Raw genomic sequence first — 144,179 nt, forward strand, 5'->3', positions numbered from 1 at the left:
TAATAGAGTGAATAATTCAGTGCCACTTGGTATGGTCACACTACTGTTCAACCATCTCTTCTATCTAGTTCCAAAATATTTTATCTCCCACCCCAAAGGAAACCCATAACAATTGAGAAGTTACTCCTAATGTCCCCTCTTCCCAGGCCCTGATAATCACCAATCTGCTTTCTGTCTCTCTAGATGTACCCATTCGAGATATTTCATATAAATGGAATTATGCAATATGTGCTGTTTTGTGTCTGGCTTCTTTCATTTAACATAACTTTTTGGGGCACATTCACATTATAGCATGTTTTAGTATTTCATTCCTTTTTATAACTGCATAATGTTTTGTTATATGGATAGACCATGTTTGTTTACCCACTCACCACTAATGGGTATTTGGATTTTTTCACCTTTTGGCTATTGTGATTACTACTGTTATGAACAACATATATATTTGTTGAAACACTTCTTTTCAATTCTTTTGGATATATACCTATAAGCAGATTGCTGGTTCCCATGGTAATTCCATATTTCATTTTTTAAGAACCCTCCAAACTGTGTCCCATGGTGCTGTACCATTTTATATTCCCATAGCATTTTGAGAGCATTTTGATTTCTTCACATGCTAGTTAACACTTACTATTTTGCATTTTTAAATTAAAACCACCCTAGTTTAGTGTGTGAAGTGATAGTGCCATTTTTATTTGCATTTCACTAATGATGGTGGACAATCCTCCTTGTGTTTGTTATATATTTGTATATCTTCTTTGGAGAGTTGTCTGTTCAAGTTCTTTGCCTATTTTTTAGTTGGGTTGTATGTCTTTTTGCTGTTCAATTGTAAATGTTATTTTTGTTGGAAATAGAATTTGCTGCTGGGTAATGGGTATGCATGGAAGAAAGAGGAGTTTAAAAAAAATGACTTCAGCTTGAGAAGTGCAGGTTTGGAGAAGCAATTGGGCACTCAGTTACAGACACATTAGATATCCATGCACAGCTGGGGAAGAGGGTTACCGGGCATATGATTCTAGAATTTGGGAGTTGTTTGGGCTAGAGGTATAAATATGGGTATCATGGGACTATAAATCCTATTTGTCTTAGTTTGAATACCCTTAGAAGTAGAACTTGACAAAAATTTGAGTGCAAGAAGTTAATGGGGGGTTGAGTCCAAGAATTACTGGGTGAGAAGAGAAGTAAAACAGGAAAGGGAAGGAAGTTGATAAAAGGTATATTATGAAGTAAGTAACCTCTATTGGCAACTGACATTTACTTCCACGTGGACTCTGGGAGACTGTGCAAATAGGTTTCAAAGGTATTCTAACTGAGGGGCTCAGAAGCTAAGTTATTTATCCACCAAATTGCCATCCATTTTTGGTAGACAGCTGCTCTGAGACTAACTCTGGCACTCCCAGCTTCTCTGAAAGAGAGCCCATGCTCCCTGATTTCATACAAGGCTCCCAGGCAGAGTCAGAAGTATTCCTGCTAGGCTGCCTCCCTCTATGGAGGGTGTCTTGGGAGGATATGGCAGGGCACCCATAGCATAAGATGATCTAATATCATTTCAAGAGTGAGTGTGGTTAGAGAGAGAAGGTGTCCAGTCACCAAAGCACTATTTATAGCGTTCCAAAATGAAGAGGTCAAAAAAATGAAAAGCAGCCAGCAATGGAGACTGAAGGGAGGTCAGTGAAAAAGAGAATGAAGTCCTTGAGGCCAACTATGAAAGTGCTTCAGGCAGGAAGGGCAAGGTGAGGACTGAGGGATGACCACTGGATTTAGCAATGTGAAGGCCACTGACGACTTTGGAAGGCTTAATCTTGGAGGCTGGCTTAGAACAAGAAATGAGTTCAAAGGAACTGAGAAACTGGATAGCCCATACAGACACTTTTCAAAAGTTTTGGATAGAGAAATTGAATGGTCTGTGGAGGGAGATGTGGGGGTGAAAAGAAAGGTGTGTGGTGTGTGTGTGTGTGTGTGTGTGTGTGTGTGTGATTTTAGAGTTCTGGCTCACTGAACCGTGAGAGTGTTGTTTGAGGCAGTAAGTTTGTAGTCATTTGCTATGGCAACCCAAGGGAATGAATGTGTTTTCCGTGTCATGAAAAGTGCTTGGTCAGGAAAACAAGAATGAAGCAATCTTGGGGACTAGGGAAAGAGAATGGGAATTCACAGTTCCTCAAACCTGGTGATATTTCCCTCTCCGTGAATATGGCTCCTTTTCCAGAAATCATGTTTCCTGAGAGTCAGGAAAAACTAGTTATTCTGAGTCCATTTTCTCATTTTCCTGAAAGTATTTGCAAGTATTTTGCTTCCCAGGACGTTCTGCCCCTGTGATTTAATCAGCCCTGTTCTTCAGTCCTGGAAAGTCAGCTTGCAGCAGGTATGAGCTGAGAACTTTGCACAGGAGGAAGACAGCCTCCCAGACACCTGTCTGTCCCTGGGTTTCTGACTTGTCTCATCTGGAATGAAAAGAAAAAACAGCCAGTATTGTACTGTGACATGTGGGTGCATTTACTCACTCTGTTCTCTGCTTAAGTGCTCCCACATGACTTAGGGAGTTCTGACTGATCCTCTGAGGATTTTCCATCACCTTGTGCTCTGTTACAGGTCTCCCTGTAACCACAGAGTCAATTATGGTTTCTGTGTGCACATCTGTTGAAAGATTTATTAAACTTTATTATAAATAATTTTTGTGTAACTGTCCTACCCGAAGTGTTATTCAGGTCTGAATCACCAACACTCATCTCGATCCTAGCGCAATAAATGCTTTTTTTAGAAATTAGAAAAGCAATATCTTAGAAAATCTGCCACTACCAAAGTTTCTCGGAAATATACGACTGCTATTATTTAACTTCATCGATTTTGGATCCCGAGCCATTAGAATCTGGCAAAGGAACAGAGTGATGTAGAAATGAGTCTGTCCTGTGTGAAGGATGAATTCAGAGCAAAACTGTGGAGCTCAGTCAATGCTCGCTGCTCTTCCATTATGAACAGAGAACTTCTCCCATGGATGTGAACAAGCAAAGCCACCCCCTGGGACTGCAAGTTTCTTGAACACATGGGGGTGATGTTTCCCACTTTGGACGAAACCTTGGCACAGATTTTCTGGAATTAACCACTGAAGAAACACACAGAACTGTATTTCCTTTACCTGGTCATGGCAGAAAGCACAAGTGGTTGCAGGAGATGGAGTTTGTGTGATACTATGAGCCCCTGGTCTCTCCAGCTGCCTCCTTTCTTCCTGTTTTGCTTGGCATTTGATGTATTTGAGGTCCTCAGCTATAAAAGAACCTGGACCATGCTAGAAGCTGGGTGAAAATGTGCCATAGAACAGAGGGAACCAGCTCCAGGAATGGCAGCTGAGGGTAGGAACAGAAGTGGAAGGTTGGGTAGGTGAGAGCATGTTCTCCCATGGGAATGCACAGCCCCTCCTAGCAGAAACCGTGGGAAGAGGCTACAGACTCTTTCTATGATTCAGGCTAAAATGCAATTTGTAGAGGAGTCAAAACACACATGAATCATCTGCTGTTTCATGCTCCATGATCATTATTATCTCCAAGTCAACACTGGCCAAGAGTCATAGCAATAACCAGCCTGTTGTGACAACGGGAGCTGTTTGCAGGAAACAGTTTTCCCATCGAGAAATTCCAAAGCTTCCAGCATCCACCACACAGCATCAAGGGCCCTTTGCCCATGCAGACCCGACCCCCCACCCCCTCAATCTACCACTACCATCTCCATGCCCTCCGATCTGTGACCTCCTCCCCATTTTGGTCAAGGCAGTATCTAGACCTGCTCTGCATTCAGGTTCACTCATGACTCCAACACTTCACTCAGCTCTTCTCTCAGGCCACGTTCCTTCTTTTTCATCTCTTCAGTGAAATTCTAGTCCCATCTGATTTCTGGGGAATGTTGTGACTGTAAACCATGTTGGTATCTCTCTGCTCTGAATTTCTATCCTGCCCCCAGAGAGCTGGAAACCCAGGCTAATGTTTCCTTGGCAACCAGCCCATCATTTATGGACACTCAGGTTCACACACAGTGCCAGGAGCCTAATGAAAATTTCTTGTTCATCATTGAGCTTTTTTTTTTTAAAAGATTTATTTACTTATGCATACAAAAGCTGGGGTACAGCTAGAGATGTAGGGGGGGTTGAGAGGATTCACCAGAATTCACCAGAGTGGGAACAGAACAGGCAGACTGACTAAAGCACACTGCTGAGGGGAGCAGCGGGTGAGCCAGGAGAGGTCTGCTGCGCCATGTGGGGTTGCTCCCTGGCTGGCAGGGGATGGAACTCATCCTGCAGAGGCTCCAGATTGCTTCATGGTGCGGTGCTTAACCCCTTGTGCCACCAGGGAGGCCCTGAGCTATTTTTTTCAAACAATTCTTTTTTCCCAGAGATGCCCAAGATAACTAAGGGTTTTTGTTCTTTTTGAATGCTATTTAAGGGAAAGATTTTTTTCCCCTCCTGAGCTAAGAAAGAATTGGTGGATACTGACTGCTAGAAGCTATCCGCATCTTCAACTTTAAACCTTTCTAAACTGAACAAATCTCAGTTCAAGGACAAACCAGTCACTAATTAAGAAAGTCCTGGGAAGATAAAGGGGTGCTGGTTTGGGGTCCTTTGCCACTTTTTGGATATCCAGAATGGAGACCCACAAAAAGGCCTATTCCACAGTGGTGCTGAGTTTCCCCCTAGGATTCAGATTCAGAGTAATTCTTTGGGGACGTGAACCTTGCAGCAAAATATAAGAAATAGGACAGGCCTAGATTTAGGTCTCAGAACCTGGCAATCCCAGTTTGGACAAGAACAGATAATGGCATTTCCATAACATTTGCTGAATATTTAAAACCTCAGAATGACTCTATTTCTAGAGCAATATCACCTCTATATTAAGAAACTGTTTCTGGGTGCCAAAAAACTTAGACTGTTATTTTTAAAAGTCACTCTTCACCTGTAGCAAATGAGGGAAAGAGAAAAAAAATCTCCTTCCTTTCATTGAACAAACCTCAGGCTGCCTTTGAGAGACTTTTCTGAAGTTTACTAGGGTGGGTTATTGTTAAATGCAGTCACTCCACCCGCCTTTTGCCTCCATGAAAGGACTCTCCTTCTCCTACTCCTTAGGGTTTGGCCATGGGACTAGCTTTGGCCAAGGGAGTACACACAGGAGCTTGAACGAGCGTGAGCAGGGGAGCCTATGTCCTCGCCCAGAAGAGCAGGCCTTGGCCAGGTGTGAGGAGGGTTCAGAGCTGCCCAGCTGGCCTGCAGCAGGTGAGAGAAAATGGTTGTGCTTTGAAGGTACTGAGTTTGGGGTGGTTTGTTATGCAGAATGTGTGCGGCCAGACCTAACTTATGTACAGACAAAATGCAGCGAGATGGCCTCATCCACAAATGGCCATATTTTCCCAAGTTCTGTTCAGTGCCCAAGAGATATCATTCCTGACCTTAAAAGATGCAAATATAATCTTTCCCGAGGGGATTCTGGATCAAATGGCATACTGTGTTGCATACAATTGCGGCTTCTTTATTTTTCAATCCAGCATCACGCTGTCCTCTGCGCACTGGGGGTGCACAGGGGACAATGTGCCCTTTCCAGGTGCACAGTCCTCAGTTGACTGCTGAACCCTCGAAGGTAGGTTATAGCTACCAGGGGCTCAGCAAGAACTAGAGCCCACACTCAGCCTTGTCGCAATTGCAGGCTTTGCACAAAGGAATTACTTATGAGATATGTGGGGACAGGTATTCTGTGTTGGGCTCTGTTTTCTCTATCTGTGGCTTCAAGTCCTTTCATCAGTTTTGGGAGAGGAAGCCTCTCACCGGCTGAGGTCCCCAGAGGTAAGAACAGCATGTTAATGCTGCAATCCCCAGGCCTGGACAGCAGGGGGAGACAACCACAGTCCGAGTCAGGACGGACTGCCCCAAAGTAATGTAGTTTTGGTGGCAAGACCATTGACAGAATCACAGTGAAGAAGACCATGAGGAAGGGAATAAATGCCCTGGCCTCGCACTCCCACATTCTGGTGTCCTGCTGTTTTTTCCTATTGGCCAGAGGGTGACACAGGCCATAGAGCTGGCTTCTTGGACAAAAAAGGCAGAAAACAGAAAATGGATTTGGAAAAAAAGCAGAGTAACTAGAGTAGATATTTGTTAATGCTTACCCCAGTTTCCTAAGGAAAGAAAATGTGGCGGGTGGGAGGGGAGCAAAGAAGGTGTTATATGCACAAGGATATTGGCTACAGAAAGTGTACAGAGTCTTTAGTTTTGAATTGATTAGCAAAAAAGAGAATGAGACAGCCTGGGATGGGCCAGTAGGTTCCTGGTGTTGTACTGTGTGGACCTGGAGGATGCCTCGAAGGCATCATGGAACAAACTGGAAGGCGTCCATGAATATAACATTGAGATACCTGGAGATAGTTATTTTGTGGAGAACTGCCTCCAAGTCTGACTCTGTGACTTTGGAATTGGGATCAGGAAGAAATATGTTAATGGGCAGGGATGCCAGACATATCTTTTTTTTCACTTTTTCTTTTGATTTTAATGTTCTTCTTTTTTTAATCAAAATACCAGATTTCTAACATCTTGAGTCATGGAACAGTGACATAGTTTCAAGTGTGTGATCATCTTCTGATTCTTCACTTATACAAATATCATATGGAGTTACTTACCAAGCTTATCAGACCTGGACACAATCATAAACCCAAACTTGCCAAAATATTTTAATTGAGAGCATGGCGCATAAGGGTTCACCCTACCTCTATGCCTGTCCACGCCATCCTCAGACACCTCTCTTTCTTCAGCAAAACCACTCTTGCTTTCTGTTTTCTAAAACAGGTGAAGGTTAGTGAGTAAATGCAAAACATAAATATGTTGAGGACAGCCTTTATTATGGACAGAAGTACCTTCATACACTGGGGAGCACTAATCAACATTATACTCATTTGCTTTAAGAATCAAGTTGATGAGTAGCCATATGAAGTCAAATATATGAGATTACTTCCCGTGGATTATACCTTAAAGTACAATTCCTGACAATATTTCAGGGATCATAACAGGTAGACACAAAGGAAGTGAATTCTGGGTCATGGAGAAGCTAACCACCAACTCCCATCTGTCATAGGTTGGAGAGCTGACTCCCTGGCTTGTTCAGCCTGCTGCTTGGGCCGGAAGAAGCATCAGGTTGAAGGATGCAAGTATTAGCAAGAGAAAGCAATTAGGGTGTGGGGGGGATGTTGAGCACCCCAGGACAAGGGGACAGGAGTGAGTACTGCACCAAAAGACCTACTTCGGGGCCATTGCTGATTATAAACACACAATGAAAGCTGCCACTTAATGGTAGGGAACCAGGTCTGCTAGCCAGGGGGCAGGATATGGAAGCATCTACTGTAATCCTTGGGATAGCCACTCTTATTTCTTCCCACAAAGGATCCTTGCAAGGTTCTCCTCAACCCCCAGGCAGCCACTGAAGCTCAGGCTAAGGGAGGCCTGAGAAGAAGCTCTGCTAATCTCAGCTGACTTTGGAGCGGGTCTGGGGAGGGGCTTTGCAGAGCAACCTGTTGAAGAATGCAAGGCCTTTCCAATAAAGGGGGACTTAATGTCCATATTTCAAGGAAATGCATTTCTTTCTCATGTTGTCAGTGTTGATGCTCCTATTTCTCTGAAGACTCAAAAGCCACAGATTATCCCTTCAAAGAGAAATATGAAGGGGCTGAGATGCTTCCTGTTCTTCATATAGATATATTATGTATATAATATATTTATTAATATATTATATATTATATTATATAAATATAATATATATTATATATTTATATATATATAAATAAATTTCCACACAGTACTTTCCTTGTAGGTTTTATGGTACACTCTGTCTCTACAGGAGTCCGGGTCTTACAAGCATTTGTAGCTTTTGGCAAACTGAATGAGCAGCTAACACATGGGCTGTTCCTATTTTCTAAATTGGGACATGAAGGAGGATGCAGCAGAAAAACAAGCCCCGCTCCCCTAAGGGAGTTACAGAGAGGAACTACAAAAAGACGACAATTGATGTTGATTTTAGAAAACTTGGTCTCAGTTCTCAGAATGATTTCCTTACTTTAAGTCACTAGAGGAAGACTTTCTTTCAATAACATGATGGAGACAAGGTGAGGAGTAAATAGTTAACTAGATAATCTAAGGTAGGTAGTAAGTGTCCTGGGCAAAGGAACAATATGTGAAAAATACAATAGGCCAAATTAACACAACATCAAAACATGCTTGCCAACATTAGCTACAAGGAAAACAAATTTATGCTAAGTTGAGATACCACCTTACACTCACAAAAATAACTGAAGGTTAAGACTGGCAGTGCCATGTTACCATGAGGATATGGTACAAGTAGAACTCGCATATATTGCTGGTGGGAATGTAAAACAAGATCATCGCTTTGGCAAAGAGCGTGGTAGTTTCTTCTAAAGTTAAACTTGTTTCTACCTTACCATTCTGCATCTGCAGTACCAGGTAGTTATACAAGAAAGTGAAAACACGTGTTCACAAAAGGACTTGTATGAGAATGTTCATAGTAACTTTCTTCACAGTAGCCTCAAGTTGAAAACAACCCAAATGTCCATCAACAAGAGACTGGGTAAACCAGTTGTGATGTATCACCGCCCTGCTATCAAAAGAAGTCAGTGAAGGGGTGAATTAGTGTCCTGACTCGAGCAACAACATGGCTGAATCTTGCAAAATGCTGAGAAAAGAAGCCAGACTGCAGAAAGCTTATAAAAATGATGTTTTCACTTAAGGGAAGTTCTGAAATAGGCAAAAGTAATCTGCGGTGAAAGAATAATCAGTGGTTGCTTTGGGGAGGTTGGGTGATCACCTGGGGAGATTTCTATCCCTTCCTGGTGAAATGGAAATGCAGTAGGGTGTGGGTAACCAGGTGAATCTAGCTGTCAAATGGTCCCTTAAAGACCTGTGCATGTCAATGTAAGCAACGTTACCGTGGAAACTATAAAAACTGATAATCAGGGCCTCTCTGGTGGCACTAGGGATTAAGTCATAGCACTATGAAGCTTTCAGCAGCCTCTATAGTATGAGTTTGATCCCCAGCCAGGGAGGTGACCCACATGGCTCAGCAGACCTCTCCTGTCTCACCCGCTGCTCCCCTCAGCAGTGTATTTCAGTCAGTCTGCCTGTTCTGTTCCCCGCTCTGTCTCTGGTGAATCCTCTCACACACACACCCCCACACACAACTCTGGCCTGTACCCCAGTTCTTGTATGCGTGAATAAATAAATCTTTTTTTAAAAAAGTGATAATCCAATGGAGTGGCTGGAAGTGGGAGGTATAAATGAAACAAGAGTGGTGGAATATTAACAGCTGGAGTGATGAGTCAGTGGGGTTCACAATACTATTCTGTTTATCTGGATTTGAAATTTTCCACCAAATTTTTTTTTTTTTGTATTTTTTAAAGACAATAAGCAGAAACCATCAAAAGGCTTTCAGGTTGCTGAAAATAGTTCCACATGGCTGGAGTGGACGGCATCTTTTTCCAATCTCATCTCGTAGGAATTTTCCCAGACAGTGGTGAACTGAAGATGCTAAATCTTTTGGTCACTTCTCATTCTAGAGAATGGATGGTTACAATAAGCAGCTAACACAAACGAATACTTGTGGTAGGAAATATAGACATTTCTAGCACATGTGTAAACATAACTTACCAAATACCGTCCTGGAGGTACCTTGCAGCAACTGGAACAAGAATTTAAACTTAGCTACCATGGATGAGAAAATGTATACTGGTACAGGCTGAGACCAGTATAACCCCATCCTCAGTTTGGTAAAACTCTGGAGGTTGCAATAACTAAATTATACCACACCCAATGAACTAATTAAAAAAATCACAAATGTCTCATAAATGATAAATTATATGTTTGCAAACATATAAGGAATATGCTCAATGAATCACCTTTCATCAATTTCCATTGTAAAGCAGATTAATGACAATGTTGTGAATGGTTCATAAAGTCTCCATTAAATTTCCTTCATCGTAATGCAGTGCATTTGTGTTTGTGTAGGCCTATGTGTGTGAAACTGGGGGTCCCTGTAGACTTCTCAGTGGACTTGTTTTTAGGAAGAAACTTAAAATGTCCTTTAATTTTACTGTAAGGACACTGACACCAGGAGGAATAAGTGCCTTGTTCAAAGTCATGAGGGGTCTCATTACCATTCAGATCTGATTTCTCCAAGATGAGGTTAACTGTTACACAGTGGGTGTGACTATGAAATGCTTTCCATTCGCTGCATCCGTACTGAATAACTCAACTTCATCTTGGCAAGTCACAGAACCCTGCACAAATACAGAATTGCTGAAAGGTTTCCAGTGAACCAGTAGAAATGTGGGGGTTTTTGTTTGTCCCATGGAGATTACAAAACTGGAAAAGTATTGGGAAAAAGATTTGGGGAAACCCCAAGAGTTCACTATTTTCATGTTAGCAGACGCCATGTTAGGGCAGATATTAAACCACTCAACCCCTTCCCTCTGATTTCTCCTTTGGCCCACATCTTGCTTGGTGCCTCCACAAGTTCTTCACATCAGTTTTCTGATCCCTTAGTGGGTTGTGGAATTAACTTAATGGTGCACAATCAACACTTTAAAAGATGAAATGAGTTAGATTTGGAAAATAGCAGTGTGCAACATACATGGGCAAGTAATGTGTTGTGAAACTTTTGTTTCAGTCAGGTACATCTGTGTGGGCACTGGGTGCTAACGTGTGAACATTCTTAGTGTGATTACATCTGAAATACAGAGAGACCAGGACCCCATGGGGCTTCGTGGGGATGTTAAGTGTGCTGACTCTGTTTCCCCTCTTTCAGCTCACGTGTTTGTGTCATCTACTATTTTTATTCTCTCTTTTATCACACAAATGGACATAATCATCATCTTTTACTATAATACACAAAGCCTGGATTTACCTCCATGTTTGCATCTGTAAAAAAATTTATTATGGTAAAATTCACAATTTTAGCTATTTTAAAGTGTACAGTTCAGAGGCATCTAGTTCGTTATTCACAGCAATGTGCAACCAACCATCTTCACTGTCTGGTTCCAGAACATTTTCATTATTCCAAAAGGAAACTCCTTATTCATTAAGTAGCAACTCCCGAGTCTCACCTCCCCCAGATACACGCCCTCAGCCTCTGGCAACCATTAATCTAATTGTCACTATGGATTTGCCAATCTGGATATTTCAAATGGAATCTTGTAGTACGTGTATGGATTTTCCCTTATCATAACATGTTCGAGGTTCATCCATTTTCTAACAGGTGTCCATCCTTAGTTCCTTCTCTGTGTGTGAATAGTATTTAATAATATTGTGCCAATATATCAAAGCTATTTATCCACTCACCCATTGATGGACATTTGGTTTCTTTCTAACTTTTAGGGATTGTGAAGAGTGCTCCGTTGGACATTTGTGTATAACTATCTCCTTGAATACCTGCTCTCAATTTTTAAAATTTTTTTGTTTATAACTAGGAGTGAAGTTGCTTGTTCCTATTGTAATTCTATATTTAACTTTTTTCCACAGAGGTGGCACCATTTTAAATTCCCACCAGCGATATACAAGGCTTTGAATTTTTTCCACCAATACTTGTTATTATCCATTTACCCATTTTTTAAAAATATACTAACCATCCTACTGGGTATGAAGTAGGATCTCATTCCAGTTTTGATTTCCATTTCTCTAATGACTAGTGGTATTGAACAGCTTTTCATATGCTTATTGGCCATTTGAATAACTTCTATGGAAAAGTGTCTATTCAAGGGCCTGCCTGGTGGCCCAATGGGTTAAGACACAACCTCTGAAGCTGTCCGCAGCCTCTGCAGCATGAGTTGGATCCCCCAGCCTGCCAGGAACCTACCCACATGGTGCAGCAGACCTCTCCTGACTCTCCCGCTGCTCCCCTCAGCAGTGTGTTTCAGTAGATCTGCCTGTTCTGCTCCCCACTCTGTCTCTGGTGAATCCTCTCACCCCCCCCACCTCTGGCTTGTACCCCAGCTTTTGTATGTATAAATAAATAAATCTTAAAAAAAAAAAAGAAAAGTGTCTATTCAAGTCTTTGCCCATTTTTCATTTGAGTTGTTAGTCTTTTTGTTGTGGCATCCTATAATATCTTTATCTGGACACTAGACACATCATCTATATGATTTGTAAATAATATCTCCCATTTAGATCTTTCTTTCTCTCTCTCTCTCTCTCTCTCTCTCTCTCTCTTTCTTTCTTTCAGAAAGGATGGTCTCTTTAATAAATGGTGTAGGTTAAACGAAAAAAAAAAAAATTCTTGAATCCTGACTTACACCATACTAGATAATTAATTCCAGATGAATTGTAGATCAAAATATAAAAATAAATAAATAAGGCTTTGGGGGTGAGAGGGTGAAGCCAGTCTTTTCATTTTCTTATAATGTTCTTTAGCATACAAAATGTTTACGTTTTATTAAACCCAATATTTTTTCTTTTGTTACTCGTGTGTCTTGGTGTCTTATCTAAGAAACCATTGCCAAATCCAGGATTTACCCATTTTCTTCTAAGATGTGGTTCTAGCTCACATGTAGGTTTTTGGTACAATATGATTGAGGTTTATTTTGTATATGGTGGTGAAGTGAGGGTCAAATGTCATTATTTTATTAGGAAAGGGACCATGTTCCCCACCTCTGCTTACATGCAGCCACCCTGGACTAGCCACTGGGAGGGAAGACAGGGCTGAGTGGCCAGTGGATGTTCTATGATATGGAAGACAGGTGGGCTCTAGACACAGCTCTCTTGCTTCTGTGCTCAGACCCATACCCTGGTGCTTCTGGCAAGGAGGAGGAGACACATGAAGAGAGACATATGGGGCTAGTGGAAGCCATTCTCTTGGTGCAGTATGTCTGTGGTTCCCCCACAAAAGTACCTTAGACTTTTGTTACGCTTTGAGGCCTCCGTAGCCCTGCTTTGGGCTGACACTGCTTAGCTGGGCACTTGCCCATGAAGGATGGGTAACTTGGGTCATTTCTTGGGACACTAATGTACTCTCTTCCCCCTCTGCGCTCACTAAATCTCTCTTGCTAAGATCTTTCCTGCTAAGATTCTGCTGCCTTTGTCTTTATGTGGCCAGTGGCAGGGTAACAGGGTAATCCCCAAGGAAAGGGGTGGTTTCAGGTTTTCTGCCCCACCCTAAGGAAGGGTGGAGCTCAGCAGGGAGAGGAAGGGAGAGAAGACTAGATAAGGAAGGAAAGGAATCTAGAAGGGGACCTGGAGGAGGCACATTATTTCTTGGCCTGGACTTGTTTTGGCGGCTTGGGGGACATGCAAAAAGACACTTGAAAGAGACAGAGACGTGGGTGAGAGATCTGGGGGTAAGTTGACAATGGCAGCCTTTACCTTGACTAGAGCTGTGATTTTGCTCTTTTCCTTCCACACTTGTCTGGCCCCTTCTGCCCCTCTCCTGTGGGTCCCCTCCAGAAGGTACCTGTGGCAGGCTTTTGGGCCTCAGCAGCCTGTCTTTGGGCCAGCCCTTTTGGCTGGGCATTTACTCACAATGGGATGGGTAACTTGGGGGATTTAATTGAAAACTATTTGACTATATTCTTTCTCTTCTCTTTATTGCATACTAGTTATATTAAAGTTATTTTCCATTGAAGGTCTTATGCACTGGATATGTTTTGTCTTGATGCAGCGAGCAGGAAGGGTTGGGGAGTCCAGGGGTGCCCCTCACCCTGCCCTGTAAATAGCAAGGCTCTATTTTAAAGCATGGCCCTCTTAACTTTGGAGTCTCTGTCTCCCCCACTCAGTCTCATGCTAACTGTTTTGCATGTGGATATTGTGAACTTGTTTTAAAATTATGTTTTCCTTTTTCTAAAGTGTATTCTTTTAAAGTTCCTTGGTAGTGCCTTTCTTGGTAGCTAACCCAATCGTGTTTATCTAAAAATGTCTTTATGGCTCTATCCTTGAAATACAGATTTTCTAAATTCACAAATCTAGATTGACAATTATTTTCTCTTCAGAACTTTGAAGCTGTCATTTCATTGTGTCCTGGCTTCTGTTGTTGCTATTTTTCTTGAAAAGCTTGATAACTGCCCTCCTTTGTAAATTATTTACCTGTTTTCTCTGCTTTGAAGATGTCTTTATTTTTGATATTCTGTGGTTTTACTAAAATATAGCTGGATGTGGCTTTCTTTTATTTATCTAGTCTGTCTTCGACTCTTGTTTCCTCTCTGTAGATTCAAGTCCTTTCATCAGTTTTGGGAAATTTTAGCATTTATGCCTTCAAATATTGCCTTTCCCCCCCCCTCTATTGTCTCCTTTTGGAAAGTCCATTAGTTGCTTTAGGGCTTACTCATTACATCCTCCATGTGACCAGCCTCTCATTGTCAGCTCCTTGTCTCTGCATTTCACAATCTGAGATTTCCTTCACATCTCTTTCTCTCTTCACTTGTACATATTCTGCTCTTTAATTCATCCACTGAGTTATTAGTTTCATTAATGATATTTTATTTATAAATGTTCTAATAGATTCTTTTTTTGCATTTGGTATTTTTATTAAATTCATATCTTGATTCTTTTCAGTTTTTAATGCATGTTTATTTTCTTTATAGATTTATGTCCTCTACTTATTTTTATACTCTAATAATTTCCACATCTAAATTTGCAAAAATTTAATCGTGGTGTAATTGTGCTCTCATTTTCATTTATGGAATATTTGTTAGTTTCTGATTGGAAATTATTTTTGATTGTTTTTCATCTTTGCAAATCAGAAGACCTTAAATAGGGATTTCCATTTGTTTCTTATTTTTAGGGAGAACTATTGCTCTAAAACTGCTCCAAGATCTAGCTTAATGAAAGAGTTTCACCTTGCAAAAAGTCCAGGCTGAATCTTCTTTCTTTTTTTTTAAGATTTATTTATTTATGCATACAAAAACTAGGGTACAGGCCAGAGGTGTGGGAGCATGAGAGGATTCACCAGAGACAGAGTGGGGAGAGAACAGGCAGATGGACCGAAGACACTGCTGAGGGGAGCTGCGGGCGAGACAGGAGAGGTTTGCCACGCCATGTTGGTCACCTCCCTGGCTGAGGATCGAACTCATGCTGCAGTGGCTCCAGATAGCTTCATAGTACTATGCTTAACCCCTTGGCCACCAGGGAGGCCCCAGGCTGAATCTCCTAATCCTACTGCTGGTGTAGACATTTTCCCTCCAGGCAGTCCTAGTCTTTTCATTGTTTAAACTGTTCATCATTCCAGTTTTAGCTGTTTCCTTTTCAATATTTGGTCTATGGGGATATCCCTTATGTCAACTCTATTAAAATTGCATTTGAAATTCATCTAAGTTCTAGTCATACTGTAGTGGGACAGTCATTCTATTTAGTCCATCATAATAAAGGTTGTAAAAAACATAAGAAATATTTTAATCTCTAGCAGTTGAAGGTTATAATTTTAGAAGAAACAAAGAGGAAGTGAGAAGTAAATAAAAAGCTATGCAAATGTGTTGAATAATGGGATTGACTTTCTTGAACCATGATAATACCAGGCAGGATGGCAGAATAGATGGAGACAAGTTAGTTATAAATGGGGCTAAAATAACTTGAACCAAATTCACTGCAAATAATGAAAAAAGAAAAAATGTTGTCTTATATCTGTCTCCTTAAAATAAATCATATTTTCAGGAACTGATACGCTAATGAGAATAAGGATAATATTTCTTTTGTACTGCCCAGGGCTATGACATAAAATAAGCATTTATGTACTTTGTGGGATCTAGTACTGTTATGTTAAGAAGATGTTTAAGATCCCGAGTTTTACTTCGCAAATTTACATACAAATAAGTTGGATTGCAGTCTTAAGTGATTTATCCTGAGGTCATACAAGCTGGCAGAACAGATTGTGGCTTCGATCCAAAGTCTCCTCACTCCAGGCCATGCTTGTATATTACACCACACTACACCATTGAATTGAGTCAATACGAATTGTTCAAATATGTGGCACTGCAAATCAAAAAGAAGGGGAGAAATTCTCTCTATGAATCGTTTTCCTTCTTTTATTTTTACAGAATTGATGACTTCATGCATGATCGTGTTTGCTGAAAGAAGTGCATATTTTCTATGAATATAAATTCTCTATTGTGTATTTTTTATTTATTTATATTTATTTATTTATTTATTTATTTATTTTTATAGAGGCATGTTTTATTTATTTATTTGTTTGTTTGTTTTGTTTATACATGCACTGGGTACAGTCAGAAGCGCGGGAGGGTGAGAGAATTCACCAGAGCCAGAGCGGGGAGCAGAGCAGGCAGAAGGACCGAAGTACACTGCTGAGGGGAGCAGCGGGTGGCAGGAGAGGTCTGCGCGCCATGTAGGACCCTCCTCCGGTGGCCGGGGAGCAGCCAGGGATTGAACCGGCGCCGCAGAGGCCACAAGCAGCTTCGCAACCCTGCGCTCAACCGCTGCGCCACCGGGGAGGCCCTATTGTGTATTTTTTTAAAAAAATAATTTGCCATATAAGGACAATTTTTAAAAAAAAAATTTGTTATAATAGTTCAACTGCTAACCTCAGTGATTAAGTATGGGTAGTGCCCAGGAGTAAATAAGAAACATAGTTCTAGTTAGAGCCTAGGAAACAGGTGGTTTGTGTTTCAGGAGCAAGAAATAAATAGCACACGCGATAAAAGAGGATAAAAGGGAAAGAAAGAGTTGTACATGTGTGAGATGGGTCAGCTGGGATCTAAAATTCTAAAAGATGGATTGCTTATCTGACTTAGGGAAGTTTTTTATTTTTAAAGATTTATTTATTTATTTATATAAGAACTGGGGTACAGGCCAAAGGGTGAGAGAACTCACCAGGGACAGAGCAGGGAACAGAACAGGCAGACTCACGAAATACACTGCTGAGGGGAACAGCAGGAGCGACAGGAGAGGTCTGCCGTGCCATGCCATGTGGGACCCTCGCCAGCCAGCTGGTTGGGATCGAACTGGTGCTGCAGAGACTGCGGACAGCTTCACAGCGTGGCACTCAGCTGCCTGCACCACCAGGGGAGGCCCTAGGGAAGATTTTTTAAAGGCGAAGACTCAGTGCACACTTTGCTTTTCCACTTTCTTTGAGGGTGAATCTTAGTAGAACTAGATTGGAGATTCTTTTTTCTTTTTTTAAAAAAAGATTTATTCATATATGCATGCAAGAACTGGGGTATGGGCCAGAGGTGTGGGTGGTGAGAGGATTCACCAGAGACAGAGTGGGGAACAGAACAGTCAGACTGACCTAAATACACTGCTGAGGGGAGCGGTGGGTGAGACAGGAGAGGTCTGCTGCGCCATGTGGGTATCTCCCTGGTCGGGGATTGAACTTGTGCTGCAGTGGCAGCGGATAGCTTCACAGGTTGCGTCTTAACCCCTGCGCCACCAGGGAGGCAATAGATTGGAGTTTCTTTAGTAAATTACTAGTGGGAGGTTGTGAGGGGTTGCCTGCAGCACTATGGGCCCCCACATGGCTATGGGTCTACTGGTGTTTTCTACAATGCTACGAATCTAAGGGTCACAAGTGCAAGACACTGAGGTGACCTATGGAGGTGGGGTGGGGAGACAGGGGAATAGAAAAATGCAGCTTGAGAGCAGTGAAAGACAGACATATGTCTATGTAGGTAGAAATCCCCACAGTTCAAAGCTGGGATTAGTAACAAATCAGCTAGGAAGAGACTGCACTATTGGATTTACCACTTAAATAGCCTTCTCTGGCATGTGGGACTTGCCAGCTATGGTTGACAACTCTCTTTGGACTGCTGATGGTCGTATAAGGAAGTGATAAAAGATAGGGCAGATGCACACAGGCAGAGGTGGTTAAAAGTGGATACGGGCAAACTAATCAGGTGGTTATTGAAAAGAGGAAATGAAAGCAACTTGAACAACAGATGTGTTGTAAATATATTTGAGAGTTATAAGAGAATATTTAAGATTTTGGTGCCATAAGTTGAATGATTTCATCGGAAACAAAATTACCAAAATTCACTCAAGAAGCAATAGAAAACCCAAATAAATCAGGAAGCACCAGGTGGCATTGGAGAGTAAAATCCATGTAAGATGTCTACCCCCTCCTCTCCACCCAAAGTCCCCAAACTACAATGGTTTACTACCAAAAGGGCACTATCAAAATTCAGTGTGAAGGAAACCTGAGGTCAAAATCTTGCCATGAAACATTCAAAACCGCAGCTAGTTGCTCAAACAATATAAATGAAAACATCACAAGTAACTGATTATAATAGCCTATCTAAAAAATACACTAAGTCCAATTATATTTTATTTCAGGTATTAAAAAGAATGCTAAATACCAGAATACCTATAAAGGGATTGATTAATGAGTTTTATTAATAGAAAAGAATTTATTAGTAGATAAGGATAGAAGCAAATGATCAGGAGCCATAATTACAGAAGTCAGAAGCTCAAGAAGCAGCTAGTGTGGGGTCTAATCAAAACACATATTAATTAGACCAAGGGAATAAGAGGGACAATAAGAAAATTAACTATAAGAGCTGAGTCCATCAACTAGACCTATTTGGTGAGCTTTCCGGTTGTATTTTTGCCTTTGGGGTCCTTCAACTAGGGAGATCTTTTTAGCACAAATAAGTCAGCTTCCCCTGAAGCTCTCACAGTTGGTTGTGCTATCAGTAAAGCTGGAATTAAAAAATGTAATAACATCACAATTTATCTGTGGAGTTGGCGGGTGAGGAGAATGGTCATGTCAGCCCAGAAATTACAGCTGTAAGATGTTAAGATCTCCAGGGGGCTCTTAGCCCATCAACAGACCTTTGGGTTATAGATGCCGAGTGTGGGGGAGGTCTGCAGACAGCTCTGAGAAGGAAATCTGTCATTCCCTTGGTGAGCTGGGGCCATCTGCTTCATCTCTCTGAGGCTCTCTTTATGTCTCTGAAAATGACATAATTCTCAAGAGTGCCATGAGCATTAAATGAGAGCATGAGTTGGAAGTCAGCACAGGGCCTGGCACACAGTAAGACAGAGTAGCCCTCACCTTCTAGTATTTGAAACTGAGGCCCCTTTGCAATCTCTCACCTGTGCTTTCTCTTCTGACCACCAGAGAGCACATTGACATTGCCCTTCCCAAGTGAAATACACCCTCAAATTCCCATCCTACCAGAACTTCAGAAATCTCCCATGAACTTTGTCAGAGCAAACCAACCTTCTTGATAGGCATAAGCAGACTCTATCTGTATTCTTTTTATATATGAGTTGAGGCAGGAGAAGATGGGACAGTTCTTCCTTATGGTAGACGTTGAATTAATAAATGTAAAAGGAAAGAAAAAAGTATAAAATCACCTGAAGTGTGGCCTCCTTGGTGGCGTAAGAGGTTAAGTCTCAGCACTATGAAGCTATCAGTGGCCACTGCAGCACAAATTAGATTCCCAGCCAGGGAGCTACCCACATTAGAAGTTCCTAAACATTAGAAGACATACAGCAAATAATTGGTTACTTTTGGGTTTCATTTGCTGATTGTTACCAGATCCCATGCATTTCCGAACATTTTACTTGTTTTTGTTATTCTTTCTCTCCCTTCTTTTGCTCTTCTTTCTCCCTCATTTTTAGAGAAGGTAGAGATGCAACAAAGTACAAGGAAATAATACATGAGTTCAGGCAGAGAGAGAGGAGTGTGTGTATGTGGGGAGGGTATTTACAAAATTTACCATTTGGGGAGATAAAAAATGAAATATTTTGAATAGTATTTTGTTGAAAGCCGGTCTATTATTTCTACTTTGCCTAACATAAGTGGCCTTATGTACATGCTTAAGGAGTCAGTGGTGAAGAATTGGGGGTATTTGGTACTGACTGCAGTTCTCTGCTATGGCTGTCATGAGTCACAACAGACTGAGTCTCAGTGTGTCATCTCACCTGGAACCACCGTGCCTCGGCCATTATTCACCTTCTAGATCATCACGAGTCTGTCGATCACCAGCTATGAGAGTGACTTTGCTTCCTTGCTAACTTTTATGTCCTGTGGTTGACAACAGGTGATCTACTGTCCCCTTTAACTGCCCCTCTCAGAAAGATGTCAGAGACTAGTGAGGATACTCAACTGGCATAAAAAGACCAACATTGAGTTGTTGGTACTGACTGATGGTTTCAAAATTCGCAATATATTATTTATTCTCATTATTCTTGACTTGAAAACTTATTAGTAAGTGAAGTCATTCAAGGTAGTTTCTCTTTGATAAAGATTCAATGAGGATTCAAATGGGGGGCGTAGAGAGCTTGTCTCACTCATGTGGAAGTACAGATCTATGAATAAAGTAGAATACACATAATAGCACCTAAAAGAAGCTGTAGAATGATGACCCTCAAGCCACCAGAAAATATTCTGTTACAAAACTCTAGGAACTCAGGAAGGTTCTAAAATGCCTATCACACAAAGAAAAGGTATTTTACATGTCAGGGCTCAGTTAAGAAGTTTAACTATTTTCATCTTGAAATCGATTGCCTTTTGTCTGCTGTTGTGATTTTTTTATACTATTTTAGATTGCTGTTTCCCCCTCCCTGAATTTAAAAAAAAAAAACCCTTAGGCCTCATGTTATCTCAATTCTGTAGCATCTGTGGCCTGGCACTTGTTTTGACTGAGTAATCACGTGTCTTTCCCTACGTAGCGTGGCCCCTGCACCCTTATCAGCTAGGACCAGCCTTTCCCTGCCCTAGGAGGGCCTCCCCATTGCTTACACTGTTTTCTTTCTAGAAGAAAACAAGAGAAAATCAACACATTAATTTTATGCTATACATAAGAAATTATACTGGCTCCTGAACCCATTGCTGAAACATTTTTAAGTCAAAATGTATTAAGCTCTTTCCACATGTTGAGTTATTAAAATAATATATCTTCACAAAGTAGGGCCATTACTATGCCTTTTATACAACAGAAGAAATAAGGCAAGGATATTACATACGTGGTCAAGATCACATGGTTAGTGTGGAATTGAGCAGCATTGAAACCCAGGCCTGTTGGGCTCTAAACCACCCCCCCCCCCAAAAAAAAAGTACTGCTATATGTCTTTTGACCCTCTAAATCATATTTTTCCTTGGCTGGGTAATTATCAGTCCCCAGCATTACAACTGAATTAATGATTCGGCCTTGGTGCTAGGAAACGTGGATTCTTGTTTTGTGTTTTAACTACTTTTGTGATCTGAAGCAATTTTCTCGCCCACTTTGGGCCTCAGTTTTCTCATCTATAAAATAAGAGAGTTGATCATGTAATTTTCTGGTTTCTTTCAGAGCTAGCATTCTGTGTCTCCTCATACTATTTAATAGCATTCTTGGTTTATGTATAGATTGTATTCTATTTTAACAAATTCCTGAGGTTCAAATGCCTTGAAAGTTTTTAAGAAGACGTGTGTATTTATTTGTGTGACTGTATACATAATAAATACAGTTAAGGGGAAAAGGTAAAAGGATTTTAACCTCCTGCTTCTTGTTTTGGTGTATTCATTTATTAATATACATCAACTGAGTACTTAGTGCCAGACAAGTAGTAAACCAAAAAGCCACAGTTCCCAGGTATTGGGGGACCTCACAGACTAGTGCAGAGATACAACGTGTAATGTGGGGCCTACCTGGTGGCGCAAGGGGTTAAGCACAGCACTGGTGAAGCTATCCACAACCTCTGCAGCACGAGTTCAATCCCTGGTGAGTTCGATCCCTGGCTGGCAAGGAGTTACCCACCTGGTGCAGCAGACCTCCCCTGTCTAGCCTGCTGCTCCCCTCAGCAGTGTATTCAGTCAGTCTGCCTGTTCTGCTCCCTACTCTGTCTCTGGTGTGTCCTCTGCACCTCCGGCCTGTACCTCAGTTCTTGTATGCATAAATAAACAAATCTTTAAAAAAAAAACCAATATATAATATAAGTACCTTTGTGTAGGTTCTGTCAAAGAAGAGGTGGTGGTGCCTTGACAACATGTAACTAACATGGGAGATAAAAGCCATGCAGGAGGATCGAGGTTTCCTGGGGAAATAGTCATTGGACTAATATTATAGTTGAGTTAGATCCCATTACTATACCCACTAAGGAGTTAATAAGACAAGGGGGCAAGGAGGGAAGAGGGGAGCGAGAGAGGAAAGGGAAGAGAGAGGATACTAGGTAGGAAGATGCATGTGCAAAGGCCTAGCACCCACAGGGAAGAAGAAATAAGACTGATATTAGGAGCAACGAGAAGCCGCTGAAGTGTTTGAAGCTGGAGGGTGGGGGAAGGTGTATTAATAATGATGTCATATTATCACAGATATATTTTACCAATATCACCTTGTTTCCTTAGGAGAAAAAAGTGGATTCAGGAAGATTTGTTAGGAGACTGCTAAGAAAATGCAAGCAAGAGGTGTTAGCAGTTTGGGCAAGACTGTTGGTAGAGTGTGTGTTTGTGTGTGTGATGGGGAAAAAAAGGATTTTAAATGATGTGCTATTGATTGAAATTCTCATTAGATTTTGTCAAGAGGCTTTGACAGAGCATTGTATAAATGATACCTGCAAATAAGTGTTACTGCCTTTTAAGTGTCTTGTTGGGAGGTTACTCACCCTGTCATGAGGCTTCACAGCTTTGACCAATTCTGGAAAGTCTCTTTTAGAACTTCCTTCAGAACCAGTTTATGAGCCAAGCCAGAAAAATAGGCTTATTGCTGCGTATACAGGCATACTTCATAGATCTCCAAAGCTAGGGCACGAAGTATAATGTGCTGTAATTGACATAGGCTTTATAAGGACTTCCTTTTAAGAGCCTGACCTTTCAATGCCAGTAGTGAAGTCACTTCTGTAGGCAAACAAGCAAATATGTGGGAACAAAGCTCAGTCATCTGATTTTTCATCAAAGAATGAGGATATATCTTTTTGGCAAAGAGCTAGGCAAGTCAGGGAACCCAGAGGCAGAAAAAGTTCTTGGACAGTCAGTTCCTTTTTTAGAGGGCAGAAAACAAGCCTATCTTAGAAGATTGACAACAAATTGCCCATAGAAAGAAGGAGGCACTATCCATCAGTTGTACGGAGCAACAGGAAGCGTGGTGGGGAGAGTTTAAATTCCAACTTGGGTTCTCGAACAAGCCAGGCAGGCTTGGACAAATATTCTCTTGAAGCCTTGTTTCCCTAGTCTGTAAAACAGAGGCCTACAGGTAAGAGGCTTCATTAACAGAACCCTGATTTACAATGCCTCCCCCAGGCTTTCTCTTACTTCAAAACTTTTTCTTTAGTTCAAGGATAGGAAACCTGGGTGGACAGAGTCAAATGTCGACCCTCCGGAACTTTTCAGGCTCCCCTTCACTAGCTGGGTGATGCCACATGCCAGCCCAGAAGGAAGAATTCCAGGCAAATTTACCAGCCTCAGCAAAGGGGCACCAGAGCCTGCAGGCAGTGTCATGGGTTCAACAGACACCCCCAGGGCATCCTGCCCCCTAGGGAAAGAGGCAGCCCATTGAAATGCCTGACTCTTTTCAATAAACTGAAATAGCATCAATGCCCAAGAGTAGGAGATTGTGTGAATGGTGAGCCACATCCCTGGCACATTTACATGATGGGATTGGATATTGAGGGACATACAGGATAAGACTAAGTAAATGACACAGGGAGGTATTCATGATACATTAAGTAAATATATAGCCACAGCACAGTATCTCTACAATGGGGTCCAGTCTTCTTAAAATAATTGATTTAGAGGGAAAAAATAGCAGGAAATAAGAATGGTTCATTATAAATTCTCAGTGTTAAGACAATGGGTGTTTTAAATTATTTATTTTCTAAACCTTATTGAAATATAATATATAAAATAAAAATATAATATTTTAATGTTAATATATTTTATTATAGTTAAAATAAATTAATATGACACAGCTTTTAAAAAACAACTCCCCAGGATGCAAATTATCCTTTTTGTTCATCATTACAGAGAAGCAATGCATTTTCTTCCTGAGCCATGGAGGAAAGAATCTGTAAAAGGTATAAGTGCCTCTTGATTTTTTTTTTACAAGTTTCCCCCCCGCATACCACACTGTTATTTATTTTTTCCAAAATGTTATTTATTTTTTCACCATGAACTGAGAGTGGGAAAAAAAAATCAGCCTGGTTCTGTTCCTATCCCATGATGCTCAATATTGGGACTGAGAGTAGAGAAATTTCACTTTGCTGAGGCTGCCTTAACCAGAGGCTCCTGGCCCAGCAAAAGTCAGGACGGGGCCCTGTATCTTCTGGGCGTTGGCTTCCTGAGATTCGCCCTTCTGGGTAGCAACAAGATAACTGGAGAAATTCCTGCCCTGTATCCTCTGCCTAAGTCAAGGTCTCTGCAGGAAAGGGGAGGAAAACACAAGGACCAGACTTTCCTGAGTTCTTAAGTGTCCTTGTAAGTAGCTAAACCTCTTGACATTTATCACTGTGGTCATGGCAAAGAACACCTTCCACTGAGTGAATGCTTTCCAAGAGCCAGGTACACAATACATTATCTCATTGAATTTTCACACCGGACCCTTAGGTATTATTCCTGTACTATGGATAAAGTCATAGGCTGGAGGTTAAGTAACATGCTTCTATCCCCAGTACTGACCTAAGGGCCTTGAGAGATGCTGGAGCTATTTAGACATGCCTCCATTATTTTTCAGAATGTTCTGTGAAACAGAGGAGTCAAAGTTTTGACTCATGAAATAAAGGGACAGATAGCTTTAAGGTCCCTTCTGAGGGGGTACACAGTTTATCCATAAGAGCATTTACAGATGGGCTTTCGCTGAAAGGGCCCTGTATTCAGTACTCAGTACCTAAATGTCAGAGGCTGTGTGACTCTGACACTTGAGAATGTTTGTCTATCCTACTGGGTAGGTCAATGGTGGCTGCTAAACATGGGCCCACGCTCTAGACTATGGGTGATAGGTTTTCACTGGCCCTGAAGAAGATAGGACGGGGTGGAGACTAGAGATTAGCAACCAACCAGATCATGATGTATCCTGACATTGTTGATAAGAAGACAGGCCTGTACAAGGGATATAAAACCAACAAATTCTGGAGTTTTCTGGAGGGAGGGAGCCAGTGGCTCTGCCAGGGCAGAAAAGAGCAGAATAGCCTAAGGTCACTGGGTGGTGATTTGCTCTGAGGGGGACCAGCTCCACCCTACCTGCAAAAGGCAAGGAGCTCTTTATAAGTAGCTGTGAAATTATATACACACCAGTTATGGATACTCATATAAAATGGTCTTTTACTCATGTCTTGAATTAGACAATCTGCTACCAACTTTGAGAGGACCATATGTATTAATATCAACTTTTCAGTGTATACAAATAACAGAGACACAACATGGCCATAATAATTTGCTGCTTTTTCTTTTCTTTTTGGATGAAAGTGGGACTAGATTAAACATTGCTTGAGTAGGACAGTGAACTGTGCCCCTGAGTACCACTTGCTCTAGCAGCATGAAATTTATCATGATTGATTTTAATGGAAGTTAATTTTTTTTAAAAGATTTATTTTATTTATACAAGAGCTGGGGTACAGGCCAGAGGCATGGGAGGGTGGGAGGATTCACCAGAGACAGAGCGGGGAGCATATCAGGTAGAGGGACTGAAAGCACTGCTGAGGGGAGCAGCGGGTGAGGCAGGAGAGATCTGCCACACCATGTGGGTGTCTCCCTGGCCAGTCGGGAATCAAACCAAGCTGCAGAGGGTGCGGTCAGCTTCACAGTGCTGCACTCAACCCGCTGTGCCACCGGGAGGCCCGGAAGTTAATCTTATTAAAATTAGTCATCTTGGTATTTTTCATAATCGATTTTTTTTTTTTTTTGAGGAGGAGGAAGGGTGAAGGGAGGCAGCAGAAAAGGAAGCATTTCCCCAGAACTATGAATTAGCAATCTTGGGAGCCTTGTCTCAGATCTGCCCCCAACAAGCTAAGTCATTCTAAAATAATCTCTTAAACTTCAGTTCCCTCACCTATAAATTGAGATTTTAAGTGGCAGGTGATGTTTGATACTGTTAATGTTCTATGCAACAAGCTAGCATTCCATGAATATCTGGAACAGGTAAATGAAATCCAATGAGCAGGTACCTTTAGTTCCAGAAAATGTTTCTAAACGTCAATTGCTATATGACTCTGACACTCGTGCATGGGTGTGTTCATCCTAGGGTGGGCACTCTGAATAGGAAGCTTTGATGAGAGCAAATGGGGAAAAGCATAGGATTTGAAAGCTGCATTCCTGGGAGTCAAGACTGGAAGCTGCCTCTTCCAGCTGCTCTGACTTGTATTCTAGTTAATCTTGTGCAAGTTAATTTTCAAGCATCACGACCTGGGACCTATCAGGCCTGGATTGGTACTATCCCAACAGGTCTGCTCTTTAAGGTCCCAGGAGGAGTTAACCTTTACGAAGGCTAAATGAGATACAGCACAAACTCCTAAACAAGTAGGCGTTAATGAATTTAATAGAGCGTGTCAGAAAAGTAAAAACGTGGAAAGATTATCTTTTCAGTTTCTGTTTAATTACTCTGAGGACCTGCTTGCTGCTCACAAATCTACTGCACTTGTTATGTGAAGAAAACTCAGAGCAGGTCACTAAACCCTACCCAGACCAGCGGTGAGAAGTCAAGAAAGGGGATTTCCCCTGTGGTCAGGCGAACACACCATTTTCTTATCTTTCTCACCCACCCCACAGTTCTGACACTTAGGCTTCAAAGCCTTGTGGGGTGGCTCAAGCCTGCTTATTAGGAGCATATAGGGCCTCGTGCCAGCCCTCAGATATTTTCATAGGTTTCCCTTGTTCAGTTAATTGTGGGCTCCAAATTATAATTCTCCTGATTCCACTCCATACTCCCTTCATCTGTGCTCGAAGCTTTTAGTGCCTCCCATTTATCACTTTTCTTTCCCAACCAAAACAGTGTCAGGGACTCGCCTCAGGGGAATCCCCATAAAAGTACTAAGAGAAAACGGGGATGAGTTACTGCTCTTAAGTCGGACACTTTAAAGGCTTTCGCTGCAATTACGATTTAAGTCTTAAAACCACAAGCAAAGCAGCTTTCCCCTGCAGAGAGGATGGGCCGCCTTCATCCCCAGGTTGAAGTTTCCCATCAGTACAAGCAACAGCACCTCAGCACTGCCAAGAGTCCGCCTACACTTCTCCCCACCGGCAGGTGTTCCCTTTACGACCCCAAAAGCCTCCAGCACCCCGAGAGCCTGGAGCTAGCAGGCCTGAGGTTCTGCTGGAGCCGGCTTTGTTTTTCTGCTTCCCTAGACACAAGCCCGCCCCCGAGCGTCGAAGTCAGCTCCTTAGAGGTCCCGCAAAGTGCCCATCTCAGCAGTGAGCCAATCAGAACCTAGCTTTCCACCCCTGGGCGCAGAGAAGCGGAAAAGTCCTAGGTGTGTTCCTGGGAGGTGGGCGGGGCCACACGTGAGTGACAGTTCAATCCTCCAATAGACAGAGCCCCAGGACCTGCCCTTTTCTGGCTGCGGGGCTAGAAAAGAGCCGCGATGCCGGCTGCAGGGATGAGACCTCGGAGGCGCAGGCTGCTGGGCGGCCCCGAGCAGCGGTGGCTACTAGTGGCCTCTTGGCAGGTGAGTGGTTTTGCTTTCGACTCTTGCTGTTGGAACGTTGCCTTTTAAAGTGATGGAGTGTGTTATTCTGCAGCGCGGGAAGGCCAGTTCTTTTACTCCCCGGATCCACTTTTGGGGGGGGCATCTGGTGTTCATGGGTCCCCCCAACCCTCACTTACCCCCGGTCCTTCTCGGGTGACCCTTTTTCAACTCAGATCTGTCAGCTGAGAGAGGACCCAGCCTCGGTGGGGGTGTCTTGACGGTAGGAGTGAGTAGGGGTTGAGGGAGTGAATAACTCATCTTTCCTGAGCTGCAAGGCACAGTGGGAGGCAGAATCCCTTCCAGAGTTGGGGTCCTGGAAGAAGGCTAGGCTGGAGTTCGGGGCCATGCTGTATTTTCAGGGTGATGAGAGATCTGGCTATAGAAGTCTGAGGCGACAGGGAAAAATTTTGAATGCCATGAAAGGTATTTGCTGTAGGTTCATGCAGTGCTCAAATCTGGAATTCAATCACAGGTTCTTAGAACCAGTCAAAATTAAATAGAGCAGTTCTTTTTTCAAGGAGATGGGGACTGGATTGCTAGAGAAAAATGCAATGGAATGCATACTGGAAATAAAATAAGTGCCCAGTTATTAGCTAATTTAGTACAACTCCTAATCCCCTACTGCCTTTCTTCCAAATTATGGCTTGTGAGTGGTAGCAGGATGTTAACTAACTGCATACACACTCCTTAGGCATATACCTAAGCTACTGTCTTTTACCCATAGCTTCTAAGATTGCCTAAGATGAATGCAGAACACATGTCCATTTGTCTTCATTTTAAGACAGGGATTCGATTTTATCCATCTTTGTCTATGTTGCACCTCACACACACCACAGATACCACTGGCATGGCCAGTGGACTTTAGGGGAGCATGGTTCAAGCATGCTCTGGGTTGGAAATGAAGAAGCCTAAGTTTCGTTCTTGAAGCTGTTGCTATTTGTGTGATCTCAAGCAAATCATTTCCACTTTCTGATGCTTTAAGTTTCGCATCTTTAAAAAACAGATATTGCATTAGGGTATTTCTCAGGTCCATGCCTGTGTTAAAAGTCTGTTTTAAATTAAAGATGATTAGATATTTTCCACAAGTACATAAGCAAAATTTTCTTTTGGTCAGTTTCATACCAATGTGTTCTAAATAAAAGTTCCCAACTTCAAGGGTGGTACCTGTTCTTTTATGTCCTTATTTGAACCGTACCAAACCAAATGGATCGTTGTAGAAAACTTCATCATTGTATAGAATGACCACTGTACAGAAGTATCATGTGATAGAAAATGTCATTCTTAAGAGGAAACCACTGTAGGTATTTGGGTAGATTTTTTAGTCTCTCTTCCTCCTTTGCTGTTGATTGAGACTAAGTGGCACATTTCATTTTGTCATGACTGACATATCTGAAATCACCCAGGCCTTCATTTTTGTGTTTCTGGTGTCTGGAGAGCAGAGGACACCCAAATATTTGAACTGTCAGATTTCTTGAACATCTTTGGAATGAAATCTGCTGAGGGGATGTTTGCTTGGGGAACAGGACTATAACTATTATTGCCTAGCAAAACTCTTTCCCTGGAACTTGGCCACAAAAATGGAGAAAACATACTTTATAAGATGTAAATTAAAAGTTAACTATTTCACTAAAAGCATTTGGGTTGTAGAATGTGGCTTAGTGTTTGATATGCTTCTTTGTCGTCCTATCAGTCTCCCTGCCCCAACACACACACACACACACACACACACACATACACACACACACATACACACATACACACACACAATTGCGTTACTCCTTCCACTATCTAATTTAACCTTTTCTTTTTAATCCCACCCTCATTCTACTTTATTCCCAGCTTTTGTTTCTGCACCTACCATTGGCAATGTAGGGGCACTTCCAGAGCCTTGAGATCTGTGCTAGTCTTAATGTGTTAGTCACATCTGCTCCATTTGACCCAGAATGCCCCCTACTCTTTGGTACTGCTTTCCTGTAGCCTCATTTAGTCTTCCTAATTGCCCCTCAAGAACATTTATTTCGTTATCTTCATCATTATGGCTAAGGAATCTAAGGTCCAGAGAATTTAAAAAACTTGATTAAGATCATGCTGTCAATAAATAGTAGAGCTGGTTTTCTTGACTTAAAATTTCTGAGATTTGGTGAAAACAGTTTGTGTTGACAAAAGCTATTACCCTGGGAGAAGAAGTAACCAGAGGTAGGAAGGAGATGTCATGAGTGGGTGTTGTGCACATTGGTGATACCATGCAGGTTGAAACAAGCAACACACCATGGGCAAACACACATCTCCCTATACACCTACATCTCTTCCCTGTGCATTGAGGTCTGCCTGCTGTGGTTTGTTACTCTGGTAATAAGTGATGCTTACGAGCTGCTAGTAGATATAAAGTTGGGGAGAATGACAGGGTAGTACCTGTGCCCAGAAAACTCCTGTGAGTGATAGTATTAGACATATTTTTATCAGGCAGGTGCAAATGGAAAAGTTATTGTGAAGTTTTAACAAGAGTAATGGATGACGGAACACTAGGTACTTTTAGGTCATGTCTGAACTTTTAAGATTGAACTTGATTATGGGGAAGGCATATTTTGTTAAGACCTTTAAGGAACTGAGCTCCAGATTTCATTTCCTTTAAGAAGTATTTCTTATTAATTTACCGGAAATGTGCTTAACCTCTCTTTTTTTATCCTCAAATATAGCTTGCCTACCTTCTATAGTGTTAAAATTGTATGCAATGGGGATTGAGTTGATCAGAGCTATACAGTGAGAATTTGGACCAGGGAAACATCTGCTGAATGGTCTTGGGGAACATTTGAATATTTGGATGAAAGTGACTCTAGCTCTGTATCCCTCATTTTATATTGCTCCAGCATTACACCATTGATCACATTTCTTACTCAATTTTTGGAAACAGAAAGAAAACTAAGTTTTTAGGCTGATCTTTAACTTGTAATTTTCCTCCCCACCTACATGAGTGGTCATACGTCTTTCAAATCCCTGAGGAATGGAGGAAATAGTGTTCTGGGAACATTTATTTGAAGACGAAATAACCCTCAGCTATGGGACGGGGCAGAGGTATATGAAATTACATATTTAATAAAGAGTAAGAGTAGGTAGGACTCAACAGCAAAATGGTTGCAACATTTGTAAAACTACCTGGAGATTAAAAATACTGTGGAAGTAACTTTGGTAAATGTCATGCTTTGCCCTCATCTGTGTTCTTTATCCCTGCTTGCCAAAAGGATGCTGATCTTAAAACTATAACTTCAGTTTTATGGTGGTATTTTTGGAAAGTATATTTTTTGCTTTAGAGCCAAATTAGATGGGATTTCTATATATATGTATAATAATGAAAGGATCTGAAAACATGTCACCTGCAAAATCTGATTTTTTTTTGTTTGAATCACCAATCTGTTTCTTTATTGCCAGGATAGTTGCAAAACACCTGTTCCTGAACAAGTATATAGTCTCCTGATACATGAGGCACTACTATAATCTAGGAAGTTTTCTAATAGAAGTAAAGCATCTCAAAATGACAGATTTTTTTTTTCCTGCAAGAGCTTAACAAGATGAATAATTTTTTCTCCATAGATCTACCCTGAACCCATTATTAAATAACTCAAGCAAAAATCAGACTGATTTAAAGATGCCCAGTGAAGGATTAAAAACAAGAATGAGATTCCATTACTCAAGGTAGTTGCATTTCTGGACAAGAATAAAATCACGTGGGCCTCCCCTGGTGGTGCAGGAGCGCTGGCCTGCGAGGCTGCCCTCAGCCTCTGCAGCACCGGTTCGATCTCCGGCCACCAGCGAGGGTCCCACATGGCACGCAGACCTCTCCTGCCGCCCGCTGCTCCCCTCAGCAGTGTATTTCGTTGGTCTGCCTGTTCTGTTCCCCACTCTGTCTCTGGTGAATTCTCTCACCCTCCCGCTCTTCTGATTGTACCCAGTGCTTGTATAAATAAATAAATAAATCTTAAAAAAATTTAAAAAAAAGAATAAAATTACGTGATTTAATAATATTGGAATTATCCCATGATGGGATGCTTAGACGTTCAAACTGCTGATGTGTTTAGTAGATCTGAGTATGGTATACAACTAGGTGAGGGATTGACAAAGTAAGACCTTCTGACGCCACTACCTTTTTTGGTATAACTCATGAGTTATGAACAGTTTTCACATTTTTAAATGCTTGCAATAAATCAAAAAATGATATTTTTGTGTGCATGAAAATTATATGCAATTTGAATTTCAGTATCCTTACATACAGTTTTATTGACAAAGCTTCATATATTCATGTATTGTCTGTGACTGCTTTTAGCTACAATGGTCAAATCAGGACCTCCCCACTGGTGCAGCAGGTTGAGCACAGCGCTATGAAGCTGTCCGCAGCCTCTGCAGTGCAGGTTTGATTCCCAGCCGGTCAGGGAGATACCCACATGGCAAGGCAGACCTCTCCTGTCTCACCCGCTGCTCCCCTCAGCAGTATATTTCCGTCAGTCTGCCTGTTTTGCTCCCCGCTCTGTCTCTGCTGAATCGTCTCACCCTCCCGCACCTCTGGCCTGTACCCCAACTCTTGTATAGGTAAATAAATCTTTTTTTTAAAGGGTCCAATCAAGTGGAGCAACCAAGATCGTACAGCCCAAAACACCTACAAAAATTTCTATTTGATCTGTGCAGAAGAATTAGCTAACACTTGAGTTAAGCTGTAGTGTCTTTCACATTCATCGCCTTCATTCCATTTCAACAGCCATTATCCTCGTCCAGGTCTTCATTATATGTTACCAGAATTATTGCAAAAGCCTCCCAAGTATTCACATCCTTGTTTTCTTCATCTCTCTGTATATATTTGTAAGTGCTGCTTAATCGTCCTAAAATACACATGATTAAACCTTTAATGATGTCCCAATATTTATAGAAGAACCAACATCCTTTGGTCCAAAGTCTTTTTGGAGCCACTATTCAGTCTTATCTTTCTAAGCTGGTCTCCTCCTACTTCCTTGGTATACTCTATACTTAGGGTAATCACCTCATTTTCCAAATGGGATGCTTAAGTGTGAAAGGGGCCCTGTAATAATGATGTTAGGGAAGCAGATTTACAGTGGGCTGTTCTAGGCAAACCAGGATGTGTGATTACCCTCCGTGTACACTAGCCAATTTGAATGGGTCACCTTTCAAATGCGTCTGTCCCCCTGCCTCTACTCACTATTCCTTTAGGCTAGAATTCCTTTACCTTCTTCTTTAAATCAAAATCTTAAACATCTTTCAAACCACCTAAAGCAGAGCCATGTCCATGTCCTTACTTAGAAATAATCTCTCCATTTCCAGCCCTTCTCCCTTATGAATGAAATGCTTTCTTACAGTGTGGAATTACTTTCTGCTTTAGCCTCACACACACACCCCCACCCCACCACCTTTCTGCCTACCTTGTCCTTGAAGATGTACGCCATGTTAGAGACTCTGTTCAGAATAGACCTAGCATTGTGCCATGCGCCTATGGGGTTGACGGCACATGTTTGAAGAATGAATGAATGGATGAGACCTGAGGAGATTGATGTCCACAGGGGGTGGTCCACTGATAAAGTATCCATTTCAATGTGATTCGAGTATTAGTGATAAAAGTTGTTTCCCAGGACTGGGGTAGAGCCTTGGATGCCAATGTAGCAGTAGAGCAGAGTGGGTCAAGGCAGAAGTAAAGACTTTGAGGTTCAGCTCTACCAGGTATAATCTGTGTCATCTTCAGACCAGTTGACCTCTCCTCCAAGTCTCTCCACCTATAAAATGGGCATGATTCGAGCATTAGGACTGGGGTAGAGCCTTGGATGCCAATGTAGCAGTAGAGCAGAGTGGATCAAGGCAGAAGTAAAGACTTTGAGGTTCAGCTCTACCAGTTACAATCTGTGTCATCTTCAGACCAGTTGACCTCTCCTCCAAGTCTCTCCACCTGTAAAATGGGCATGATTCGAGTATTAGTGATAAAAGTTGTTTCCCAGGACTGGGGTAGAGCCTTCTCCCTGCGTGGTGGTTGAGAAGTCATAGTCCCAAGCACCTGCTCAGCACTCCTTGACTGTTAGCCACTGTGACATCACGGGATGTCTTCATTATCATAACACTGCTCCTGTGGGTAAGAAAAGGGCAGAGAGAACCAACACCATGATGTAACAATAGAAGAGCTGGGGTGAGTATAGCACTGAAATCTTAAAGAATCTTTCCCCCTGTGGAAGTAGTCAGCTTTAGAGGTGGTTCAAAGCAGTCTGAGTCGTTAGAGGTGGTCTCTACTTAGTAAGAAATTTCTAATTAGCAGTTTTCTAAAAGATTATTTTAATAGAGGGGGCAGCGTGCAAATGAGGTGCCAGGGGACCAAAGAAGTAATGGCCAGAAGAGAGGGAATGATGCGACAGTCCCATAAAAAAAAATTTGTTTAGTAAATTTTATTTTAACCATAACCTTCCTTTTTTAAAGGCAGGCCCCCTGAGGTATTATATAATACAGTGACCTGGGTGGTCCTTTTTCAGGATGAAGTAAATCATTGACTAAAATTAGTACTTAATTCTTACCTGCAGGTAACCCTGGCTGGGGTATAAATGAAGAACTTGTGACCGACACCGGGTGGTGAGCTTTGCCAGAAACAAACCTTGAGTTTTTTAAAAAGTAGTTTTTCACTTGAGGGGGGCGAGTCTACGTAGTAAGGTGCCTCTTAGTAAGTTGGGGTGACTATTGCCCAACTTGACTTTGCGCCTTGAGGTTTTTCTCAAGAGCAATCATGAGCTGAGCCCTCCTTTGTACTCACCTTGTTTGTGTGCGCTTCGTGAAATGGGTGCCTGGGTTTGGAAGGACAAGTTGTGACTGGAGGTTCTCCTGTGAAGTGCAGCCAAGGAATCAAGGTCCTCACCATACCACGTCTTCATGGTGAGGTGGAAAGAACACAGGTCTGGGAGGTGGGAGATCTGCATGGAAGTCCCCGTTTGCCACTTAGGGGCTGTGTGTATTTGAGCGAGTCCAGTAGAGCCTCTGTGTTCTCCATAGAGGTTACAGGCCATTTGTGAATGGACTAAACCATAAAGGGCACAAAAATATAATGGATGATTACTCTTGGCTCTAGCTTTGGCGTTAAATACCCTGGGATTCTTGAGTTCAAGCTTCCTCACATCTTGGGCCTGCTGCTGATTGTTTTCTCTTTGGCAGTTGCCTCTAACGCTTCGAAGCTTTCACCTCATGAGCACAGTCTAATCGTTCTGGTCCAGCTCACTTGGATTTATCAACACACCTACTAAGTGCCAACCTAGTGCGTGTCAGGTGTCTTTCTGGGCTCTGGAGAAATGACCATGAGGGTCAAGGGAAACAGACCTGCCATGAAACAGATCATAGTTCACAGGCCACACAACACTGAACACACAAGTTCACAGGCCACACACGCACTCTCACAAGTGACCCAGCAGACCTGTGCCCACAGGTGTAAAGCAGGGGTGCCGCAGGTGTGTGTACCCGGCAGGTCTGGCCACCTCCCAGCAGCTGAGAAGGAAGGGCAATGGTCCTCACATCAGAAGCATTGGCTTCACCTGGGAGCCAGGTAGGAAGCCACTTCTCAGGCTCCCCAACTTAATCAGTTCTGGAGAAGGGGCCCAGCAGTCTGTTGTAACCAGTTTTCCTGGTGATAGTCCTGGCGATTCAAGTTGGAGAACACTGGTCTAGAGGAAATGCCATTTAAGCTAAACTCTAAGCCACGCTGTTGAGTATGGTAGCCCTGTCACATGTGACGCCGAGCCCTTGAAATGTGGTCAGTCCAACCTGAACGTGCTGTAAGTCGTATACACACCCGGTTTCGGTTACTATGGGGAGAAAGAAAGCAAACTACTTCATTAAGAATTTCATTTTGATCATATGTTGGATAATAATATTTTGAGCCTTTGAGGTCAGGCCAAGTACATTATCAAAATTGATTTCACCTGGTTTTCTTATTTTACTTTTTTGAATATGATTTTTAGAAAATCAAATATGTGACTTGCATTTATGGCTTGAATTTTATTTTGATCGGCCTGGTGCATCTAAAGGAGGTTACCTGAAGCAGGACAGGATGGAAGTGGCCGTGGAGGGCAGGGTCCCGTGTAGGATAGAGTGTGGGCAGAGGCCCTGGGCAATAATGACACACATGGCATGTTCAAGGAAATAGGAGACAATCAAAGCCTTGCAAGGCCCATTAGGAATTTTGAACTTTATCCTAAGACCAACAGGAAGTAATTGAGGGTTTTAAATAGGGTGCTCAGTTTTCAGGAAGTTTGCAGCTGTAGCTGAATATAGAAAGACTCTCAGAATCTAAGATCCTCCTCTCCCCCAAAGATGGTGGGGGAGGAAGGTAGTTGGTCAGGAAGTACCACTGAGAGAGGAGCAGGACCCTGCCCATCACCCCATTACCTGCCCTCCCATGGTAGGCACATATGAACACACACACACACACACACACACACGCCCTAAAGAGAGAAGATAGCTAGAGAGAGGAAGTTTTGAGTTCAGTTAATTTTCAGCTCACTTGAAGCTCAGAGTCAGAGGAAATGTTACAGGAAGAGTCCAAAGTTGAATGGGAGTCTGATTACAGAGCTGGCACTCTGCAGGACACTGGCAGAGGGTTTGGTGAGTGACAGGCTCAAGGAACCCGGCAGGCGTGGGGTTAGCCAGTCTGTCCTTGGAAAGAGTGTCGTGGGACAATAGCAAGGCCTGGAGGCTTGGGGTCTGATCATGTCTAGGGGTGGTGCCACCCCATTCTCTGTGGCTTAGGGGAGATTTCCCTTCAAGGCACAGTTTAGATACTAGCAGACTCAATCAGCGTGTTTCGTTTAGCTCACATTTTGAAAATGCATTAAGATTAGTTGTCAATATTTTATGTCCGCTATTACATAAAATGCACATTTCCAGGTTTCTTTTTTTTAATTGGGAGATCAAGGAAACATAATTCCTCAGTCTCACTAGGGTATAGGGTGGAGCTAAGGAGTACCTAGCTGTGTATAAATATACACACACACACACACACACACACACTTTTAGGAATTGAGATGATCATTTAAAAAAAAAGATATTTTCCTTAAAAACAAAACAATTCGTTGTTTCTCTGTGGTCTAACTCTAAGTCTGTTCTCTGTAGTCTTAGGTTTCAGCAGCCTCCCCAACCCTCGTCCCTTTGTTCTCAAGACACGTTCTAAGAATGTCTCTTTAGCTCAGTAAGACCAGGTTGTACTGAAGCTTTGTCCACAGAGGAAGGTGTGTCCCCTGAAGCTCACCACTGCCCCACCCCCCAGAGTCCTCGCCCTGTCACACTCCTGGCTGGCATTTAGGCCACAGGAGTTTGCAGCCCCTCCCTTAAGCTCTGAATGAAACTCACTTTAGTGTTGTGCATTTTTGGCAAACACTTAGTATACCAGCTCCTGTAACTACTGAGATCTTAAAGAGTGCACATTTTAAAACGCAAGAGCTCCTCTGTAAATAATCAGCAGTTAATGAAATGGGGAGTGTCAGTTGACAGCACTGAGGAGAGAGGGAGGTGATTCTGTTTCCCCGAGATAGATGTTGGTACCTCGCCCTCTTTCACCCCCTATGCGCCAGTGAGACAAAAGCAATTGTATGTGTAGTTTGTGGGGCCGTGGTGTTCTGCTGCTGCAGCAGGTTGTACATTCTGAGGGGAGAAAAGAAAATCGTTTTATTTCTTAAAGGAAGCAAAGATAGCCGTGTCTGGAAACAGCTGCCTGAGTGTTCATGGTGTCGTTGATCCTTTTTTTTGTTCTCTTGATCTGGTTCATAATCGAGAGATGAGGGAGAAGTGCTTCTGTCTGCAACGTTTGTCCATCCTATGCTTCTTCATCTGAAGGGACGACAGTTCCAATAGTACATGATGGTTTCTGGCTTGACCAGATGATCTAAGTAAGGGTTGCGGGAGGGAAACTGTTGGTAGCTTCTCCTCTGTGGAAGAATCAGTGGTGATGAGATGTGGGTCCAGCTTTTGTTGTCTGAAGCTTCTACTACTTGGCAGGTTGGAGCTCTTTGAAGATAATAATACAAACAGATCTTTCTTTTACAAGTACACACACACACACACACACACACACACACACACACTCAACTACCTGAATTCATTGCTTGGTCTCTCCCAACGCCTTCGAAGGAGATTGTTCAAGTGAGGGGCCCAGAAGCTTGAATTTCATTAACTTCATGATAATCCTGTTTCTGGCTTCTGGTAATCCCCTGAGCAGAGGGCTTTGTCCCAGCCTCTGTTCTCCTGCTGTTCCTGCACCTGGAATTCTCAGCTCTATGTCATACCTTCCCTGAGCCCGCAGCCCAGGCTCTTCCGGTGACCTGAGGCTTCCCTGCTCTGCCTGAACTAAAGCTGCAGGCCTGAAGCTTGAGCAGAAGGATGAACCGAACACCTGCCCTGCTGCAGACTTTCAACCCCTTGCAACTCACTCACTTCAGCCTGCTCCCCACCCCTATCCCTCCCAGGCCCTCTGTTTGCCTTCAACTGAAATAAGGAAGCCTAATATTAAAGACTCTTTCCCCTCTCAGAATCTCTAGGAATTACTAAAGAAAGGAAGAAACTCTATCGAGATTCCAGTTAACTTTGTCACTGATTGTTATATAACTGTGGGTGAATCACAGCTTAACTGGGACAGAAAATCTCCAGTTAATGGACTTTGCCAAGAATGGCAGAAGACGGGGCCCAATCTTCTTATAATCTTTGCTCCCCAGTGTGGGAAACCGTGGGGTGAAGGTGGAGAGCCCTGGGCCTAGAAACGCAGCAGCATCTGTCAGTGGAGATTGTCCACTGCTGGGGGTGCAGGCAGAGGGGTGCAGCTGGTTCTCCTGGGGGGCAGAGCTTATACTTAGGGAGTTCAGAAATGATTCCAGGTTTCCTGTCCCACTTTTCTAGATTCTTCTCCCATTGAGATGTGGCTGGTGTGTGTTGGACAGCAGAAGGGTGAAGAGGAGGAGACTGGGCCTCCTTATCAGGCCTCTTCCTCTTCCTCCTCCAACCCTGCTTCTGTTAATCTATTTCTACAGCAGCATCTCCCAGCTGCTTGCATTTGATAGTTTGTTTTGCATCCGGATTTATTTCAGCCAAAAGATCTTTCTTAAGGCAGGTGAGAAATTATTTAGGTGCGTGCCACATTGGGCATTGGGTGTTAATGTTCCTTTCAATCACTTCTAATGCTGTTTGAATAGCCGACCTTAGATTTTCTTGTGTGTCTAGATATTCAGTATTTATAGCATTGAAGAACTGCTTGCCACCAACGAAACATATGTGGTGGTTCATTGAATTAACGTGTTTAATAACGTCTGTAGGGTGAGACTGGTATTTCTTTCTCCACTAGAGGAAAAACAAAGCGAGGAGAATGCCTTCCGTCTAGAGTCAGCTGCGAGGAGGTGGGAGATCCCAGCTATTGGTTATCCTTGTAGATTTCTACAACTCATCCTGTTAACGCCTGTCTTCGGGAAGTCCAGGCTGCTGGAAATGCAGCATGCCATCAGAGTGAAGTGTTCTGTTATTTTACCTGAGACAATTAACGTACTATCCAGTCACCAGAAAATTTAAGTCAACTAGGTTCCCTGTAATTAATGATCTGTACAAAATGCCCGTCTGTGCCACGGGCTATGAGTTGCCGGATGTCTGGTGTGAAAACTGCTCCCAGGAATGCTTCCAGTTCATTTTTGGAACCGGCCGCTGTAAGCTGTGCTTTCCACTCCCAGGAAGTCAGTGGGGCAAACACTATGACTTCAACCTCTTGTTTGTTCTCTTTGTAGATGTATCGCTGTCATTGAACATCAGCCCATCTGGAAGCTCCAGGGAAGCGCAGCCATCAGTATGTCTAAGTACAAACTGATCATGTTAAGACATGGAGAGGGTGCTTGGAATAAGGAGAATCGTTTTTGTAGCTGGGTGGATCAGAAACTGAACAGTGATGGCTTGGAGGAAGCTCGGAACTGTGGGAAGCAACTCAAAGCACTCAACTTTGAATTTGACCTTGTGTTCACATCCGTCCTTAATCGGTCCATCCACACTGCCTGGCTGATCCTGGAAGAACTGGGGCAGGAGTGGGTCCCTGTGGAAAGCTCCTGGCGTCTAAACGAGCGTCACTATGGAGCCCTGATTGGCCTCAACCGGGAGAAGATGGCTTTGAATCATGGCGAAGAGCAGGTGAGGCTCTGGAGGAGGAGCTACAGCGTGACCCCCCCGCCCATCGATGAGTCTCACCCTTACTACCACGAAATCTACAGTGACCGGAGATACAAAATGTGTGATGTCCCCTTTGATCAGCTGCCACGGTCGGAAAGCCTGAAGGATGTTCTGGAGAGACTCCTTCCCTTCTGGAATGACAGGATTGCCCCGGAGGTGTTAAGTGGCAAAACCATTCTGATATCTGCTCATGGAAATAGCAGCAGGGCGCTCCTGAAACATCTGGAAGGTACGGTTTTAATGTCTCTACTTACTAGAGGTTGCTAAGTGTTACGTTGGACCTTCCTCGAGACAGGCCTTGGTTTCCAAGCTAACAGTGAGCCCTAGAATTATGTTCCCTGTTCCCCTTTGTCACTTCAGTCTTTTAAGAATCGTGTGATTCTCAAAGTCCAAAGATAGCCTGTGTCTTTAACATTGTTATTATCCAAAGCAGCGAAGTTCAAACTCTGGCCACCACCAGCATCCCCAGTCAGGTTGCTGGGCCTGCAAGCTTCCCTCCCCTCTCGGCCTTTCTGCATCAGTAGGGCCTGGGCTGTGACCTGAGCGTCTGCATTTCCAAGAAGTTTTCAGACGATGCTGAAATTGCTGCTTGGGTTTGGCACTTTGAGACCAGTTATCTAAAGGATTATGTGACTTTGGTAGAAAGATAGAAGGATGCTAGGGAGGGAAGACATTTCTGTCGAAATGACATTTGAGTAGTAGTATCGGAGTTTTTCATGTTATGTAAGAATGATCTAGACTTCAGTTTTACTCATGTTCTTTAAGCTTTCCACGGTGGGTGCTATGTTGGCAGACCTGGGTTTTCTGAACAGATCTTTTGCTCCAGTCCTCTCTTTCCAGACCAGGCTTAGTCATTGATTGGGAGAAAGGGAGGAGGAAAATGCAAGGTTTTGGGCCTCCCCGGTGGCGCAGCGGTTGAGCGCTGGGTTGCGAAGCTGCCCGCGGCCTCTGCGGCACTGGTTCAATCCCCGGCTGCTCCCCGGCCACCGGAGGAGGGTCCCACATGGCGCGCAGACCTCTCCTGCCGCCCGCTGCTCCCCTCAGCAGTGTACTTCAGTCCTTCTGCCTGCTCTGCTCCCCGCTCTGGCTCTGGTGAATTCTCTCACCCTCCCGCGCTTCTGACTATACCCAGTGCTTGTATAAATAAATACAATAAATAATAAATCTTTAAAAAAAAATGCAAGGTTTAGAAATCATCAGTAGCTTCAGTTTTGTTATTGCTGCATATTGTTGTCTTCCGAAATGTGCTGTATTGTTTCCTCTTAAGTAACATGAGCTAAGTGAACTCTTTTGAAGGACTCACACTCATTGCTTTTGGACCCCAGCGACTGCACTCAGCCACCTTCAGGAGATTTCTTACTCCCTCTCTTCTATCACTAAATAATCCCCAAAGGTGGTGATTTTGGAGTATCTGCTCTGTCTGGTATTTTCTCGTCTACCCTCACCCTCAGCAGTCAGCTTCTGGATATTAGGATGCATTTCTCCAGCCTTCCCTTTCCGTTCTGCTTTACTTCCTGCAGGAGGCTGTGAAAAATGAAAAGGTGGACACTGTATGTGAAATAAGTGAAAATAGATTATTGGCAACAAATGAGGTTTTAATGTAAAATTTTAGCATGTGTTTTCTCCCTTAATTCTTATGACATGACCAACAGCCAAATCATCACTTGGGCACCAGGCATCCTTTAGCTACATACAGAGATCTAAAATCTATAGACTTTATTAGATCTCTATTGGCTAGACATGGTACTTGATCTGTGTGTGTGACAGCATGTGTGTATGTCTCATTTACTCGACTCTATAAAGGACTCTATTCTTTCTTGTTCTGAAAAGTCAGATATTGGATTAAATGATCTACGATTTTATCATTATTGGGCTGTAGTACTCTGTTGTTTGAAGATGATCCACTTTTCTTCCCCCTTTAACTAGGAAATTCTCCCTTAAAACATTTCCTGATGTTTAGTACCATTTACTCTTCACCTATTTTCAGATTTAGATTATTCTGCAGGACCACTCAAAGCTCACTCCATACACCCCCTCCTATTAGGCTTTAATGATATAATTATTTGCTGCTCTTCCTTTTGGAAGAAAGTAGGAAGATTTAACAAATGTTGGTAAAGAAGACTGTCACCATGGTGGGTGGAGATTTATCTGTGGATGACAAGGCTATACCTGGAAAAACTTTATTTCCTATGTTTGAAAAACAACCAAGTAGTATAACTGCTTTGGTAAATAATCTGGCAGGTCCTGGAAGGGTTAAATTTAAAGTTACTTTATAAGCCAGCAATTCTGCAGTTCAGTCTACCAGTATCAGTTACTTAGTGCTTTTGTAACAAAGTACCAACAAGTGGGAGACTTCAGATGAGATGGATAGGGTTCAGGATAGTATGGCACCCAATAGACAAAAACTGGGTGACCTCAAACAGCAGATAACTCTCACAGTTCTAGGGGCTAAAAGTCCTAAATTAAGGTGTTGACAGGGTCATGCTCTGGCTCTAATCCTTTCTTGCCTCCTCTAACTTCTTGTGTTTTCTGGAAATCTTTACTATCCCTCAGTTCACAGCATCCCTCTGTCTGCAGTGGGTGTTCTCCCTGTATGTGTCTGTTTCTTGTCCAAATCGTCCCTTTTTATAAGAACACCAACAATATTAGATGAGGGCTGCCCCCCCCAGCACCTCTTTTTAACTTGATTACCTCGATAAAGACCATATGTCCAAATAACGTTGCATTCTGAGTTATTACTGGAAGTTAGGACTTCAACTTTCTTTCATTTTTTTTTTGAGGGACTCAATTCAACTCATAACAATACCTAGAGATATAAAAATATACATCCACACAAAAACTTGTACACAAACCTTTATAGCAGTATTAACTATAATAGCCAAAATGTGGAAGCCACCCCAAAGCACATCAACCATGATTGGGTAAATTAAATGTGGTATATCCATACAGTGGAGTATTACTCAACAATATAAAAGAATGACATGTGCTACATGGATGGATGAGCCTTAAAATCATTGTTATATGAAAGAAGCTGGTCACAAAAGATCACATATTGTGGGATGCCATTTATATGAAATGTCCAGAATGAACATTATTTGTTTTCTAGGGCTGAAGTGGAGGGACTGGGGGAGCGAAGGTGGTAGAATGAATAGTGACTGCTAATAGGTATAGGGTTCCTTGGTTGGATGATAGAACTTTTCTAAAATAAATTGTGATAGTTGCACATGTCTGAACAGATGAAGAACCACTGAATTGCACACTTTAATAGTGTGCATTTTATGTCATATGAATTATCTCTTTAAAGCTGCAAAAAGAATTTAACCAATGGTATTGAAAGATTAAGAGATTTAGCACTGGCCTAAAAAAGAATAGTTTAACACAAAAATGTGGAAGTGATAGCAAAGTAGAAATGCTTGGATGTGGTATAGAGAATAAGGAACAAAGAAATTAAAGCACAGCTTTGACCTCTGGGTCGGAGATGATTTACAAGGATCACTGAGAAATCAGCAGACATTCGTCCTCAGCCTCCATGTAGCATTACTACAGAAGACCTCTTTTAAAAATTCTGTGTCTGGATCTAAATTACCCCTCAGAAATAAATGAGATTGAAGCAACTTTAAATTCTAATTCCTATTCCTATCACATGAGCAGGCTTTGTAGGAGAGGCTTTTGTTTCGGGGATAATTGATTTAAAGCAGTGGAATTTGTGCAGGAAGGAGGTAAATTGTACAACGGAGGAGATTCGAGTAGGGATTCTATGAAAGTAGAAAAAGATGTGGGGCTGGCAGATGTCTGCAGGAGAGGAAAAGGTGGTGGATCTGAGGGAGGTTGGGAATAAAAGTGGGAAGGCAGTTTACCAAGGAGCATGGCAGACATTCAGGTGGGGAATGGCAGAAAAGCCAGAATATGCCATCAGACTCAAGTCAGTAGTGGGGAAAACAAAGTCCATAGGAAAACAAAAGGTAGTTTGTAATGTTGGGTCCCCATCCTGGGAAAAACAACTTTGTTCCTTTTTGGCTTATAGTACCCCCTGCTGGTCCTGTTGTTGAAAATTCATGGAGTTCTTTGTTGTTGCTTTATCCCCTAGAAACACTTACTCCTATGCCTGACATGGAAGAAATAACTTCATGTGATCAAATAGACTGAATTAGATTTTAGGATCACTGCATGAATTAATTATATCTTGTTTTAAAGTCCTCTAAATGCCCGTCATACTGATAGTATTTCTCATATAGTGTATATTGAAAAATAAGATCCATGTATTCTGTCAACTATAAGAATTAAGTATAAATGACTTTCCCAAGATCAGAAGAAATTAGGTACGTCATTTCTTCTATATCATTCCTGTTAATTTAGTAAGTTTTCAGGCTTTTTAATTTTATTCTGGACTAGAAATACCAGCATTAGTAGCTTGCATGTCTAACTTTCAAAAGTTCAGTTACAGGATTTTATGTGATACTTGACCAATGGCCAACTAAAAGAAAACATTCCACTGAATTTGGATGCTTACTTTTCAAGACTTTAAAAATTAAGTGAATTTCCTTACTTTAAGAAGAAAACAGATTTTCATCTAAAAGGAAGGGCTACTTGCCAATTTATTTGTGTGTGTGTTTATTATGTTAAAATCCTATGAAATTTACCACCTTCAATGCCAGTTTATTTACACTGTAAAGTTATGTGACCATAGGCCTCTCTCACATTTTCTGGTTAATATCTGCTATCCCTGTACAATTATTAATAACATCTCTTTCCTTTGAACAGTGCCCCAGCTTGGATTTTAACTTAGATGGTCACCTTACTATAAAGTTGTTAGCTTCCACTACTGTTAAGAATAACTCCTTGAAGTGGGTGTCATGAGAGTCCATTTAATCTATAAATACAAGAATCACTAAACTCTTTGCGTGGGTCACAAAAGTAAAAATGCTTTTGTAGCTGTACAGTCATCTGATACCTGGTTATGTTTTCTAGGTAAGTATCTATAAAACTCTCTCCTATAAAACAGAAGCTTTGAAGGAATGGAGTGATTTTTTTCCTCTATTGACCTTAAAATACTTAAACCATTTTACCTGCTGCCAGGGAGGAGGGTTGCTGATAGGACCGATGACAGCATATGTTCCAACACAGTCCTAGCCTGGCTTTATTACTATATCAGCACTTTGAAAGGGAATTCCCTTGGCTGCTCATTGTGTCACCAAAATTCCCCTTTAAAGTCCTCCATAAGAAATTATGTGGAGGCTTCCAGACTGGGAAGTTTTGGTGTTTTTTTAAAAGATTTATTATTTTTATGCATACAAGAGCTGGGGTACAGGCCAGAGGTGCGGGGAGGGAGGTGGTGAGAGGACTCACCAGAGACAGAGCAGGGAACAGAACAGGCAGACTGACTGAAATACACTGCTGAGGGGAGCAGCGGGCAAGACAGGAGAGGTCTGCTGTGCCATGTGGGTTTCTCCCTGGCCAGGGATCAAACTCGTGCTGCAGAGGCTGCATCTTCAAAGGTTGCATCTTAACCCCTTACACCACCAGGGAGGCCCCAGACTGGGAAGTTTTGTCTTTATAGACCATGAGCTCCCTGGTGAAGGCTTGTCCACCCCAGAATTGCTTCTGCTCATTGACTGCCAAATCCTCTCACCTTACTTGACTCATCTTTTTTCCTTCTCTCAACCATCTAGTCCAGGAGCAGGTCAGCAAAGACCTACTGGACTCAAGCAGGAGAGAGTCACAGCAAGAGGCCAGTGTCCCCGATTGGGAGCCAGGTCACACTCTTGTGCAAGAACTGCACTCACAGGAACTGTGTCAGCGCCCAGCAAAGGCTTCTTGTCTGATAAGGTTGCCCCCGCCCCTGTGCAATTACTTATTTCTTACTTCTCTTTGCTCTTCAGTTGCAGATCATTCAAGCTTGGCTTGACTTTTAACTTAGTAGTTCTTAATACTTTCGGAAGAAAGAAAACTCAAAACAGATCTGTAAATGGCACATAGTTAGGAGATGCTTGTCGAATGGACTGCTTTACACCTCACTTAAGTGGGATTGATGAACCAGGTCAAGGCAGGACCTGCTCGGACCAGTCCAGACACATCTCACGAAGCAACGCCATGCAAACCCAGACTAGGGACCTAAAAGCATCCTGTTCCATAGCCTTCCAGACAGGCGTGTGTTTCTTTCTCTGTGGTTGGCATAGTCACTTCCTGTTTGTTTCCTGCTGGCCCACATTGAAGGGAAAGTCAGGTTCCATGGGATGGAGCCTGCATCTTGCCAGCGGAAGCGGATTGTTTAGTCTGGGTTCAAGCACAGGGCTAGGCAGTTCCAGGATTGGAATGAGAGCTGCATGCAAGCGACTCGTGACAGACAGACTGGGCGCCTGAGGAACTGTGTGCAGCTGTACACGTAAGAGGGCAGAGAAGTGGTAGATGAAATTAGAGAAACGTGGAGGAAAGGTCAGCTGGGATGGCTTTGGGGACCCGCACTGGCGAGGCAGTCACCTTTGGCATTTTAGTGTGATATTTTGAGAAGCAGCAAATTCAGGCCTCTCTTCTGTGGAGCAAATCTTGTCTAGTGGTGTGGTCAAGCTTTCTCTTAGGAAGCCAGAATTGATGTGGAGAGACCTTTTTTTAATTTTTAATTTTTAAAATGTAGAATGGAGCCTTCTCCCTGCTGTGTTCTATTAGCAGCTGTTGCCCTGTGATCATACTATACTATTCAAATCACCTATTTCCAGTTGCTTCCTGTCTTAAAGTTGCACATCTATAGCATTCAAACTATAAAGACATAATTAAAAATAAACAGATCATTCATGAAATTCAGAATCTCTTGTGCCAGTAACAATAGCATTCAGGTTTCTCATCACAGACCCACGTTCCTGGGGGTTGAATAGCGACTGGCTTGACTGGAGAGAGGAGGTAGGACCAGGAGTGTCTAAAAGTTGAATGAGTTAGTCCAAACTGTTTCCCTTCTTTTCTAATCCCTCATCAGAGAATTGGGGTTTCCTCTTGCCCTATAGAAATCTGTCTTCCTGAACATCACTTTTCCTACTTCCTTCCACTTTCCTGAAATTCAAAGGTTTTAAGGAAACAACTTTGGAGAAAGCCAAGTATAGACAAGGCATTTAATTAGGATTGTTTGCTGCATTGGCACTAAATGCAAAAAACAAAACAAAACCCAAAACTCCTTTTGTTCTAGGCTAAGAACCTTTTCAATCCTCTTTTCTTCTTGGTTAGGCTAATAAAGAGAACACAGTCCTTAACCAAGGCTTCCACAGTAGAAGACTCCATTTAATCTGAAAGCCCAGAGAGTTCATCCATCTCAGCTCTGTGCTCAGGGTCATCCGTTACTGCTCTGGGTTCAAGGCTCCAGCACCTAGAATTGGACGCACAATCTTTACATTTTGAGGTGCTTGCATCTCCATTTTGACCTCTTTCTGAAACCTGACCAGTAGTGAGCCTCTGACAGACCGTCGGGGGCTTTCATGGATAGCTCTTATGCTTTAGAATTTTTAGTTAAGATTTTATTCCTTACGACCTTACAGCCTTTAGTTGTACATAAAGAGTTGATGACTAGAGGGTCACACAACTAAGTAATTTCTGGATCCCAGCAGCGAGCACATAACTGCTTGTGCCCCTTCCAGTGGGTCAGCGCTGCTCCAGGAGCCACGGGCGTTACGTGGCGAGAAGACAGGGTCCCTGACCTGCTAGACTTCATGGTCCTGGTGGGAGAGGTGAGCGGGTGCATGGAAGGCCGAGTGTGAGAACGGTCATCGATATACAGTGACCTTCATAACTGTCTTTGGTTCCCATTCCTGCTGCAGTGACTCGGGGGTGGGGGCATGGAGGTGCAGACTTGAATTTCTGAAGTTGGCCCTATGTGCAGAAAATGTTTGAATTTCTCCTCATTCTGGTCTTGAGTTACCCCTTGGACTTACCCCTAAACTTTTGCAATTTCTTACCAACCACTTAAATTGATTGCAGTTAATGCCTGGATGCTCCTACTTGAGGATTCAAGAATTTAAAAAGGGGGAGAGATGAAGAGAAGCAGATGTGGGGGTCAGCTGTTTCCCTTCAGAACCTTCTTGGACACTGTATAAAAAAATCTAAGCTCATCAGATCTGAGATGTGCTATCAAGCCTCACGTTCTAACCTCTATATGATGTTCCATGAATAAATTTGTAATATGGTATTATAGAATGTAGTGTTGACTCAATTTAGATTGTTTCTACTTTTGGGCTCTTAGCAATAATGCTTCTGTGAAGGTTTATGTGAGGGCATATGCTTTTGCCTCTCTTGGGTTTATACCTAGGAATGAAATTGCTAGGTCATGTGTAACTCTATGCTTAACCTGTTTGCAGAATCACTGGACTGCTTTCCAAAGGAGTCCACAGCATTTTATACTCTACATTTTATAATGTGTGAGAATTCCAGTTCTCTATATGCTCACCCATATTTATTTATAATCTGACTTTTTGATTATATCTATCCTGGTGGAAATGAAATAGTATCTCATTGTGGTTTTAGTTTCTATTTCCCTGATGGCTAATAATGTTGGGAAAATATCTGTTCAGATATTTTGTCCATTTTTAAAATTTGGTCATTTGGCTTTTATTATTGAAGTATAATTGTTCTTTATTCTAGATACAAGTTGCTTATCAGGTACATGATTTGCAAAAATTTTCTCCCATTCTGTGTGTTGTCTTTTCACTTTCTTGAAGCACAAAAATTTTAAATGTTTATATGCCCAGTTTATCTTTTTTCTTTTATTGCTTTTTTCTTTCATTTGGTATATTTGGTGTCATGTCTAAGAAACCACTGCTTAATAAGTCATGAAGATTTTACTGCTATGTTTTCTTCTAAGAGTTTTACAGTTTTAACTCTTACATCTAAGTCTTTGATCCATTTTGAATTCATTTTTATATATGGTTATGAAGTAGGGGTCCAGTTCTTTTGCATGTGAAAAGACTATTCTTCCTGCACATAATTGTCTATTACCATCTTAATAATATTAAATCTTCCAATTCCATGACAATGAGATGTCTTTCCATTTATTTTTTCTTTTAATTTTCTTAGCTGTGTTTTATAGTATAAGTTCTATACTTCTTTGGTTAAATTTTTTTTTACATATTTTATTCTTTTTGATGCTATTGTAAATGGAATTATTTTCGTCCTTTCACTTTTGATGTGCTCATTGCTGCAGTATAGAAATACAATTGATGTTTATATATTGATCTTGTATCTTGAAACGCTGCTGAATTTATTAGCTCCAATACTATTTTAGTGGGATTATGTCATCTGCTAATAGAGATAGTTTTACTTTTTCCTTTTTAAACTAGGTCCTTTTTCTTTCATTTTTTGCCTGGTGTCCTAGCTACATCTCCAGTACAGTATTGAATAAAAGTGAAATATTTAGTCATCTAAAAGTAAAATTCTAGGTCCAAGAACTTTCATAAAGATTAATCTTTGGTGATGCGAAAGCACATAAGACCAGTGAATCTGAGATGCTAGTAGATTCGTGATACTCACAGATTTGTACGCTCATCTTTTTCTATTTCTTCTGGTAAACATTTGTCAAACATGGTCAACTTTGCTAACTGCTGGTCTGACAAATTGGTTTTTATAGATTAATTGGATCAATCTAAATCCGTATTATCCTATAATTCAGTGAGTTGTGTGCTCACAGACTTTGGGGACAGATAAAGCACGGTCCTTGCATGGCAGATGGACGTTAACAGTGGTTGGTGTCCCCGTGTTTCTCAGGCCTCTCATGAAGGGCTTCTGCTTTCCTTAGGCATTTAGGATAAAACAGAGGAACTTCTGTAAACGAAAGTATAGTTCAGTGGAGGTAAAATCCTGACTACGGTCACATGTGTCCTTCACAGAGTACTTTGCACATGGAAGTCGGACCTGGGGACCTCCATAACGTCCCCTAGATTTGAGATAAGAATGACTGAGTTCTGCAGACCATGCCCTAAACCACCGGCTATTGGGGCCCCCTCTTGTCTCCAGGACATTCCCTTGGCAAGGAATGCCTGTGGCAGCTGCTGTGCAGCCAGCCGACAGAGCTGACCTGGTGGAGCCAGAGGGCTCTTAGAATCCAAGTTCCCTCCCAGCCGAAAGCTGGCTGTCTGGTCTGAATTTATCTGCTCTTGCCAGCTGTAGTTTGGATCGTGATCTTGTATAGGGTTGCAGTCTGGGGATGGGAGCATGGCAGGACAAAATAGTGTTTTAGTAGCCTGCTCTTTGACTCTTCTACCTAGTAAAGAATTCGAAATAGAGAAAAACAAACACTTTTTCACATGTGTTGTCTTGGAAGTGTGTTCCTCCTGCCCTCCACCCTTTGTAATGCTATTAGAGGAAGGGTGGCTTTACTTTCTTTCTTTCTTCTTTTTTTAATTTGACAGAGGCAGTGGAGGCTAGAGAGGTTACTTGCCTGAAGTTATATTGTTCATATATTGAGGTATGGCCGGCAGAGGACGAGATGGCCAGCACATTGGGAATAGACACTGACTTCCAAGTTCAGATTCTTTCCATTGCTTTGTAGCTGTTTGAGTAGGTACAATTTGTGCAAAAATCTTCTGAAATCGCTCTTCTGGGCCTGGATATAGAATTCTAAAAAAGAACTGGCTCAGTGGCCGGGGCCCAGGGCTGTCACTCTGTAACCCGTCACTGGCACTCACGGTTAGGAACGGTGACTAAAGTGACAAAGTGTATTGACCCTTTGCAAGGCATGCTAGAAAAGCTTTTCCTGAGTCCCTTCTCTTGTGCTTGCCATTTGAAAATAGCCTATTCTGCCCTGATTACACCCCAAGTGCTCCCCCTCACTCCTTTCAGTTAATATACAGGGAAGCATGTGGTGAGAATTTATGTGATAATGGTGTGTTTCTAAACTAGATAATTTGAATAATGTTAATTGCTTTTCACTTTGCTTACCTCCTTCTCTTTGCCTGTTTTGAACTCAGAGAAACTCGAGAGCATTACATTTCCTGTAATCACAGACGCCAAGGTTTGACTTACAAGCTGTGTGAGCTCGAGTTGTTTACTTAAACTTTCTAGCCCAGAGCTTGTTACATGGAAGAAAATAGCTCATATCCTCATAGAATTGCAGTGATGATTAAATAAGTTAATACATAGAAAGTGGTTCGAAGAGTGCCTGCATGTAGAATGTGCTCAGCACATGTCAGCTGTTTATTGTTAAAAGTAGCCCTGATGATAAAAAATGTTATTACTACCACTGCTGCTACTATTCTTACTTCAATTCGGAGTCCTCTGGTGCTTCTGGTCAGAGTTGAACTACCTGCCATTCAGCTGTATTTAAAGAAGAACCGAAGGAGACTTGTCTCTTACGCGTACCGTCTTCTGGAAGTTGGAATGTTAAGGAGCAATAAGAGAATGAAGCCTGTTTGCAAGGCAGGCTGTTCATTAAGCCCTGCCTCGAGTCCTCTTGGTGGAGCTTCCTAAACGTCTAGGGCACTGTTTCTTCTTGCCCGGATCTCCCCCAGCACATTCCAAGTCTCCTCCATATTGGAAAACCAACCACATTCTAATCAATTGAGCTATATTCTGAGACAAATTTTAGCTCACCTGGGCATGGCATATAAAAGGAAAAAAACCCAGAAAATCCTGGTTCACTTTCAGATTTTTCAAGATTAAGTGATTCCCAGGAAAACCTGATTGCTTTTCTACATCTGTGTGCATGGAAAGAAAAATTTTCATTTCTCTAAGATTCAAATAGGAAACAGGAACAGGTCACTCCAAGAGATACCCACTGTGCTAAGATCAGATGCATGTGACTCTCTAAGCATTTTTTTTTTTTAAACTTCTAGCACATTCTTAACTTTTGGGAACTTAGCTGGAATCCCTCACAGCTAAGTGATTCTTTTTTTAAAAAAAGATTTATTGATTTATTTATTGATTTATTTATTTATTTATTTATTTATACAAGCACTGGGTACAGTCAGAAGCACAGGAGGGTGAGAGGATACACCAGAGCCAGAGTGGGGAACAGAACAGGCAGACTGACAAAACACACCACTGAGGGGAGCGGCGGGAGGCAGGAGAGGTCTGCGCAGCAAGAGAGGTCTGCGTGCCATGTGGGACCCTCGCCCAGTGGCTGGGGATCGAACCGGAGCTGCAGAGGCTGCGGGCAGCTTTGCAACCCAGCGCTCAACCGCTGCGCCACCTGGGGAGGCCCTATTTTTTTTTAAAGATTTATTTTATTTATACAAGAACTGGGGTACAGGCCAGAGGCACAGGAGGGTGAGAGAATTCACCAGACAGAGCAGGGAGCAGAACAGGCAGATGGACTGAAAACACTACTGAGGGGAGCAGCGGGCGAGACAGGAGAGGTCTGCCGTGCCATGTGGGTATCTCCCTGGCTGGCCGGAAATCGAACCCGTGCTGCAGAGGCTGCAGACAGCTTCATAGTGCTGCATTCAACTCACTGCACCACCGGGGAGGCCCTCAGTTAAGTGATTCTAAACATGCAATTAAACAGCTGGCAGAGCTGCCTCCTGACTTGTCCTTACGCCCTGTCCTTCCTCTCCTCATGCAGGTATCTCTGACGAAGACATCATCAACATCACCCTCCCCACGGGCGTCCCCATCCTTCTGGAGCTGGATGAGAACCTGCGTGCTGTTGGGCCTCACCAGTTCCTGGGCGACCAAGAGGCCATCCGAGCAGCCATTAAGAAAGTAGAGGATCAAGGAAAAGTGAAAAAAGCTCAAAAATAAAGTGTCTCTCTCGGGTGCTGGCAAGGAAGAACTGCAGAAGGGGCTGCATGCAGTGTGTTACGGGTGCTGGTGTCTCCTTTTTCCTTTTTCCTGATCTTTTTCCAGCGCTTTCAAGAGCTAGGCTGTGGGGTAGTATTTATAGAGGTAACTAGAGAAATTATGTTGACCGAGATAAAAGCCTTAGTCAGGGTGCCCGAGGGCGTGGGTCATAAGCCTTGTGAGTTGGCTCTCCTGCTGCCCAGATTAGTTTACTCACTAAAGCTAGAGAAGTTCCTGTAAGTTCCTGAGCTGGGAGAGTGACAAGCAGAGATGAAGTTTGGATATTCACGCTTCATGAAATGATTGTTGAGTCACCACTGGCAGGCACTACTTATTCCAATAAGTAGTTGACTTTGAGATCTAGTAAGACTTTCTGGGATGGTGGTAAGGGATACTGTAAAAATACACTATACTTCAGTATTTATTACTAGTCTTTTCTTGTAGGAAAAGGGATGCTTCACTAGTTAAGACCGGAGGCCCTAAAGGGGGTCAGTCACAGGTGGGTTCCTTGACAGCCAGCAGCAAACAAGGCCCTTTGCTCGGGCTCTTGTCCAGAGACTCGTGCGTGTGACTTTCGGTAGGATTCTCCTTTGGCTGCTAGGATTAGCAGCATGTAGACAACTATCGCTGTTTGTGTTCTCTTTTTGTTTTGTGAACTTTGACCTTTGGGTACCTAAAATTGGTTTAAAAATAAAGTTCTGTAACTGGATATGCTATTCCCAAGGATTCTGCTTGTGATTGATAAATATTAGGTGAAAGCGTCTGAACTGCCTTTGGCTCACATCTTCTCAAAACACTCAAGGAGTCGTATTTATTTCAACAGACACACCACCTAATTCTCTATAAATGGAAGGCTGGGGCCCAGGGTAGGCAGAATACAGAGCATGCAGGCCTGCTCACATGAGCAGGAGAGATGGCATCCTGGACCGGTCGCATTTGTCATTCATCAGCAGAAGGGAAACACGACAGCTCGCAGCGGGCAGGAGCGAAGGTCAGCCACGCACACAATTGATCGCCTGTCAGTCTTGATACTGTTACCTACACTCTGTTTTTAAGAGGCTGTGGATATGTAAGTAATCCTTTCCTTAACATATTGCCTCATTTCAAAGCGAGTTAACATTTCAATATAAAGTCCAGGGAAAAATTTCTGTGAGTTGCCATTTTTCATGGTTCTCCATAGTCCAATTGGTTTGTCCATTTTATTGCCAGTGGCACCTGAAGGAAACGAATTTTAAAGCCCTTGCTGCTGCACAGTCACCCTCATCCTTACCTCGGGACTCCTCCAGCACTGCTGACGGGCAGGAGGGTCTGCTTGCAGCCGACCACATCTGTGATGCATGAGGACACGGAACGTGGATGTTTTACGTTTCTGAGCAACTGCTGTTTCTCCACCACATCCCTTCTTTTTCGAAGATTCTTTAGGAGTTCAGACATCAGGATGGAGAGTGCAAGTACCAGATCTTCCTAGCATTCCAAACTGATGCTGAGGCTCCACTCAGACCGTTTTTGCAAATCTTCTCTACAGTTGGCCTCTGAATTTTTAGTGCAAGTGGTGACCTTGTGTTCATGCAGCTCGGAGCCCTGGAGCTGACTTCTTGTCCTGCCTCTGGAAGTCCACTCCCAGGGCGGTGCAGCCTGCCCTGCACACAGGGTTAGACTTGTGCCCAGCCACTTGGCATCTTGGGGACTTCCTAAAACAGGGGTGATTGTTGCTGATACTTTCAGATACCATTTGGCTTTATTGTGTTTTAGAACTTGGCTGACATAAATGAATAGCCGTTGACAAAATTTCATCTGAAATGATTTTTGACAACTCCAACCCTCCAGCCTTACCCCCTTGTGGACCTGTTTTTCTCTTCCTGATTTACAAGTAGTCCAGAATTTTTGGCACAGGGAGGATCTTGGGGCCTGCCTTATCTATATCCTAATCTTAACACTCTTCTGTTCTGAAACTAGAATAAAGTAGGGATTTTTTTTTTTTTTTAATTTTTAAGAAAAGGTAGCTAATACATTCTAGAAATTTAGTTCTTGGAGAGGGCAGCTCTTCCTGCTGCCAGGTCGGATTTGCCTTTGAGCCACCTAGATCTGTCTTCTCTCCCGGCCCAGTCTGGTAAGATGAGGGCAGCACCAAGATGCCATACCTAGAATTTTACTTTTTAAATATCTCAGATGTGTACTGTGTCCAGTGCTAAGCATTTGTTTTCTCCTAAAAGAACAGAAGTTCAGCTTTTGAAAGTGGCTGTTCTTGTGTCATCTAGCTCTAATTTGAGCACTGAATTAGCAAAGCATCCTTGGTTAGAATACATCATGTCATGTATTTTTCCTTGCTAAGATGTGCAAAGAAGGTAGTTCTTACTGTGACCTGTTTCCAAGCACAACCAGGTTCTTTGGCCCCTACTTTGCAGATTCTTTCTCATCTGGGAGCATGACCACTTTCACTGAAATGCAGCTCCTACACTGTACATTAGTGGGAGTGGTTATCTATCTTCTGACCCGGGAAGCCTCTCATTGGGGAAAACATGTTTTTGGATCAGTGCGTGACCTGTGAAACCAGCTCCTTTTGGGCAGTGATCAGTCAATTTGATGGCCAAGAAGCAGCTCCTCCCAGTCATGTTGCCCTCCAGAAAGAGGGAAGTCAGAGGTCAAGCACCTTCCTCCCCTTGTTTTTGTGGTATCATAGTTGTTTATTATCTTATTTGATTACTGTTTATGCCAAGATAGAATACGGGAAACAGCTGTACTGGTTAGAAGAGTCATCATTCCCGATGTCATTTTTGTTTCTTTTTGATGCTTTTCCAAACAGCAAGTCTCATCAGAGTTCAGTTTCCCTCTTCCCTGGACAGTTTTTCACATGTTGATGTTCCCTCCAAAACTCCACAGTGCAGAGCTTGGTCATGTTTCCTGTATCTGTCTTTTGCATAATCAGATTTTGCAAGTTTTTGGCTCTCGTGTCCCTCCCCACGTCTCACAGCGGGTCATGCCTTGCCTCCCAGCAGATCTAGCCACGGCAGATGCCAGGTTCTGCGGTCCCTGGGGGCTTCACGTTGGGCCATGCGGGGAACTTAAACCACTCAGTCTCCCTCCAAGGACAAAGCTCTTTAGCCAGATGATCAGCAGATTAGAGTTACTCCTTTCACAGTTGTTCAAGCTGTTTGTTGGGGGATAATCTATCTGTACAATTAAGTTCCTGGAATCTTAAGTAGGCAAATAGGGGGGAAAAAAAAGGTTACCCTCAGCCAGGTCCACTGGAGGGTCACCAGTGTTTCCTCTGTGCACATAATCGAGTCCCATCTTAGGTGCCTTTTATTTGAGCTGGGACTCCCCGCTTAAACTTGTGCTGCTTCTGATTTGTCAGGAATACATTTAAAAAAAAAAATCCTTTATATTATGAACAGTCTTAACTATCCAAAAAGCTGAGAGCATAAGTAGCACAAAGAACATGCTTCTCCCAACCAGCACCGTGTCCACCTGTGAGCACCGATACCTCTAGCTTTTTTCTGCTTCCTCCCACCCCCATCTGCAAACTGGGGTTATTTTGAAATAAACGCCAGATGCAAACCAGGATGGATCTGGGAAGGGAAAACAACTTAAACAGCCTTCAGTAGGTTGGGAGGGAGGCCATCTGTCATCTGCTCCGAATGTCGTCCCTTTCAGAGCTCGAGAGACCTGACAGCCACCGTGGCTGTGTGTCCAGTTCAAGTCTCGACGGAACACAGTCTGCAGTAACTCGGGTTGCTGTCCAGGAGCCTGCCGGCCTGGTTCTATCTGCAGGATAATGTGGGATAATTTGGTCATTCTGATGCTCAAGTGCTTAAAGAGGAAAATGTTCCTGGACTAAATCAGTAATTCTGAAACAATTTTGTGGGTTTAAAAAGATGACTGAATTTATAAATGTTATTGTAAATCAGGCTGCTCGCTATGGGAGAAGGGGAGACAAGGTGGGGAAGGAGCTCTGTGTCCCTGGTTTTGCACTGGAGCTGTTTGTGTGAACGTGCATGTGTATTTTCTCTCTTCCATGGCCGCTACCCTTTGCTCCCCGCCCACTCCCAGCCCTGGCTGTGTCCTCTGAAAGAGCCACAATAATGAGCCCGCATTGCGCGCTTGGCCATTTCCTCAGCATCAGGAATGTTTGAAAGATGGTCTCCAAATTTGGGGCAGATAAAGTCTTAGAACATCTGGAGTCAGGAAAAAAAAAAAGAAAATGGCCTGTGGCACAGAGGACACACAAAAAAGCTTCAAGTGCCAAATTTGGGGCAATTTGAGATTAAAGCAAAGAATGATAATAAATCATAGATGTTTATCTTAGTCTGCTCAGGCTGCTATAACAGAATATCATAGTCTGGGGGGTTCACAGTTTGGAGGCTGGGAGAGAGAGAGCAGGGTGCTGGCGGAGTTGGTTTCTGATGAGGATACTCTTCCTGGTTTTTAGACAGATACCTTCTTGCTGTATCTCTGTGTGGTAGGAAGTGTGGGCACTCTGGTCTTTTCCTCTTTTGGGGCTTTTGTGTCCTCACGAGGGATCTACCCTCCCAACTGCTTGTAAATCTACCCACTAAGCCCACCTCCGAATGCTTCACTTTGGGGATTTGGACATCAACATTTGACATTAAGTTGGATTTTTTTTAACATTTATTTATTTATGCATTCAAGAGCTGGGGTGTAGGCCAGAGGTGCAGGAGCTGGGGGTGTGAGAGGATTCACCGGAGAGAGAGTGGGGAGCAGAACAGGCAGATCTACTGAAATATACTGCTGAGGAGAGCAGCAAGCGAGACAGGAGAGGTCTGCTGTGCCATGTGGGTAGCTCCCTGGCTGGGGATCAAACTCCTGCTGCAGTAGCTGCGGATAGCTTCATAGTGCTGAGACTTAACCCCTTGCACCACCAGGGAGGTCCCCTAAGGTGGATATTTTAATTAAAAGTTTAAAAGGCTATTTTGAGGACTGAGGGATTTAATGGGGAGATGTCTTGATGTCTGTGACTCACACCCTATGGCTCAGTCAACACTAGGTCGTCCGTATGTGTACAGAGCTTGAGAAGACGCAGACACAACACATGTCACTATTGATGAATTGAGGTGAGGATTTATAATGTACCATTGTGCTATTTTTTCAACTTTTCTGTAGATTTGAAAATTTTAAAACCAAGAAAAATAAAGTGATCAGAGAATAAAAAGGACAAAGCAGCAACCAAAACAACCTTGTGTTAAGTACAGTCACTGCAGTGTCTTGCTCTATGTGCTTTTTATTCTTAAAATATCAATAACAAGGGAAAAATTCTTAAGTCTGTATTATATTGTCAAGAGATAAATTATGCTCTATATGGGGTTGCTGTCATATATTCGGCCAACAAGTAACTTGTCTGTTGATACAACAAAAAAGAAACAAGATTAGGATTACCTTCCCCTGGTAGCTGAACAAATAGGAATGGAATTTATTTATAAAAAATTGAGGCGTAATTAACAAAATATTTTTAGTGTCAGATGTATAACATAATGATTCAATCTTTGTGTATGTGTGGCTATATGGTTAACATTTGTTCCATACATAGTTGCCTAAGTTTTATTCTTGTGATGAGAACTTTCAGGAGCCATTCTCTTAGTAACTTTCAAATAAGCACAGTGTTATTGACTATAGTCCCTATGCTGGACATTCTACCCTATTTCTCTTGCTGCAAAACCTTCTATTTTGATTGCAGTGCTTCGGAGTATCATCCCCTTGTGTCACCATTGGCTCTCTACTTAATCTCTGGGCGTCTGTTTCCTTGCACTTTAGCACTCTGCAGCAGCCACCTTACAAGTGCCCCTTGGGTTACTCAGCTCAGTGTCATGGCTCAGCTTGAATCCTTGTGACTCCAAAGTGGCTTCTACTGCTCCTTCCGCAGGTCTGCAATCACTGCTTTGCATTGCCCCCTCAGAAGTCAAACGAATCCACTTGGCACTAAAGACTTGCCTTTCCTTTATGTTGGGGTTGGCCACTTACGCCTTAAAATCTATTCTCACTTTAAAAGCAAGGTATATGAAAAATATCCTGTTATCCTGAAGGAGACACTACCTTTTCTTTTTTTTTTTTTAATGTCCTTTTTTAAAATTTTTTGAAATTTTAACATTTATCATTTTTTTACATTTTTTTGGACAATATTTGCTTCCCCCCTCCCCCTCAGATTGAGTCCCCATAGAGTTTCCTTCCCCAAGGCACTCGTGCACCATCACCTCAGTCCCCTGAGCTCCTCCCTCCCTCCCTCCCGTCGGATCCCTCTCCCTCCTCCTCCCCTGCAGGATGTCTCTGGTTTATAATTGTCTGTTTTTGCTTTGTTGTGTTTTGTACTGTTATTATTACTTTTTTTACACTGATGTCTTATTTGGTTCCCCTATATTCCTGTTATAAGTGAAACCATCCGATATTTTTCTTTTTCCTTCTGGCTTATTTCACTGAGCATAATTCCTTCTAGCTCCATCCACGTTGCTGTGAATGGCATGAACTTATCTCTTTTTGATTGCTGAATAATAGTCCATTGTATATATATATATATATATATATATATATATATATATATATACACGTTGTGCATATATATATGCCACATCTTCTTGATCCAGTCATCTGTTTTTGGGCATTTGGGTTGTTTCCAGGGTTTACCTATTGTAAATAGTGCTGCAATAAACATAGGGGTACAGGTGCTCTTTTGAATCACTGTTTTTGGAGACACTACCTTTTCAAGACAGCTTCATTGTTCAGCCTGTTCATTTTACAAGCCAAGCTTGTAAAAACCTTAATACAGAATGTGACATAAAGGTGACTACAAAGAGCCAGCACATAGTTTCCAGTCTACAGAAACTGCACCAACTGTTGACCAACATGTTAGATGGTTGCTTTCTCATAATGAAACAATTCCAGCTGACTTACCTTGCTGCAAAGAGTTGACTCATGCATTTCTCTTGAATTCACTCTTGCCACACAACTGTGCATCTGCTTAACGGGAAATCTGATTTGATGCAATGTTGACCAAAGTGGGGAATCAGAGCTGGAGTCTGTATTTAATTAATCACATAACTACTCATTGGAGTGGTGCAGTCTGGACCTTGGAGTTGAGAGACAAAGGCCTTCACATAGCTACGTGTCCATGTTTGAAGTCATTTTCATCTATTCTGATTCTTGTCCTAGAAAACATTTATTCGTATTCTCCAGGCAGCCACTAGCCACAGGTTAGCTTATCAGTACTTTTATGTCTGAAGCACCCCAGGATTCTGAATTAAATGGCCAAGAACATCATTTGCAATTGAAATTCCAGGTACTATCCTAGGAGTCTTGGAATTTTATGATGATTATTTTTTTATCTTAATTTCTGCTCCTAGACACTGGGGGTCAGTATTTATTCATTAATGCTTCAGGATTTACTGCATACCCAGCTCTGAGTATTGACAAAAGGCCATGCCTAAGAAGGTCTGGAATTCATTGTGGGATTTCTTTCTCTAATTATGTTAACTATAGAGCTCAACCTATGTAAATATAAAATGTAAATCTAAACATTGTGCCTCCCCCTAGGATTGGAACCTGGGAAAGAAGCAGACAGTTTTCAACCTAAAATATAAACTAATATAAAGTCCTTGTTGGTTTCTGGGGTCCTGTCTGGCAACAGTTGTCCTACCAGTGCACTCAAGTCCTCAGCCAGAATCCTGGCTACTGCCCTAGACTTCCCTTCTGATTAGTCAGGGCTCTGGATTCTCTTTCCTGCTGCCTTTCAAATTCCTCTCCATTGCCACCCTCCTGCCTTCAGTCCCTCATTATATCTCTAAACATTTCAAGTCAACATTCTAGTTGATTTGCCTCCTGGGAGGCAATTCTCTTTCCTCCAATCCTCGCAAATAACTTCTCAGGGTGACTTTTCAAAAGTTCTGCCACATGGAACATTATGCAGACTTTCAGGACACCAACACTCCTGTAAGGCTGTGCCTTTGCACTTATTCTGTCCTCCATCACCCACTCCTCCTTGTCCTTTTTTCAGTGCCTACGCCCTGTGATCACCTCCATTGGAGCTCACTTCCTCCCTCTTCTCTTCAGTGGCAGGAGAACTGCAGGAATCTAAGTCCTCCACCTCATGAAACTGGGAGCCAGACAAGGTCACACAGCTGCTCTCCAGAATCCCTCCAATTTATTCCCCTGCTAAACTGTCCATTTTTGTAGATTTATTCTTTATAATATTTCTCACCCAACAGACATTTGATCTCGATCTGTAGTGTGTTGTGTGACCGGCTGCTTATTATGCTAATGCACCAAAGCAGAGGAAATTCTGCTGTTGGTGGAGGAGCGCACGTCTCCATAGGCAACAGGGGAAACAAGCTGTATTCTTGCTTTTTATTCAAATTACCGTGAAATGTAGTAGTGGAGATACACCGAAAATCAGAAGAGATTCCTTAATCCTACCATCTTGAGAAATATTTCATTTCTTTTTATGTTTTTTTTCACATAGACATTACATACTGTATATTTTTTTCATCATAAACATTTCTCAGCATTTCATAAGTTTCAAACAATCTTATTGTATGAATAAATGCTGTTCTATCATTTGGATAGAACTTAAATGTGCTAAGGGAAAAAAGCCAAATGCCTCAATATTTTGCTATAATTAGTAATTCTGTTCAGATAACTTCCTTCTAGGCCCTTCTCCAATGTTGGTGAGACCCAGCACCAAAGCACAATGGAAGCACACAGACTGTATTTATAAATATTTTAAAATATCAAACTAATGAATATTTATATAAAATGCCTTATATACTGTGACAATTATACCCTCATAACAAAACATTTTAATAGAAAATCATTGTTATATGACTGAAAGTCACCAAACATCAAGGATGCTTGTGGAATCTTCTCAAAAAATATTTCATATATACTAAAACTTGAATGATATGGGTGGGGGTGGGGGTGGGGGGTGTGTGTGTGTGTGTCTGCGAGTCTGTGTGTGTGAAGAAAGTGGTATTTAAGAACAGAAAGTGGTATTTAAGAACAGGAAAGGTCAGTGTTATTTGAGCAGAGTAATTAGCAGTGAAGCATCATGGGATGGAATTGGAGAAATAGGTGGAAGTCAGATGGGGCCACAGTGTATGGAAGACAGGGAAGTTTTTTTAAGGAGAGTGAACCAGTGACCCAAATTCTCGTTGCCGCTAAAGATCTTCACCCAACTGAGTATCTAGTCTCCCAAGATAACATTTATATTCCACTAGTGTAAAATATAATTTCCGTGAGAATTTCTTATTCTGTCATATTTAAGGAAAGATCAAGGCTCTCAAGTATATGAATCATTGGCAGAGCAGAAAGATGAAATAGACAACAACATGATAATAATCAGAAATTCATCCTAATAGTGATGAATAAAACAACCAGACAAAAGATAAGGAAACAGAGCACTCGATTAATAAAATGGAGCAATGGGACTTAACAGACAAATAACACTACCCTAAAATAGTAGAATACACATTCTTCTCAAGTACACATGGTACATTTTCTAAGATAGACTGCCTGTTAAGTCACAAAACAACTCTTCACAAATTTCAGAAAATTGAAACAATATCTTCAACATCTGGAATGAGACCAGAAAGCAATAGCAAAAAGAAAATATATATATACACAGAATGTAGAAATATATAACTCACTCTTAAAGAGCTATCAAGTCAAAGAAATTTAGAAGGGAATTTGGAAGATATAGATAAAACAAAAAGCACAATATACTAAAACTGTACAGAGAAAACTTGTGCAAAATGGTCACATTAATAAGAAATATTTCAGATCAACAACTGAATTTTGCATTATAAAGGAGCTAAGAAAAGAAGAATGAAGTAAGCTAGCAGGAAGAAGGAAATAAAAAAAATAAGAACAGAGATAAAAATAGAGAATTAAAAACAACAGAAAAATTTCAGCAAAACCAAGAATTATTTTTTGAGAAAATTAACACAACTGGCAAACCTTAGACTAAAAACAAAAGGAGATCCAAATAACTAAAATTAGAAATGAAAATAGTATTACAACTGATGTCACAGGGCCTCTCCTGGCAGCGCAGGCGGTGGAGCGCTGTGCTGTGAAGCTGTCCACAGCCTCTGTAGCACCGGTTCGATCCCGGCCGGCCGGCAAGAGTTCCACATAGCGCGGCAGACCTCTCCTGCCTCACCTTCTGCTCCCCTCAGCAGTGTGTTTTGTCAGTCTGTCTGTTCTGTTCCCCACTCTGTCCCTGGTGAATCCTCTCACCCTCCCGCACATCTGACCTGTACGCCGGTTCTTGTATAAATAAATAAATAAATCTTAAAAAAAAAAAAAACTACAACAACTGATGTCACAGAAATAAAAATAACTATAATATTACTATGAACAATTATAATGCCAACAAATTGGATAACCTAGAGGAAATGGACACATTCCTAGATACATCTACCAACACAGAATCATAAGAAATAAATCCAATGAACCTATAACTAGGAAGGATATTAAAACACTCATTTAAAAAAAAAATCTCCCAACAAAGAAAAGTCCAGGATCAGAGGGCTTCACTGGAGAATTCTACCAAACATTAAAAAATAACTCATACCAATAACATTGCAATGTTATTTACAATATCCAAGATGGAAGCAACCCACTGTCCATTAACAGATGACTAGATAAAGAAAACGTGGTGTATATTTACAATGAAATATTACATAGCCTTGAAAAGGAAGGACATTTGTCACATGCCACAGCATGGCTTAACCTTAAGCACATTATAATAAGCAAAACAAATCAGTCACCGAAGGACAAATACTATATGAGTTCTTCTCATATGGAGTATATAAAGTAATAACATCCATAAAAATAGAAATTAGGTGATTGCCAAGGGCAGAGGAGAGGGGGAATTAGCAATAAATGGGTATAGAGTTTCAGTTTTGCAAGATGACAAAGATCTAGAGATCTATTGCACAACAATGTGAGTTTGCTTAATACTAATGAAATGTACACTTAAAAATGGCAAAGATGATAAGTTTAGTGTTACATATTTTTACCACATAAAAAATTAAGAGACTTTTTTACTTCTAAGGATAGTGCTTCTGGAAATGCATGTGACTAGTACTTCAATGAAAGATGCCAGTGATGACTTTTATGACTGTAGAAGTCATGTGAAGTTACTGCATTTAAAATCTCCATTTAAAAATTTATCTTATAGATATACTGGATTACTCCCATGGGTCATTCTCTAATGGCAAATTAGGCCAGGTCTTAGGTCTTGTTAAATCCTCACAGTAATGCTACGAGGTGAGCACTTTTATTCAGCTCATCTTACAGAAGTGGCTTGGAAAAACTCAGTCATCAGCTCAAAGTCACAAAGCCTGTGTGTACAGTTTAGCGGGATTCAGGTCCCGGTCTACTAACCCCACACCTCATGCTCTAGGACACTATTCCATGCTATTTTTAGTTTGTAAAAAATGTTGAGATGGCCAGTCCACGTAAAATGGGTCAAAGGATAAGATGATCCCACAACGCTAGAGTGAACACGTTGCATCTCTTACGTATGAAGTTCAATAGGACACTGGGTGGCGCTAGTGAGCTAAGATTTTTCTCACACAAAAATGTGTGTGCTTTCTAAGTGAGAGAAATCAAGTTTGCTTTTGATTTTTTCTCAAAACATCGGCTTTGGTATTTGGGGAGCCTGGAGCTTGTGTATTAAAGGCCTAACTGAATATGAATAAATACATAGGAGTAGGTAAATCAATGTTTTATTTGCAAACACAAAATAAAGCAAAAATTGTGCCTTCTTCAGCATGAAGAATTTAAGGCCACAGAGTTCCAGCCTCAGAAAACCATCCGTGTGAGGATCCTTGGAAACAGTAGAAATTGCTCTAGCTAGGGTAAACAGAAAAGGAATTTATGGAAGGTTGTCAGGTGCCTCACAAACTCTTTGGGGAGGTCGGAGAATCAGATTTCTTGGGCTGCTGGTCCACTCAGAACAACAGCAGAGAACAGATGGTTCCCTAAGGACTCTACTGGGCACAGATACCTTAGCTCCCCTGGGTGACATGGGACCCTGGGTGCCAGAACATCTGCTGTGGCTGTCCCAACTAGCAGGCTGTACTAGTTGATTGCAAAAATTGCCAGAAATTTTTCTCCTCATCTGTATCCATCTATCCATGCTCTACCTGTTAATATCCTCTGCCTTGATTGTGGACTCAGCCAATGGGGTGTCAGCTCTGCCTTGATTGTGGACTCAGCCAATGGGGTGTTAGCGCTGCCTTGATTGTGGACTCAGCCAATGGGATGTCAGGAATATGACACTTGCTGAGCCTTGGAAGAAACATGTACACAACTGAGCTTATCTTCTCTTGGAACCCTAAGGCTGCCTCAGAGGAAGCCCAGGCCAGTCTTTGGAGTGATGAGATGCACATGGTCTCCTCACTCCTGTTACCCAAGCATATGGCTTGACCACAGCAGACATGTGACTGCAGCCACCCTAGATGACCCATTCACTAGCCATTCCACAGGCGAGCGAGCTGGCTATGACCAACTAAGCTGGCCCACAGCCCACAGTCCAGCTGACCTACAAAGCCATAAACTGAATACATAGTTGTTATTATAAACCACTCTGTTTTAGGATCTCACTAGCAAAAGTTTCCTGATATCAATTTGCTCACTTGTTTTATATACCTGATCTCACTTTGTTCCACTATAAGCCAGGAAGAGAAGGAATATTATCCCCATGTTCCAAGGACAGCCATGTTCTAAACTTTCACAGTTTGATAGCTTTCAAAGGCTGGATCTGGAATGGAGGTTACCTTGACAAAGGTACACATTGACAATATTGTTTTGTTTGGGACAAAGCAATATCACAGTTACAGCTTCAGCTTAACCAGTGGTTCCTCTTGTATATTACCATGCCCTCCTATCTCATCTAAATCCTTAAAATTTAAGTGGAGAGAGAGGAAGTTTCCTCTGTTAAAATCGATTCCATTATTTAGAGGAGAATATCAAGTAGCCATACTTGGCCAGAGGGATTTCCAGGTAATAGCAGGGAATAAGCAACTGAACCACTCCTGGGAAGAGCTTTATTTGAAGGAAACCAGCTTCCTTTCATCTCTGTAGGTCTCTGCTATGGTCTCACACTTGCTGTTAAACTTTTACAGATGCCAGTGTGGGGCAAAGGACTCAGCACATTCTAGGCAATGATCTTAGGATGAAACATTAGCACTCTTATTAATATGAAGGCAGGAGTCTAGTCTTCGAGGAACCTACTCTCTGTAAAGAGCTTAACTTGAACTTGTCCTTGTCTCTAGTCCTGCCCGTTGTCAGGAAGAGGGAATGACTCCCTGCTCGTGGTATCCACTGGCAGGATTCACAAATGGCTTCTTGATGGAGATATTACTGGAATTGAGCTTTAAGGATTGCTGCAGAAGGATGGGAAAGACAGAAAGGTGAACAGGTTTGGCAAAAACTGGCAGTACTGGGAGACTTCTTAGAAGGAGTCTGAGTAAATGGAAGACACAGACAAAGGTAGCTTTTAAGTAGAAATACCCAGAATCCTCTTAACTCATAAAGAGCTGATTCATAGAAGCACCAGTTTTAAGATTTGCTAGCACTAAGAAATCAATGGCATAGGTGTTAGCTTTCAGTCTAAAGAAGAAGAGAGGGGCCAGTGTTGGGAAACAGACAATGAGTTTTATTTTGAATAAGTTAGGCTTGGTTATAAATAGATTACTTATGTGGGCATGCCCTGGGATGTGCTAAAGACATAAACCTGGAGCCCCAAAGGGAAACACAGCTGCCTGGTGAAGTGTGTTGAGGGCTAAGGAACATCTAGCAGAGTGCTTGGCTACAGAAGACAGTTAGTATTCAGTTTCTAGAACAAAGGGTTTCCTTACTCCACTTCCTTCTTCTTCCTTGCTGACAGGGGAAGCTAATTTCGGGGTTTTCATGGGACCGGCCAAGATAGCCCAAAATTTGTTTACCAAGCACCTACTTCCAAGAATAGTTTGTAAAACTCATTCAAGAGCTAGACTCAGCACCCTGTTTCCTGAAAAGGGCTAGCTGGTAAATATTGTCATCTTATAGACCTTACAAACTCAAAACTACTCAACTTTGCTACTGTAGTATGAAAACAGCATTGTGGGTTTCAAAAAAATTAAAAAAGGGTTGCCATAAGTCTCAGCAACTCCACTTCTGGGTCTGTGTCCAAAATAATGAAAGAAGAGTCTTGCAGGGATATTTGCACCCCGAATTCAAAGCAGCATTATTCACAATAACTAGGCTATAGCAGGAACCCCAGTATATCTGCCGATGGATGCATGGAGGAGCCAACTGTGGTCTATACAGACAATGCAACATCATTCAGCCTTCAAGAGGAAGGAAATTCTGACCTCCCAGGGCACGGATGAACCTTGAGACCATTTGCTAAGGGAGATAAGCCAGCCACAAAAACACAAACATCGTATGTTTCCTAAAGTAATCTAGAAAACGTCTAGTGATCTTCCTAGAGTAATCAAAATCATAGGGACAGAGAGTAGAATGTGGTTGCCAGGGCCTGAGGGGATGTGGGAGTAGAAGTGAATGTATAGTGGGTGCAGTTTCAGTTTTGTAAGATGAAAAGCCTGTGAATGTATTTACTACCACTGAGCTGTACACTTAACAATGATTAAGGTGGTACATTTTAGGACATTTTTTTTTCTGCCACTGTAAAAAAAAAAAAAGGAGGAAAAAAAGGTATCCACTTGGAAATCTTGGTAAAAGAGAATTCTGGACCTCATCCTAGTTCCAGGTGCTACTGCTGCTGCCAGCACTGGGAGGTTCTTGGAGGCAGCACTGCCCAAAGGGAAGCAGGTGACCAAACAGCAGACACCAGGGCCACTAAATGACTTTCTGTGACAGCGAAGGGAGATGAAACTTTCTGAAGCCAGTGTCAGCGTAGCCTGTGCCTCTTTGCCATTGCAGCTCCGTTGGCTCTCAATAATTATGTGTTTGATAACTGAATAAATGAACTACTGGGTTTATGGAGGCAGAAGTTACAGCCCTCTGAAGTGCTTGGTTCTTCTCAGCCATGTTCTCTCTCTTCCTACATGTTAGTCCAAGGCTGAGCCTAGTTAGCCAAAGAACTGGAATCCACAGCCTGGGTGTGGGCCAGGGCCGGCAGCAGAACTCTCTGCATGGAAAACTCCTCCTTCCCCCACCCCTACCTCCCCGCCTCTCAGCTCCAAGCCCTGCTGCTGCTTGCACCAGGGTCCCATGTGCAGGGTCAGGCAGCTCCAGCTCCTCTGAGCCCTCAGCTGCAATGCACTTTCTCCAACATTCCCTTAGGGAGTGAAAGGACGAATATCTCCCAGGGAAGAAAGGGTGCGTGGGCTTGCTGAGGGAGCTTGATTCCGAGTTCCTGAGAGGAAGTCTGATGGGCAGTGCAAGGCTAGGGAGGCGCTGCTGTGGTGGGAAAGAAAGCTGGTCACAACCACTTCTTTCTCTTTATTCTGCATGAGAGTTAAATGCTGGCCTTGCCCAAGTATCATGCTGAGACCTGGACCTCAGGAACTCCAAAGCACACACCCTTTGCAGAAATTTGTAATTTCATCATTTCTTGACCAAATGACTCCAACCGCAGAAAGGCCCAAATTTTCCATTGGGATTGATTCTGCTGCTCCCTTGGGTGGGTGTGTTCTTGCTTGCGTGCTTTGCAACCTCATTCATTATATGAAATATAGGTTTTTCAAAACAGATTGTAAAGTAAACTAGTTATTAAATATATATATCTTGCCTTTCGAACTCTACTTGATAAATTTGAGAACCGAGACACAGAATATGCCTAGAAAAGCTGAATTCACTTTTTATCTGGCCTGTGAAGCATAATCTGGGCTCTGACATCTAAAGATCTAGGATTACCCACCCTCTTCCAGTCCTCTGTATGGCCTGACCCTGATGCAAAAAGCCAGAAACTTCCATTCCCACGTATAGACAATCCAAGACTTGCAGTGTCTGGTTGCAATGGAAGGCCAGTGAGTTTGGAAACAGGGGGGAACTGTTTCTCATACAGGCAAACAATTTGCAACCATTAAGCTGAATGAAGCCGATGAATAGTCATGCAGCCAGTGGCAAGAGCTGCTATAAATTTTATTACCAACATGGACACATGATATAGGCATGATCCTTGATTTCAGATAAAGAAGAAAATGTGGAGCTATTATTAAATACAGAGTAAAACAGCATGAAAAAAATGCCAGAACATAGAATGCAAATAGGATTGGGGGGTTCCAGGGGAGGGGGAGAGCCCAGTAAGGGCAGGGCTGTGTGGGGAGAACAAGGTCAGGTGGTGAGCTGGGTCCCGTGGGAGTTGTGCCCAGGCTGGGGTGCTGAGGGGGAGGGACTTCCCCAGGAGTCCAGAGCTACTGTGTCTCCCCGCCCTGCTGCTGCTCCCACCAATGGCTCCCCCCTTATGAAGCAGGGAATAAAGAATGACTCTTCATTTCCTGGAACTCTCGAGACCACAGGAGAGTTGGCAGAGGCAAGGGAAAGTTAAGGTTTGGGGTGGACTGAGTGAGCGCTGGAGGACGGTGTCTTGACTATCCATATATTTCCTACCACGCAGAATTCTGGCAAAATACATACCATGGCTTTTGAGGTACCCTGAGGCTGAGAAAATTCACCAGGATGCTTCAAATTCTACTCAAAGATCCATAGTCACAGATGCTCACGACTAAGTTGGGGTTTCAGCCTTTAAGAGATCAGAATATAATTTGGTTTTAGGTGACCCAAAGGGTGCCTTAAATGAATACCTAATATGACCACCAGATCCTCACCAACCACCGTGAAGAGTCTTCCTTTATCCCCTGTCACAAATGCCTGAGATTCTTTTCATGAAAGTCTTTATGAGATCATCAGAGATAAATTTCAGAAGAAAATCTCACCAAGGGAGGGAGGGACCTGATGATCATTCACACGGTGAGCACATGGGCAGGGAAAGAAAGGAGCGCCAGGTAACAGCCCTAGGGCAGCTCCCTCCCTGTGGTGGCCGGTGGCCAAGGAAGGGGCACTGAGGAGGAAGAGGGGCTGATGTGGAGGAAAGACCTGGAAAACCGAATTACTGATTATAGGGAGGGCTGGCTTGTTTATACTCAGTTGGGGTGGAGGAGAGAGAACAGCACCCTTGCCCGCTGGAGGTGCAGATACCTTTGTCTCATGGGGCTGCTGGTGGCAGATAATCTGTGTGGCTGTGGGGAGATTTGGGGGCCCTTGTTTTTGTTGCTGCAAAGCTTTTTTGAAAGCACGTCTACAGCACGGTCACGTGGGCTGTGTGTGCGGCTGTGACCTAGCTGGGGGGCAAGGGCACTGGGGTCTGATATTTGGGTTCTCTTCTAGACTCTGCCACTAAGTGGCTCAATGACCCATGAGGTCTGTGGCTTCATCTCTGAGACCCGGGTGGACTCGATCTTGATTTCCTTTCGATCTTGGGGTTCTTTCATTGAAGCAGAGCTGCACAGAGGGGAGCAGAGGAGGACCTAGAGCACTGCCCACTCTTCCTGGGCCTGAGCATGTCATCAGAACCCCAAGACACTGGGGCAGCACCCCCTCAGGATCACGAACGTCTCCTTGAGTTCACCAGAAGCCCTTTCTGCTGGAGCAGTGTCCGGGCAGACTTTGGATGAGGCACAGGCTCCCGAGACTTGTTCTGCTCAGGTCGTGCCTGGGAGACTGAAAAAGTTGCTGCTAATGGGCCTGAGGGGGAGGGTCCCCCTCAAAAGGAGATAATCTCTTTCTTAGCTGCTTGGGTTGCCGGAGATATGTAAGTTTTAGAAATTTTTATCAATGGTTCTTTTATAAAGAACATCTATTAACAATCATGAATCTCCCTGGCTCCCGTTTAGCGCCTGCGTCCTGGCGAGGCTGCCCTGTCCTTTTCCATCCCCGCCCTCCTACTGCCCCCTTGAGAAACGCTGCTTCAGTGTATCCTCTCCAGGTGACGGGTGATTTACACACTTAGAATGACTTAGCCCCTAACTGGAGCGGCGGGGCCCTGTGTCCACACCCCACTCCCGTCAGATGCAGAGAACACCGAGTAGATCCATGTTTGTGCCCTGAACCTGAGTCTAACTCAGCAGGTAGCCTTGGGTAAGGATATCAAATAAAGCCAGGAAGGGAAGAAAAAGGGACAAAAAATTAAACATAATGAAACTGGCCACAGGCCATGCATGCAAGGGAGAACCATGTAGACCTTTAAATGCTGGAGTCAGGGGAGAGAAAACTTGTTTTGAGCAAAGCTGTCCTGGCAGAGCAGAGACTTAAAGGGACTCAGAGCAGGGAAAACTGGACGTAGTGGCCGGCCCACCCCCCCAACCCCACCCAAAGTGCTGTGGGCATGCAGACCCCAGGGACAGTGGGACCTGCACCAGGATTGGCAGTGCCCTGAGATAGTGCCAGCAGCGGTGGATCCCCTAGGTCTGGGGTTGGGATCCCAGGAGACCCGACTGGCACCAATTCTGCTCTAGACTTGTCAAGGAGAGGCTCTGATGAGTCTAGGAGGCCATCCCTGATCACACGGGCTATGACTCCTTCACCAGCCTTGCATATGCATCCTGCCTTCTCTCCATGTATTTAATCTTTGTCCTCAGATCCTTCCAGATACTTCCCCTGATGACTGAAAGAGCAGCCCCTTATGACTGAAACCCCTGCCTAGAAAAATGGTGTAACCACAGCTAGCACTTGTGTAAAACTTATTTTGTGCAAACCCTGCTAACCACTCTATATTTACTAGTATGCAAAGTAGGTACTATTATCATTCTCATTGTGTAGATAAGGAAACCAAAGCACAGAGCAGTTAAGCAAGTTGCTCAAGGTCACACAGCAGTTGTGAGTAAGTCATAGAGCTGGGCTTCAAACCTAGGCACCTTCGCACCGGAGCCCATGTGTTAAATGAGCCCACTTCACCACTGCTCTGTTATAAAACAGATATAATAGATAATAATAGATAATAATATAATAATAGAAACAGCACAGTAATGTGAACTTCTTGGCCATTCTGAACAAGGAGAGTTTTGAGCTCTTAGGAGAGAGGCCAGGCAGGAAAGAGGTGGTGGGGTGCCTGGGGAGCTCAAGGTGTGCCCAGAGGGCTTGCAGGCTGCCCTGGCTACTGTGGACAGCCATGGCTCCCCTGTATCTATTTCTTTCTAAAAATTAATGGCAATAAAGAAACACAATCATTTGCAACTTTAAAAAGAAGCTAGCAGCTCTAGGAATCTGGAAATGATATCCCCTTAACTCAAAGGCCTGATGCATTGGCTTAAAAGGGGGCTGACTTTAAAGCTGGTATGTGAGTTTACTGGGGCCATTGGCAGGGATGCTAACAATTTATGGAATGCATTTTTGGAAAGGATTAGGGGAAAAAACATGTCGTGTCTTACAAACCCAGCGTTAGGAAGGCAGCTCTAAGCACTACATCTCAGGCTTTCCGGACGCACCGCTTTTTAGGGAATCGGCTGGCCCTCTTTTCCTTCTCTTTATAAGCTCTTACCCTAAGGATCATATTCAGGCTACACCGGATATGCCCAAATCATTTCCATCTGCCGCCTAGGAGGGCCCCGGGAGGCCTGCCCTCGAGAAGCAGCTCCCAGGGAATGCTGTCTGGGAAGGGACAAAGAGAGCGTCGCAGCCTCTGTGTCTGCCCAGTCCATCCCAGGCCCCACTGACATCTGCTGGTTTTCCTCTGTCTTTGAGTTTGGAAACGGGGCACTGTTTACATTCTGGCCATGGATTAAAATAAGGAAAAAGTTTCTTGTTCCTGTTATTTCTCCCTACGACCTCCCTTCCCACTTTATGACATGTTTCCCGCAGAGCAGAGTTTCTTTACAACAGGTGGGTAAACTGAGGCACGGGGAGATGGACAGAGGAGTCTTGGCTCTGTTAATTACCGCATAACAAAGAAAGGGACACAGATCTCCCTGTCCAATGCAAAGAGCTAAGAGAGTGTTAAATCAAAAGGAAAGTGCCAGACTTTTAAAAGAATCCCTTTGTTGCTACTTCTGCGAATGCTGCTGGGAACCCACCTGCCTGGCCCTGGATTTTCCCTGCTCCCCAAACACAGGGAGCCTTGTGGTGTGCACTCCCCTCCGTGTTGACCAGGCATGATCAGACAAAGCACACCTGGCAGAAGGGATTTCCAGCTGCTCCTTCAGGAGCGTGAAGGCGTCAAGGGTGGGAGTTGCCCGCACCATATTTGACAGGGAGGCAGGGCCGGGTCTAAACTGAAAGGCAGAGGGGGGCTGTGGCTGGCAGCCCCAGGCATGGTCCAGGCACGCCCAGAGCCTCCACCTCTGCTGGGGGGGAACCTGACAGGAGAGGCTTGTTCTATCACAGACAGAGAACCTGGCCCTAAGAAATCTCTACATCCAACTCTCTAGCATGTTTTCTTTTAAACAACTTTATTTTTCTGGAGTAGGATTCTAAAGGAAGGCCCAGAACTTTCCTATATATATCACCCCTCCCCCCACACAGGGACAGCCTTCCCATCAGCAACATTATTGACCAGTGAGGTACATTTGTTACGGATTTTGACACATCGTGGCCACCCCAAGGCCATAGTTTACTTAGGTTTCATTCTTTCTTTTTTTTAAAGATTTATTTATTCATGCATACAAAACTGGGGTATAGGCCAGAAGTGTGGGGGGCAAGTGGATTCACCAGAGACAGAGTGGGGAGCAGAACAGGCAGATTGACTGAAATACACACTACTGAGGGGAGCAGCAGGCGAGTCAGGAGAGGTCTGCTGTGCCATGTGGGTAGCTCCCTGTTTGGGGATTGAACTCATGCTGCAGCAGCTGCAGACAACTTCATAGGTTGCATCTTAACCCATGTGCCACCAGGGAGGTCCCACGTTTCATTCTTGATGTTATACATGCTATGGATTTGGACCTATATAATGGCATCTTTCCATCAGTTCACTATCAGTATTTTCACTGCCCTTAAAGTCTTGTGTCCTGCCTAGCCATCCTTCCTGGCCCTACCCCAACCCCTGGCAATCACTGATGACTTTACTCTCTCATTAGCTGTGCCTTTTCCAGGATGTCATTGTGCTGGAAGCATGCAGTATGTGACAATTTCAAATTGGCTTCTTTCACTTAGCGGTAGGCATTGAAGATTTCTTAATGTCTTTTCCAACTTGACAGCTCTTATTTTTAAGGGCTATGTAATATTCCATTGTCTGAAGGTACCACATTTTATCCATTCACCTACTGAATGACATCTTGTGTGCCTCTATGTTTTGACAATTATGAATAAAGCTACTTAAACATTCATGTACAGGTTTTTGAGTGGATATAAGTTTTTAACTCCTTGGAGTAAATATCAAGGAGTACAACTGCTGGATCATATGGTAAGACTATGTTTAATTTTGTAAGAAGCCACCAAACTCTTCCAAAGCAGCTGCACCATTTTGGTTCCCACCAGCAATGTCTGGAGTTCCTGTTACTATAGATTATTACCAGGGTTTGTGTTATCACTGCTCCAGATCTGGGCCAATCTAGTGAAAAGAAATGGTCTCTTGTTGTAATTTGCATTTCCCTTATGACATATGATATCTTTTCATTTACTCATTTGTCCTCTTTACATCTTCCTTAATGAGGTGTCTATTAAAGACTTTGGTCCCCATTTTTAAGTGGGTTGTTTTCTTCCTGTTGACTTTTAAGCATCCTTTGTATATTTTGGGTAACAGTTTTAACAAATGTGTATTTTGTGAGTATTTTTTTCCATACTCTGACTTTTCTTCTAGTTTGCTTGATATTCTCTTTCTAGGAGCAGAATTTTTTAATTTTAGTGAAGTTCAGCTTACCAAGTACACCTTTCATGAATTATACCTTTGATGTTGTGTCTAAAAAGACATCACCATACCCAAAGTCATCTTGTTTTTGTGTGTGTGTTGCTTCCTCAGAGTTTTATAGTTTTGTGTTATATTTAGGCGTGTGATCCATTTTTGGGTTAATTTTTGGGAAGGACTGTGAGGTCTGTGTCTAATTTTTTTTTTTTTTTTGCACGAGATGCCCAGATATTTCAGCGCTAGTTGTTGAGCTAGTTGTTGAACACACTATCTTTGCTCCACTATATTACCTTTGCTCCCTTGTCAAAGATAGTTGACTATGGTTAGGGATGAGACTAAATTTCTGGGCTTTATTCTATTCCACTTATTTATTTGTCTGTTCTTTTACAAATACTGCCCTGTCTTGAGTACTGTAGCTTTATAGTGAATCAGGTAGTGGGAGTCCTCCAATTTTATGCTTTTCTTTCAATACTGTAGTGACTGTTCTGAGTCATTTGCCTCTCCATAAAAACTTAAAATCAATTAGTTCATATTCATAAAACAATTGCTAGGGTTTTATAGGAATTGCTGTGACTCTCTAGATTAACTTGGGAAGAACTAAATATTGAATCTTGTCTGTGAACATGGAATATCTATCCATTTATTTAGGATGTTTGAAAAGGAGAGAGGAGAAGGGAACTCATTGCCATACCTGACCTTAGTGGGGAAGAGTTGAGTTTCTTCTCATCATTAACTATGACGTCACCTCCAGGATTTCTATAGACAGACTTTAACAAGTTGAGGTTTTTCTCTATTCCCAGTTTACTAGGGGGTTTTATCCTCAATGGATGTTGGATTTTGCTAAAAAAATTTTTTGCAACTGTCAATATCATCATGTTACTTTACTTTTCAGCCTTTTGATATGATGGGTTTTTTAAATGTGGAATTTTAATGCCATGAAAAATGTGATTTTAAAGAATGAGATATTTCCGTTGTCTAAAATTGTCTGGTTTTGCTATTTAAATTGATGGACTTTAAAAGAGAGACTTTTGTTTCTCATGTCACACAGAGCAATCTCGTCAGTACTAGTCACATTTCTTTCCAGAAATCAAGTCCATTGTTTGGTTCGCCAACCAGGAAACATTTTTGAGCACCACTTATGTGCAAAACAGTGCTTGACAGAAAGAAAAAATACCAAGCAGCATATCTCTGCAGTGGTGCTTAAACTTTCCACTTTGAAATCATCTTAGAAATCTCATAGGACTTAAAGTTAGTAAGAGGGCTGCTGTGTGCTCTTCACCCGCATTTCCCGGTGAGGACATCATACATCACTTCAGTAATGTATTACTGAAGCCAACACCCAGTCTTCTGGTTTTACAGATGAAAAGAAAGAAAATGGAACCTCAGGAAGGCTGGGTGACTTGCTCAAAAGCACACAGTGACTGAGGTAATTTGGTGTCCCCCAACATGCAGACCCATCACCCCATGCGGGCAGGCAAAAGGCAGTTAGCAATATCAAGGGTGAGTTCCCAGTGTTCTCACCTGTACGATGGGATAACAATACTGCAGTCCCAGTACATTGCCTTGCACTTGGGTGTTCTGACTTGCTGGGGTGACTTTGCTGAGTCTCTCTGGGCCACCAGTATCTGAACTTCATTGTAGATCCAGAGTCACCAAAGTGCTTGTCATTTGGATGCGATAAACCCTGTGGCTAGTGAGCTACTGGGCTGCCTTAACGAAGCTCCTGGACCTGGAAGGTGCTCACCAACCATCCCATCCAGGTCCCCTACCTTTCATTACATTACTGCCCCCTATACACCATCTCTTGTGTTCCCTTTTTTTTCAAAAGATTTTGATATCAAAATCTTCTATTAGTTAACTGGTTAAGCCTCTTTCTATTTTTAAAAATTAATTGCAAGATAGGCGCAATTGCCAAGTAGAGATATTGAGCAGCAAAGGATAACCAATGTCATCACACTGGGTTAATAGAATTCTAGCCCAAAGCAAACAAAAGTTGACATTTTAATGAAACTATGCAAGCTTAGCAGGCAGGGGTAGGACTTCAATGTGACTTTTAAAAATACCGAAAATAGTTTGAGGGCTCTGAGGGTTTAGGAATCCCAGGGACTTAATCCAGTCCCAAAAGATTCTAAAGATTCCAGAAAATCTCCTATAAAGTATAAATACACTTTAGTATATGTTCTTTATGTTGGCTTAAATCCCCTTTTCTATATCTTAATCCCATTCTACCTTAAAGTTTGATGTTTACATGGGAATCTCTAAAATTTAAGGATATCCAATTGCATTAAAATATCTCTATGCACATATGGTACCCAGGTGCATATTAAATGTAGAAATCGTTATTTTAAAAATAGCAGCATGTAGTTTCTTTCCTGGTCATTCAATCTCTGTCTACCTACCCCTATGTTTCCAGCATTTTCCATCTTCTCTCCAGCCTTTCGCTCCGCGTGCCATATTCCTTTCCTTGCTATTAAATCTGAGGTTCAACAAACTCCTAATAAACATGCACTGTTTTAGTCAGGGTTCCCCAGAGATGACAGATAGATTGGTAGAAAGAGACAGAGACAGAGAGACAGAGACAGAGGGTTTTATTTTAGGGACTATGCTTACATGATTATGGGAGCTGGCAAATCCAAAATTTGCAGGACATTTTTGGCAAGCTGGAAATTCCAAGAGCTGGCATTACAACTTGAGTCCAAAGAAAGTCTGGAGGCAGGATTCTTTCCTCTCCTGGCACTTGAGTCTTTTCTCTTAAGGCCTTCAACTGATTAAAGAAGGCCCATGCATATACAGAGGGAAATCTGCTTTGCTCAAATGATGTAAATGTTAAGCTCATTTGAAAATACCTTCACTGCCATATCTAGGTTGGTTTTGACTCATCATATGGGAACCACGGCCTAGCTGATGTGCCACATACGTTGAGCCATCACATATACAAGTATTATATTAAGCTCTGGGACTCAGTGACCAATGGGACCTTCCCCCAATCTTAAGGAGTTGGGAATAAAGTAGAGAAGTGAAGGTAGAAAGAACTGATTTGGGTAAATGCCACATTCAGGAGTGACAGAAAGCTGAGACCACGGAGGGAGGTCTGCAGGCCAGTGTGAGAAGGTTATGCTTTAGCAGGCACGGTTTGAGCTGAATCTTCAAGCTCATCCAGAGGTGAGGCACCCTGATGAGGGGGAAGAAGAGGCCGTGTGGTGCATGGGTGACAGTGAGTGGTTTGATGTGAAGGAAGGTGGGGTGTCAGTGTGGGGGTGGAGCATACTGCAGGGGTAGTGTGGAAGGGTGTTGAGGGACAGATTGTGAAGCGTAGAGAGTTTTACGAAGGAAGCAAAAGAAGACCTGTACTGTTTCCATGAGACACAGTCATGTGAGCCAGTCACAGAGCAGGCGTTGCAGGCGCCACAGAACTGTTAGTAGTAAAGTCCCTCAGAGGTCACCCACTCTTGATTTGCACATTGAGTCTTCACCCAGGGAGTGGCCTTAGACACCACTGCAGAGGGCGAGGGCAGGCCAGGCAGAGAGGACCCTTTTCAAGTGGAACTCTCAAATTTCACAGTTTTTAATGAGGCTTTACTCTGAATGACCCCCCTCACCCCCACTTGCCTGAGTCCATGAGCTGTGACCCAAGGCACTTGGCTGCCTGGGCTTTTCACCCTCCCCTCTCGTTATAGTTCCTCAAATCCTTCCTTCAGACACAAGACCCTTCATGTACCTGAACATGGGGTGAGTCTTTATTCCATGGTTCTGGTTGCCATGGAAAAGGAGCTCCTTTCAGAGAAAAAAAGCGAGTCTAAGAACAAAGCAGACATAAAATCAGCCTCCCTTCATTTTTCTGAGTTTTGGAAGTTGTTCCTTCTGTGAAGCTAAAGTTGGCTCCTCCACATTAAGATCAAGTGGAGAGAAATCATCTCAAATGACAACAACAAACGCTTTCAGTCTTGCATAGGAAAATTGACATTTGAAGTAAAAATGGTGTGTTTGGCAAATTGTGACACTAAACAGTTTTCAGAAAATGACTCTTTCTTTCTTAAACATTGGAAAAGAAGTATAAAGATGTCGATTCAAAAAGGTAAGCTTTATACATGTGCCACGAAAAGAAGGGGCAGGATCAGAGAGCTGAGAGATCATTCAGCCCACAGGTGAGGATCCTGGCTCAGAGAGACTGTATATTTTCCTCAGGTCACAGAGCTGACAGGGAAAGTTAAAAGAAAAACTTATTCTCTTAAGTCCTAACACAAAGCTTGTTCCTCTATATACCATTGCCATCTAGATTTGTGGCCACTGTTTATCATTTTGGAAGCCTAATTGACAACGTAATGGAATTTTCCAGAACCCGTGCAGCAAACAGTGAGCCAGCTTTATTCAATTTTTTGTCGGCTTGTTTTGGAGAAACGTATAAACAGTTCATCATTAAACACATTTCATCATCTGAAAAAAGTAGGGAGTGAAAGAGATTTTGTGCTCAACTTTTCAGTAAAGGAAAGCAGTGACATAAAAACACAAGTGTATGTTTGCATTATTTGGATTTTTAGGTATATTAATGGATCTGGGTTTTGAAGAGAGATGAAAGAGAAATTAAAAAGAGTTTCTGCTTTCTGAGACAAGAGAACCCTGAATCAGACACTACTTTAAGGTGAATCCATCAGTTTTGATTACTTTTGCGAGAAAGATAAGTTGCTCTCTCTAAGAGGAACAGGGTTAGCTTGTGGAATTAAAAGACTCTTGAGATAGACTGAATGTTTGTGTTCCCCCAAATTTATATGTTAAATCCTAATGTTCATTGTGATGGAGGTCAGAATTTTGGGGGCGATTAAGTCATCCGGGTGGAGCCTTCATGAATGGGATTAGCACTTTTATAAACAAGATGCCAAAGAGTCCTTCATCCCCACAGCGTGGGAGAACACAACTACAACACAGTCATCTATGAACCAAGAACATACTCTCCAAACCCTAAGTCTGCTGCCAGTTGATCTGGACTTGCCAAGAACTGTAAGAAATATACATTTCTGTAGTCAGTAAGCCACCTAGTCTATGGTATTTTTTTTTATAGCAATCCAAATGGACTAAGACAACTCTTTGAGAAGATTTGTCTTAACAAGCCAACAAAGAAGTGGTCACACATGAGACAGGAAAACAGCAGGTTATGTGAAAAGCTTGCATACTTACAGTGGGATGTGTTGAGGTGGATCTTACCCGAATACAATCATAAGTGAATGCACAGAAGCAGGGTGTTCTTTCCTTTGCAGAAAATTAATTATTGGGTTTTATACAGACTAAGCCTTTGACGCTTTCATCATAACCCCTTCTACTTCAAATACTTCATTAGCAAATCATTGTCAGCATTTCATGTTGCCTTGCTGGTTCTCCATTTAAATAATCACACTGAAATTCATCCAGTAGTGTTGGGGTTTGGGCCATTGAATTAAGCAAACTCATGGACCCATGAAAGCATTTAGTCCAGTTCCTAACCACTGAATTAGACATCAGAGGTCCAGCGCTCTGAAACTAGTTTGGAAGAATCCCGTGCCTCCAGGCAGCACAGCCTCCAGAACATTCCAGGAGGGTGGATGTTTGGCTTTTCCAAATCCAAAAGAAATGTCATTCATGCAGGAAAATGAAACATCTGACCAGAAAACCGGAAATCTCTCCTACATGACAATGGGAGTCCATTCCTTCTCACATATTCATCATCACACCTGGTTGTGGAGAGCATTCATTCAGCAGCCTTAAGAAACCAAGATGGAACCTGTCTCCCTATCCCAGGGGATGGAGATATGGACACTGGAGAAGAGATGACATTGCCTAACCATGGTGTTGAAGGCAGATTTGGTCAAAGATAGGGGGATACTTTTAAGAGATTGAGTAATTTTTGTTTTATCAAAGAAATCTTGAGGCACTCCAGACCATCCAAGCAAGAAGGGAAATGACTGATGCTTGGTCTCCTGTCAGTTATCTACTGTACAACGACCGGGGAGAGCATCCTCACAGGAATCATCAGAATCAGGAAACATCTGTCTTCTTATTTAGTCACTGGGAGCTGACAGAGTCACAGGATCATTCAAATCTGCTTGTTGAATCCTTGAGCTCCCTAAACTCCAGGGTGATTTCTTGGATGGGGGGAGAGAAGAGGAGAATTACAGAGGGGCCATCTTATCATGACTCAGATGTGGGGTGGCATCCCCAGTGGCTCTGGTTGGAAACATAGCCACTAAGTACCTGTCATTGACACAGCTCTGTCCTAGACATTGAGGGGAGTTGTAAGAGCTCCCAGGTTCTCCCAACTCATGAGGATGGATGTATGAAATGACACAAAACTCTTTGATAGAAATTCATTTGAGCAAGACATTGACTGTCAGCCTCAGATGCTCAGATATACATGCAAGTATCTCTGCCAACTCATGGGTGGGACACACATTTAAGCTTAGGCCTGGGAAGTAGTCTCATCCGTCACTTTGAACAACCCTCTCCCCAATGAGTGATGAAGAAAAGGTACCCAGAGAAGGAAAGTTCCATGCAGCCCAACACCATTAGGAGGAGGCTGAGTTGAAAGCAGGACCTCAGGTTGCTGTCCCTACCCCTACCCCCACTCCAAGGCTGCCTGCCTCTTCTTGGGAGCTATGAGAAAGAAGGAAGTGGTAGGAGAAGCCAAATCTCCCTTTGTGATGTAATCAGTACTTATAGTCAAAACAGCATGTGGCTTTGCCTCTTTTCTGCCCATAAACTGGTAGGAGAACAAAATGACTAGAATAGTACAAAAATAGTCTTGCCCTTGAGCTCCACATGTATCTTAGCTGACATGGCTCTGTTAGTTTATCTTGCACCTTTAACCTAGCTTCCTCTTTAATCTATGTGCTGTAGAGCATGGCGATTGTAAGCATAAGGGCTGATGCCAGCCTGCCTGCCTGAGTTCAAATCCCACTGTTGCCCCTGCTGGCGGTGACCTTGGGCAACTCCCTTAACCACTCTTTAGTTTCCTTACCAGGCAAGTAAGGGGAGGGCGCCAGGTGTCTGAAGGTGTTGCGTCACATAGACAGCAGTGCCAGTTGGAGGCGCCATGGAATGGGGTGGGAGAAAGATGGGCCAAGGAACCTTTTCACTCTGTTGAAGTGATTCTTTTGTTTCACTTTGCCTTGTGTTGGGGGCCTGTCTGCAGAGGAATGCAGGAACTCCCTGGTTATTGAGAACTCTTTGGTCAGGATGGGAGCAGGAAGCCCAGCTTCATCAAAAAGCAGTGAGACAGCAACTGGCTAAGGGCTTGGTGAAGATGAGATATTTGGCCCTTGCTGAGGAATAAATGTCAAATCTCAGGATGTACCAGCAGGGGTGGACTAAGTGACCACCACGTGACCCCAGGAGGAAGTCAGGGAACCATCTGCAGAGGGACTGGAACTGATGAGCCAGCGTCCCTGGAGCTGGGAGCCAGGAATCCACCACTTTAACCAGACCTCAGATGATTTTTAGGCCTAAGTTCTAGACCCATTGATGGGCCCATCCCCTCACTCACAAATAAGGATCAGTTGTCTCTTCTTTTCTCTGCTTCCTTCTAAACAGAACACTCAGTGTAGGGAAGTGGTGGTTGATGCCAGTAAGACTCCCTCTTCTAGGTCATTGCTCAGGGAGCTAGCAAGGAAGCACATAGAAAAGTGTGGGTGAGAAATAGCTAGAAAATTCTCATGACATCAGGCAAAGGTAGGTTGGATTTTCCTCTAACTGTTGCCCTTCTCCCCCAGAATATGTTAATGCTGGAGTGTACGCCTGGCCTCAGCTATTACTGCAGTGAGGAGAACAGCTTCTTGAGAAAGTCTCTACACACACTCCATGGAACGGTCACAGGGTGACTCCAGTGGGCTTGTTTTGGAAGCAGCTACCTCCTCACCCTGCCCCCACCCCTGGAAGAGGCCTAACTTCTCATGAAACCAGTTTCTCTGAGGTCAAGGACTGAGAATAAATTGCAAAAAAAAAAATCACTCTGCTTTTCAGCTGACTCACTTGATTCTCCCGGGGCAGCAGCCACACCACTGTATAAGGCAGGAACAGCATGTTTGGGGCGTGTATAAATTAGGAAATGTGTAGTGCTAAATGGAAAAATAATAGGTAGTTTTATCTGAAGATCTGATAGACAAATTTGGCATTCTCTGTGCTCAGACTTTTAAATATTTATAACCATGATCCTTCACGAGTAATCTGCAGAGACCTTTCTGCATATTGCCAACTTCAAAGAGCTTTGCTAAACTTTCTGCAAACCCATTCAACACTTTTTTTTTTTTTTTTTGGTAAATACTTGCTAAATTTTCCTTGGCAAACACTGGCAAGACCATTGCAAATGCTGCAATACCCATGACCAGGATAACTACCAGCAAAGAGGTCCCTTTGCCAATGAACAGGTACAGGTACTAAACCTACTGCAATTTAACATTGAAGGAACCACAGAACCTTGTTGCCAATGCATTTTGTTTAGGGTGGGCCCTGGAGACCCATTCTGGAAAGTACTATAAGAAGTTTCACAAGGTTGTGTCCTCTCACAAGAGCTCAAGTGTCTCATGGGGTGTATTGACCAAATTCCAACTCCAAGGAAGAGAACTCTTACAGGTATTGAGACTTTGGGGAATTTGTGAACTTGACCTTCCCGGAGTAGCCTAGACCGGGAAGAAGCTGATTCAGAACTAGACAAAGTGGTAGAATCTTCCAAACACCCTGGAAGAGTAGAAGCAACTTGCTCAAAATCTTCTCAAAGTGAGTGGCAGCGTGTAGGGGCAGCAATGGCCACTGAGCAGGTTTTCTGATCCAGCAGACCGGGTAAAGGAGGAGTCAGAGCCCTCAGTGGTTTTTGAAGGTCTTTTATTGGGATTTACCAGGCACATGGCAGGCAGGAGTGCTGGGGGGCCGGGAGGCTGGCAGGCCTCCCAGCCCCCAGCAAGTCTTCACTCTATCTGGGCTCTCTGGCCTTCTCTGCTTCTCTCTTGGCTTCTTCTGGCGTCCCCGTGGCGCCGCCCTTAAAAGCCCAGTCTTAGGTGAATCCCATCTACCTATGCCCACACCCTACTCCAGGTGTCCGCCATCAGGCATGCATTCGGGACTGCAAGGATCCCTCATCTATCCTGATGGCGGGAGGGCAGAAAAGCCAGACATTTTTCCTTACCCTACCCAGGGCAAGGATTCAAAATCATATTTGCAAACCCCCGCAGCAACACTGCAGTGTATAGTATGTGCCTACAGGACATTTTCAGGTAATTATGTGAATAATTTTATGCTTTAAGCTATTGAGGTGTGCTTTACTGACTCTCAGATTCTTTATCTATAAATCAGGGCTGAAAATACCTCCTCACAGATTTACAGAGTATTTTTCTGGAATATAGAAGTCTCATAAAACACGAGACCTATTATTTTTACTGTGTACTAACAAACAGGTTACTTTCTATGATGTAATACAAAGACAAATCAATGATCTTTGGGAAATGAAAAGAAGTCTTACGAATGTCCACCCTCTCCAATTTGGGCTCCACAAGTCTTTAAATGAACCAAAGAATGGTCGTAAGAGCTGGAGTGGGGATGTACTTAAGACTCTTTTGTATAATGGAGCAATTCAGAGTTGTAAAAGTAGTAAAAGGAAGCGGAAAGGAATTTAACAGTCAACCTGCCAAGACCAGGTGGAGGGCATACTTCATTCCTCCCTCAATGAAAACCTACTATGTGCTGAGGTCTGCTATGCAGCTTGATCTTTGTGAGAGGTCAGGGAGGCACTTATGGGGTTGGAGACTAAATTGGATACTCACTGGACATAGATGAATAGTGATAGGGGAAGACTAGTGCAGAGGAGGCGGTCTAGCCAAGGATAGTAACACACAAAAAGTTTTTAGTGGTAACACCTGCCTTCTGAAGCAGTTCTATTTATTCAGGAAAGTTTTTGCAAATAGTTTCAATAAAATTGGGACATTTGGTGTTAAGTTCTAATGAGAACCATTTTCCTCATCAAGGCCCCTGTCCCCTGGAGGAGTATGTTGTTTTGTGTAGAGAACACTAAAAAAATCTGATTATTCCTACTAATCAAGATTTTTTAAAATGAGGGCATTATTTTGGGAGGGGGGGTCTTCCTGCAAGTATGTCGCTGTTGAGTTTTTAAAAAGGAATATTAGGAAAATGGCAATTTCAAAGAGTATCTGAAGCCAACCCTTACCTAATATCACATATAAAAATTAACTCAAAATGGATCAAACAGCTAAATGTGAAACTTTAAAATCCTTAGAAGAAAATTTAGGGTAAAAGTGTCATAACATTAGAATAGATAATAATTTCATGGATATGATACCATGGTAAAGGTAAAAAAGGGAAAACTAGACTGGTCGGACTTCATAAAAATCTTTAAAATTTTGTTCCACAAAAGATACAATTAACAGCATAAAAATGCAACCTGCAGCATGGGAGAAAACATCTGCATCACATATCTGGTAAGGGAATAGTATTCACTATATAGAGAGAACGCCTAAAACTCAACAAGTTAAACAACTTGTTGAAAATATATACGAAGGACTTCAATAGACTGTTCTCCTAAGAAGATATACAAATGGCCAGTAAGCACCTAAAACCACGTTCAACATCACTAATCAAATCAAAATTACAATGATATACTACCTCACACCCTTTAGGATGGCTATTAAACACACACACACACACACACACAGAAAATAGCAAGTGATGGCAATGCTATGGAGAAACTGGAACTCCTGTGCATTTTTGATGACAATATAACATCGTACAGCAGTTATAGAAAATAGCACGTTGATTTTTTTTTTTAAATATTAAAAGCAGGATTGTTGTAAGATTCAGCAATTCCACCTCTGGGTATTTGCCCAAAATAATCGGCTAGTCTGCAGAGAACTTTCTGAATTTTAAAGGGTCTTAAAGGGATATTAACACACTTGAGTTCCTATCCACATTATTCATCACTAAATCCTGGAAGCAGCTTGAGTATCCATTAGTGGATGAGCAGATGAGCAAAATGTGGTCTATACATACAATGCAATACTATTCAGCCTTGAAAAGGGAGAAAATTCAGACTTGCCACATGGATGAATCTTGAGTATGCTAAGTGAAATATATCAGCCAGTCACAAAAAGACAAATGAGGTATGAAGGGGAGTTTTTATTTCATGGATACAGTTTTAGTTGTATAAGATGAAGTGTTTCAGAGATGAATGATGTTGATAGAGGTATCACTGAATGTACCACTGAACTATATAGTTACATATAATTAAAATGGTGAATTTGGGCCTGCCTGGTGAAGCAGAGATTAAAGACAGAGCTCTATCAAGCTACTGCCAGCCACTGCAGCCAGGGAGCAACCCACATGGCGCAGCAGACCTCGCCTGTCTCCCTGCTGCTCCCCTCAGCAGTGTATTTCAGTACATCTGCCTGTTCTGCTCCCCACTCTCTCTGGTGAATCCTTTCCACCCCTACCCCCTCAATCTGGTCTACACCCCAGTTCTTGTTTGCATAAATAAATAAATCTTTAAAATAAAATGAAATGGTAAATTTTATGTTACAGTATTTTAACACAATAAAAAATGTTGGAAATCAATACAACCATTAAGCTTAAAGTTCCTAGAGCAGAAAGCAGTGCCATACAAAGTAGAAGTAGTTTTATGAAGTGAATCATTCATTGCAGGAAATAACTTCTTAATATTTTGGATGTTCTATAAACCAGTGGGTCAAGACTTTTGGAATTCATCAGGTAGAATAACTTTTTTTCAACTAGGGAGTGTGGAGTCAATGAAATCTTGGCAACATTTTATTTTGCTAAAGACTATTTTTTCAAAAGAAAAAATTGAAACCATGTATTGTTATCAGCTTTCCACCAAAGAAAGGACTGTTTGACTTCTGAAAAAGTAAAGGTCAAGAACATAAACCTAGAATAAGAGTGATTTCTTTCCAGGCATGGTTAATAGATAACCTTAACCTGTAGATAAATTAGCTGGTTGGCAGCCGATAGCTGTGATCTTTTCTCCAGTCCTATGGGTCAGGGCTGTGTTCCAGCCCCCATACATTTTTTTTATTTTATATATTTTTTACATCATTTTTAATTTTTGCACAATGTAGACATTTTCATCTTGGTTATAGTCCCCATACAATTCCCACCCTCCTTGTTTTGATCCTACTCCCTCCTCCCCACCACGCCGCCCCATAGTATATCTCTGGTTTATAGTTGCTTGTTGACTTTGATTTTTACGTTATTATAATTAGTCTTTTTTTGGTCCCTTATTTAGGTTTTCTAAATTCCTGCTATGAGTGAGACCATCTGGTATTTTTCTTTTTCTTTCTGGCTTATTTCACTGAGCATTAATTCAAAAGGGCACCTGCACCCCTATGTTTATAGCAGCACTATTTACAATAGCTAAGCTATGGAAACAACCCAAATGCTCAGAAATAGATGACTGGATCAAGAAGATGTGGTACATACACACGATGGGATATTACTCAGCGATCAAAAAAGATAAACTCATGCAATTTGCAGCAACATGGATGGAGCTAGAAGGGATCATGCTCAGCGAAATAACCCCCATACATTTAAAGGGACTGTGTGGTTCATTCTCGCTAGTGGAAGTGCAGAGAGTGCCTGACATCACCAGGCCAAGGGCAAGTGTGGCCTTTTACCCCTCCTTCCCATGACCTACAAGATGGCAGGAGCCCTGAATGCAAAGAGCTCAGGTCCCATAGAGACCTTTGAAACAGAGTTCACCTTCATGGAGTGTGATCAGATTGACAAACCTTTATTTTGTGAAGTTACTGATATTGGGGGTTGTTAGAGGTGCATTATTATTTAGCTTAACTATATGTATCAATTCACAAGCAAAAGTATATTAGTAATATGACTTATACCATACTATTTGCATTGACTTTTTTCATTTTTCTATGAACCAATGAAACTTTTATCACACACATATCTGGAAACTATGGCTATACTATTCCAGATTTAGAACTTCAAAAAGTAAAAGAGTAGAAGTTCGTGAATCCAACTACTAAGAATCATGACTGTTGTTATTTATCCATTTGATTTTTAGTACTCTAGCATAAAATTTGCTAGTTCGTATAAATTTAAATTTATCCCTGGGGAATAACAAGGAATCATATATGCTTATTGATACAAAAGAATCATTTCTATTTGGTCTATGCCAAGCCATTTTCATTTGATCTTAGCCTGTAAGTATCCTGCTATTTTATTGGAAGTCTACTGGATTTTCAAGTTCAAGTATAATACTTAGAGCAAAATTGCCAAGTGACCCTATATGAAAAGATACACAAAAAATTAAGTAGCCATTAGCCAGAGTGTAACATTCTGAAGAACTGATGGAGAAGAAACCATACCAGATACGCATGTTTTAGAAAACAGCTCCTAACTCTGTGTGTGTGTGTGTGTGTGTTATTTTAAATGGAGACAGAAGGCAAATGGAGTATGTGATTTACAGTATCTGAATGTCAACCCAGAGTTGGACTCTGAAGGTACCGATGAGATGCAGCTAGATGCAGCTAGATGTCATGTGTCTTGACTAGCAAGGCAGTGAATCAACCAGCAGCATGTCTAGTGTTTCAGATTAGGTTTCAGATTAGTTTTCAGTAATGTGGCCATGCATGCATTCTAGAATCAGTTTGAAATCAGTCTTTTGTGTGCATGAGATGGCTGCTAAGGGAGACCTTCAGAGCAGATACCTCTCTCTCTCTCTCTCTCATTTTTCTCTCTCTCTCTCTCTCTCTCTCTCTCTCACACACACACACACACACACACACACACACACACACACACACACTCAGGATTGTTACATTGAAATGCCACTTCAGTTTTTGACCAAACACTAGTATGACCCAATTTGAAGACTGCATGTATCTCTAGTTATTCATCCAATATAGCTCCACAAATGGTATGGGGAGGGGCCATTTTTATGTCAAGTGAACATTCGCTATTTCTTCATTGACTTCATCATTGGTTGAAGATCCTCTTCATTCACAAGATTTTGGTCTGAATGACTTACTGCTGTTTCCAAAAATTAAACCATTTTCAAAGCGATGAAGTAGATGTTGTGAGATAGACAGATGTTGTGATGATTGTTTGGAGACAGAAGTTCTAATTACTTCTTTGCCTGTTGTGTTCTTGGGCAAGCGATTAAACATTTGGGGGCCTTAATTCCTTCATGCCATGAAATTAATGCAATTACTGGGAATGCTGCTATTTTTTTTATTGTTTTATTATTGGAGAAGTTTCAAGGATCAATGGGATAATGTATAAAAGGTACAATGATTTCTATTGTCATTTAAAGGGATATTCCTAGCCTGTGAAAGTAATTTCACACACAAAGATTTTCAAAATTGTTTGGATTCATGAAGGTTAACTGGAATAAGTGTTTGTCTTCACAAAGGAGATGGTTCTCATTTGCTGCATTAGTCTTGGAATGTTGGTTAAAAACTCAGTCACACAATTACAATTTGAGGGATTAATAAAATGGGTGACAATTTGACAAAGAATTTGACAACTTCCAGCTTTTTTCTTTACCATTGCAAGGCAGAGGAATGCTATTGAAATTGAAATGAGAGAGAGGTAGAGATTTAAAATAGAAAGCACCATGAAGGGTATCTGAAGTTTCTTTTGGATTAGGTTCTGGTTAAAGAATGGAAAATATTTTTGCAATGAAAATTCTTGTCATTAGGCCAAACACCTTTGTTGGGTTAGATTCCTCTTGGGATAACTGAAGCACCCTCCTGGGTGAGGCCCCTTATCTTATCTCTGGGGACAGACATCCCATCTGTAACCAATAATCTCAATATGGATCTGTCTGAGCCCAAAACTTTTAGGCTTTAATTTTTTAAAATAGATTGATATAGGATTGAATTGCTCAGCAGCAGTTAAATACCAAAGTGTCTTTGTATTTGCTCTGTTTTATTAGTCACAAAAGTACAATATTTTATGATGATGACATTTCTACAAAATGTTTTGGTGTCATTACAAAATGTCTCCATGTTTCATTATCAAAGAATATTCATTCATTTTTACAAAAATGTTTATTTGTGGAATTAGAGAAATGCAGAAAATAAAGAATAAAATTTTTAAACAGACTCATATCCACACTTCATATTAAGCCTATTTTGGTCTTTTTTTCTCTGGATGTACAAATATATATATATACATGCATTCATATTACATTTGTATACTATATGTAATCCATACTTTTATTTTATTTTATTTTATTTAGATTTATTTATTTATGCATACAAGAGCTAGGGCACAGGTCAGAGGTGCGGGAGGGTGAGAGGATTCACCAGAGACAGAGTGGGGAGCAGAACAGGCAGACTGACTGAAATACACTGCTGAGGGGAGCAGCAGGTGAGACAGGAGAGGTCTGCTGCACCATGTGGGTTGTTCCCTGGCTGGGGATAGAACTCATGCTGCAGAGAGGCTGCAGATTGCTTCACAGTACAGTGCTTAACCCCTTGCACCACACCAGGGAGGTCCTGTAATACATACTTTTAATGAACTCACAGTTACAAACTGTTAGGAACTGGCCCTTCATTTAGCATATCATGAACATTTCCCCATGTCATTAAGCATTCTATAGAATGACTACAAATGACTGTAGAATAGCCCATCGCAGTGGCTTTTAGGATAGTCAGCAACAGGGTCCAGGCAGCAATTGAGGGAGCCCCTCCCTAGGGCCGAGCTTGTCAGCATCTCCCTGCCCTTCTGTGCTCTCCAGGAACTCATGTGAGTGCACAGCCAGGCAACCCGTTCAATATCGGGGCTGTCTTATAACACTGGGGGGTTGAACAGAATCAGCAGCACCAGCTCTTGTGCTCGAGAACTTGGACAATCTGGAACTGCCACTGGAGGGCGGGAGGGTGGGGTGCACTTTGGACTGTGGCCATCCTGCTCATGAGGCAGCCCAGCCAGGAAGTCATACCACATGTGCTGGTGAGAACAGACTGGACTTGGATCCCTGTCCTGCTCTGCACCAACTATAGGACCTGGGCTAAGTTGCCTAAGATGTCTGGAAAAAAGAAGATAATAATGATGGTGCCTACTATATAAAGTTGTTGTGGAAATTCAATAAGAAATTCAAGGAAATTCAGTGTTTGACAAATAGGAAGAGTTTAGTAGTTGCTAATTAGCTGTCACATCGTCACCTTGCTGGTCTCCTAAAGGTGGATGAAGTTGCATGGGAAATTAAGGTGGGGTAAAGTACAAAGAAAAGTCACAAGGAAAACAACTGAGTCCAGGCAGGATCCTCATGCTGGTAGGAGGGGCTGTGTGATAGCTTGTTTTATTCTTTTTTTTTTTTAAGATTTATTTATTTTTTTAAACATACAAGAACCAGGGGCACAGGCCAGATGTGTGGGAGGGTAAGAGGATTCACTAGAGACAGAGCAGGGAACAGAACAGGCAGATTGACTGAAGTACACTGCTGAGGGGAGCAGCGGACGAGACAGGAGAGGTCTGCTGCACCACGTGGGCTTCTCCGCAGCCAGTCAGGATCGAACCTGTGCCTCAGAGACTGTGGACAGCTTCACAGTGATAGCTTGTTTTAATTGCCAGTTAAATCAGGCTATGGTACCCAGGTATTTGGTCTAATACCAGTCAAGATATCACTGTGGAGGTATTTTTTGGATGTGACTAGCACTTAAATCAGTAAACTTTGAGTAAAGCAGATTACCCTCAATAGTGGAGGGGCCTTATCCAACCAGTTGAAGTAGGTGGGCCTTACCCAACCAGTTGAAGTGGGTAGTCCTTACCCAACCAGTTGAAGGTCATAAGAGAAGAAACCCAAAGTCCCCTGCGGACGAGGGAATTCTGACTTCAGGCTTCCATTGACTTGAACAGCAACAGTAACTCTTCCCTGGGTCTCCAGCCTGCTAGCTTGCCCTGAAGAATTGAAATTTCTCAGTCCCCAAAATCATAAGACAATTTCTAAAAATCCCACAAAGAAAAACAATATCTTATCTGTCTGTCTTTCCATCCATCTATCTGTTTTTATTGCCTCTGTTTCTCTGGAGGACCCTAACTAATACCGCCTGTTATATGACGTGTAGGAAAAACAGAGAAAGGTAAAATGGAGGTGAATGCTCAGATATGGCCAGGAAAGAAGAGAAAAGGAGGAGCAGGGAGGAGGAAGGATTATTGCATTTCTTCTCTCTAGAGCAGGAACCGTGTGTATTTATCTTTGTGACCATAACTCAGTTGCTGGTGTAGAAGTACCCATGAAAGAAAGGAGAAAAAAGAGATGCCAGAGGAAGAGTTGGAAGGAGAGGAGAGTAGGAAGGGCAGGGAGAAGGGAAGGAGCCCAGGAGAGAGGTGAAAGGGGAAAGAGGAAATCCCAAGAAAGTCTTGAGACAAGACCCCACTCTAGTTGCCCTTTTCTCTTTTTAATCCCTGAAACAAAGCCCAGAATAGTCCTTTTCTGCTTCCTTTAAAATCAAGCAACAAGCACAAAGCTCTTACCAAAACTTTTGCTTCATCAGACACCTCTCTCATGTGTCTCCCGTGGAGGTCTAGCCAGCAGTATCTTCTCTTGAAATTAAAGTATTTAGTCTGGAATCCGTCTTGGCACAGCTGTTTGGATTATGGATTGAGAGATGGGACTGGGCAATGAATGCTCAGATTGCTGGGAAATTACATCCTGACCACCAGAATCCCCCCTGGGGTTCTCATCAGAGGCATACATTCCTTCCTGTTGCTGGTATGTGCTGGGGTCACCCACGAAGCAATCATGTCCCTGTCCAGGACATGGGGGTTGTATCCCCAGGAAAACACCCCTCCTGGGACAATATCTGCAGGGTCTTCTGGTTATCAAGCTATTATATAGTTTGGCTCATCCTCAAGACTTGGTGAAGAGTAGCTTATTCCTTTTGTGATGACATTACAGAGATCGAGGGAAGACACTAATGATCAGAGCTCCTTCCCACCATCAAACCAGACCTTGTATTTTCTCATCGAGGTTTGAATTGTATTGAGATAACAACCTACCTCAGAAAAAAGAAACGGGCATGACACAATGTGAAGTTTTCATAATAAAGGGAAAGATGAGAAGAAAGGCATCAAAATCCAAGAGAGAGGAAAACATATCTGACAATCAACCTTGCATATTTTATAATTTAGCCTAGGATCACCTTCATTCATTCATTCATTCACTCATTCATGCAACTCACTCATGTGTTTACTGAGAGCCTGTCCTATATAAGTGATTCATGTAGCGATCATAAAGGATAAGGGTAAAAGGCAAAGACAAAACATGCGATATAAACGCAGCTTTTACATTGTCACATGAAATTCTGGTGATTTCCCAAAATGACTTTCAAGCATCAACACTGAGAATTATATGATGCTTGCATTCATTTTCCCCTCTCTGTCCTTTTTCAGGCCTTGGTTCTGGGGTGCTTGTACACATACTTCTCTGGTAGCTTATTTTACACCTGCTTTGAAACTATGCCATATAGTTGATTTACACTCCAATCCAAACCTATCTGGCCTATAGGTCCTACTCCTTCTCACCTGGAAAATAACCACAGTAAACAATTTCCTTTTAAGGGGCTTGGTTGGCAATGCAATTGGCTCCTAAACATCCAGTCCCCCTAGACTGTGGAGAGGATTGTGAATTTATCTGTATATGTGGCTGACAGCAGAGACCTCTGGGAGATGCAGTATTTCTCAGGCTGTGTTTTGTGAAACATGAGTTAGGGGGAGATATAAACAGTGACTCTATAAAGAGCTTTTTTTTAATTGAACGAGCGTGGGAAACATGACATATATCCTCCCTTGGAAATTCCTAAGAAACGTTAGTAAAGAAACTTAATTTCATTTAGTTTAACTTTCTAGAAGTCCCAGGTGGAAACACTTTTTTCCTATGCATTGATGCTCTACAGAATCCTAGTTTCAAAAACACATGCCCAAACTAACAAAGTGAAGGAAAGAAGTGGAAATGTAAGGATTTCCAATCACTCCGAACAGCAGAGAGAAGAAAATGCTTGGGCAGGCAGGTGTGGAGGAGAGGAAGACATACTAGCTCAATTGCATGGCACTCCTGAACCGCAAAGATGGATATTCAGTGTCTTCCTTCATCTCCTCATCTTTGGCCAGGATCTTTCCAGTCCGTTAGTGTCCCTGCTCTTCTAGTCTCTGGTTCTCAGGGAAGATTCTCTAAGGAAGAGCTGACTTTATACACCTTGTTCCTCCTCTCTGACCATTTCTACTCTTACCTCTCCGCATGTGGTTCCAGCTGCACTTTCATGTTTACCTAGGGCGGCAAGGGGTGAACATTTTCCTGATTATTTGGCTCAGTTCCAGCCCCTCACTGTCTTCTGTTACGCATGGAGTAAGGCTGTGCCTTGTTGCAAAGACTTCGCAAGCATAGAACTCTAGTTTCGTTTTAAAATATATATACTTCCACTATTTAAAAAAGACACTGTGATAATAAACACACACTCTCCTTTGACATGCTCCAGATTTTAATGTATTAGAGACCTCCACGACAGTGGCTTATGCGCCGGGGGTATTGGCTTAGTTCAGAAACTAGAAACAGCATTTCTCTTGATGTCTTTGTGTTTATATTTGAATGTCTTGTAGATGTGCCTTGAACAGAGCTTGTAGCTTTAATATATATGCCCCAGTCTTTTCCTAAAGGCAGAATTATGCATGTCTCCCAGGGTAAACTGAGGCATTTAGATACCCCCACCTTATGCAGGGAGTAGCCACACTCCATTAAATGCTGGGCAAGGCTTGGATGGGCATGTTCAGCATGTGGTAAGCATGTGTCCTCCTCATGGAGTGCAGATCAGTTGTACAACAAGAAGTGGGCATGTAATACATTGCATTACGATAGTACAATACTATAGTAATTGCAATGAATTAAATTTTCTGTGCTTTTGACCCTCCCATTTATAAATGTTACGCGTGTATTTATGAATATATGTATGTTAGATTTTCTGTTTATAGTTGTCCTCCTCCTAATGGGAGGAAATAATTATTTTTAATGAAGTCCTTTAGTGTCCCTGCTCTTCTAGTCTCTATCTGTTTCATTGCATTGTGGAAGTAGATATATTTTAAAATGAAGCTGGAGTTCCATACTTGGGAAGTCTTTCCAACAACGCATTTTTATCGAGATGAAAATGACAAATCTGACCAGAATGAAGCACCTCTCCAGAAAATGAAGTGTGTAAGAGTCTTTCATTAAGTTGTGGGAAAACAAGAATTGCACTAATCATTGGTCATAAAAAAGCTCACCTTTTATGGTGCTAAATGTTACTGGATGTACTTCATGCAGTAAAAATTTGCCGAATAGTTCTATGACGCCTGCCAAGTTACAATGGTATTTTGAAATAGAATATAGTGAGAATAAAAACAAGACTATTGACATCTTACATTCTTCAATCTTGAGATGATATTCCTAGAAAACTGAATATGAACTAAAATTAAACCTGATAGTGAAAATTCACATGCAGCTTCATTCAAAATCAATGTGTTCTTTGAAAGAGAATATTGTTAAATGTTTTCTTACTAATGATGCAACTGGCTACCATAAAAACTCAACTACTTACTATTGTCTGGCCAGGGTAAAGGGAGGGAAGCAGGAAGTGGCACTCAATGTGCCTGTTGAATTAATTCAAAGGCTGAGTCTTTGTGAGATGTGAATGTAACTCTGTTTTGCTTGCCTTTGTGTTAGAAATTTATGCTGGCAAATACTGGAAAGATTTATTACTTTCAACAATTTTTGACATGTGCAACATAGAAGAAATAGGTGTTTAGATCAGTTTTAACACACCATCAAGCAAAGTGGCAAAAACATGAGTTAGTTGTACAGATTGTATGAAAACAATGAAAAGGAAAGAACTCACAAGTAATGATCCATTTCCAAACCATGAGCAGAGTTTAAGTATTAATTTAAGTATTCCCTGTACATTGAATGAACACTCACCAGTTATTGATAAGATGATGGCTTCTTTTGAAACTGCATTGGACAGTACTATACAAATTGTCAGTTTTAAGAAACAGTGCTTATATTGTAAATCTTCATGTCTCATATGCATGCTATAAATAATTAGTTCTAGAATTTACTTTTTCACACCCAAGACCAATGCCAAATGAAATATGAAATCACTAGTGTTTGTTTCTAGTTATCATTGTTGGTAAAGAAACTCCAATACCACCTTATCTCTCAGATCTAATAAGAATGGACCACTGTCGCTATATCTCTACATTAGATTTTATTTTTTTTGAGCACTTTCAGGCTCATAGAAAAACTAAACAGAAAGTATAGGCCCAGTTTTCCCTGGTACTAACATATTACATTACAGGATACATTTGTTAGACTTAATGACCAGAATTAATTAATAGGTGCCATTATCAGTTAAAGCCCATAGTTGACATTAGGCCTCACTTTTAGTTTGACAAATGCATAATGTTATGTGTCCATCATTACAATGTCAAGCACAATGGTGCCATAGCCCTGAGGACCTCTGCAGTTTCAATAAACTGAAAGAGCCCCAGGGGAAATCGGTCACGCTGTTACCTTGCTCACCGCTGCAAATGAAGCACCAGCAACTAAAATGAAACACATTTCATTTCTCTTAGACACATCTCTTTCAACACATTCCACGCAATGCTATGTAAGCTTGCCGGCTTCAATCCTAAGGCTGGAGGAAAAGAAAAAGGAGGGACAGTGGCAGAAAGAAGGAAAGGTGTGACTTGGAGTATCAGAGAGCACTGGACCCCAACTCCCAGCTCTGCTCTCACTGACTAGAGGATCTGCCAGCCTCAGCTGGCTGAGAATCCTGGCCACAAAGCAGGGAGCTCCCCCCCATCAAGGCAGAAGTCCTTCTAGCTCTAATTCAAAGAGGACACCGGTAATTATAACCAGGGCTAGTATGTGGTTGGTATGTTGAGAGATATTTTCTTTGAGCCCTGGGGTTTCTGGTGCTGATTGCCTTTAAGAGTTCAAGAATTAAAAAAGAAAAGGCTAAGGAAACATAAATATAGAGATTTCTATCTTGAATTTTACCAAATTAGTCAGTAAATAACATGTTTAGGCTACAGTTAAAATAAGAAGAAAATGATAATAACAGATTATTTCTCAATAAGTATCCATAAATGCCATTTTCTCCATCTCCTTTCAGTATGGCAACAAAGTTTGTAAAAGAACATTCTTGGAAGGGGAAGAAAATTTGATGAGAACTGTATGAATGCTCACAGAAGGTGGACCTTTTATTCGGTACTGATTTGTCTTTCTTTTTATTTACACACCCATACTAATGTTGGATAAGTGGTAAGGAGCAGCAAAGTAGAAATGTAGCTTTGATTTTAAGTGCCTGTGTATTTATTTCAAAACCTTAGATTCGATATTGAATACAATTTTACAAGTCCTCTACTTGAAGAAAAATATCCAAAGGATTATGTGAATACACACTATTAATAATAGCTCACATTTACTTTAAACCTGACATTGTTCTAAGCATTTCACATGGATTATAACATTTTATACACTCATCAGTCTTCTGAAGTAAACAGTTATCATCTCTATTTCACAGAAGCAGAAATAAAGCTCAGAGAAATTCAATAATGTGTCCAAGCTCACTGTGTGGTAGTGGATAAGCTAAGATTTGAGCCTAGGCAGGTCAGCTCCTGCTCCCATGTTCTCACCCACTAACCTAGACTTCTATAAATTATATATTTATGTCTACTTGTTTATTTAATGGGAAAAGAAAGAAAATTTAATATTATGATATATCTCAGATGGGAGCAGAGGAGTGGCAGAAGAAAGATGGTCGGCAAAACTAGTCCTATACTTAGGAATGCATAAATCCTGGCCTTGGCTCTTTTTAAATCCTAGTAAATTACTGTGTAGATTTATGTTGCAATAGAAGACTAGTCTTCCAGCCTTTCACATAGATTCTGTTATAATGCAGATAGACCTCAAAGATTTGAATTCAAATTTCAAGTAGTCTGTCCATTTGTCACTGAGATTGCCGGAAAACTTAACAAACAACATGTTCTCGTTTGGGGGCAGTTCTCCATGGATCTCTTTCATTTCTGCATCTCCTATAGACACTGATTTTCCTCTGGCCTCTGTTTGCCCAGACTATGTTCTGAGGTTTAGAGAGTGAACAGCCTTGGAAGATGGAGATGGTGTCTCTTTCTGGCACAAAGAGAAGGCAAGCTTTATTGCCTACTATAAAACATTCAGGCTCCATAAGCTCGGGATTCCTCTCCTATAAAGCAAACCTACTATGTGTGTGGGTGCCCCCGACCCTCTTCACGTTCCCCTATCAGATTTGAGGCTCAGGAAACTAGCACAAGAAAAGTTTGAATACACTTTGGTTGCTGTGACTAGTGATGTCTTTTTTCTCTGATCCAGAAATCTTGTGGCTTTCACCTACATCTGTGCAAATGTTCTAGGCAAATTTGCTGTTTTGCAAGATGTGTAAAATCTCAGGCCTTTCATAGTTCTTCACAACTGTATCTGGACTTCTTATTTCCTGAAAATGTTGCCACCACTACTTAGATGTACTAACTAGATGAACACCACTTGTCCAATGAATCTTTGAGCCAAGTGGAATGACTAAAACACTTTTAACTGAGAGACTGTCTGGGGCTTTCACCCACTCTAGCCTCAGAACAGCCTCTACAAAGGTACAATCCTCATATTTTAATTAATAAAACTGAGCATTAGGGACATTGTTTTCTCAATATCCTACAGTTAATAAATATTAGATGAATGATCTAAAGATAGCCCAATGTTCTTTCTACTGTCATTGAAACATTTTAGCTATCTTTAAAAACAAATTATAAAGGCCACTGGGAAAGTAAAAATTATCAGTTTAAAGAGAAAATAAGAGTTTTAGAAAAGGGAAAAGTGAAGAAAGAGCATGAAAAAGGAGAGACAGAAAGAATGAACAAATACATCCCAATACCGGGAAAATGTGGGACTGGTCCCCTAAAACAAGGGGTTGGAAGCAGGGGTGTTATTAACTTTATCCAAGGGAACTGGAGTAGATCCAAGGAAACACTTCAACATGGTGCCCAGGAGAGAGGCTAATGACAATCTAGAAGTGTTAACCCAAATAGTCACACAGAAAGAGCCCAAGGGAATGGGCTTTCACTGGAATCCTCTAGAAAGACTAAGACAGGGAAGGGGATCAAGGGCAAGAACTTGGTGACTGGGAAGCATGGATGGAAGGGCTTTCTCAAAGCATTGTCACACTGTAGTGGAGGCAGTCTTGTATCATTGCTGTGGGTTGTTTTGTTTGCACATCAGTGTGTAGCAGGGTCCAAACAGACAAAGTCACTGCAACCAACGGTTGCCTTGGTTGACCCTTTGGGGAATGAATTCTATGAGGTACTTGTTCAAAAGCCAAAATGCTTGTAACCAATCACCAAAGATACCTGCAGTGAGTTTTGATTTCTTGCTTTCCTCTGTTTCCCTGCAGTTGTGCTTGAGCTACACAGAGCCTTGAAAATAAAAAAAAGATGGTTGCTGATGCTGTTTATTTAACAATATGGTTCTTAGCATGGAGCCCTTGCAAATTCTGCTCACAGTATTTTGTTTTGTTCAGACTCACACTTTGTTCAGGTTCTCTGCACACTTTCGTCATAACCATGACAGCATCCTGGTGAACCCCATTCTTTGTTTCCGTGCAGAGTGTGGTTGAAATAGTTTGGGAAAGCATCTCTTCTTCGGCAGGCTGGGGGAGAATGATGAATGGGTTCCTTGTTCTGACCCATATTTCTGTTTCCTGACTGACAGACAGCTGCTAATCTCTGTTTTCATGAGCCCCACCTTCCACTCCAATAAGATCACTCACTGTTGTAGGAAACATGTGCGTGGAGGTGAAGCTGAGTTTCATATTATTCATTAGGCTGGAGTCCTCATTAGTAACTTCTTTATAAAATAAACACGAGGCCCTGCAGACCCAGGGAACAAGAGCCCACTTCATACAAAGTACAATGATAAATGTCTCCTGTGGCCCTAGATTTCAACTTTTAACATCTGTGATCTGCCCATCTCCATGACAACATAAAGTAAATAATAAAAGTCGTCTGAATCCAGGAAAAGCACAGCAGGGAATGTCTGTCCTGAAAGAAAACAAGCGCTTAACATGCACTCACATGCCAGCAAGAGAACGCATGTGAAACTTAATGTTGATCGATAGGGAAACAGCAGTGAGTGGATAGTGCCCTGTGAAAGCTAGCAGACAAAAAATGTCAGATTGTTTTGAAGAAATGTTGTCTGCTTTCAATAGGAGGCCTGATGGGAACATTGCTTCTTGTACTCATGTGCTTCTACAGTACGATTTTACATTTTGTACAAATGTGGTTTGAATTATGAGACTGTTATGTTACACTGCATTTAAAGGGAACCATAGATTATAAAAGTAATAGTATCAAGCACAGAGTTGAGAACGGCTGATTTAGTTTTTTGCCTCAGCAAAGCTATGGTCTGCCAAACGGCTCTCTGGGGTCTCCTGCCTACCTGCACCCCAACAACCCTACTGGAGTCCCGCCTCCCTGGAGGGAGGCAAGATGGCACACTTGGGGGAATCTGTATCCCCCACAGTTGGTATGAGAGCAGCAAAACAGCCTTCAGGGAGAGAAGAATGTGCCCTTAGGGGCACAAGAAAACTCTCAGGAACAAGATATTTTCAAGAATGGGAATTTTGAATTAATTTAATTTTTGAGCTGACTGTGGTGACTACTGTTCTGACTCTGGAACTTTCAGTTCACTGAGACTGGCTTAGCTCATCTGCCACAAAAGAGAAGGAGACTTCATGACCCTGGTGTCCTTGCCAGCCCTGGAATCCTGAAATTCTATGACTTGAGCACAAAGCACAATTTTGTTTCAGGCTTTTTGCATAAAAAACTTAGAATTTCTGGGTTTTATAGTTCTATTGTAGCAAAAAATGTACATTGAATACAACCAGATGGCAGTAGATGAGAGTGTGCGAGAGAGAGAGAGAGAGTGTGTGTGTGTGTGTGTGTGTGTAATGAGGGGTGGGTGGGCTTCAGGGAAAGGCTGAGGGTCTACAGCCAATTCCAGCAACTGGCTGTGTGACCTTGGACAAGTTCAGCAACTTTTCTTGACCATAATGTCTCCATCCCCATCCATGCAGGTAATGCTCCTTCACAGTCTTGCTGGAGGAATAATTGCACGTGGTCAATAAATGGTAACTCTTATGTTTCTATGGATTTGGATCCACCTGAGGAATCTTTTTGGTCATGTAGGTGAGATTTCATACTAGAGGGGCTGCCTGCCCAGTGTGATGTGTGGAAAGCAACTAAATGCTTTGTGATGGAATTTCTAGTGGACAGAAAATGCCTGTGAATCTATCCTTGAAGAGCCACCAGGGAGTTTTTCTTTTGAATCCCACACAGTGGTTTTTCACTCTGTTTGTTTACATTTTTCTCCTAAAAATAGAGCGCAGCGAAAAACATTCTGGTTAATTGAATAATCTGGAATGGTCGGATTATCACAAGTTCAAGTTCTCACTGTGTGAGGAGCACCACACGTCTTGCCATTGACTCACAAATTATGTTCAGGGGAAAAGCCAACCAGGTGCTAACTTACGCAGCACCTACACTAAACCTGGAGCAATCCAGAGAAGACTCTGGATCCAAATCCATAGGCCACTGCACAAGGATGACATGTAACTTTGGGAAATTAAAAAAAATAGTAACAAAGATAAAAGCTAACCAGATGAGCCCAAAGATGACTTTGGAACAAATGTTCTTTCTCGAATCTTCCTTCTAGCTAAGCTTCTCTTCTTTCTCTTTCTCAACTTTTCACCATTTGCTCTCCTCTTTGTTTTCCTTCTCCTGATCTCATTTTCGTGTTCTTTCTTTCCACCTCTGTCCTATTTATCCTGCAGTATTTTGCAGACTCTGTCACTTATTATCCCAACCCTCCCTCCTTTCCTTTTTATTTTATATCCCTTTATTTCCATTGACCCATAGATTCCACTGGGGGACTTTTTCTGTAAGATAAATAATGGAAGGGCTGGCAGGTGGACTATCCTTTGAAGGTAGGAAAACATGACTTGTAGTTAACTTTGGGGCTCCCATTTCCAGAGGATGGTTGATGTCAGAGAATCCAGCTGCTCCAGATTTGGAGCTACCAGGCTGAGAACTAGCCACTGCCTGGGGTTGGAATGATTCCCGGGGCATCAGGATTCTTGCCGGCCGAGAGAAGCGAGGATCTGGTGACTGTGTTTAGAAGGCTTTGTGTTTGCATCAAAGGACAATCCTTGTCTGGGCTGCCTCATCGGGAAGGATGGAAAACATGGTTAATTGAAAAAGGCTAAATTGACCTCTGTTTCAATTTTATCATTTGCAACCAAAACAATCTGATTACAGTGATGAATGTGTGCAGGTCCTTGGTGAAACAAGAATACTGGCTGGTCTCTAATATTAACTCTCATCCCATTCAAATCTGAGGATGATTAAGCCTCTCTCTACTGGTAAGCCTCTGGCTGCCCTTGGATAAATTACTTATCTTGTCAAGTTCTGCTTCTCTCTGTGTAAAATTAAGACTGATATGTTGTAGAGTTACAATGGGGGTGAAAAGATATCATGTGTGAAGTTTATTAAGAGAACTTTGAGTTTCTTTGCAGCTTCTGCATCTTGGCCTGGTATTTCGATATTTCCCAAAAGCCTTGTTCATTTTCTGGATAGTTTAGGGTTAGTCTGATTCAGGCTGCTCCCCTGCTCCTTGGGTCCTGATATGATTGAATTAGAAATAAGATGGTGAGTCTCTAAAAAATGGGCCATACATTATTCACAGCACCCTTAGCTCCATGGATACTTGGTGGGGAAATATTTCCATTTGACTGTGAACAACATGAGGGGTCAAGAAAGGAAGCAAAGACTAAAAACTACAGACTCAAAACCCATTTTGAATCTTATGCCAGGTTTAGAGCCACGCTTCTCAAGTGGGGGCCTTGTTGTCCCCCAGAAGACATTGGGTGATGTTGGGAGACTCTTTTGATTGTCACACCTTGGGGGTGGTAAGATGATGCCACTGACAGGTGCTGGGCAGAGGCAGGAATGTTCGGCAACATTCCACCTGTAAAGAACCATCCTACTGAAATGGCATCCTGCTGAGGGTGAGGGCTCAGGCTCAGAGGGAGCACGTGGACAGCCATGTTGTAAACAAGGGCTCCCTTCCGCTTTAGCATCTTACTCTTTATTGGGCTTGAGAAAAGTCTGGATCAAAGGGGCATTCAGTGAAATCCGAAAACCTTTTAAGTTGAGCTGCTGTTAAGAGATCAGAGCAGCTTGTCTTTTGGACAGAAAGATCTGCCCCGCTGTGTGCCAAACAATTTGCTCAGGGCTTGCTATGTGGCAGCCGGCAGCCGGAGAATCTGTCCATAAAAGGGATGGACTTTGCTGCCCAGAGGGATTCCCTTCAAGGGTTTCCCTTGTGAGCCTGAACAATCACTGAGAAAGGGCAAAGCCTGTCGGCCTCCTGAGTTTCAAGCCTTCACCAGTGGGTGTTTATATTTCCCGGAGGTGGGAGTGAAGAGGCTGCAGGGAAGGGACAGGACTCTAGACCTAAAAAGGGGTTGTTTGGGAACCTCGTACTTGCTTCTTCGATGTGAAGATTAACTGCTTTGCAGCCTTTGCAAAGGGAACCTGGGATTTGTTCTCAGGGGAAGTGAAAAGGAAGGTGTTGCTGAGGGGAGACGGCGGGGTTCTGGATCAGAAAGATGCGCTTGGAACCCCAGCCCCTCCACTGCCCGCTGACTCTGGGATCTGGGGCAAAGAAAGGAAAATAACTCACAATCATCATACACCTACGATGCTCTGCTCTCAGGGCTGGGCTTGCATGCACAATATGAGCTCGTTTCATTTTTACAGCAGCACTCTGAAGTCGCTTGGCTAAGTGAGGGTTTGTAGCTTGCAAAGTCACCCTAAGTTTGTTTGACTCCAAATCCCACGCTTTCCCCACTGTACCCACTGTCTCCTCAAATTCTCTGGCTCTTTAAGTCTCAGTTTCTTTGATCATTAAAAGGATGCTGTCATAATACCTCAAAGAGAGCTGGGAAGGTGAGCTTGCTGCAGCCTTTGGAGCCTGCCTGCCCTGGCCTCTGGGGGGGGGGGGCAACACACCTTGCCCCTTCTGCTCTGGCTGCTTGGTTGTATTAACTATATGCTCAGCCATGGCACCTTGGGGACATCTGGTATACTGAGATACAGGTCCTGTGCCCACAGTGGTGGGGGCCGGGTGGGGGAGGCTGGCATCTACTTTTCTTTTTGTAAAGTTGTGGTCCACTAACCTCTTGGATGAGGGCATCACAGTTGTATTGTGGGCCACTTTGAATTTTGTGGATTTGAAATAATCCAAGATTTTTTTTTTTCTGGAGGTGGAGGTGAATATTCTAACTCCAAATCTGGTGGACCAAATGAGTGAAAAAACCTTGGTTAGTCTGTGTGTTCCCTGTGGTCCAAAATTGCTGGGAAACAGCAAGACCCAATGGTGATTGACTGTGGAATGTGAGCGCTCTATTGTTTACATGCTCCAGAAATTTGAGAGCTAATAGGGTGCTTATGGTAACAAATTTGATAGCTTTTTTAAAAATCACTTGCTGTTGTTATAAATTTCTTTATGTCACATAGCAATTCCATCCAAATGAGTCTTAGGTGGCATAGCTGAGGTTTAAATTCAGTGTTCTTTGGACTAAAGTCAGGTGGACAGACTTTCTGCAAGGGGCAGATAGTCAACATGTGGACTTTGTAGACCATCTGTACAACAACTCCATCTGTCTTGGAGGCAGGGAAGCGGCGAGGCAGTGTTCTAATAGAACTTTAAATGAGGACACTGAAATTTGAATTTTGCATCAGTTTGCTTGTCAAAAAAATTCTTTAGCTTTTTTTCCTACCATTAAAAAATGTAAAACCCATTCAGAGCTTTTAGGCTGTCCCAAACCAGTGAAAGGCGAGATTTAGAGCTCGGATCTTAGTTTTATGGAGCCTGGGCTAAGAGTGAGATGTCATAATATGTTCTGAAGTGAATGTTATTTACTGTGCTTAAAAACTTTCTTAGAAGTAAAAAAAAAAAGTTATTATGTTTGTTGATTTATGCAGCATATGCCCAGGAAGGAAGCACCCTCCACAAACAAACACCCACCCATGCACACACACACGTATACACAGGCATTGTATTTACTTGAATGGGAAATGATTTTTGACTTGTGGAGGAGGGCATGGTACAGACTGCTGTTCTGGCCCCTAGGAACCATTCAGTGCAGAACTAGATCATTTTTCAAATTATTCTGTCACAAAGTGCAAACAAAAGATGACACTATGATGTTTTATAAATAATAGTTGTGCTAATTGGGTATCAGTTTAGCTACAAAAGCAAAGTGACCCCAAAACACAATAGCTTGGTATAAATAGAAGTATATCTCTCTGTGTGTAAATGTCTGGGTGGGCAGTGCTGGACTGGCACTCAGTTCCTGTCTATCTCTTTTTTCTGTCAACCTCAACACCTTGCTCTTACCTCAGAGCCCATAAAGGCTGCTCCATCGCCCACCATCACATCCAAATTCCATCAAGAAGGAAGAATGGGAAAAGGGATAATATAGTTGACTGTAATTTTTATTTTTTAAAAAAAGTGCTTTCCACTACAAGTCAAGATAGAGTAGCAGGCACAAGATTTATGCTCTTACAACAACCAAAACACAGAACATGCAATGATGGTTTTCAAGATAGTAGACATCAGGCAACAAAGGACAGTGATGCCTCAGAGACAGGCAACAAAGGACAGTGATGCCTCAGAGACAGGGAATAAATGAAGTGTAACCTACAGTCCACCAGACCATGGTGCAAGATGGGGAAATCCAGAATTGAGAAAGTAGGGCTACGGGCCCCGGGAAGCCCAGGTAGTCAGGCTTCACAGGACGCAGTATCAGAGGAGAGAATGTTGCCCAGAGGGACAACTCTGAGATAGAAGAGGGCTCTCTACCGCCCCCTCCAGGACTCACCTGAGTGCTAATTACTGCATGTGTGTGGAAAAAAAAAAAAAAACAAGGAACATCCTCTAGAGCTAGCACAGAGGCAGGTATAACTCCTCTCCCCACCAGCCAGAGCAGAAAGGCTTGCAGTCCCTGGGGCTTCAGCTTGATCCTTGCATTATTTATGGGGCACAACAAGCCCTCAATTAAACACTGCTCTGGTCTCATCTTTTAAGAAAGCTTAAAACAAAACCTGAAAGGGTCGATTTTTTCCAAATGTCATGGACTCCATGGGGATCCAAAGACATTATGTCCTCATGCCTGGAATCTTTTTTTTTTTTTTTTAAAGATTTATTTATTTTATGTATACAGGAGCTGGGGTACAGGCCAGAGGTGTGGGGGGTGAGAGGATTCACCAGAGACAGAGTGGGGAACAGAACAGGCAGATTGACCAAAGTACACTGCTGAGGGGAGCAGCGGGCGAGTCAGGAGAGGTCTGCTGTGCCATGTGGGGAGCTCCTGGCCGGCCAGGGGATTGAACTTGTGCTACAGAGGCTGCGGTCTGCTTCATAGGTTGCGTCTTAACCCATTATGCCACCAGGGAGGCCCCCATGCCTGGAATCTTTATGTGCAACCTTATTTGGAAAATAAGATGTAAGCAAGTTGAGTTTTCTGAGAAGAGGCCATCTTGGATTATCCAGGTAGACCCTAAGTGCTATCACAGGGGTCCTTGTAAGAGGGAGACAGAAGATATCAAGAGAAATTGATGTGGAGAGGCAGTGGGGATGCATCCCAGGAATGTCAGGGGCACCAGCAACTATAAGGGACAAGACACAGTTGCTCGCCTGGAGCCTCTGGAGATGCCTGCCGACAACTTGGTTTCAGACTTCTGGCCCCCACAACTGCACATAAAGAATAAAACTATTGTTTCAAGCCACTTTATTTCTTGCAGCAACATCAGACTAACACAGCAAATAGCTTAGCTGCGGCCTATAACAAGTTCGAGAATATTGATAGGGGGGCCTCCCTGGTGGCACAGGGATTAAAGACACAGTGCTATCAAGCTATCACCAGCCACTGCAGCACGAGTTCGATCCCTGGCCAGGGAAGTGACCCACATGGTGCAGCAGACCTCTCCTATCTCGCCCGCTGCTCCCCTCAGCAGTGTATTTCAGTAGATCCGCCTCTTCTGCTCCCCTCGCTATCTCTGGTGTATCTTCTCACCACCCACACCTCTGGCCTACATGTCCCCAGTTCTTGTATGCATAAATAAATAAATCTTTTTTAAAAAGAATATTGATAGAATTGCAAAATTATTCCACGTTTCACAAGATAATTCACTGTTTAACATCCAGCCCCAAATTACCAGGGACACCAAACAGCTGGAAAATCCAACATCCCATGGAGACAAAAATTAGTCAAACTGACCCAGAAAAGACAGAGGAGAGAACTAGCACAACCCTTTCTTTTCAAGATCAGGACCTGCATGCTGCTGTGTCTATAGCTAAGGCCAGAGCATAAGCGGAGGGCACTGGCAGGACAGCTGGGAGCCCTGGTCATCATGGTAGAAAAACTTGTCTCTCTAGTTGTATTAGTCAGGATTTTATAGTTGCAAACAATTGAAACAGATGTGATTGATTTAAGCAGAAACAGCATTTAATAAAAGGATATTGTGTATTTCACAGACTTCAGAACATGGCTTAGAAATTGAGCAGGAACAAATGGCGCCTGGCAGCAGCCAGGACCACAGCCAACATCTTGCTCCGGAGCCTGTTGAGTGAGGATAATGCTGGATGCCACGCTAGTCTCGCCTGCAGCCGCTGCCCCTCAGCCACAGCTGCCACCAGAAAGTCCACTGTGTGGGCACTTCTGCCAAGTGGCAGCTGGAACCCTTCTCACCTCTGCTTTGCACTCCCTATACTGCACGGGGGCATCTGACTGATGGTTGAGTCCCAGCAACAAGGGCAGCTGGAAGCGTGGGTTTTCAATTTCTGCAGTGGGAGAATTTGCATCTAGGAAAAGAAACCTCCAAACTAGAAGAGAGTATAAAACCCGAACATCCAATAATAATAATAATTACTAAATAAGGGCCTCCCTGGTGGCTCAGGCGGTTGAGCACAGTGCTGTGAGGCTGTCCACAGCCTCTGCAGTGCGGGTTTGATCCCAGCTGGCCACAGAGATGCCCACATCGTGTGGCAGACCTTTCCTGTCTCGTCCGCTGCTCCCCTCAAAAGTGTATTTCAGTCAGTCTGCCTATTCTGTTACCCTGCTCTGTCTCTGGGGAATCCTCTCACCCTCCTGCGCCTTTGGCCTGTACCCCGGTTCTTATATGCATAAATAAGTAAATCTTAAAAAAATTACTAAATAACAATAATTTTGCTTTCATTAGTGAGCAAATAATTTTCCATGTGCCCCTAAGCATCACTCACAGCTCCCCTTAATGTTGCTCCCACCTTCGTCCTTGGACCTCAAGGTGGCAGAATTGGAAGCAAAGTCAGTGACATGCATGACAGTGAGGCGAGACCCTCATGGGAGAAAATAAGATGCTGGTGCTTAAATGAGGATTCTGGATGGGTGTCAGATGGGGGAATGTGTCCCTGAAGACAGGCTTTGTAGAATCCTGAACACCAGAGGATTTTTGCTGGAAAGAAGGATTCCCACAATATCAAATAAACAGAATAGTACAGATGTGAAGCTGGGAGGTTGTTGCTGCTGCTCGGCTGGGGGTTCACTAGCCCCAAGAGGATAGAGTTTCCATTCTTGGGAACAGCGTCTTCCACAAAATCCCAACCAGAATCCAACCCAGAGCCCCGCTCCCAGCACCTCTTTTCTCCTTTCCTTCCTTCATTTCTCTTTGTCACAGTATCCTTAGTGTCTAAATACAAATCAAACCCCCAGAAACATTAAAAGATAAGTAAGTAGAGCTAAAGGAAATAAAAGCACTGAACGATTCTTCTGTTTTACAACTGACCTCACAATGGCAGAGAAAAACCAAAGGGATCTGCCTAATCCATCAGTCCACGACTCCAACAACCCAACTCCTTCATCCTCAACAGAGAGTCAGAGACTGTCAACAGAAGCAGACAGTCAGCTTTAGGAGAAGCAATGCCAGCACCGCACTGTGATTTAAGCTTCTCAAAATTACCAGACTTAATGGCACTTAGGGAACAGATTATACCTCAATATGCCCTCTATCTGGCAGCCTGTCTTTTGAAGAAACTCAAAACTACCAATATGGATTAGTGGAGTTATACATTTTTGGTCCTATTCACCTGTTAGAATTTAAAAAACATTAAAGCATCGGCTAGTTAATACCACTGTTAGGAATAACCCAACTTATAACATTGCAATGGAGAAAATTTTAGGACTAAAGTAGACCTAATGGCTTTCATTGGTGGGGGGGGTGGGTAGGCAAGGAGTGAGGGAGATGGAGTGAGGACACTTTCCAATTTGGAGTGAACAGATGCAAAGGAGCTGCTTTACCCAGGCCTTACCCCACCCGCCCATTTCACCACACAGCTTACACAGTGGTCTACCTACTTTGTCTCCCCCTTGCTCTGTTCTGTCCACCCCAGACTCCTGCTAGGTTCTGGTAGCCCCTCTCCAGCTTCCATGGGCCCCTTTTACAGCCTCCTTCATCACGGCTGTCCTGCCGTTCTAGACTCATGACGGAGCTTCTTCTACCCGCCCTGAAGCTTTGCTCTGTTGGTTCATATTTCCTCTTCTCTTTAGTTTCACTACTGGACCTTGCTTCTCTCCCTGAGTGTCATCCTACTTAGGTGTCTCCTATCCCAAAGCAGACAACCAACCAAAGAGCCCAAATCCACAAACCCACACATAAAAAAGCTACTTTCCCTCCAACCCACTGGCCCCTGCAGCAAGTATTCTTGTGCTTGAGCTTCCTCACAAAGCTGCTTTGAAAAGTCATCTTCGTCAACTGCATCCCTTCTGATGCCGCCTCCTCCTTTCTTAATCCCTGCCATTTGGCTTCAGCTCTTGTCACTCCATAGCAATGTTTCAAAGGTCCATAGTGAACCATGTACTGCATGTTTTGTCTTATGCTCACTTTGCTGTAGCTCTTTAAATGATTGCTCCCTTACCCCAAACCATCTCCCCACTCCTGTGAAATTCTCACCCCCTTTGACTTCCCTGATGATGGGCTTTTTTTTCTTCATTCCTCTCTTATTATTCCTGTCTCCTCTACTTTCTCTTCTTTTCCAGCTCCAAATATGTTCCCCCAAAGAATCTGCTCTTGACCATCTTCTCCAGCCCCACTTCTACATGTCCTGTGGCTTTACTTCTTTTCTAGTGACTCATTTCCAAAACCTCTCCATCCCTGACAACTCTCTGGGTTCCAGTTTGGCATTGCCAGCTCCTTGCTGGAAGTTTCCACCTACCTGTCCTACCAATGTGTTGATCTTAATAGAGTCAAATCTAAACTCTTCTTCCTGAGCATCTATCTCTTCCAGTTCTTGTTCATTGAGACCTTTCTCATCACAACAACTAAAAAAAAGAGTGTTGATAGATTCTTTTATTCCTCCCTCTTTTTTGTCCCATGTATTGTCAATTTTGTTGAAAATTATCCATGCCTTTTGTGTTTCTTGCCTTCTTTATTCCCACTAATATTTCAAAATTGACTTCCTCCCACCAAAAAATACTATAATCTAGCTCCAACTGGTCTCCTTACTTCCAGACTTACCCTCCTGAACTTCACCTTATATATGGCTCACTGCTACCATAGTCATCTTCTGGAAGCACAGGCTTTCATTTTATATGCTGTTCAAATACTTTCAATGTCTTCCCTATGCCTACAACATAAAGACCCCCACCTCACAAAGTATCTCATTTAGGACCTTCTTCCTGGAGCCCCAAACTACCTCTGTAATTTCATTCCCATGAGTTTTTTTCTTCCTTCCCACAGGTCCCTGACCTTGGCCACCACCTATTTTCACATCCAACGGCAAGTAACAAAAAAATATAACTCAAAATCACTTGATCAATAATAATATTTATTTGTATATTTAGTTATGGAGAATCTATCTATCTATTTATCTATCTATCTACCTATCTATCTATCTAAGTATCTAATAAGAAGGAGGGTTGACTCTAGGCATAGATGGCCCCACCTTGATCCTGCATCTTTGCCATGCTCTTGACAGAAACAAGTTTCCCTTGACTAATGTACTCTTCTACTTTGGAACTCACATGGATCACCGTCTGCTCTGCATTACAATTGTCCATCCCCTGTCTTAATCCTGTTAGAATTAGAAGGGACCCCAATAAATTATACCCCTCTCCTGTCTGCTGAGTTCCAGACCTAAGGGGAAAAAGAAGCAGATAAGATCAAGACATTTCAGTTTTTTAAAAAAACTGGTTCTGAAAAGGGGGCTTTGTTGTGCTGCAACAACAGGCTTCCCAGTATGGGGATGCCCAAGCTATGCAGACCCCTCTGTCACAGGCAGGGTGACAGCACAGGGCTTCTGGGTGATGTTAGCTCCCAGGGAGCTAGGCGACACATCCTGTAATTCACTGCAGGCAGGAAGGAACAGGGGTGGTACAGAGGGGTTTAGGGGGAAACTCACAATCCTACCTAATAAAATGTAGACTTCTTAAAGTCTGGGACTATATTTTGTGCATCATTTTATGTACTATGCTTATGGACTGTTTAGTCATCTTTTAAATTACATATTAACATCTCAAATATATTAAATTATAATTATAACATTTACATAACAATTACATAACATTTAATTTCTGATATAATTTATATATTATAAATTGGATGTATAATATTAGAAAATATTGTGTGTAGAACACATTATATAAGGTTTTATATCTTAACAAATTGTATTAAAATTTTAAAGGCTGGGACCTCCCTGGTGGCGCAGTGGTTGAGCGCTGGGTTGCGAAGCTGCCCGCAGCCTCTGCAGCGCCGGTTCAATCCCCAGCCACCGGTGAGGGTCCCACATGGCGCGAGGACCCCTCCTGCTGCCCACTGCTCCCCTCAGCAATGTGTCTCGTCACTCTGTCTGTTCTGCTCCCCACTCTGGCTCTGGTGAATTCCCTCACCCTCCCGCACTTCAGACTGTACCCAGTGCTTGTATAAATAAATAAATAAATCTTAAAAAAAATAAAAAGAAATTTTTAAAGGCTACTGCTGTGTAACAGTAACATTATCAGAGACTTACAGAGCCAAAGATGGTTATTACAAAAGAAAACAAATTATTCTTGAACGTGCAAAATATAAGGAGAGGCTCATCGAGAAAATGGACCTATTTCTGGTTCCTTTGAGTAAGCATCAAATAAGGCACTGTTTCCTGTAAAGTTATTTCTAAAACTCTTGTAAAAGCTGTCAGATTTTTCTTTCTTTCCAAAATTCACAAGGAAATGTATTTTATTTTTCAAGAATGAATCACTGTCTACCCCCCAGTTATTTCATATTATGCCAACCATCTGGATTTGTAGCTAATTAGTGTTTGAGATTCACTGTTTTCAATGTTCATCAAGACATTTGGTGTCGCGTAAATGCTGCACCAGTGTATCTCTTTGAAGTGCCTTAATGTTGATGCATCACCTTGTCATAGAACAGGATTCAAAATTTAGACACAATCTTCTGTTTGGAGGGTTCTTGATGGAAAAACTAACTGTACATTAACAAACACATTCAGTATATTTGAATTACTGAGTCTGCATGAGTGAAATATTGAAGTAAGCCTTGGAACTTGAACTTGGGTGGTAATACCATATATGCATAAAATTGGGTGAGTGTGTGTGTGTATTATGCATCACACTTATTTGGATAATAGTCAAACAGTCCCAAAGGAATGGTATTGCTCTGTCTTTAGGCTCTCTCTTCCACTCTCTCTCTCTCTGTCTGTCTCTCTCTCTCTCTCTCTCATGCATATGTGTGTGTAGCTCTTGGTGGAACTTGATTCAATTAGCATAACTAAATTTATATACTTAATTCAAGTATAATGGGGTCCCTAGGATTGCTCCTGGAACTGGATTTTCACATCATGCAATTACCCTATTACCATAAGAGACTTCAGAGTTGAATTTGAAGCTTTTGCAAGATTTCATGGTTACTATAGATTGAATACTGCTGGATGATAAAGATAAACAACAAATCCCTCAGTGAAAATTCCTAAATAATAAGGAAATGACACTTGAGGCAAGACAGTGTTGGTGGACTTGTCTCTGCCTCCCATGTCAGGCAGGGTGGTACCAAGGGAGAGTGACCAGCTAGCCTGGGGTTTGGGGGTGCTGCATGCAAACCTAGGAGCTCTGTTCAGTGCTACAGACTTCTGTGATTTCATGAAGGATTTTTCAGAGTTCTTGAGTAGTGTGCTATGGAGAATTATCCTGGTGTGCCCGAGGAGTGTCAAGGGCACTGAGGAATGCCCTTTCGGGGAAGGACAGCATTAGTACTATAGGAAAAAATCCACCAGACATCAGAAAGCTGTAAGAATCACTCATACCCTAAATCCCAGAATGGAAAGTAATAATCAGAAAAGATACAGCGTGGTAATTTTATTTATTTTTTATTTTTTTATTTTTTAAAGGATTATTTTTATTTAGACCCCTCCTGTCTCGCCTGCTGCTCCCCTCAGCAGTGTATTTCAGTGTGGGACTTTTAAAAGCATTCTTTTTCAGGGGGAGGGGTGACCCTTGGTGTTCCGGCATACACAGTGCCTTCCACGGCATTTGCTAATGTGAGTTCTTCTTTACCTGCCAGTGGAGGAAAAGGACTGAGATCAGATGTCACTTTGGAAATCACCACCAACAACGTCAAAATCCAACCCAACATTCCCCTTTAAGTGCAGAGAATAATAACTAAATTATATCAGAACAGATAAGATAAAGTTCAAAAACTCTTCATGGAGGATTAAGATCAGTGAGAGTTTATGAAGAGAGTCTCAAATTCCAGGTTAGGATGTGACCTGGCAAAGAGGGCCACATGAACACATACATCTGAATATGAAAGTGGAGAGGTATAGAAAAAAAGTGCATATAGATATGTATCCCCAGTTCCCTCTGCTCCCCTGGTCCCCACACATATTCCACTTCCTCTTAGACTGATCCTTGCCAAAGGAAGCAACAGGATCCCTCCCTTTCCTACCGTGTCTCAGACACTCAAAGAGAAATCATCTTTTTAAAAGATTTATTTATTTATGCATACAAGAACTGGGGTATGGGCCAGAGGTGCAGGAGGATGAGAGGATTCACCAGAGACAGAGTGGGGAGCAGAACAGGCAGACTGACTGAAATACACTGCAGCAAGCGAGACAGGAGAGGTCTGCTGCACCATGTGGGTAACTCCCTGGCCGGGGATCGAACTCGTGCTGCAGTGGCTGCGGATAGCTTCATAGTGTTGAGACTTAACCCCTTGTGCCACCAGGGAGGCCCCGAAATCATATTTTCTTACAGATAGGCAAAATGAGTACCACTCTCCACACTTCAGAGAACAGTAGCTAAGATGTAGGTCATCTGGCCAAAAGCATCTGGTTTGGCTAGTGACAACTCCTCGAGATGGTTTTAAATCCCCAGAGAGTGGTGGTGCTTGATAGTAAGTACATCTGAAGGTGACTATTGACAAGGGTTTACATCTGCTACACAGCATTCATTGAGCTGCCTCACTGAGAGGATTCATGCTTTTCATCAAATTAGAAAATTCTCATTATTGCTTGTTCTAACATTGCCTCAGTTCCATTCTCCTTCATTTCTGGCAAGCCTTTCAAACTTCATAGAAACTTCTCCTGCTCTCTTTTCTATCTTAACATCCCTTCCAAATTTTCCATCTTATTATTTTGGGGGTCTGCATATACTAACGTTGCTTTAACTAATTTTTTTTTTTTAGCTATTTCTAATCTGTGTCGCCCTTTCATTGAGATTTTAATTTCAGTAGCAAGACATTTTATTTCTAGTCTTTCTATTTGGTTCTTCAAAAAATCTGCCTCTTTGTTGTTGCTATTCTTAGATTTGGTCTCATGGATTTCTTTCCCTTTGTAATGTCTGTCATCATTCTAAACATGGATGTTTTATATTCTCTTTCAGATTGCAGTTCTAGTAGCTTCATTCCTTGGGAGGTGTGAGGTGGTGAATTCTGTGATCTTAAATTTCTCACGGTTCTTGTCCATGATGGATATATCCCTTCAGTGTTTCATAATTGCTTTTGTGAGCTCATCTACTGGCAAGGCTTGTTTATTTTTGTGAAACTACCTGTTCTGGATTTTAGAATGCCCCTCGAGAGTGTTTTTGTAATTGCTTCTGCTGTGCACTCCCAAAATATTACTAGCCAGGAACCATACACTAATTTCTTGGTTTGGAAATTTCTGGGCTATTTCATAGGGTCACGTTTAAAATGTATTCATGTATAGAAATTCATATATAGAATTTCATGTATAGAAATATTCATGTATAGAAATTCATATATTGATCAGGTCCAGGGTTACCAATTCTCAGGAAACCTTTTTTTTTCCACAAAGAGATTCAAATGAGTCTCCATGTCATCTTGTTTTCTTTTTTTTTTAAGATTTATTTATTTATGCAAGAACTGGGGTACAGGCCAGAGGTGCGGGAGGGTGAGAGGATTCACCAGAGACAGAGCGGGGAGCAGGACAGGCAGACGGACAAAGTGAGCGAGGGAGGAGAGGTCTGCCGCGCCATGTGGATATCTTCCTGGCCATCTGGGAATCGAACCCACATTGCAGAGGCTGCGGACAGCTTCATGGTGTGGTGCTCAACCCACCGCGCCACTGGGGAGGCCCTTGTTTTCTGTTTGGGGAAATTTTCTTCTGATTGTTAAGGCTAAAGGATTTGGCTTCATGTGAGAATCTTATAGCTCCTATGATCTCTAAACTGAAATTCTAAGGATTATGAAGATCTGTGACCCACTCCTTTCTGAGGGAGAATGGAGCATCAGTTCACATGCTAACTTATTTGGTTCTGTCCTCACTCCCTTTGTGCCCCTTCTTTCCTTGTGATCTTACTTTGGCTTTTAAAATATTGTTTTGTTAGATTTTATCTTGCCGCCCTCCGCATACCTTAAAGGAGAGTTGTCAAGTTATGTTAGCCTGCCGTCTTATCAGAATTAGAAGTCCTTTAATCTATGATTTGTTTTCTTCCCCAGACTCTTAGATAAAGACCTTATAACTTGATGCTAAGACAAATGCAGTAGTCCTCTAATGTCTTTTTCTCTGAGTGATCTAAGTTTCCATCTCACAGATGCATCTTTTCAAATACCACTTTGATCATGTGATTTCCTGACTTAACAACTTTTAATGGCTCCCACATGGCCTTTACAAAAAGTCTAAATTCCTTGTCCTTGTGTTTAAGATCATTTGTCTTCCAATTAAATATATGTGTGTACATACATGTGTGTATTTTTTGACATATAGTGAGAATCTCAAGTGTTTTGTTCATTTCAGACACACACAACATAATGGTTTGACATTTGTATACAATGCAAAGTTTTCACCACAAGTCTAGTCCCCTTCTGTTTTGTGCAATTCAAAATTGCAATTTGAATTTGTGATACAATCTTGTTGCCTATGGGCCCCATGCTATACACTGCATCCCCATGACTTATTTTTAAACAGAATGATCCCCAATTATAGGACCCGTGTGAGCTATGTTAGTCCTCATATTGCCACAAATCTTAGCATACAGCCTGGACTTAACAGGTGCTAAATATCTGCTTCTGAAATTTAATTAAAGAGGAGATACAGTGCTTAGACTTCAAGTTATGGGAAAAATATAAGTGGGACAGACCTTTACCATTTGGAATCTGCCTATTTTCTATTATGTACAATAAGGGAAACTATGCAGAGGAAGTCACCCATAAAATGGGACAAAATGGACCCAAATGGCAGCCTTCATTGCAATAACAATTATACTCTATGTTTTTTTAACAGTGACTTTTAGTTTTTAAAGCATTTTTATAACTATGACCCATTTGATCTTTACAACAACCTACAAAGGAGGTAGAACAAACTTAGAAATAAAGAAACAAGCCCAGAAAGGTTATTCACTAATTTACTCAACAATTGAAGAAATATTTATTGCATCAGCCGTGTGCTAGGCACATAGCTGGGCATTAAGTATTGGATGAAATGGGTCAAGACAGTACTTTCATGGGCCTAGGAATCTTACAGTTCTGTGATTTATCCAAGGCTATATCTACCCAATGAACAGTGGCCTTGGAATTAGAATTCAGCTCTTAAAGCTCCTGGTCCATCGAACATTCCCTACCGGCAAAGCCAGCCCCTTACTTGACCTGAAATAGCAGGTCACTCACATGTAAATCATATTTGCTGTCTATTTTAGAGGTAGATTTGCTACTCATTATATGATTTTCCTCTTTTTCTTGGGCATATAATTATACTCCATTTCCCAGCCTCCCATGCAGGGAGGGGTGTTCACGTGACTGGAGTCTAAACAGTGAAATCTGCACAAGGATTGAGCACTCCATCCAGGTCTGGACCAAGAAATGCTCCACATGTAATAGTCTCTCCTTTCTCTCATTTAGTGGCCGAATGGAGACAGCTCTGAGGACCAAGCAAAGGGTGAAGTCTCAGGATGGAAGAAACGAAATTTCCTGAATGGCACTTAGAAGGCAGCTGTCAATCAGGAACACTTCAGGTAACTTCATGGGAGTGAGAAACGAACTTCTATTGTCTCAGGTCACTGGGATTTGGGAGACTTTTTTTCTTACAGTAGATGGTATATTCTGTCAAATCCACCCTCAAATGAAGCCTAATACAGGACTCTAAGAGTGGTGATCACATGGAATAATTTTATTCTCAAGTCATCTATTAAATGATACCCTCTAGATTCTTTACTGATAACCTGGATATAGACAATGATATTCTCATCAAATTTTTTAAAAAAGCCAACACTCCAGGAAAATTAAAATTTTAAGATAATATTCAGCCATGTGATAGACTCAGTAGTCTATCCTGACATCAGCAAGGCATTTGACAAGGTATTTGAATAAAATAGTGGGATTGGTGTACCACTCAATAAATTCAAAGCTGCTTAATCAGTCATACCCCAGAAAACTGTGGGCACATATAAATATGAAGAGGGTTCTGTGACTGAAATAGTAAGCTTTTCTCTTAACCTCATTAGTCAGCACTTTGATCAGTGTCTTGCTTGAGGATGCAGAGGGTAGGCTGATCAATTGTGCGTGCCACACAAGTGAGGGGGGAAATGAAATAAGATAAAAAGTAGTTGACAGAATCAAGATGCCAAGTTATCTTGACATGCTGCTGTGCGGGGCCAAAACTAACAACATGAAATGGAATAAGAATAAATACAAAGGTTTGTTTTTAGGTCCAAAAATGAGTTAGAGGAGTACAAGATGGAGAACTTGTAATTTGGCAACAGCTGATGTAAAAAGACCCTGGGGGTCCTATTTGACCCAAAGCTCAATTTGAGCCAGCAGTGTGATATGGCTCTGCAAACAGGACAGCCTTAATAGAACCATTGTGTGATGGTCATGGGACACGCTGCACTCTAGACTCCTCAGATGCAATCTGGGATTATTATTTTTAAATTCTGTGTATGTTGGAGCAGCGCCAAACCAGACATTACACAGAGGCGGTGGTGAGGATGGTGAGGTGTCTCCTGCCTCTGTGTCCATTGCATCCCACTGGTAACCTTTTCAATACATGGACCATTCCTTCAGGTTGGGACAGTGGTTTGTCTCCACTGGACTATAAGTTCCATTGATGAAAGTGATGATGGTGATGATGATGATGATGATGATGATAGTTATATAATATTTCATTATTTTTGTTGTTTTTATCATTTTGATACCAACATTTATTGAGTTCCACCCATGTGCCAGACACTTCTCTAAATGTCTTATTCAGGTTCTATTGTCCCCATTTTATGAAAGAACTCATGCATCATAGGGTCAAGTTCCTTAGTAAATATTGGAATCGGGGCACAGAGCCAAGCGATTTGATGCCAGGACTGGTGCTCTTAACTCATATGCTATCGGTTACATCAAGTTCTGAAACTCCCCAACCTCAAGCACTCTGTTAAATATCCAATCTTATCTGAATAAGTTTAGAGATCTAATTGGTTTTATTAAATGATTCATGAATTGGGCAGCATCCCATTTAGCCAGTGGAAATGTTATAGGGGGACGCTACAAGGAATTGTACAGAATGGAATATTTTTTTTATAGTCAGAAAGAGGGTGAGATAACAAGAGAAAGATTGTTTCAGACAAAGCATTTGTCCCTTAAGGGAAGGCAGGGGTGTCTTATCATACAGATTACCAGCTAGTACTAACCAGGAAATTCCAAATTGATTGGTTTAAAATTCCCCTTTTGGGAGAGGCTGAAACTCCAATTAGTTTAGGTATTAAGTGGTGGTGGGATTTGGCATAAATGACTCCATTTGGGACTTTTTTTTAACAACTCAATTCATGTTCAATAATTTTAATGGGGGAAATAAAAAGGATACATAGAAACCACTTAAGCAAGGAACAAGTGCAGGGATACTCCCTGATTGGCACTGGCGACTGGTCTGTTGCCCTTGTGGACCAGGTGAACGTCTTGAGGTTTTGACACACTGGGGCACCTCTAGTAGCAATCACATAAATAATAATAATCTTACATTTTTACAGTTAGTTTTTAGTCTTCAAAGTTACTTCTAAAAACCTCGATGTCCTTTAATCCTCCCACTTGCCTTGTGAATTAAGTATGGCAAGTGTAGAATGAGGAAACAAAACCATTTGTTCATCCATCCATGTATTTATTCACCAAACATTTATGAAATGTCACAAGAACAGCAGGATCACAAGAACTCTGTAAAGCAAATGTTATCTGCATTTTATAGATAAGATGTTGAAGTCCTAAAGACTGCATTAGTGCTAACTCTCCCTCTCTCACACACACATGCACACACTCACACACAGTATGTAGGTATGATATATGTCTGGACCCCATAGTACATATTTTTCCTTCAAAGGATAGAATTACAATATTTCTTTCCTTAGGGCCTCATTGTTAAATTTCAGTCTGTGTGTTAGAAAGGAGTTCTAGTTACTAGTCGTTTAGCTCTTGGTTCCAGCATCGTGTTTTGACCATGAGAAATAAGTTTATGAAAAAAATCCCAGTGACAGGGAAGAAGCAGGATGGAGCCAGGAGACCTGGAGGAGGCACTTGGAGCCTAGAGACACGTGAAGAAACTGCGCTTGTCTTTTGGTCGTGGACTAGGTGACACAGATGTGGGAGAGAGGGCGGAGCAACATGGCGGCGAGGAGACGCTGCGAGTAAGATCTCCCATTAAAAAGTTAATAGGGAGGAAAAGCGGCAGGTCCCAGTGAGAAGTGGGACACGGAAGATAAACGGGTGACGCCAGCGAACTGCCCGAAGAAGAAAGTGGCCATAAAAGAGGACTAGAAGGGAGGGAAGCACAGAACCCTGCTCCCCTCCCCCGCCCACAGAGGCGGCACTCTCCGACCTGCAGAGAGGGAGAAAAACAACAAACCAAAACGGCCCACAAGAACAAACGACGCAGCAAGCGGGACTGTGAGTGGAAAGGAACTATTGCAGCCACCACACCCCGTGAACGGGAGCTGAGGCGAACCCTGCAGGATCCGCCGCGGCGGCGAGCGAACGGCTCCTGGCGCCATTAGAGAAGAACAAAGACCCCGGGAGACCCGCACCCAGCCCGGGCTGCCGGTAAGCTGGCGCGGAAACGCGGCGCGCTCGGGGAGCTTGAAAAGCAAGTGCAGACCGGAATCGCGGCTGCCCAGGTCCCCGCGCCTGCGACCTAGGCTTGCGGGGAGACGACCTAAGCTTGCGGGGAGACGCGCGGAGGTCCTCACTAAGGTGAAGGTCCCTCCCTGAGTGAGCAGGAACCAGGCGCCCAGGCACGGGAGCGGTGCAAAAGGCGCCATTCCCGCGCCACTGAACTGGGCTACAGCCCGCGTCCTGGAACTGAGGGCTTTGAACTGAGACCCGGGGCACGAAAATTCGGGGCGTGGGTTCTCCACGACGGTGGGGCACAAGGCAGACACAGCACCCCAAAGCTGTTGAGGTGTACCCTACCATTCCCGCTCTGTTCTCTGTCCCACGGGGTGGGGGGAGGCGAAAAACAGCCCCCCAAGGACAATAGGAGAGATCTCTGGCGCCACCTAGCGACCAGGAAAAAAAAAGTCACTAACACCCTATAAAACAGGACATTTCTTAAGACTGCTTGAAAAGGGCAGAAGGTTTCTGGAGGACCCAGTGGCCAGCCGGGAAGTTATTCCACGCCAGGCCCCTTCCGACCAGCAGTCTGAGCCCACAGAGGGAGCAGGCACCCACGTCCGGGGCAGACCGGGTGCGCAGAAGAGTGTGCCTGAAACCGGAGGCGCAGGGACTGCATCCCGCTTCGCCATTTGAGAACAGGGACATTTCTTCAGTAAAAACTGCCTAAAACCAGCAGAAAGCTCCCCCAGAAGACAGAGATGGCTCCTGGAAGAGCCAGAGGGGAGCGGAGAAGTTCACCCAAGATGTCAGTCAGTCCGAGCAACACAGTGTCCCAACGCATACGACAAATTAGAAAACAGACAGTAGGGAGTAGAAGAACCACACGCAACCTAAAAACTCCTCAGGAAAGAAGCACACCACAAAAAGAAAACCACTCCCCAGATTGCAACGACAGCAACTTGGAAGAACTTCTGAGCCTTCCAGAAAGAGAATTTAAAATTGCCATGATTAAAAAAGTGATAGATCAGAAGAAGGAAATTGAGTCCCTAAAGAGGGAAGTAAGAGAAATGCAGGAGATCAAAGAATTAATGGAGGAACTAAAGAACTCTGGGAAAAGCAATGAAAGCAGAATAGATGAAATGGAAGAACGAATAAGTAATCTTGAAGACACAGAAATAAAAAGAACCAAAACAGAAAAGGAAAGAGAAGTACGAAGGAAAAAGAATGAAGAAAGACTTCGGGAACTATCTGACTCCATGAGGAAAGGAAATATAAGAGTTATAGGAATTCCAGAAGGAGAGGAGAGAGATGTAGGAACAGAGAAAATATTCATGGATATAATTGAAGAGAACTTCCCAAATGAGAAGAAGGAGCTGAAAATTGATATACAAGAAGCAAGAAGAACACCAAACTTCCACGACGAAAGGAAAAACACAGCAAGACACATAATAGTAAAGCTCCCAAGAATCCAGGACAAGGAAAAAATAATGAAGCTGACAAGAGGGAAGAAACAGATAACATTCAAAGGAAAACCAATCAGGCTGACATCAGACTTCTCTGAAGAAACACTACGGGCAAGGAGAGAGTGGAGGGACATAGTCAACAGACTCCAAGAAAACAGATGCCAACCAAGAATACTCTATCCCGCAAAGCTCTCTTTCCTCCATGAAGAAAGAATATGGACCTTCCCAGACAAAGAGAAACTCCGGAATTTCATTGCGACTAAACCCCCACTCCAAAAAATACTACAAGGAATCCTAAAGCCAGAACCTCAGAGGGACGAATAACAATGAAAGAAGACCAAAAAAAAAAAAAAAGTTATTAAAAGAATAAATAAATAAAATCAAAGGAAAGACAAACATAATGGCAAATACAGATGCTAACATATCAATATTAACTCTAAATGTCAATGGACTAAACTCTTCAATAAAAAGACACAGAGTTGCAGCCTGGATTAAGAAACAAAACCCAACCTTTTGCTGTCTCCAGGAAACACATTTAGCTACAAAAGATAAAAATAGGCTCAAAGTCAAAGGATGGAAAACAATCCTACAAGCAAATGGGCCAAAAAAGAAAGCAGGAACAGCTATACTTATATCAGATAAAACAGACTTCAAACTCAAAAAAATTAAAAGAGACCCCAATGGTCACTACATTATGATTAAGGGGACAATACTTCAAGAAGAAATAACACTCATTAACATATACTCACCAAACGAAAGAGCACCAAAATATATCAGACAACTGTTGTCCTCTCTGAAAACAGACATCAGAGAAAACACATATGTAGTGGGAGACTTCAACACACCACTATCAACAATGGATAGATCAACAAGACAAAAAATAAGTAAAGAAACTAAAGCTCTAAATAAGGACCTAGAGCATTTGGGCTTAACAGACATCTATAGAACACTAAACCCAAAAAAAACGGAGTACACATTTTTCTCAAGCGCACACGGATCATTCTCCAGGATCGATCACATACTGGGGCACAAGACAAACATCAACAGATACACCAAGATTGAAATCATACCAACCATCTTTTCTGACCACGAAGGCATCAAACTAGAAATAAATCATAAAAAGAAGGCAAGGAACTATCCTACCTCATGGAGATTAAAAGCCACACTACTGGAAGACCACTGGACTAACGAGGAGATCAAAGAAGAAATTAAAAAATTCTTTGAATTGAATGACAAGGAGGACACCAATATCCTAAATGTATGGGATGCAGCAAAAGCAGTAATAAGAGGAAAATATATAGCAATAGAAGCTCACATCAAAAAACAAGAAAGAACTCAAAGAAACAACCTAATCTCGAAGCTCAAAGATCTAGAAAAAGAACAACAAAAAAACCCCAGAACCAGTAGAAGAAAAGAAATAATAAAAACCAAAGCAGAAATAAATGAAATTGAAACTAAAAAAACAATCCAAAAGATCAATGAAACCAAGAGCTGGTTCTTTGAAAAAATAAATAAAATAGACAAACCCCTAGCCAGGCTCACAAAGGAAAAAAGGGAGAAAGCACAAATACACAGAATCATAAATGAAAGAGGAGAAATCACAACGGACACAGCAGAAATCAAAAGAATAATCAGTAACTACTATGAACAGTTATATGGAAACAAGTTCAACAATCTAGAGGAGATGGACAAATTCCTACAACTCTACAATCACCCAAAGCTAGATAAAGAAGAAATAGAACACCTAAACAGACCAATTACAAGCAGCGAAATTGAAATGGTAATTAAAAACCTCCCCAAAAACAAAAGCCCAGGACCTGATGGATTTACAAATGAATTCTACCAAACATTCAGAGACGAATTAGTGCCTATCCTTCACAAACTCTTCCAAAAAATTGAGAAGGAAGGGACAATACCAAACACGTTCTATGAAGCCAATATTACACTAATACCAAAACCGAATAAGGACAACACAAAAAAGGAAAACTATAGGCCAATCTCCCTAATGAACACTGATGCAAAAATCCTCAATAAAATTTTAGCTATCAGAATCCAACAATGTATCCATAAGATAATTCACCACGACCAAGTTGGATTCATTCCAGGGGCACAAGGATGGTTTAACATCCGAAAATCAATCAACGTTATCCAACACATCAACAAAAAGAAATATAAAAACCATATGATAATATCAATAGATGCTGAGAAAGCTTTCGACAAAGTGCAACACCCATTCATGATAAAAGCCCTTGAAATTCTTGGGATACAAGGAACATACCTCAACATCATAAAGGCCATCTATGACAAGCCAACAGCCAGTATCATTCTCAATGGTGAAAAGCTGAAAGCAATTCCATTAAGATCTGGAACAAGACAAGGATGTCCACTCTCACCACTGCTTTTCAATATAATACTGGAAGTCCTAGCCAGAGCAATAAGACAAGAGAAAGACATCCAAGGAATCCAAATAGGAAAAGAAGAAGTCAAACTATCACTATTTGCAGATGATATGATAATATACATAGAGAACCCCAAATCTCCACAGAAAAACTAATTCAACTCATCAATCAATTCAGTAAAGTGGCAGGATACAAATCAACACGCAAAAGTCAGTAGCCTTCCTATACACAAACAATAAATCTGAAGAAGAAGAAATCAAAAAAAACACCCCTTTATTATCGAAACAAAAAAAATCAAATATTTGGGAATAAATCTAACAAAAGAGGTAAAGGACCTATACAAAGAAACTATAAAACACTGTTAAAAGAAATAGAAGAAGACACAAAGAAATGGAAAGACATCCCCTGCTCATGGATTGGAAGAATAAACATTATTAAAATGGCCATCCTACCAAAAGCAATATACAGATTCAATGCTATTCCAATCAAAATCTCAATGGCATTCTTCAAAGAAATAGAACAATTATTGATGAAATTCATATGGAATCACCAAAAACCCCGAATAGCCAAAGCTCTACTGAAAAAAAAAGAAGGAAATGGAGGCATCACACTCCCAGACTTCAAACTATACTACAAAGCCATAATCATCAAAACTGCATGGTATTGGAACAAGAACAGACATACAGACCAATGGAATCGAATAGAAAATCCAGAAATAAACCCACAGATTTATGGTCAACTAATCTTTGACAAAGGAGCAAAGACTATGCATTGGAGCAAAGAAAGTTTGTTCAATAAATGGTGCTGGGAAAACTGGGTCGCTACATGCAAAAGAATGAAGCTTGACCACTACCTCACACCATACACAAAAATCAACTCAAAATGGATTAAAGAACTAGACATAAGACCTGAAACCATAAAATACATAGAAGGAAATATAGGCGAAACACTACGGGATTTGCACATCAAAGACATCTTTACAGACACATCACCCAAAGCAGTGATAGTGAAGAGAAAGATAAACAGCTGGGACTACATCAAATTAAAGAGCTTCTGCACAGCAAAAGAGACAATAACAAAAACAAAGAGAAACCCCACCAACTGGGAGAACATTTTTGCACCCAACACTAATGATAAAGGACTGATCACAAAAATCTGCAAAGAGCTGATGAGACTCAGCAACAACAAAGAAAATAATCCAGTCAAAAAATGGGCAGAAGAGCTAAAAAGAAACTTCTCTGAAGAGGAAATGCAAATGGCCAACAGACATATGAAAAAATGTTCAACATCACTTGTAATCAGGGAAATGCAAATCAAAACTACCATGAGATACCATCTCACACCAGTGAGAATGGCACATATTAAAAAAACTAGCAACAACAAATGTTGGCGAGGATGTGGAGAAAAAGGAACTCTTGTGCACTGTTGGTGGGAGTGCAAACTGGTCCAACCACTATGGAGAGCTGTGTGGAGATTTCTGGACCTACTAAACATAGAGCTTCCATATGATCCAGCAATTCCACTCCTAGGTATTTACCCAAAGGACACAGAAACATTAATTCCAAAGAGCACCTGCACTCCTATGTTTATAGCAGCACTGTTTACAATAGCTAAGCTTTGGAAACAACCCAAATGCCCAAAAATAGATGACTGGATCAAGAAGATGTGGTACATATATACCATGGAATATTACTCAGCATTCAAAAAAGATAAACACATGCAATTTGCAGCAACATGGATGGCACTGGAAGGGATCATGCTCAGCGAAATAAGCCAAAAAGAAAAAGAAAAATACCGGATGGTCTCACTCATAGCAGGAATCTAGAAAACTTAAATAAGGGACCAGGAAAATGAATATAAGAAAGTGAAAATCAAAATCAACAAAAAACTATGAACCAGAGACACTTTTTGGGGGGTGGGGGGCGGAAGGGGAAGGATTGGGGTCAGAATGGGGCGTTTGCAATTGTATGGGGGAATATAAAAATAAAATTTAATATTTAAAAAAAAAAAAAAAAAATCCCAGTGACATTTATGCAAAAAGAGTCATTATTACCTATTGAAAAATGAGTTTGCCTTTGGAGAGTGCTTTGAGATCTTTGGGGTGCTTTGAGTGCTTTGGGGAAAGGTGATTGGGATTGGGGAGCATGCCAGGACACCTTCCCTCTGTGGGTTCCAGACATTCCAGGCTCCCAGCCTCCAGCTGTGGAATGTACTGGAATGTGCTCCAGTTGGTGTGGGCTGTGGAGCCTGGGAGCAGGAGGACTCTGCTGGCAGGGCTGGTCTGGGCCCACCTGGGATCTCTGGTGTGGTTCAGCAGCCCCCAGGGCTGGGAGGTGAAATAACTACTAGGAAATACACAACTTGTCACAACAGGCCTCTCTGAGAGTAGAGGTCAGCCTGTAGCTCAAGAAGAGAGATGGTTTTCTGCCCCTTCTTATAACTATCTACCATGCCAAGCATAATATCCAACAGAGACTGATCAAATGCCTATCACCTTTGTGGGCGCTGAGAGTTAGAAGTAGTGGGTCACCTTGTAAACATCACCATTCTTTCTTGTGAACGGGCATCCTCTCCCTGAGGTTAAGACTGAGGAGTGACTTGGGGACCAACACAGTAAAGGGGAAGAAGTGTTGGTAGGGAAAGGAGAGGTAAAGCATGTGTTCCCCAAGTACTGAAAGCTTTGGGGAATTCTCCTGCCTATTTTGCTGTTTCAGTTTGTGCAAACACACAGGCCAGTCCCTCTGCAACTTCCTTTAAAAAGCCTATCAAAAAGAAATCTCTCAAGGGAGGCTCATATGCTTATGGGGTAAGACCATACAGCCTTGTACATTTCTCAGCACTTCCCAGAAGAGAACAGAGGGGAAGGAAAATTACTGCTTGTAGGACAGTTGGCAGAGTCTGGGGGATCAGCCCCTTTGGCCCAGGGCTTGGGGCCTCTATGAAGAAACATTTTCAGTTTTCATTGCCAAAGGGTGTTTTGCTTCTAGTGAGAGGAGGAGGAGATAGGAGAAGAAATAAAAGCACAAAAATGAAAAACAAAGAATTCCTAAAGGTCTGATAAGCAGTTCCACTATGCACCAAAACATAAATATTTGACCAAATTGGTTGCTCCAAATGCTTCATATTTCTAAGACTGAGCCACACTTTTATTATATAGTACTTTGAAGTTTTCAGCTCTTGACAATCCTGAACAGATCTAGAAGGAGCTGGGATTAGAGCTCTTTTCCCTTCTTGAGATCCTAGGAAATTCTTAGCTTCTTTTCTTTGATGCCCGGTAAAAGGATTTCACTATTTTGTTGGTCTTCTCTTTGTAAATGGAGCTGGTCTGTGCCATCTCCCCATCAGCAGTTGTCAACGAATAAGTGACAAGCAGCGTATGCTAGAAAATGTTAGGTTGGAACTAATCAGAAAAGTTCTAATGGTTATTAAAAGCAAGAGAATCTGGTCAGCCTGTCTTTGGTCCACCCCTATCCCAGCAGTCTGTTCAGGAAGTCAGGGGATGGAACCCAGAAAATTTCACCTGTTACCATTAAGCTGGCTATGAGAGTCACCCACAGACTCAAAGATTTGCTCTTTTCTGCTCCTCTTACACTAGTAAATTCCATCAAAATAGTCAATCTGATCATTTTGAAAATAAATGAGAAGTCCTCTTTCCCTGCCCACCCATGTTTGTGGGCATTAAACTAATCAAGCAAGGGGGTCATTTGATAAGGTGATCGTAATATCTTAGTAACCTATAGAAGTGACCCCAAAACCTAGACTCCAATGCCTGAAGGTCAAGAAGTCAAAACTTAGGGGCAACCAATCACAAGCTAGCAGCTAGGCTCCCCCAAATAAGGCAATCACTTAAGCTATAGCTAATCAGATAATTTCCTCACTTCACCTCCCCTATGGAAGATGCCCTAGTTAGCCACTTCTGGTTTGGCACGGCCAAACTGGAATAGATTTTTGCTCAAATAAACTCTTAAACTCTTAATACACTTCAGTTTATCTTTTTACAAGAGAAGGTTGAGGAGCGAAGATGAAAAATCAAGGCCCGATATTAAGCCCTTGGTCAATGGGAAGCTTTTATTCTAGTAGAAGTTCATTGTGCTTCACAGCAATGAGAACTTTTTTATTAAGGCAAACGATGGGTGGTATTATACGGAGCTGTCACTCTCAGGGCAAAGGAAAGTGACCGATTAAGTATTCGAACCTACTCCCAGGCCTGAAATCTTTTGACCTCATTCCCAGGAAGCAAGACCAGGGACTGCCTCTAGGTGTTTCTGTGGGGACAGAGTGTATAGCTTAAGAGTTCAAGGCAGCTATTTAATGGAGACGATAACTCTCTAGAGTTGACTTAAGTATTCTACTTTCTTTTATAAAGAATAATTTATATGGGGGAGAGAGAGCAAGATTGATTGCATAATGTTGTTTTTTTAAAGTGTCAGCCATATTGAAAGCACAGGAGGCTCACCTATGGATGCCTCGTGTGACAGAGGGTTATCCAGGGACCCCAAACTGTTAAGGGGTACTTGCTGTAAAGGGATCTAGCAATCCATGCACACACAAGCAAAGGAAATAGACTCTTAGTGTGAAAGTTCTTTAATGGAATTAGTGTGCAGAGAAGCAGAGAAGAAAGAATGTTCCTAGTAATAGGAACCCTCAAGATTACCCACCCCTTCTTGAGCAAATGCCCAAACAGGCCATTGAGGCACAAACATAAAGTAACTTCTAGTAGGGAACCATAAGAAAAAGGTAAGGAAGATTTGGGAGAAAGGAGCAAAAGCAAAGTACAAATCAAAATAACAGCTGCCATTGTCTCTGCCAAGGAGAGCCTCCCCATGTGTCTTTCACCCACATCTCTTTCAAGTGCCCCTAATATCTCTCCTCCCTGGGTCTCTATCCAACTCCCTGGATGCAAGTGAATGCTAGAAGATCAAGAGCTCACCTGCCTTCCATGTTAAATCACTTCACCTGGCCACTCAGCGCTGCCCCTTGTTCCCAGAAGTGTTGTCCATGGCACACCAGTAGTCTAAGAGGGATGCATGGAAGTAGGGCAGGGAAAACGGTGCCCATTTAATGCTCTTCCTCCTTTTATAGGGATTCACTCTGTATCAGCATTACCTGAGTTATGGTGAAACGAGGCAAAATCCGAGTAAACTAATATGAGTAAGCTCACTAGAACAAGATTCTCCAGGAAGGCCCAAGTCAGATTTGCCACACAGCAGGAATGAGCAACCTAAAAGTTCTTACCAGTAAGAATAAAGAAAAGTTTAGAAAACACCACTTTCTAAGTTACTCAAATATTTGCCTCATTTTCTCCATTGCAACTCAATACCAAATAACTTTGGTCAGAATGGATAGAGCAGTTTAAAGTGGACTGGTTTAAATCAATGTTTTTCTTTTCCTTTCTTTTTTTCTATCTTGGGAACAGATGACACTTTGCCAGACAAAAAGGAAAAATATCTGGGTGGGAGAAATAGGGTGTGGCCAGTTAAACCTGCATTCTGCTACTGGATTGAGTTGAAAATACCAAGCTGTTTGCAAAAGCTTGAAATTAAAGGCCTCCCTCACACTGTACTGGGGGGTACCTTGCTTGGAGCTGAGATTTAAGCTGAGCAAAAGATAACTATTTTTAAATGAAAACATATGCAAAAGGGGTGACTCTAACCTAAACTCCAAGGGGCAGTGTTGCCACTCAGGCCTCACTCCTTAGAGTTATCATCTCTGATAAATTTTCCCTCGTTAAATTTTTAAAAAGAGGGGGCAGGTGTTCTCTGGTTACATTTTAAAAAATGAAAACTCTAAAATATCATGGAGGAAGCAACAACCAGAAGCAGCTACCACACCTAGGGCTGAAATAACAAAAGGAAAAGTTTGGCATTTTCAAATTTTACAAAATTCAGTGAGTGTTTTCAGAGCTGAAATTGAGATTTCTGAGAACAGACTGCTTGACTGATGTTGGTGTCTCTATTGTTTTGACATTCCTTAGGAAAATAGCAATTTAAAATACACTTTTTCTCCTTTTAGTATCCTAAAAGTTAGGCCTCTCACCTCCTGATTGTTCTACATAATACCTAGGATGATGTGGCCTTAATATGTAAACAATGAGAAACAGAGTGGCAGAAGAATTAGGTGAGAAACAAGTGGCAGAGGAATTAGAAAAAGAAAATAAAAGAAAGGAGGAAAGGAATCTGGGGTCTTTTCAGATTTCCAGAAAATATCAGAAAGGTTCAGTGGTGCCAAGAAAACACAGATTTCCAAGGTGCCAAAGGCTGGACTATATTTCTGTATTTTAATTTAGAAAACAGACAGATCTCCAGGACTCAGGGGCTTGATCTCACAGAAATAGAACTTCCTCAGGCTTCTTTAAAGAACTTACATCATGGTAAAGTATAACCTCTAGAAGGAAACTAATAGGTACAAATATCTAGAACTAGAGAATTATGAAGAAAAAAATAAATAATGACCCTTTCAGAAATCCCAAAGCAAGTTCTGAAAACTTGACAGCACTGGCTTCTTGGGGTGGTAGAAGGTTCTGGCTCAGTCTATATCTTCACCATATCATTGAGACCTAATTCCATCCAGTCTGTGCGTTCCTCTGCCACATTTCTGCCCATTGATGATTCAGCAGAGATTCTAAATAAACGGAAATGAAACTTACCACTTTATCATCTTCTCCCAGAATATGGGGAATTTCCTTTAAAAAACGTCATCAGTTGCTCTGGGCATTTTCTATTATTTTCTACTGATTTAGGGCTTTTAGTTCAAGCTTCCACCACTACCCCAAAGTAGGACATTCCTATTTGGCATGACTTGGCACAAAAATTTTTCCATGTAAATTAAAGTTTCTGGTGTTCCTAGAGTCACAATTAGCCTACCAAATCATATCAAATAGCAATGTTCTGTTTTCTAAAGTGGGAGACCCCAATGCTTTCCCGGTTGGCTAAGGTCCATTCAGAAGTTTAAATCCTCCCTAGTTATTTGAGCAGAGAGCACTTAATACATTTTTAAAATGTAAATGAGATATATAGAGCTGTTAGCAAGGTCACTGGAAGGGTAAAAGGAGGGTTCTAAGGTAACATGAACAAAAGCAGCAAAAACCAAGGAGGCAGTTGAAGTTACTACATTTATAAACTTAAGGGAGGGCTCCTGCAGAGGTGAATTTCAAATTTCTGAGAAGAAACTGATTGCTGGTGTTGGTGTCTCTGACCTTGGAGAAGTGACCACAGGGACACTCTAGAGACCCTGCGGGACCATGTCCAGCACTCTTGGGGGATTACGTGGAGGGTTGACATGAAAAGTGCTATAAAAACACACCCTTTCTCCAGTCAGTTTTGTGTGCTCCATCTGGCGCCCCCTATTGGCAGAACTGCACAAATAAGGTGTAGAGTTCCCAGCTTCAGCATCACAGAAAGGAATATAGAAGGGTGGCATCAAGAAGTAACAACTTAGTAACCAGCGCACTTTCCTTTTAGTTCCTGGGGAAACTAAACTACATGGCTCTTTCCTATTAGAACCATGTCATACAGTTACAGCTGGAATTTTGTTTGAGGGCAGCCAGGTACCCAGCTACCATTTCCTATAAAGGAGAACTATTTCTTCCCTAAATTTGAAAAAAGTTCTGTCTTCCTAAAATTTAAGGTATATTCTTGCATGTGCTTATCTCTTAATTTTAGCAATTAAAGTAAAAAAGAATACTGTCTTTCCAAAAGCTTAAAGGAAGACGAGAACAAGTCTATCATTGCATAGAGGAGATAATTATCAATTCTATAACTTATTCCTATAGTAATGTTGTAATCTATCAGAAATGTACGATTAATTTTCTCCTTCCCACCAGATGGTCCAAAGCAAGCCATTGTGTTTTTTTCTGACACACCCATTCTCTACTTTGTTTCCATATGCAAGTTACTGGAGCCAATACTTCTTGACATACAGTACCTTTCAGTCTCCCCTCTTAGAAGATATGTTTGGGAATAGAATATGCTCTTATTATTGTATTTCAACCTGAAGTCCTTTTCCACTCTCTCGAAAATCACACTGTGTTGTAACCTCAAGCTTATTTTATTTACAACACACACTCAGAAAGTTAAGGAGACAGCATGGTGTGGTGTGGGCTCTAGACTAGATTTCTCACATCCAAATCCATGTTTTCCCACTTACTGGCTCTACGTGTCTTGTGTAAATTAATGCCAATAATCTTCATTTTCTCCATCAATAAAATGGAAGCAATAATAGTGCTTTATAAGTTTGTTCTTAAAGTTTAAAAGCAACACGCAGATACTAGGTGCTCTTTGGGTGACAGTACTTATTTGCTTAAAGAATTGAGGTTATAAGCATTATTTCTACCGACTATCTCCCCTCCAATACTTTTAAGTTGAAAAACACTAGGTACCTGCCATACACTTATTCATGCAGTCATCTTAGTGTCCTTCAGGCTTATGGTAGTGATTGTCTCCCTTGCCTTTACTTAAAGTTTTTTAATCATGTTATCTAGACTGTGGTCAAATATCCTTCCTTAGCCAAGAATCCATCATTCACCCCACTGCTTAAAACCATGGCTTTGTCTTTTCAATCTGATTTTTCATTATCATCTCTTTATTGGGACATTGAACTTCCAGCTCTTCCTTTCTCCTCCAAAACCTTTTACTGTTGCTAGAGAAAATTATAAATCCATCATCTATGCTATTGGATCCTTTGTGTCCTTGGCCAAGGTCTTGTAGTTGCTTTTCAGATAATGTTGTTCATTTTAAATGACATTTTATTTAAATGACATTCATTTAAAATGAACATTTTAAACTTAAGATATGCCAGGAGAAGATTTCTGAGCATAAGTTAATAGGGATCTTCAAGTGGCAGAAGAATCAGGAGATAGACCTGAATGGTTAAGGGAATAGTTTTCAAGAGCGTGGTGATTCAACGTGGGTGTGCAACTTGTACAGAATGCTTATTTTATATTGGTTAAGTAGGGCATCGAGTCTGTAAGAATATGAAGCTATCTGCATAAAGAAATCTGGTATTCAGTCAAAATAACCAGTTAAATAAAGTTAATTTATTTTTCATTTTGTGTTTGTTCTTGCGCAAAAACAAGCTAAGACCCTAAAAAGAACAAATTGTTCTTTCATCATGTGAAGGTTTAGCTTCTTCTCTTGGCCAACTCAACCCATCCAAAATTTATAAAAGTTAAACTATATATTGTAGAAGGATACCTTTATAAATCTACTTCCAAGAGTCAGAGGAGAGGCCTCAGGAGTGGGGAATTTCATATGTGCCTGTGCTTGTGCAGAGTTCAGGCTCTGGAAGATAAATGTGTAAAGAATGTGTAACTGCTGCTGAGTAATTAAGCAGCTTCCCTTTGTGCCAATAAATTTCAAGCCTGATTTATGTCAGATTGGACTATAAATCGAGTCTTCACACCAATTATTAAAAAAATACACTTTAAAATCGTGCCTATATTTTTTTTCAGAGAGAAAACCAACAATGGAATGTGATGTGGGGTCCATATTGCAGTCTGTTGGAGGTCAGGGTGTTGTGAAAAGTCTGTCTGGGAGAAGTCAGCTCTGAAAAGAAAACTTTGAGTCTAAGCTTCTAGAAATTGTGATGCACTTATGAACCTGGGGCCTGAGCTCTCATCTGAGAAAATGATGGGAAAAGGCATTTTCCTTCTTCCTGGAAAGAATGAGTATATCATCTCATTTACTAAAGTAATGAAATAAAATTATTCTGGAGATAATGGATTCCCAGGAATCTCCACCCTGTGTATCCCTCCCCTATGCCAGGAGCCACCAGTCACCCACTCTAAATTTGTGGGATCTGGCAATGCATGTCAGTCCAAGAGAATCACCTGGGGAGCTTTGGAAACTATTCCCATCTGACTCCACCCAGGGAATGTTAGTTTCGGACTCGGGTACAACCACAGTGTAATTGGTATTGGTGATATTTTTTTAAATCACACCAGGTGAGAAGTGCTGGCTCAGACCAGCTGCCCTGGGAGGGCAAAGTCCATTGGCACGGATGGGAACAGGCCACCGTGGGACTCTAGCTGATTGATGTTGCCCTGTTTCCTCTTTGTTCTTTATTCTCCTGTCATGCAGCTTTGGCTCTGGACTATCATTGTCTAGTTTGTATTGCTCATTAATTTCATGCATTTGATTTCCAAGTGCCTACTCTGACTGCTGACTTAGTATTTTCTTTCTGCGTGCTTGTCTGTCTTTGCAAACTCTGGTCTGCTGATTTCCCAACTGCCCTGGCTTGAGGCAAGTGTCTAAGTCAGTTGAGGCAGCAGACAGGGAGCCTCTTCATGGGTATCCCCTATGTTTGTTCAGTCTATGGCTTCTATGGGATGGGGGAGGCCTGAGCTTACCCAACTAGATAGTAGTCTTCTTGTTTTAGGAGACATCAACAGTGCACTTTTCTCGGTCAGACTACTCTGGATTTGAATCCTGGGCTAGGAAGTCAGAGCAGAGGGAGAAAAAAAAAAAGGCCAGGAGGCCCAGAGTCAGGTTCCCAAGCAGATGAGGAAAGGAGGAACATCATAAAGAGAAGTGAGGAAGAGACGTGAACAAATAATATAGTCTTCTTTAGGTGAACTTAGGTGTGTACTGTGAATGTAAGTGTTGGCTACTGTAGCTTATACAACTGCTATGTATGCATTTTAATTTAAATAGATACTGTCATGGCTTTATCATATCATAACTCGTATGTGTAGTCGTGGCTGAAGTTTTCTTTAGGAGAATTCAGGAGAAATAAGACTTCTAGGTCATAGGGTACATGCATTTTTAATTTAAATAGTTACTGCCAAATTCACACTTTATATAGGAATGCAAGACTACTAATACCATTCATCATACCTTAACCCACACCAATATTTCAAGTATTAGCAAACAGATATGGTATTTCTTTATTGACATGAAATTTTTATAATTGGTATGGTTACAATATACTTCACTATCCATTCAATTTGCATGTCTTTGATTACAAGAGAAGTTGAACATTGCTTTATATGCCTTGTGTTACTTGGGTTTCCTCTTCTTTGAGTTTACTTTTCTTATCTTTTACCCACCTTGACATTGAGAGGCTTATTGATTTTTTTCTTCTCATTGATAAGGGAGCACTTTATAGATTATGGATTTGGATCAAGGCATCTTCAGGATCTCCATTCACACTATCCTCTACTTGACTGGCTCCCCCTGGTGGTGTGCAGGACACAGCTCACGTGGTCATACTTGGCAGCTCTTAACCAATTGTGATGAATCTGTAAATACTTTATCCTTAGTCATCTCCTGCCTTTTAACTTTGCTTGTATTATTTTTCATAGTGGCAAAGTCATTTATTTTGAGTCATATCTATAAGCCTTTTCCTTTGTGTTGTCTTCTCAGTCTGGCTCAAAATGGTCTTTCCAAACCAAGGTAATAGTACATTTTCCTGTATTTCCTTGATTGTATTCATAGTTTCCTTTTTATGCTTATATATTCAATGTATCTGAAAATGGTTAGTGACTGATGTGAAAATATGGATCAAATATTTATTTTTCTGTTAGTTTATCCATAAAAGATTATTGAATTACCAATAGTCTCAGCAAATTATTAGATAATTTATTTTCCCCTTGCATTATTTTCTCCTTGCTAAAATACTACCTTTATTATAAACTTTGTCTTATATTCATGATTCCATTTTAGGACCCTGTGTGCTGTTCTTATGATTAAAATAATTGTTGGAGAAATTATTCATTTAGGTATACTAGCCAAGTGTTACCACTAGCTATTGATAAGTGAAAGGTTGAGCTTGAAATTAAAATCCACCCTATACTGATTTTAGTCCATAATATACAATTTGATATTATAGTAGAGTTTATATTATAAATTAGACTGCATTTTCCCTTCTGAGAGGAAGCTCAGTCAATCTCAATATTCTGTTTTTTATCTTTAAAAAGACCCCATATTAAATACCTCCCTCTAGATACTGTTTTAAATAGATAAAACTAGGGGCTCTTACATGATTTTTAGACACAAGATCCTGGTGTCCAGTTAAGCAGCTAATGTGCTTTATTTCTTTCTGAATATGGTGCTCGACTTGGAAACACTTAACTTGATTCAACCTCATATATAATGAATTAATAAAAGTAATTGATATGTCTTTTAACTTAACTGGATTGATCCCGCAACAAGAATCCAAGTATATTATAAACATGTGAATTTTCTCCATGGGGCTGTGAGAATCTTAAAGGCAAGATACATCTGAATAGTTACTACTCTGCTATTCAGTAGGCACTGAATAAATATTTGCAGGATTAATGAAGCTAGTTCTTGACTCAACTTTAGAAGCATCATTTATACTTCCTTTTTTCTAGGAACTTTGTTGATTTGTTTCAATAATGCAGTGGCTAAAATAGTGGCTATTTTGCTCTCAGTTTTAAGACATGATATTAGAACTGACATGAATTGGACTTTCTTAGCCAGAATACTTTGACTCAATTTAATTATTTTCTTTGAGATTTATTTAAATCTGAAACTTATTTGATTATTGGTCTTTAAAAAGGAAACCCTCATACACTGTTGGTGGGAATGTATACTGGTCCAACCACTATGGAAAGCAGTATGGAGGTATCTCAAAACACTAAAAATATATCTACCGCATAACCCAGCAATTCCACTCCTAGGTTTCTACCCAAAAAAACCCCTGCAAAAACACTAGTTCAAAAGGATATATGTTCATTGCAACCCTATTTATATAGCTAAGTATGGCAACAACCTTAGTGCCCATGGACAGAGGAGTGAATCCAAAACATGTAGTACACACACACACACACACACACACACTCCACAATTACTACTCAGCTATTAAAAAGGATGAACTCCTAACATGGATAGAACTAGAGAGGAAAATGCTAAGTGAAATAAGTCAGAAGGACAAAGATAAAGGATGATCATTCTTACATGTGAAATATAGAGAAACATAACAAAGGGTCAGTCAAAATCAAAACAATACTAAGATCTTGATATCTGTCTGTAAAATGAGGCAACCAGAGGGGGAAGGTAGTAGGGCGGGATTGGGAGAGGAAAGCGACCTAATGGAATATGGTGGAGGATTGTTGGGGCATTGGGTGGCAGACAAGGTGTGAAAGTATACATTTATGAGGTTTGAACCTATAAAACCTGGAGCAGATCCAAGGTATAAACCTGTTTTACCTCAATAAATATAATTTGAGAAAAAAAATTTTAAATCATCTGGGTATAAATCCTATTGTCCATATTTGCTTTCCACATGGGTTTTCTCTCCAGTGAACACTCTCCATGTTGAATAAAACATGATGACTCCCTCTGGAATTGCACAGTGCACGATACTGGGCTCCTTCTACTCCACACCCCCATTTTCCAACTATGTTTTTCTAATGGAGAAGAGTCACCTAGCTCTGCCTGCCCTCTGTCTGCTGGATGCTGGTTTGTAGATGTCTATACTCTGTAGTTCTGTCTCTTGAAGGACTCATTCCATATTCTTTAAAGCCTACTCGTGTAACAAGCCAAGATATTTCTAGCAGTTGCTAGATCTTGGTTCTTATCAAAACTTTTCTTCAAAGAGTTCAAATGGTCTCCTTCATGACTATTTTTTAAGTAAGACTATTTTAGGATGGCTACATAGAGTGAGAGCTTGCTCACTCACACCAGAGTGCTGTTGACTCTGTGTGTCTATTTGATGAATGAAAGGTTTGCCTCTGGGGATAAACTTGTGGCATGGAGTCTCCTCAGCATAGCACGTGCAGTCTACATTGACCTTCCCAGAAACATACTATAAGTATGTCCACATAATGGCATTTTTGAGTGATACTGTCTCAGTCAGGTTGTGTGTGCAACTCTGTTCTTTCTTAAAGCATGCCATGATGCTAACTCAAGTCTAAACTCATAGATTCTTAGAACTGAAATGCCTTAAAGATCTTTTAGTCTAACCGTCTCGTTTTAGAACAGAAATGTCCAACTTGTTGACATGAATTTATATGCACACATACATATAATACATATATTCAAGTCAATGTCTTTATATTATACATGTCTATAAATTAAATGTATATTATATGTAGCCATTTTATCATATTAATAGTGAAAAAATGACTAATTCACATTTAAAATTTAAATGGACTCATCATTTGGGATGAATCCAAATATATTTATAAATGTGAAATAAGCTTTCCTTTCTTTAAAATACCATAGCACCTAGTGCATGAGTGTGTGTGTGTGTGTGTCTGTGTGTGTGTGTGTATGTAATTATAAGAATGTGAAGGTGGAGAGGCCACTGATTACTATGCATTAGACTGACAGGAATGTTTAAAAAGCAGAACAATTTCCAGCCACATGTGCAAATCTGGTGGGCTACTTTTTTTTTTTTTTTTTTACCTCAAGGTCTGTTTTACTTGATAAAAGTTTCTTATCACATTTATTTATTATTCCTCAAAAGGATGCTAAAGGAGGCTGCCTTTATTGCTGTTCTCATGTTGACATGTGAGAAAACCAAGTTCACATAGAGCTTGACATTCTCTGCCTAGAAACACATACTTAAAATAACCCACAAGATGCAGCCAGTTATCTGTCACTCCACTCAGCACCCGCCTCAGCTCCCTTGTCTCCCAGCCCTGGGGCTTTTTACACAGATGAAACTGGTGTTGCACAAAATTTCCCCCAAATGAAGGTTTGTTTTAAAATCCTCCATGGGACCCTGGATCAGTGACTACTTGTGGCTATTTCTGAATGTAAAAATAGTGCCTGGGAGATTTGGTAGATCTTTCTCTCTAGAGCACTGAGATCTTACCTGTGCTTCAGTCCCGGCTGCATCACCACCCTACTCAGTAGCCATCGCTGCAGAATTGAGAAGACCTGTAAGTCATGCCTCTAGCTCCTGAGAGTCGACATGGACTCGGGAGACACGAGTCATTCCATAAATATTATTGAGGTGCTATACTGGGCATTGCAGAGATAAAGATAAAAGATAGGCGTGCCCCATCTTCAGGAAGCTCATAGTACATGGTGGATACTCATAAGAAGCAGTCATAATAGAGTAGAACAGAAGCAATTCTATTAGAAGTTCACAGTGTCGTAGGCTTGAAGGGGCACTAAACTCAGCCATTGGCAGTGAGAAAGGCTTCCTATAGGTAGGTCAGAGGGGGCTAGCTGGACTCAGATGTGAGGATAATGCAGTGTCTGAAGCAGTGTGTGAGCACCTGAGGACAAGAGGAGGAAACACATATTGAAGGGAATGAAAAAATTTCAGTGCATCTGGAGCAGAGTGAAGGATGAGTGTGTGTGTGTCTGTGTGTGTGTATTTGTATGTCTGTGTGTGTGTATGTGTGTAGGATATGGGAGACAACTGAGATGCTAGTGGAAATTGAGTAGGAGCTAGATTACTAAGGTCTAGGCTTCTAGTCCATTTTAAATGACTAAGCTTTATGCATGAATCATTCATTCATTCACTCACCACATTTTACTGAGCATCTGCCATGAACTAGGACTAATGCCAGGAATAAAATAAAACAAAGGAATGCCTTCAAGGAATTTCCATTCTAGTGAATGGCAGAGGGAAATCAGTGAGCAAGTCACCACTTGAACATATGCTATGCCAAGTGGCGATAAATGGCTGGACAACTAGAGTGGGGAGAAGGGATGGTGCCGGGGTGCTGCGGGGGGTTCTGACTTCATGCTGAGTCCATGAGGCCTCCGACACAGTGGCATTCAGCTGAGATCTAATGTGAGAGGAGTCCTACAGATCTGTGAGGGGCCAGCAACCAGCTCTGCCCCAGTTGGGGGGGGGTTGCAGTGCTGCCACCTGGCCAAGAGTCATTCAGGTGGAGCAGCGGGACAGAGCAGGGGAGTGGTGGGAAATGAGAGGGAGTGGGGGAAGATCCATAGACTCTGGTAGAGCTTTATCCCGAGTGTGATGGGAAATCCAAGAAGGTCTTCAATGAGGAGGTGGCATGCCCCGTTGGCATAGTTCCAGCTGCAGAAGAAGGGATTGAGGGTGGAGGTGGAGTGAGGATGATGAGGTGCAGCAGGCAAGGAGACTGACTTAGCAGAAAACTAGATAAGTGATGGTAGAGGCAGACAAGGCAGTGGGATGTGCTCCGAGTTCAAGGCAGCAGAGAGGGGAGGTTGAGGGAGGCCAAGGGGCATTCTCCCCTTACTTCCAAAACACTTGGCATGCATCTGAAGTTTTCCCTCTTGCAATATCTCTTTTGATTTGAAGTGCTGTTTTTTCTGTCTTGAAAATGTAGTTTATAGTGAGAAAAATAAGAAACAGAATGATGTGTGCTACAATGCCATTTACATAAATTAAAAATGTATGTACACACAACGATGCTCATCAACTTGGGACTAAGACATGAAGCAAAAACAGTGACACCGAACAGGATGATCGCCTGCGGTGCCCAGGGCGCTGGCAGGACCTGAGCGCAAGTTAGGAAAACTGCAACAACAACCAGCTTTATTTTTGCTTCTCCCCACCCCTGTGTCCGCCCCAACCCAGTTTTCCAAATGACATCTTTTCCCAACATTTAAGAAAAACTTTAATGTTTTCCTTGCTGTGTGCAGTGGAATCTCACCAATTTCTCTGGAATGACAAGTATCAGGAAAAGTTCTGCGGCCGCTACCACCACTGTCCCATCATCCATCCAGAGTCAAGTTCTCACAGAAAGAAGACTCAGAGGACACAAATTTAAAGTTTAAAAAAATCAAAGTGGTAGTGCAAGCCATGGGGTGTCCCTCTCAGATGCGCTGCTGGTGGGGGTCACTCACGGTGAGCAACCCTTAACTGTTAATCAAGCTTCTCACACTAGGAATGTGGCTTGGTTCCCTGCCCAGCCACCTGCACCTCTTAGCTAGGGTGGCAACAAGTAGAGTCCGGGGCTCCCCCACTCACCATTCCCCAAAATTTGAAGTGAATTCTCAGTTACGGGACTGGATTTTATGTATAGCTAAACATACTTGGGTTTTGTGAAGATATGTTAACATCTTATGTGTTCCTATTTTTTAATTCTGACAGAAAACAGAAGAGCGAGAAATAGGTATAATATATGGCCAGTCATGTAAAGATACACCTCCTATGTTTAAAACTCCTCTGTCTTGTTTCTCATTATGTCTCCAGGGCCTGGTAGAGTTGACAACACTCAAGAAATATTTAATTATTATTTCACGTAGCATGAAATAATTGCTAGGCATCTAGATCAAAATCAACTCCAATGATTCAGGTCAATAATTGGTCAAGAGAAAATGTGTGGGTCTGACCACAGTTTCCACAGGGGGTTCAACTGAGGGTTGAGAGTTTAGGGGTGACTCTCAGCTGGGGCTGGTGCTGGTGTCAACTGGAAATGCTTCGAGTGAGTGGGAAGCAGGGTGACTGAGAGGCAAGAAGAGAGGTGGCTGTACATCACCCTAAAGGCTGAGTGAGCCATGTTTGTGCTTTAACCTGTTGGTAGTAAGATGATATTGAAACTTTCCATGCGAGGAAATTCATACTGAAAGCAAAAGATCAGGGCTAAATATATCTATGCACTTGTCCTGTCAGAAGAGGTCATTGTGAAACACAAGAACCAATGAGATTCTTTTAAAAACCTTCTGAGATAACAATGACCTCTCTCTGCTTTCTTGCCCAGAGCGACCCTCACTGCACAGGATTCCTAAACCAGTACCTGCCCCACCTTACTGTACTTATGCGATTATATGTGTGCACCAGAGAAGGGTACTCCCCTTTGATGGGAGAGGGAGTTACAGTGTGTTCTGCATTGTCCTTCTGCTCCCAGGACTGAGAAAAGCTTCAGCACAGGGAAGGTGCTTTGTCAATGCTTGTCACATGAATTAATTGCGGAGCACTTAGTTCCCAAAGCAAATTCACATACATTTCATCTCATTTAGTTCTCACAGTTGCCCTGTGAAGTAGGTACTATTCTCTAAGAGTGAGATCAAGCTTGGCCACTGGGGGTTGATTGCCCATTTGCTGGAAAAGGAGGAATAAGTGAAACATTAATGATGCCCAAAGAGTGGGACCGTGGCTTGGGTGCCAGTGGCTGAAGCTACCAAAAACAGAAAGCTGACATGGGTCGAGAGGACTGCAAAGTTCTCATTGCCCCCACCAGGGCTCTCAGCAGAATCCCTTAGAAGAGCGAGGGGAGTTGAAATCAAAATGTCCCAGGACCAAGAAGTGAGGTCATGGAGAAGGGGGTGGAGGTTGCATTATAAATTAATCATTCAGGGAAAGTTAACACTAAAAGAAAAGAGCGAAGCTCAAAGAAACAAGGGTCTCTCAAAGGTGCTTTCTGTATCCCAGCCTTGGGCATGTTTTTATTTTTTTTTAAATTTTTTTACAAAGATTTATTTATTTATGCATACAAGCACTGGGGTGTAGGCCAGATGTGCGGGGGGGGGGGTGAGAGGATTCACCAGAGACAGAGTGGGGAACAGAACAGGCAGACTGACTGAAACACACTGCTGAGGGGAGCAGTGGACGAGACAGGAGAGGTCTGCTGTGCCATGTGGGTTGCTCCCTGGCAGGGGATAGATCTCGTGCTGCAGTGGCTGTGGATGGCTTCATAGGTTGCATCTTAACCACTTACGAGACCATGTTTTTAGACAGAGGGCAGTGATGAGTGGAGAAAGAGAGAGTGGGAAGAAGCCTGAGATGAAGAGCTGCACAACAGTTCAAGGAAAGGCGAGAAAAAGGGGACACGGTTAGCTGCAGAGCCACCTCATACTCTGTCCCTCTGTGGTATAAAATGGCCAAACTTCCAGCACAGGTCTGCACAGTGGGGAGAGGCAGGTGATCAGATGTATGGTACACAGTTAGTTTTCTTCTTCCAAACTGCTATCTTTCCCCAAACAGTATCCGACTCAGCTATCTCTTGAAATGTTTTCTCTCTTTTTTTCATCTTAAAAATAGTCTGTCCCCCAGGAGAAATCATTGCTCTCTTGCCTCTAACATGACAGTTGGCTAGGCCAAAGCTACAGAACCTCACCCGAAATAGATCAAATATTTTAAATGTTTTCTTATTTGCACCCCTCACAAATATGCCGGCAATGCAAAGCCAATTATGAGATTGGCCTTTTTTTTTTTTCTGAAATGAGTGAAGGATGTGTTTTCTGCTTGGGAGGAGACCCCAGGTCTCACCACATGGTCTTGGTTGGATTGCAGACAGCCTTTGCGAAGTGTGGGGCAGAAGGAGGAAACGCAGGCAGCTGGGTAAACACGAGCAGAACGGGGTCTCTCCTAGCACTGCCACCTGGGAGTCCGTCTTGTACACATGTCTGAGCTTCCCCACCAGAACGACCATTCTTTAAAGGCAAAACATGGTGTTTTCACAAGATTTTAAAAGGCACAGAGCCTAACGCTAAACCTGCAGATAACAGCTGCTCCAGCGTTGGTTGAATGAATGAATGAGCAAGTGAACAAACAGAGCTATCCGAGAAAAGTCCAGTTACAGCTCTGGGTGGCTCAGATACCCACTAGACCCCCAAAGGATGGAATCATTTACTTTTTCTAAGGGTAGAGCAAATCACTAGCAATGAATAGGGGTGGTCTGGGAAGAAGGCAGGGAGACATCCAGTTGGTCTCCTTCTCTCAAGAAATAAGGAGAAAGGGGTTGTCTATAGGGAGTGTCAGGGAATTGGCCCAAGTTGTTCATCAGGTGTAGGGAAAAGTCACGTTTGTCTTGGGTCTGTTTATCCATATTGGATCTTCTCTGATCACACCCTCTTTCCATTTGTCAGGTCCCTGACTTTATCCCACATAACCAATATCCTTCTCGCACCAGGTGCCCCAAGAGCTCTCTTTGTTCCTTCTTTCTATCGTCCCTCAAAATGGATCAGTGCAGGTGCCACTTATCCACACCCTACTCATGAAGGCAGGCTAGGCATGGTGTCAGGCCTAAGAGAGTAATCATGGATTTGCTGGTGTCGGCGCCTTGATACAAATGTGTGACCAAGTGGAGGATATCACATTCAGGGCTGCTCCTTCCCCTGGTAGTCAGGCGACCCCGAGTGAGCTTCACTGCAGGGCTAAGGACAAAGACCAGCCGTGTCCCATAGGTGGCCAGATACCCATGCCCTGGGCACAGTGGTTGAAGGATGATGCAACACCTGTGCACATGCTCTGCAGATGTAACAAATGAAATAACTTTGTCATTATCACTTCAGATCTTCAAAACATTGCAGACCAAGTTTCAAGTCTCTTGATGTATGATAGTACCATTCTGTCTCCATCTTTATGGGCAACCACCATGTTGAATTTGGTGCGACCCTAGTCTACCATGACACAAATCCATAAATTATTCATTTTTCCAATAGCAACTAGCTCCCCCTATGTTC

General features: G+C 42.1%; 1 protein-coding gene, 3 long non-coding RNA genes and 1 pseudogene across 12 annotated transcripts; 3 read left to right on the plus strand and 2 right to left on the minus strand.

The window, feature by feature from the left end:
- The first annotated feature begins 13,242 nt into the window (after positions 1–13,242).
- Positions 13,243–53,346, plus strand: BPGM (bisphosphoglycerate mutase). Of its 8 annotated transcripts, none has more exons than XM_037513494.2 (4): positions 33,679–33,734; positions 34,120–34,168; positions 39,340–40,001; positions 52,305–53,346. In XM_037513494.2, exons 3-4 carry the CDS (start codon positions 39,401–39,403, stop codon positions 52,481–52,483), a joined length of 780 nt encoding a protein of 259 aa, XP_037369391.1. In that variant the 5' UTR covers positions 33,679–33,734; positions 34,120–34,168; positions 39,340–39,400; the 3' UTR covers positions 52,484–53,346. The 8 variants fall into 8 exon arrangements, with proteins under 8 accessions (XP_054548653.1, XP_037369374.1, XP_037369416.1 ...); XM_037513486.2 differs by lacking the exon at positions 33,679–33,734 and adding an exon at positions 33,761–33,838; XM_054692678.1 differs by lacking the exons at positions 33,679–33,734; positions 34,120–34,168 and adding an exon at positions 13,243–13,356.
- On the minus strand, positions 32,202–33,634 carry LOC119247248 (uncharacterized). Its single transcript, XR_008550871.1, has 3 exons — positions 33,445–33,634; positions 32,983–33,330; positions 32,202–32,427 (listed from the first exon to the last, which is right to left on the minus strand). It is a non-coding gene; the product is annotated as an uncharacterized LOC119247248 (long non-coding RNA).
- Positions 53,347–65,566: 12,220 nt separating the features above from the next.
- Positions 65,567–69,328, minus strand: LOC119253696 (uncharacterized). Its single transcript, XR_005127200.2, has 3 exons — positions 69,307–69,328; positions 69,116–69,221; positions 65,567–65,916 (listed from the first exon to the last, which is right to left on the minus strand). It is a non-coding gene; the product is annotated as an uncharacterized LOC119253696 (long non-coding RNA).
- Positions 69,313–82,269, plus strand: LOC129145252 (uncharacterized). Of its 2 annotated transcripts, none has more exons than XR_008550490.1 (3): positions 69,313–69,448; positions 75,672–75,738; positions 82,049–82,269. It is a non-coding gene; the product is annotated as an uncharacterized LOC129145252 (long non-coding RNA). The 2 variants fall into 2 exon arrangements; XR_008550491.1 differs by lacking the exon at positions 69,313–69,448 and adding an exon at positions 69,454–69,483.
- An 18,624-nt stretch (positions 82,270–100,893) lies between these two features.
- On the plus strand, positions 100,894–101,012 carry LOC119251793 (U6 spliceosomal RNA; annotated as a pseudogene).
- Positions 101,013–144,179: the final 43,167 nt, after the last annotated feature.

Source organism: Talpa occidentalis, unplaced genomic scaffold (assembly GCF_014898055.3).
Source record: "Talpa occidentalis isolate TD23 unplaced genomic scaffold, MPIMG_talOcc4v2.1, whole genome shotgun sequence".
Lineage (NCBI taxonomy): Eukaryota > Metazoa > Chordata > Mammalia > Eulipotyphla > Talpidae > Talpa > Talpa occidentalis.

What these genes read in the sequence shown, in the direction of transcription:
- BPGM (XM_054692678.1), top strand. Translation starts at nt 39,401, where the DNA reads ATGTCTAAGTACAAACTGATCATGTTAAGACATGGAGAGGGTGCTTGG. An exon ending in GCTCCTGAAACATCTGGAAG is followed by an intron (nt 40,002 to 52,304) that starts GTACGGTTTTAA and finishes CTCCTCATGCAG; the next exon opens with GTATCTCTGACGAAGACATC.